At 45.6% G+C, this 141316-nt stretch overlaps 4 protein-coding genes across 7 annotated transcripts; 2 read left to right on the forward strand and 2 right to left on the reverse strand.

The window, feature by feature from the left end:
- Positions 1-17011: 17011 nt before the first annotated feature.
- On the forward strand, positions 17012-50544 carry MICALL1 (MICAL like 1). Its single transcript, XM_066633476.1, has 16 exons — positions 17012-17383; positions 27545-27593; positions 31977-32118; positions 33090-33190; positions 35191-35327; positions 36835-37382; positions 38414-38477; positions 38676-39067; positions 39657-40135; positions 41980-42114; positions 42830-42956; positions 44556-44646; positions 45180-45253; positions 46755-46869; positions 47176-47222; positions 48776-50544. The coding sequence occupies exons 1-16, from the start codon at positions 17238-17240 to the stop codon at positions 48895-48897; spliced, it is 2769 nt and encodes a 922-aa protein (XP_066489573.1). The 5' UTR covers positions 17012-17237; the 3' UTR covers positions 48898-50544.
- C7H22orf23 (chromosome 7 C22orf23 homolog) lies at positions 49495-57655 on the reverse strand. 4 transcript variants are annotated; one of them, XM_066633477.1, is made up of 8 exons: positions 57611-57655; positions 55373-55486; positions 54694-54756; positions 53990-54178; positions 53280-53405; positions 51937-52037; positions 51559-51664; positions 49495-51280 (listed from the first exon to the last, which is right to left on the reverse strand). In XM_066633477.1, the coding sequence occupies exons 1-8, from the start codon at positions 57636-57638 to the stop codon at positions 51219-51221; spliced, it is 789 nt and encodes a 262-aa protein (XP_066489574.1). In that variant the 5' UTR covers positions 57639-57655; the 3' UTR covers positions 49495-51218. The 4 variants fall into 4 exon arrangements, with proteins under 4 accessions (XP_066489574.1, XP_066489577.1, XP_066489575.1 ...); XM_066633480.1 differs by lacking the exon at positions 57611-57655 and adding an exon at positions 57444-57600; XM_066633478.1 differs by lacking the exon at positions 57611-57655 and adding an exon at positions 57207-57419.
- Positions 57656-57665: 10 nt separating this feature from the next.
- Positions 57666-64345, forward strand: POLR2F (RNA polymerase II, I and III subunit F). The gene is made up of 5 exons (XM_066633482.1): positions 57666-57774; positions 61205-61274; positions 61969-62099; positions 63219-63290; positions 64171-64345. The coding sequence occupies exons 1-5, from the start codon at positions 57755-57757 to the stop codon at positions 64259-64261; spliced, it is 384 nt and encodes a 127-aa protein (XP_066489579.1). The 5' UTR covers positions 57666-57754; the 3' UTR covers positions 64262-64345.
- A 9188-nt stretch (positions 64346-73533) lies between these two features.
- SOX10 (SRY-box transcription factor 10) lies at positions 73534-98546 on the reverse strand. The gene is made up of 4 exons (XM_066633403.1): positions 98488-98546; positions 97136-97589; positions 75602-75867; positions 73534-75172 (listed from the first exon to the last, which is right to left on the reverse strand). Exons 2-4 carry the CDS (start codon positions 97543-97545, stop codon positions 74463-74465), a joined length of 1386 nt encoding a protein of 461 aa, XP_066489500.1. The 5' UTR covers positions 97546-97589; positions 98488-98546; the 3' UTR covers positions 73534-74462.
- Positions 98547-141316: the final 42770 nt, after the last annotated feature.

Here is a 141316-nt window from a genome sequence, read left to right on the forward strand (position 1 = left end):
AGAGTAAATCCAAAGACTCTTCCTGCTGTTGCACCCCTCCCCTGTTTTGCCCCCTCAGCATCCATTTCCACCCTCCCCAACTCTGTTTCACCCCTCCCCTCCCCCTTTGGGACAGGGCCCAAAAGAAACATTGTATCCCCTGATAAAATTCCGCTTGGAGACCCTGGTTGCATGTGGTCCACGCCAGTTTCAATTTTTGTCTCAGCGGTGCATGGGCTGCTAAAGGTTGGGAACTGCTGCAGTAAAGGGATCATGAATTTGCTTTGCTGTACCCTAAGAACCCAAAACACACACAATAAAGCCACACAATTCTGAAGTAGTATCTAGGTCAAGACAATTCCTCATTCTGTCTTCACAAAATAGCCATTTTCTAGAAGTGGCAAAGAAAAGATCTCCACACTCCTGCAAGAAGATGAAAGCTATAATCCTGTGTTCATTTACTCATCCCAGGCCTCCCTGAACATCCAGACTAATGTATGTATCTTCCTCCCAAACTGCCAGGGTTCTGGAGGAAGCACAGCAGTTCTTTGAACGCCAAATTCTGAGAAACCATTTTACTCTTGTACAAACCCTGAAAGTGATGAAGCGACAGCGCCCTGGATATAATACTGGAGTGAGATCTTTAAGTGGGGCTTTGCAGTTTATGCACGAACACAGTTTATTAAAAGAGGTCTCCTGGTTGGCACAAACACTTTTCCAACAGGTGCAAGCTCAGATCATTTGGATTCTTTCCATCACATGTTCTCACCACAAAGACAATGCCGCCACCATCACTCTTCTCACCGGATAATAGCTTTCAATGTATCAGATGATACTAGAAAAACAGATAGGCTTGTGACCCAGCCCGCTTCTCTGCTTCCTTCTGCAGCCATTCCATTAAGTTCAGTGGGAGTTATTTTTAACTGGATTGCAGCCTTGGACTTAACACTTACTTGAAAATCAGCAAGCTGCTTGCTATTGTCATTTTTAATGATATCAATTCACTGTCACAGTGCCCAATACATAGTTATCAAAAAAGCTCTGGTGCAATCATGAAAGGTGTGTGATCTGGGTGAGACTCAAGGGAAGCTAGATTAAACCCACACAGCATCCCAGAATTGCTTTTGTAGAAATAAAGCTCATTCCCTTTTATCTTGAAAATACACAGCATTTTCAGGCCTCTTTCATATGTTGTATAGGGAGTCTCATTCATCTGACACTTGTCCGGTTTTAGATGCATGATAAAAATGTAAGCCATGAGGTGGACCTTTCATGCACAGTGCTCACTTGGGAAGGTTCTGCCTCTTCCACCTGTCAAGATTTTCAGCTGCCAAAGGTTCTGGTAGGTTCACTTCACTAGCGCAGCTGACCTGGAAAGGAACCAGACCAGTTGGTTTTCCCAGCAGGAGGAAAGATGGGCCCTGTCAGAGTCTGTGCCTGGCACCAACTGACGACGAAGGAATTCAGAGCATGTGGCCGCTTTGACAGAGCCCAATTGTTGAAAATGCTGGGGAAGGCTGTGTGGAGTGACATTGTTCTTAATTCCCATCTCCAGGCTCAGCTGCTGCAACAAACTCTGGAGCCTGGTATACTTTAGTGGACAAAAAACCCTGGGCAGCTTTGAAGGTTCTCATTAATGGATTTTGGAATAAGAGTGGTGTTAACTCACAAATGCTGCTTTCTGAACAGGAGATACTGCAAAGAACCTGGAAAAGGAGTATAGTAAGGTCCGGTGTAAAGATCATGCTGGACAAGCAGGAAGAATTGCATTTCACACTTCTGGTTTCACATTTATATCAGCCCTTGGCTGTTCTGGTACCTACCCAAACCTTGGATCCCTGCAGTGTTTAATGCTTCAGGGATAGGTGAGGTGATCTTGGCTATACGAGACAACAGTGGAAACACTGCATGAATCTTTTTTAAATATGCTTAGCGCATTTAAATGGGTGCCAAATAAAATTTTATGTGTTTGACCTTGTTTATAAATGGCTGTCATAGTTTCATTACAGTACGTTATCTGATTTGTTTTTCTTGATCAAAAGGTTAATTAGAGGCTGTTGTTCAAAGAAGGAACAGAGTCAGGGACAGCTAGGAATTCTTGACTCATCCCTTTTATATTTTGGAATAAAGTTACTATGTAAATAATAGCTTGGTTGTTATTTTGGGTAACCAAAAGGGGGGAGGGAGAGAATTCAGACCAAGTATATTGGCCTGAAGCAGTGAACAAGGGTGACATTTTCTACCTGTATAAACCGTGCCTGTTCATCCCAAATCTTCTGTTCATGTGCAAAAATAATCTTTAAGATTTAAGAATGGAGATCTGGTAACAGGCGTCCCTGCTTACCTGGAAAATCCAAACAGCACCTTCCCACATACAGTAATGAATTTGAGGCAAAACCCAATGGGAAGTTCTCTTACATAAGCCTCATTGAAATGCATTGATGCTGCACAAGATCCATTACTGTGGAGTGTGGCTTTGTGGGTCAGAGCTCCCACTCTACTGCCTTAACTGGTGTGATGAATGGGGACCCTTCATCCTGACCAGTGGCATTGCTTGGGGTGTGCAGGGGGTGCGTGATACACTGGGCGTGACACCGCTATTGACCAAAATAAAAATATTGGTATTTTCAAATACCATTAGCATATTATATATCATTTGATGCCTAATTTCAAGCAGAATGCAATGAAACATACCACATTGAATGATCTCTATTAAAAGTCATAGCCAAAAACCAGCAGTGGCATGGCAATGGTGCATCACCATGCCCACTGCTTGGGGCATTGCCCTTCCCACTGCATGGAAGGAGGTCCATCATGGGGTGATGTGCTGGCCTCCCTTGCCGGGTGATGCAAACCCTAGTGATGCCACTGATCCTGACCGAAAGCTTGTACAGGCACTGTACTTGTAAAAGCTTTGCCATTTGGACCCTTGCACATCTACATGAATAGCATGACCTGGATGTATACTGGAAGTGTCAGAAAGGACCAAGAGGAGAGCACGGACTTGCTGCTGGAATTTGCTTGTGCCTGTGCACTGGTCAAGTCCATTCACTGGACCGGCAAAGAGGAAGTTCAAGTTTGCCGAACTGGGATTTGATAATCTTTGATAAATTAAAGATCAATAAGTCACCGGGCCCTGATGGCATCCACCCAAGAGTTATTAAGGAATTGAAGAATGAAGTTGCAGATCTCTTGACTAAAATATGCAACTTGTCCCTCAAAACAGCCACAGTGCCAGAGGATTGGAGGATAGCAAATGTCACGCCTGTTTTTAAAAAGGGAAAGAGGGGGGACCCGGGAAACTATAGGCCGGTCAGCCTAACATCTATACCAGGTAAGATGGTGGAATGCCTCATCAAAGATAGGATCTCAAAACACATAGACGAACAGGTCTTGTTGAGGGAGAATCAGCATGGCTTCTGTAAGGGTAAGTCTTGCCTCACAAACCTTGTAGAATTATTTGAAAAGGTCAACAGGCATGTGGATGTGGGAGAACCCGTGGACATTATATATCTGGACTTTCAGAAGGCATTTGACACAAAGGCTACTGAAAAAACTCCACAGTCAGGGAATTAGAGGACAGGTCCTCTCGTGGATTGAGAACTGGTTGGAGGCCAGGAAGCAGAGAGTGGGTGTCAATGGGCAATTTTCACAATGGAGAGAGGTGAAAAGCGGTGTGCCCCAAGGATCTGTCCTGGGACCGGTGCTTTTCAACCTCTTCATAAATGACCTGGAGACAGGGTTGAGCAGTGAAGTGGCTAAGTTTGCAGACGACACCAAACTTTTCCGAGTGGTGAAGACCAGAAGTGATTGTGAGGAGCTCCAGAAGGATCTCTCCAGACTGGCAGAATGGGCAGCAAAATGGCAGATGCGCTTCAATGTCAGTAAGTGTAAAGTCATGCACATTGGGGCAAAAAATCAAAACTTTGGGTATAGGCTGATGGGTTCTGAGCTGTCTGTGACAGATCAGGAGAGAGATCTTGGGGTGGTGGTGGACAGGTCGATGAAAGTGTCGACCCAATGTGCGGTGGCAGTGAAGAAGGCCAATTCTATGCTTGGGATCATTAGGAAGGGTATTGAGAACAAAATGGCTAGTATTATAATGCCATTGTACAAATCTATGGTAAGGCCACACCTGGAGTATTGTGTCCAGTTCTGGTCGCTGCATCTCAAAAAAGACATAGTGGAAATGGAAAAGGTGCAAAAGAGAGCAACTAAGATGATTTCGGGGCTGGGGCACCTTCCTTATGAGGAAAGGCTATGGCGTTTGGGCCTCTTCAGCCTAGAAAAGAGACGCCTGAGGGGGGACATGATTGAGACATACAAAATTATGCAGGGGATGGACAGAGTGGATAGGGAGATGCTCTTTACACTCTCACATAATACCAGAACCAGGGGACATCCACTAAAATTGAGTGTTGGGCAGGTTAGGACAGACAAAAGAAAATATTTCTTTACTCAGCATGTGGTCGGTCTGTGGAACTCCTTGCCACAGGATGTGGTGCTGGCGTCTGGCCTGGACGCCTTTAAAAGGGGATTGGACGAGTTTCTGGAGGAAAAATCCATTATGGGGTACAAGCCATGATGTGTACACGCAACCTCCTGATTTTAGAAATGGGTTATGTCAGAATGCCAGATGCAAGGGAGGGCACCAGGTTGAGGTCTCTTGTTATCTGGTGTGCTCCCTGGGGCATTTGGTGGGCTGCTGTGAGATACAGGAAGCTGGACTAGATGGGCCTATGGCCTGATCCAGTGGGGCTGTTCTTATGTTCTTATGTTCTTATGATTTACTGCCTTTGAACAGCCAATTGGGATGATCAAATCTCATCCCCCCACCCCACAAGTCCCATGAAGGGAACTGACTTGTTTGAAACTAATCGTGTTTTGTTCCAACACTTGCTGTGTTACTTGTGTGTTGCAAACCCTGGAAATAAACAAGGGACTTGCAGCAACATATCTAGCTGGGGGACAGTGTAGATCAAGGGTGTCAAACTCGTTTCACACAGAGGGCTGAAGTTAGCATTCATGCTGCCTGCTGAGGACCAGAAGTGATGTCATTAAACAGGTCATGACCAGAAATAAGCACTTTGTTCTCACATAGAAACTCATTAGTTGCAAATGACAGAAGAGAAAATGTGCAAATCTTGTTCATATTTTCAAGATATGAGAGAGCCCAATTATGATGGGGGCTGGATAAATTGCTTTCAGAGGCCATATTCAGCCAGCAGTCCTTATGTCTGACAACCCTGGTGCAGTGAATTGCAAGGTTTTATTTTCCATTGCTTCGGATTTCACATGTCTGCGTTTGCCTATTAGACCACTACTCATTTCCCTGCCCTCTTTTTGGTCTGTCTTACTACACTCATTTAAAAACAACACCTGTTGCTTACCTGTTACCTGTTGCTTGCCTGTTTCTGATCAGAACTCAGAGCTATCACTGCTTACTCTCTGACAGGTCACCCACTGCGAATGCTACATGGTGGCTGCAGAGGAGTTGGGTCAGCCAGGTTATTTGGCTTCCTAGCAACCAGCTTCCGTGCTGATGGAACTCCACTAACTGAACTCCCACCAGACGGGACGTGGGGTGAGGAAGAGCATCCTGTTTTGAAGCTTTTTCCTTCCTGGTGGCAGCATCTACTGCTTTTTCAGACAGCTTCTAGCCACCTGGGAGAAACCCAAGGGTGTGGGGGAAGGTCAAATGCACAAGCTGTCTTCTCCTCAATGTGTATGGTTCCTCACCATGGTGGCCCCACTACGTCATCACAACTGACACTCAGAATTCATTTCCTGAGACCACAATCTCCTGTTGCCTCCAGAGACAGACAGATGACCTTTGTTAGGCACAGAACTGGGCAGTTGCCTGAGCAACTTACACAAAGGATTACGTTCAAGCAGGTCATCAGAACAAAATAAATATAGATTCAAGTAAAATTTCCCTCAAATTTGCATTCAGTTAAAATCTCATATAAAAAGTCTGCCATTGGTTTTACCCTTTTCTCATTTGTAAATAAAATCTGTAATTTCAATTCATCATGACAGTCAAAGTGAATGACTGACAAAAAATAGGTCCAAATACATAGATCTAGACTCCTTGTAAAGTGGGCAGCGGAGCACTATGTGGATCAGAGACTCCCTGGATCCCAGCTCATAGGAACATGTCAATCGCTGTTGCGTAGTTTTATTAAATTTCAGATCCAGTTCCCGGGAAGGGAACACATTACATCTGGCAAGCGTAAAGGCATGATGAGATAAAGGATTATCTAAAATGTATAAAAATCTAGAACACTGGCCAGAAGAAGGAAAAATCTGTTAATGCAAGGGTGAGTGGGTTTTGTTTGCCTCAGCAAGGAGTCCCTGGTATTCAATATCTTTCAGTCTAGAGATTATGATCTTTCTGGCCCGCATCAAAGAGTCATTACCCACCAGGTCGTCCGGTACACCAATCGATCGTAGCTTACTAAAAAGGCGAGTATAGCCAGAGTAAGTCCAAGAATCAGAAAGCAAATCCTGAATCAGTGAGTTATTCCACCTATTAAAACAAATAACCAAAAACTAATGAATCTGCACCAAGCTGTACATTCAAGTCTTTGTTGTCCTGCTTCTAAACAAATTGCGGTGTAAGGGACACAATGGGGTAAGCCAAAAATCTTATAAAGAAAATTGAAAGTACTCTTTCCATTTCCTTATTGAAAACAGCAATCCAAATTGGTATCCCATACAATAATTGGGCCACGACTTTGGCTTTAAAGATACGCAGGGCTGCAGGAATGTAGGAATTTCCCCTTGCATAGAAAAAGCATAAGATGCCCTGTAAAGATAGTCTAGCAGATTTGAGAGCGGCTCTGTGCTGCGGAACTCAGGACAGACTATGATGAAAGGTCAAACCCAAATATTTAAAGGTTTTGACCTGTTGAATAGCCTTGCCGTTAAAGATCCAAGAACGCTGTTTCCATCACCTTTCAAAGACTAAAATTTTAGATTTCGAGTAATTTAGCTGTAGAGCATTGTCTGAATATTGGATGCACCTAGAAATGAAGCACCTTAACACGACTCGCTTTCATGAGAGTAATGCTATGTCATCAGCATAAAGTAAAAGAAAAATAGGGCAGTTGCCTCCAGATAGGGTCACTTTTGTGTAGGAATGGGAACTTGAGTCAGGTGACTTGAGTCCAAGTCACAAAAGATTAGTGTTTTTCGCTGACTCACGGAGACTTGAGTCATCTGCACAGATGACTCAGGCATTGACTCGAGTCTGAGGTCACTTGACTTGGCACTGGTTCCCCACACATGCACACTGGATGTCTGTCTGTGTCTGGTGTGCTTGCTTACTTTTTTTGCAGCGTGAAAGACCTTGTGAAGCCATCATTCAAACCAGGCAAGCAGCAGGGAAGTTCCAGGCAGGAGGCAGGGAAGGGTTAATGTTTTGCTTTTGCATCATCAGGCAAGAGGGCATGAGAAGGGTTCTCTTGCCCATATCTATAGGAACTGATGGTCATTGGACAAAGGATGGACCTCCTGGTTTTTTTCCTTTGGCAGTAGAAGGAGCCTAAGGAGGTTCTTGCCTTGGAATTGATTGGAGAAGCCCGGGATGGGGGAGGTGGTTCATAGTGATCATGCTTTCCAACCGCATAGCTGGCTCCTGTGCATTCCAGTAGTGTAGCTAGAGGGGATGCAAAGTACTAAGTTTTACTTGTGACTTCACTTGAGTCAAGCCATGCATGACTTGCCCATCCCTGCTTTTGTGAATAGTAAGACTGGGAATTACGGTCTTACTATTAAGACCTTCCTTCCTGTCTTAGCTCTGGATAGCTGCAGTCAAGATCCACCACTGGTCGCAGCTGGCAGGCTCAATGGACCATTAGTTTGACTCAGAAGAAATCTATTTTTTTATTTTTTGCATATCTGGAGACTTAGGGAAGAAGTAGGGACTGGCAAAGGTATGAAGGACTAGCATGTTTGCTCCACACAGATGGCAAGTCAAGCAATTCTAGGAAGTTTCTCTTCCCTAGGCGGTGCTATGTTTTAATGTCAGCATGCCTATGTTTTCTCCTTCAGATTTTTTGTCAAGTTGGAAGTGCTTCTCAAAGCCTCTGAGAGGTCTTCTAACAGACACTTCTGGTTTTTTGTGAAAATGGAAGTGCCTCTCAGAAAGCCTCCCAGAGGCTTCTGAGAGAAACTTTTGATTTTTCATCAAACTGAGATACTTCCAGTTTTTGTCAAACTGGATGTGCCTCTCAGAAACCACTTCTGGTCATGTCGGGTGGTTCAGTGAGGCCCTTCAGACGCAGATCAGGACCCACATTAAGCCAAATTGATAAGGAGGACCAACCTGTATAACCATATTTGATTATGTTTCTCAGATACCAAAGAAAGTGTTATAGCAGATGAATGGATCCCTCGCAGATACCAAGGGACAACCTGTATTACTTATTCTTGCAATTTGAAATTTAGCAGTTTTCGGTTTTCTGCTTTTCCTTTTTTTCTACAAGACATATTTCTGAAAATTGAAGTTGGCAATTTTTGGAATGTGTGTGAAAGCAGAAAGCTTTGCGGAGGGCACAAAATAGCTTTGGATGTGCTTGAATTATGCCTAGAGGTTGGACAAATGGCAGATATGCTCTTCTTAGCAGTCTGACTCATAGGCTGGGCACCCCCACAAGCCTTTGGAATATTTCTTTCTGATATTAAATTGGACCTGGTGGTGGCATGTCATGCTTCATGGCAAATCATCTTTAGCCAGGTCCAGGGGTGCTGAGAGGGTGCCTCAAATGTTCAATTGCATCTTCTATTGGGGCAACAGGTGGTGGAGAAGGCAGGCTTCCTGACAGTCTCATGAGTTCATTGCCAAAGACAAAGTGCTGCTCAAAGAGCAGAGTGAATCCAAGGGTGTTTTTGACCAATGAGATTGGCATTTGGTGGATACAAAGATATACCATACGTCAAAACTCCGGCTCACTGATGAGCTGAAATGAAGCAGAGTTGAGCATTACAGGGAGGCTTCTTCCAGGCTTCTTCCACCCCTCCCCAAGAACCCATAATCCTATGCCATGAGCTGTGAAATGGGGCTCATGCCTCCAGATATAGGAACTGATATCAGGACTGATGTAGCCACAGAAGGGACCAGAACACGACAGGCATAATGATGCCATATCCTCCACACCTGAAAAACCAGAAAAAGAAAATACAATTGCCTTATGTAACAAGAAGTGGATTTTGTTAACTCAAAACTAACCAGTGAGACGTTCTAAGAGCCAATGAGGTGTCATTATGATACAGTATGGAACCAATAAGGTGTTAGTATGAGTTCACTCTCATTTTCATGTATCATAATACAGTTACCCACTGCTAATTGCGTAAAGAGGCAGTTTTTCAAGTGGTGCTCCTCTTATATTTAGCAAGGGGAAAATAACTACCCCTCTTCACCCCAGCATAATGTCTTTTCTAGTGGCTGTTTGCTGGTGTTCTTCTGCATGTTTTAAGACTGTGAGCCCTTTTGGGACAGGGAGCCAGTTATTTGTTTTTCACTGTAAACAGCTTTGTGAACTATTTTGTTGAAAAGTGGAACATAAATATTCTTAATAATGATAATAATCAGCAAACACTAAAAATCCTATTCACTTGTATGAGTGTCATCAAGTTGGTCACTGGTTGTTTTTTTTTTTTTTTTGGTTACTGATTTGTTGGGTGACCTGTGCTTTTTTGGCTCTCCACCCCCCCCCCCCCGCTTCTTGAGGGGGGAAAAAGGGAAAAATGCCATTAGCTGCTCAAAGCAGCACACAACCATTCCGAGCACACCATAACCCAGAAGTAATTGGTGGTGATGGCCTCACACCACTGCAATAACTTCCTGATTTGTCGTATGGGGGAGGGGGGTGTAAAATGGGGGAGGGGGTGCCAGATGCTTTGGGTACACCACTGGAAGCACCTAAGGCATTTTGAGTGGAATCAGAAATTCCAAAGTTCAGCCTTGATTCTGCCACTGCTACTACCATGTGATCATCATGAGTAGTTATATTCACCATGCTGTCTTATATTTTCCAGCTGTGGTTGCAGCCTTGCCTATCTTGTTGGCAGCTCCTACCTGGTAATTTATGAAATAATGTACTTGGATTGCCACAGTTCTGTCATACATTACATCGCAGCATGTAGCTTAAGGGGAAAAAATCCACAAGTCTTTGCAGTTTCCTTTCGCTGTGCTAATGCCACATGTCTACAGATTTCTCCCCCCCACACACACACACTTCAGTCCCTCAAAACTATTATGAGCTAGGCAAGAGTTATATTTAGCTAGAGTCTGCTATGTGCAAACTGTGTGTTTAATGTTTAAAAATCCGTTTCAACATCTGTGTATTTAATATATAATGTGCACACTGTTCACCTAATTGAGAAAAGACAGTGGCCCTAGTTTGCAAATGCAGTGCATTGTATCCAAAAGACATTAGTCATAGTAGCTAACTGGCTAACTGGATAATTTCAACACACCCATGGCCCCGGTCAGGACATTCTGTTCTCAGGTAAGAACCGCACAGAGAAGTAGAATGGGCCCTTTGTGGCAGGCCAAGAGCATGCAAACCTGGTGGTTGTGTCAAGGAAGCCGCAAACTGTTTGAGAACATGAGGGATGGCAGCTTGACTGGAGTGAGGAGATTTTCAACTTGGCCTGGGCGTAACATCTGCAACAAACCCCTGGAAGTATGCAATATTCTGGCTTTCTTGTCGTCCTGCTTTTCCCCTCGCCCACCCCTGCCCTTTCTGCTTTGGAGACTACAGTGCACACACTGTGCTCGCAGTTTGACAAAATACCCCTGCTTTCTGTAGCCGCATGCAGAAAGCCTGGTCAAATGCAACACTGCCAAGTCACTGACTGTTCCTGCCACAAATCATCTGTGTGCATGTAAATGTGAAGGTCAGGTTCTGCCTCAGACAGTACCAGCAAAGAACACACCTTTCCGTACCTGCCTGATGTAGCTCCTTGTTCCAGTCCCCCTGGCCTAACCAGTTTTTCCTGGAAGAAATCCTGAAACTAACCATGTGCGCTTTCCCAAACCACAGAACACATACTGTAACTTCAGGGATGTGTTTGCATTTTCAGTTATTCCCTTCTCACCCTAGTGACTGCTATGATAGCAGTGAAAGTGCTGGCAGCCCTTCTTTATTGAATACACATCACCCACCTCTACAGAAGAGGCTCCTGTAGTAACCAACCCCAGTAGTGCTAATGAGACCATGTCGTGCTGAACCCATGATATACATGCATGCTTTGTAGAATATTATGATGAGTTTGGCCATTGATCACTGTGAACGAGAAGCCAGGGAGTTTATCCAATTATTTATTTCATTTATGAATGATGCACACCCTGCTTTTAACGTTGTATCGAACGAGGCATGCCCATTTGTCCCAAATGAATTCCTTTCTCCAGCTTTAATTACTCAACACATCTTCTGAGTGTGCAAAAAAGTGCACACAAGTATTACCTTAATGGAATTCTTACAGCGACCCTATAAGGCAGTGGTTCGCACACATTTAGCACTGGGACCCACTTTTTAGAATGAGAATCTGTCAGGACCCACCGGAAGTGATGTCATGACCAGAAGTGACATCATCAAGCAGGAAAATTTTTAACAATCGTAGGCTGCAATCCTACCCACACTTACCTAGGAGTAAGTTCCATTTACTATCATTGTTAAAAGAATATACATAGTAGCTTGTTAAAAGTACAGGTCTGTAACATTTCCCCAAATGTAGTCACATACCATGGTAGCATCAAGTCTAATATATTAAAAATAAAATATTGAAATGAATGAGAACCCCCTGAAATTGGCTCGCAACCCACCCAGTGGGTCCTGACCCATAGTTTGAGAAACACTGCTAGAAGGTAAGCAGTATGATCCCCATATTGCAGCTGAGGCTGAGAGGGAGTGGCTCGCCTTAAGTCACTTAGTAAGTTCAGGGCAGAGGTGAGATTAGGACTGTGAAAGTCCTGATTTGCAGCTCAAGCTCTTAGACACTATGCTCCACCAGTTCTTTTTTCACTCAGGTGGATAGGCTACAATCTCAGGCAATTTTGGGACTGCCGCTGGACCATGCCACACTAGCAAATATCCCTCCTCTTTTTGAAGGGTTAGTTTGGTTGGCAACCTTCAGTCTCGAAAGATGATGGTACAAGCCTAGAGTCTCCCATCCAAGTACTAACCAGGCCTGACCCTGCTAAGCTTCCAAGATCAGAGGAGATCGGGCATGTGCAGTATAACAGTTGCTGCTAGTAGGGTTAGTAGTCTTATGACATCACCAGGTCCTGCTTCAGAAATCTCAGGCTCGTACATGCATCCAACCTCCCAACACTACTCATAACCATAGGTTACAGTTGGCATCCTTCAGTCTCGGAAGCATAAGAACATAAGAACAGCCCCACTGGATCAGGCCATAGGCCCATCTAGTCCAGCTTCCTGTATCTCACAGCGGCCCACCAAATGCCCCAGGGAGCACACCAGATAACAAGAGACCTCATCCTGGTACTTTCCCTTGCATCTGGCATTCTGACATAACCCATTTCTAAAATCAGGAGGTTGCGCATTCACATCATGGCTTATACCCCATAATGGATTTTTCCTCCAGAAACTTGTCCAATCCCCTTTTAAAGGCGTCTAGGGTAGACGCCAGCACCACATCCTGTGGCAAGGAGTTCCACAGACCGACCACACGCTGAGTAAAGAAATATTTTCTTTTGTCTGTCCTAACCCGCCCAACATTCAATTTTAGTGGATGTCCCCTGGTTCTGGTATTATGTGAGAGTGTAAAGAGCATCTCCCTATCCACTCTGTCCATCCCCTGCATAATTTTGTATGTCTCAATCATGTCCCCCCTCAGGCGTCTCTTTTCTAGGCTGAAGAGGCCCAAACGCCGTAGCCTTTCCTCATAAGGAAGGTGCCCCAGCCCAGTAATCATCTTAGTCGCTCTCTTTTGCACCTTTTCCATTTCCACTATGTCTTTTTTGAGATGCGCCGACCAGAACTGGACACAATACTCCAGGTGTGGCCTTACCATAGATTTGTATACAACGGCATTATAATACTAGCCGTTTTGTTCTCAATACCCTTCCTAATGATCCCAAGCATAGAATTGGCCTTCTTCACTGCCGCCGCACATTGGGTCTACACTTTCATCGACCTGTCCACCACCACCCCAAGATCTCTCTCCTGATCTGTCACAGACAGCTCAGAACCCTTCAGCCTATATCTAAAGTTTTGATTTTTTGCCCCAATGTGCATGACTTTACACTTACTGACATTGAAGCACATCTGCCATTTTGTTGCCCATTCTGCCAGTCTGGAGAGATCCTTCTGGAGCTCCTCACAATCACTTATGGTCTTCACCACTCGGAAAAGTTTGGTGTCTTCTGCAAACTTAGCCACTTCACTGCTCAACCCTGTCTCCAGGTCATTTATGAAGAGGTTGAAAAGCACCGGTCCCAGGACAGATCCTTGGGGCACACCGCTTTTCACCTCTCTCCATTGTGAAAATTGCCCATTGACACCCACTCTCTGCTTCCTGGCCTCCAACCAGTTCTCAATCCATGAGAGGACCTGTCCTCTAATTCCCTGACTGTGGAGTTTTTTCAGTAGCCTTTGGTGAGGGACCGTGTCAAACGCCTTCTGAAAGTCCGGATATATAATGTCCACGGGTTCTCCCAAATCTACATGCCTATTGACCTTTTCAAAGAATTCTATAAGGTTCATGAGGCAAGACTTACCCTTACAGAAGCCATGCTGACTCTCCCTCAGCAAGGCCTGCTCATCTATGTGTTTTGAGATCCTATCTTTGATGAGGCATTCCACCATCTTACCCGGTATGGATGTTAGGCTGACCGGCCTATAGTTTCCTGGGTCCCCCCTCTTTCCCTTTTTAAAAATAGGCGTGACATTTGCTATCCTCCAATCTTCTGGCACCGTGGCCGTTTTGAGGGACAAGTTGCATACCTTAGTCAAGAGATCTGCAACTTCATTCTTCAATTCCTTAATAACTCTTGGGTGGATGCCATCAGGGCCCGGTGACTTATTGATCTCTAATTTATCAATGAGGTCTGAAACATCTTCTCTTTTAACCTCTATCTGACTTAACTCCTCGGTCAGGAGGGGCCGTTCGGGCAGCGGTATCTGCCCGAGGTCTTCTGCCGTGAAGACAGATGCAAAGAACTCATTTAATTTCTCTGCCATCTCTAAGTCTCCTTTTATCTCCTCTTTCCCTCCCTCACCATCCAGAGGGCCAACCGCTTCTCTGGCGGGTTTCCTGCTTCTAACATATTCGAAGAAGCTTTTATTATTCCCCTTAATGTTGCTGGCCATGTGTTCCTCATAGTCTCGCTTGACCTCCCGTATCACCTTCTTACATTTCTTTTGCCACAGTTTATGTTCCTTTTTATTCTCCTCATTAAGGCAAGACTTCCATTTATGGAAGGAAGCTTCCTTGCCCTTCACAGCCTCTCTAACTTGGCTGGTTAGCCTTGCAGACACTCTCCTGGATTTAGTGGAACTCTTCTTTCTTTGCGGTATACACCTCTGCTGGGCCTCTATTACTGTTGTTTTAAGCAGCCTCCATGCACTCTGGAGAGATTGGACTCTTTTTATCCTCCCTTTCAACCTCCTTCTAACCAGCCTCCTCATTTGGGGGAAGTCTGCCTGCCGGAAGTCAAGGGTTTTTGTTAGAGATTTGCCTGCTATTCTTCCCCCAACGTGCATGTCAAAACGGATCGCAGCATGATCACTGTTCCCCAATGGCTCAGTAACGTTTACATCTCTAACCAGGTCCTGCATACCGCACAATATTAAATCCAGAGTCACCTGTCCTCTGGTGGGCTCCGTGACTAGCTATGACAGAGCCTATGGTATCATGCTCTGAATGGTGGTTAGTGTCTTCTCCAGTGCACGAAGCCTGGGTAAAGTAGATATGGGGGATAGACTGTTACCATGCAACAAATCCCCCCTCTTCACTTCACTGAAATGGTCCAATGGAAAGGCAGAAGCCAATATGGTTGGTTCCAGCGGCGTTGCAGGAGTTGCCAGAGCGTGACTGTATACAGCCGTGAACTGCCTCAGGAACTCCAGCTCCGGATTTTGCCTCAAGGTTGACTCCTGAAGCCTTTTCCATATCTGGATGTAGCCACAAGGCAGTGGAGATTTGGGATCAGAGTTTTCCTTCTCTCAGATGAGCTGCCTTCCCAGGCTAATGAGTCCCATCTACCTGGTGGCTGTTTAGTCGCCTCTTAGGACAAGTACAGCAAAATGGAGGGCCTATTCTTATCCCCCAACCCCCAGGGGGTAACCATAGGTATACAGTACATATAAATATTATATTCCAAGAAAATGAAGCTTGATTAGCACCAATGAAATAAATGGGGCTTAAGTTAGTGGTGACTAACTTGTGTCATTGATTTCAATGATGTTACAGTGCAGTCTTACACATATCTACTCAGGAGAAAGCCCTACTGAGTTTCATGGGCCTTACTATGTATAAAACTGCAGTCTTAGGATTCAATGAATGCAAGTACATTAAGGGCCCAATCCTATTCAACTTTCCAGTGCTGATGCAGCCATGCCAATGGGGTGTGTGCTGTGTTCTGTGGTGGTCTGGCTCTTTGAAGTAAGGGAATACTTGTTCTCTTACCTTAGGGCTGCATTGCAGCTGCATAGGAGCTGAAAGATTGTATAGGACTGAGCCCTAAGTCCCCAATATACATACTGGTTGTGTTCCAGAGGTCTGTCCAGAAGTACATAGAATTGGAATGTACATAGGTCAAAACAGCCTGTTCTTGCTGGCCCAGTCCTCTTGCACCCGTGCTAAACCCTTGCTTGTGTGCTTGGATTTTCAACCCAATGATCATCATGTCCTGAGCCAGCAGGCAAAGCTGCAGCAGCCCATTTTCCATAGTGACCAACTAGGCACTTCCAGGAAGCCCACCAGCCTCCCCTTTTGCTGTATTCCCCCCCCCCCCCTTAGTATTGACTACTAGCATGCTGCCCATGGACATGGAGGTTAGAACATAAAAAGAGCCCTGCTGGATCAGGCCAAAGGCCCCTCTAGTCCAGCTTCCTGTATCACACCTGGCCCACCAGGTGCCTCAAGGAGCACACAAGAGACCTGCATCCTGGTGCCCTGCCTTGCATCTGGCATTCTGAGGTAGCCTACTTCTAAAACCAGGAGGTTGCACATCCGCATCATGGCTTGTAACCCGTGATGGACATTTCCTCCAGATATCTGTCCAATCCCCTTTTAAAAGCATCTAGGCCAGACACTAGCACCAGTTCCTGTGGCAAGGAGTTCCACAGACTCATTACATGCTGGGTAAAGAAATATTTCCCTTTGTCTTTTCTCCCAATTGTAGTGGATGTCCCCCTGCTTTTGGTGTTTCGTGAGAGGGAAAAGACCATCCCTCTATCCATCTCCTGCATAATGTCTTCCCTCAAATCATGCGGCAAGGAGTTCCACCGATTAATATTTTCTTTTGCCTGCCCTAACTCTCCCAACACTTCATTTGAGTGGGTCCCTCTGCCTCTGGTGTTGTGTGAGAGGGAAAAGGGCACCGCACATCCTGTGGTGGGGAGTTCCACAGGTCAATCACACTCTGGGTACAGTCTTATGTTCTTTTCCCTGCTGTAACTCTCCCAATGCTCAACTTGAGTAGATGTCCCCCTGCTCTGGTGTGGTGTGAGAGGGAAAAGAGCACCGCACATCCTGTGGTGGGGAGTTCCACAGGCCAATTACACTCTGGGTACAGTCTTATGTTCTTTTCCCTGCTGTAACTCTTCCAATGCTCAACTTGAGTGGCTGTCCCCCTGCTCTGGTGTGGTGTGAGAGGGAAAGGAGCACCCCACACCCTGTGGCAGGGAGTTCCACGGGCGAATCGCACGAGGTCCCACTGCTAAGCCACGACGGCTCATAGCTGCGGGTGGAAAGAGCCCCCCGTGCCTTTGCTGAAGCCTCCCCCAGAGGTGTTCCGGCTGCCCCAGCCTCCTCCTCCGCCTGGCGCCGGCCCCGCGGGATGAGCGAGGAGAGCGCCGCTGCCTCTGCCGCGGCCGGCGCGGGGCTGATCATGGGCGGAGAAGCGGCGGCGGCAGGCGCGGCAGGGACAGGTCTGAGCAGCGCCCGGCGGAGCGGCTGGGCGGGCGTGGCGGGAGGCGCCCCCCGGGGGAAGGAGGGAGCCGCGGAGGGCCCGAGCGCGGCCCCGGAGTCCATGCCGGCTCCCTGAGCCGCCGCCCGCCCCGATGTCGGGCCCGCGCAGCGCCCTGCAGGCCTGGTGCCGCCGCCAGTGCGAGGGCTACGCGGGCGTGGAGATCCGAGACCTCAGCAGCTCCTTCCGCGACGGCCTCGCCTTCTGCGCCATCCTCCACAGGCATCGGCCCGACCTGCTGTGAGTACCCCCGGCCGCCCCCACCAGGCCCGGCAGAAGCCCCGGCCTCGCCTGGGAGGCCCGCGGGGGAGCCTGTCTCCCAAGGGGGCGGGCGCCCGGGGGGGGAGGAAGCGACCCCGCAGGAGGAGAGGCTGCTTGGGGGGCGGCCCTCAGCAGGCTCCTTGGAGGGTTGGGGAGCCCACAGATCCTCTGCTGCCTGGGGGGGAGCCCAGCACCCCCTTCAAGGGTCCCCAATAACTGCTGCCCCTCTTCCCTTACAATAAGAGGCACCCCCAAAAGTGAAATTAAAGGGCTGGGGGGATAAATCCGTCCTTTTACCCCCTCTGGATACTATGAGTAGAGACAGGATGTCCAAAGGGGTAACTGAGGCCACAATCCTATCCACACTTGCCTGGGAGTAAGCCCCATTGACTATAATGGGACTAACTTCTGAGTAGACATGCCTAGAATTGGGCTCAGAGCCCAATCCTATGCATGTCTACTCAGAAGTCAGTCCCATTATAGTCAATGGGACTTACTCCCAGGCAAGTGTGGGCAGGATTATGGCCTAAGGCTGCAATCCTATCCATGCTTACCTGGGAGTTAAACCCCACTGACTACAGTAAACATGCATAGGATTGGGCTCTAAATGGCCTTCAGTGTTCTCAAGTAAGCACATACAAGGGTAAGGACAGGGGAGATGCTTCCCTCAAGATATAGGAGGGAGGGGAGAGCTTGTGGTTTTGAGGGATTTAGAGCCCAATCCTAGGCATGTCTACTCAGAAGTAAGTCCCATGGTTGTCAAAGGGGCTTCCTCCCAGGTAAGTGAGGATAGGATTGCCATCTTAGCAAGCAGGGCTTTGGATGCTCTCCGCCTTACTGGTCTTGGAAGAAGCTGGTTGAATCCAGATAATTGAGTTATCCCCCCCCTCCCCAGATCTTTGACCTCATTATCTGCCCTATGTCTGTTGATGAGCTGTGATGTTGTGATGAGCCCATAAAAACCAGGGGTGTATGTTTGTAGTCGACTCCCCCCCCCCCATGAATGCTGTTGGCATAGCTGCTCTGCGATCTTCAAGGGGCTTGCCAGTCTGGAGCAAAGCGTCTTTGAATCCAAATTCCATTTATGAGCCATCTATGGTCAGCTGAAGTGACTTTTCTAAGCCATGGATTTGTGACTCACCTTATTAGTGCAGTAGTTAAACCTTTTGCTTGAAAGAGACATACATTCATGTTTGTGATCATACTTCTCCTCCCCCCCAAACATTTAATCCTATTGTTGCTTATAGAACTGTTCCTGCATGTAACAATTTATGTTTCACCCTCTTTTTCCTGTACTGTCTCAGTCAATGTGCTTCTTCCTTCCTTGTTTATAAATATGATCCATGTGAATGAAGGATGTAGGAAGTATCCATTGACAAGAGTGAGAGAGAGAGATAGAGAGACAGATGTGACCTAGTTTGTGTCCTTCACCTTCAGTGACTTTCTGTATGTCACTGGAAAGCTGCATGTGATTGCTGGTTCCTTGATTCCTAATGATTAGGTGTCCGAGAGGACAAACTGTTTCAGTGGGATACATCTTCATTTCAGGTTTAGAGGAAATCTGTATGCAGGTCTCACTTAGCTAAGTGTCATGCAATGGGGTGGGGGTGAGGAGACATCCTAAGTGAATGCGAAACTGAGTATGCAGTTGTTGCAGTTTCTTAGTATGCTGCAGTTTCTTAGTACCTTTATCACTGATCTGACTGATCACTGATCACTGACTGAGATGCTGCAAATTTGTGAGCCACAAGCTTCTGTGTTCTCTAGGAGTCTTCACCAAGATAGATGTTAAGCAAAGCAAAATCTGGAAGGAGGGGAGTATTCAGCTAGGCTTGCTGTAAGAACCCAAAAGTGTACTCAGTCTCGACTGTTACAAACTGCAGACTCTGGGCCTTTTGCCACTTGTTTCTCTCTCTCCTGCCCCATTTAGTAGAGCAGCATCTCTCCTGCTCTACTAAACATCCAACTTGATAAGGAGTTAACTTGAAAGTTTGCTGCTTGTGCCTTTATAAGGACCAACCAAGCTTTGGTTTGGGGGTCCGTCCCCCTTATGGACTGATATGGCTACCTACTTTTTTATCACATCATGTTGGCATCCTTCAGTCTCAGAAGACTGTGGTATCGCACTCTGAATAGTGGTTCTGGAACAGTGTCCTCTCCAGTGCGCGAAGCCTGGGTAAAGTAGATATGGAGGATAGACTGTTACCCATGCAGCAAATCCCCCCTCTCTACGTCGCTGGAATGGTCCAGTGGAAAGGCAGAAGCCAATACGGTTGGTTCCAGCGGCCGCAGGAGTTGCCAGAACGTGACTGTGTTCAGCCATGAACTGCCTCAGGGACTCCGGCTCTGGATTTTGCCTTGAGGTTGACTCCTGAAGCCTTTTCCATAACTGGATGTAGCCACAAGGCAGTGGAGGTTTGGGATCAGAGTTTTCCTTCTCTCAGATGAGCTGCCCTCCCAGGCTAATAAGTCTCATCTACCTGGTGGCTGTTTAGTTGCCTCTTAGGACAAGTACAGCCAAACTGAGAGCCTATTCTTATCCCCCAGCCCCCAGGGGTTTTATCACAATGTGTAACTTATCATCACCCATCACTAGCTGCTGCTGCTGAGAGCCAGGCAGGTGTAGTGGTTCTGGTTTTGGATTTTGACTTGGAGGATCCAGGTTCAAACCCCTGCTCAGCCATGAAGCTTTCTAGGTGACCTAGAGCCAGTCATTATCTCTCAGCCTCTCCTGACCTCACAAGTAGGTGTTGATGTGAGGAGGGAAGGAACCATGTACACCGTCCTGAGCTCCTTGGAAGAAGGGCTCCATAAATATGTGAAAAATAAATAAAATATAAGTAATCCAGCTTTGCAATATGTAAATAGTTAAGAAATGATCGGCCACCCAGGCCTCTACAACCCCATTCCTACCATGATGTTTCGTTTAGTTGGTGTTTCAAATGGATTAAGCAGATTCATGGAGGATGGGTCTATTAATGTCTCTTTGCCCGTGGTAGCTAAAAATGAAACCACATGCCGGAGGAATAGAGCTCTTATTACCAAACCCGGTGCACAAAGAACGGGGGATGGCTATTTTCATCATGCTGTGCTTGAGGGCTTCCGAAGACATTTGTCTGGTCAGTAAAGGAGGTGGAGGGCTGGCCTATACACACTGGGGGTAGGTTCCATTTAACTCAGTATAACTTATTTCTGAGTAAATATGCACAGGATTATGCTGTAAATGGACCTTTTTGTCTGATCCAGCAAGGCAGATGAAGCCCCTGCTTCAGATATTCTCATAAGGTGGCCTTCAGGTGGCCACTAATTTCTCAGCCTCAGCCCCTTCCCTCTCTGCAGTATGGAGGTACAAATCGATGGTAAGACCACACCTGGAGTATTGTGTCCAGTACTGGTCGCCACATCTCAAAAAGGACATAGTGGAAATGGAAAAGGTGCAAAAGAGAGCGAATAAGATGATTACTGGGCTGGGGCACCTTCCTTGTGAGGAAAGGCTACGGCGTTTGGGCCTCTTCAGCCTAGAAAAGAGGCGCCTGAGGGGGGACATGATTGAGACATACAAAATTATGCATGGGAAGGATAAAGTGGATAGAGAGATGCTCTTTACACTCTCACATAACACCAGAACCAGGGGACATCCACTAAAATTGAGTGTTGGGCGGGGGGTTAGGACAGACAAAAGAAAATATTTCTTTACTCAGCGTGTGTTTGGTCTGTGGAACTCCTTGCCGCAGGATGTGGTGATGGCGTCTGGCCTGGATGCCTTTAAAAGGGGATTGGACAAGTTTCTGGAGGAAAAATCCATTATGGGTTACAAGCCATGATGTGTATGTGCAACCTCCTGATTTTAGAAATAGGCTATGTCAGAATGCCAATGCAAGGGAGGGCACCAGGATGAGGTCTCTTGTTATCTGGTGTGCTCCCTGGGGCATTTGGTGGGCTGCTGTGAGATACAGGAAGCTGGACTAGATGGGCCTATGGCCTGATCCAATGGGGCTGTTCTTATGTTCTTATGAGGTAATGATACTGGTCTACCACACCAGATCATTGAAAGGATTGCTGAGATAATGTATGTAAAGTTTTTTGAGATGTGATATATAAATGCTAAGTAGTATTATCATGATGGGACCTTTTAGCCGGAACATTTGCCACTCTTTAGAGTGGAACAAATTTGAGGTTGCAAACACATTTGATCATTTCTTCCCCAGCTCCCAGACATTTTAGTTATAGTAGACCAGTGGTCTCCAAAGTGGAGAATGCTGTGCACCGGAAAGGTGTTCCTGGTGTGACTGGCGCTTAATGTTTCACAGGGGAGCCATCCTTCCCCACCACCAATCTCCCCCAAACTGAGCTCCAGCCCACCGCACCTGCAATGAAATCCGGGTACAGTGGGGGGGGGGTGACTGAACCTGGAGCTCAGTTTGGGAGAGATTGGTGGCGGGAAAGGATGACTTCCCTACGGAATGGTAAGCACCCCACATGGGACAGGGTCTGGAGAGCCCTGTAGTAGACAAAGAAGGTTAGTCTGCTAGTTAAACTAGCCTCAGCTTAGCACAGGTCCACAATCAATCTACTATGACAAATCTATGGGGAAATGTTTTTGTAGTTATTACAGATTTTTGCCTGCAGAGATGGAGGGGGCCCAAGCAGTTACCTAGAGATTGGACAGAGAGCCTCTTGTCAGCTGAAGAGTGCCACTGATATGCAACTGACACACATGCAGGGGAGCAGTCAAGAATTCACAGGTTTTTAAACACATGTAACAGCTGTTGTGCATCTGAGAAGCATCTGTTAGAAGCACACATGGTCAGCACCAGAAGAAGAAGCTCAAAAATCTGTAGTCAGTGTCTAAACTTCTTGAGACTGAATGGCTATCTCATTAAGCAGAAGTCATTGCTGTTAAGTATCTATGGCATAAATCTGTTTCCTAGCAGATGGTCTAAGTGCTTCTCAGTTGAGTGGAGTGACTTGTACTGCCGACTTGACTCACAGGACCTTATAAGGACATGGTACATTTAGCAAGGATTTTCCAAGTCACATCTAAAGAGGGTGCTGAATCATTTTGACGACTTCTGCATGTCCTGAATTGGAAGTTACTGGATCAAAGGCTGGAAAGCGATTGTCAAAAGCTACTCCTCTGGCAGATCGAAAGCAGACCCTTTCTCCTTCTAGGCCGTTTTTATACAGCACTGCACATGATTAATGGGCTTTGGCTGGGCACATGAGTAGCCCACAGTTGCAAGTTCTTCCAGGGGAACGTGCTGTTCCAGTCAATGAATCCAAATGAGACCACAGTGAAATCGGGAGATGGTGAAGCTCTGAAAGCTCATGTAGTCTTGTTCTATTACTCATTCCCACAGTTTAATGAGACCTTATGATCAGGGCTTTGTGTATTCTGTACTTAAAAAAAAGTCCTGAACGAATCAAAACTGTGCCAAGGAAAGATTTCTGCAATGTGTGTGAACTATGTGAATATTTTTGCATAACTCTGCATTTATTACTCAATTCTTCTACTTCCGCTAACTGTGGAACGGGGCAGAGAGTCAGGCAAGGCACTCAGGTCCTGCCCACAAATCTCATGTTCCTTATTTACAGCTTCTGAGACATGTCAGCCCACACACTTTCAAGCATAACTATGCAACAGGAAGGACTCTAAACTTCTCCTCTACAAAAAGAAAGAAAATGAAAGCAGAGATTCTCTAAAGGGTGAATTCCACATCCATGGCTACGTTGTATGATTGTTTTGCTGTCAAGTGGCATGCATGAGGAGTGGTCAGATTCTTGCCCACATGCTCTTTCTTGTGTTTGACTAGAACCATCTCCCAGTCAAAATAGTAGCTGGAGTGGACCAACACATAGAATTACAGCACTGCCCAGCCCAGGAATTTCAGTTCTAGAACTGAATCAGTCCTTGAATCCTGGTTGTGCTTGTACCTTTGCTTTTGGAATGGAAGCTGCTGACTCTTGGTGTATCTCCTGATGAATTGGAGAATCTTGAGCTCAGACCAGGATTCTCAACCTTTGGACCAGTGAGTCATGTGTTGGTTAGTTTTGGCCCAGGAAGTGCTGCTACCAACTACTGCCATATATCAGTACTAATGCTGTCTTTTGGCTCTGAATGCCAGGTTTATTCACTGTTTGAGCCGCCAGCAGGCCTGAATTTTTCATCTAGGTTGGAGGAATGGAGGTGTTGATTCTGTTTAATTTGTATCTACCCTTTCTGAAAGTGTGTTTTTGAAAAGGAAAATGAAGAGAGATCGCTCTGTTGTTTGGGAGCCAGCAGTTGGAAACTTCTAGGCCAGATTTAACCCCTGAGAAGTGCTGTCTTGCCTTCACTTACTATTAGTGGCAACAGAACTTGCAGAGACAGTGGTTAGGGATAGTAGGGATTGAAGCTCAACCCACCATTCCTTCCTCCTTTCTTTATGTATAATCATTTACAGCAGTGGTTCTCAAACTTTTAGCACTGGGACCTTTGAATGAGAATCTGTCGGAACCCACCAGAAGTGTTGTCATGACCAGAAGTGATGTTATCAAGCAGGAAAATATTTAACAATCCTAGACCGCAATCCTACCCACACTTACCCAGGAGTAAGTCCCATTTACTGTCATTGTTAAAAGCATACACAGAGTAGCCTGTTAAAAATACAGATCTGTAACATTTCCCCAAATGCAGTTGCATACCATCAAGTCTAATATGTTAAGAATAAAATATTGAAATGAATGGGAACCTACCTGAAATTGGTTCGCAACCCACCTAGTGGGTCCGACCCACAGTTGGTCTGTACAGATTGTTGGTCTGTACAGATATACTCATGATCTGTGCTCGTTTTCGAGGGGTCAAGGCCCTGTGTTTTCAGTCACTCAAAAACACGTGGGTGCATAAAGACCCCTGTGCATTCATACCATACACATGACTAGCCCTAGAATGGCCTCCAAGATTAGTTGCTGACAAAAGCTGTTGCAGAATGGCACACAGGCTAATATGACCCACTTGTGCCTCACAGGCCTTGAACTCAGTCTGTCTCCCTAACCCCATGTCTAGGCGCCATAGCTCTGTCCAAACCCTATCCCTCAGCAGGATATGCACTTGTGGCTCCACTGTACTGGCAGTATAATGGTATCTCTGATAGGAGGCCTCACTTCCTTGGGTGAGGAAGAAAAGTGATAGTTTTGGAGTTATGGAGGAGGAATGTTCAGCTTGTTCAGAATCTCTTATGTTCAGAATCTCTTATTTTTCGGCTTTGAAATGTCTTGACTTTCATATGTAACTTGTCCAATTCATGTGCTTGTTGGCTGTTGCTCTCAACTGCTCATTGCGACTTGGGGCAGGTCTGTGACATACTGCCCCCCCTCCCCAGGATACTCAGAGGCTCACAGAGCCTCGCATGATGTTCCACAGAGGTTGAGAACCCTTCTGAGGCTTCTTCTGCTGTTTTAACCAGTAATTCCGGTTTCCTGATGTAAATGGAAGTATTGCTTAAAACAGCAGGGGAAGCCTCATAAAACCTATACCTGACAGGATTTTCATCTGTGTGAGTAATGGTGGCGTAGCCTTATCCGTCACCTCACTGCCTACTTTCTCACGTGTAAAGTGGGGATGATCTCTAAATGAAGGGGTTTGTTTAAAAAATGCTGAGATCACTGAACAGGTGATGCCATCATGACCAGTCATGGTTGCTATCATGGTGCGGGCGTAACACCCCAGATGTTTGTGGACCATGTCCTGGCTTGCTAATTTAGTCTCGTACCTCAGGTGCTCAAAAGCTTGTGAAATAAGTTGGCTGTTTTGCTGTAGCCTGCCCTTTCCTCATATAAAAGACAATGAAATGTAGACAAATGGGAGATCTTGGCAAGGCTGGAGAAAGGTGACATGCGTTAATTCAGTCATTGAACTGTCACTGAACAGGCAGCGTTGTTTAGGATGTCACCGGGTTAAGAGTTGGTGGGAGTAGAGGGTTTGTCATTCATTGGTGAAGTATTGCAGATGTGGGAGCCATTTGTGTCAATTGGATAAGAGGCACTTTTTCAAGTGGGTGCTCCTTTTTTTAGCAGGGGGAGAGTAACTGGCCCACCTCACCCCAGCACTGTCTGTTGTAGTGGCTGTCTGCTGGTATTCATTTGCATTTTTTTAGATTGAGCCCTTTTGGGACAGGGAGCCATTTAGTTATTTGATTTTTCTCTGTAAACCGCTTTGTGAACATTTAGTTGAAAAGCGGTATATAAATACTGTTAATAATAATAATAATAATAAATGGAGTGAATTGGTGGACTAGGCCTGTGTGCACATTTTCCTTTGGGCTTCCTGTGTGCATAATTTGGATGTGTTTTTTGTTCCATTTGTAGTAGTTAGATGGATGGGCACAAAGCCTTGCAGTCAACACCCACTTCCAGTCCATCTTGTTCTGAAACTTACTTTAAACTGTAATGGTAGTTCTTACTGACACCACTCAAGGCCATGGGAAACCAGAGAAGGAGGCTGCTTTGGAGAAATTTAGAAGAATAGAGAACCTCCAAATCCCTGAGGATCTCTTTGAAAGCCAGTCTGAGCCAGACTTTAAAAGCAGGTAGTCTGGGAAGAACCACCTCTCTCCCAAAGGAACTGAGACCAGACAGATAAAACAGTAAATAAAGGAAATTTATGAAAAGAATAAAAACAAAGTAATGTTTAAAAGGAAAAATAAGGTGCTTGAGGAGTCACAGAAAAGCAAAGGAAGGATTAGGTGAATGGTTTGATTAGGTGGATGGCATGGAGGTTAAAATGCAAGGTGAAAACAATCCACTAACACTGTTTCTTTGAGAACTTTCCGTATCCTGTGTACTTGCACAGTGCAGGTGGACAATCCTTGCAGTCACATCTAGCTGGGCAAGTGGGCGATCTCCTGAAAAGCATCAAGTTCTCTTTGTGACCAGGGTCCCAAAGGTGGTTTGTCACCCCACGTTTTACAACTTGTGGCCATTAACTAGGTTTTACCTATGGAATTTCATACCGCGGGTAGGTAGGTTCACCTGAGCTCTTGACTTTCCTGTTCCTGAAAATCAGATGGATTTCACAGTTCAAAGCTAACTCAAAGCAGGTGATTCATTTACCTATCCAAAGAGGGAGGTCCTCATCAATAAGGGAACAATGGTGAGTGCATCTGAATGTCTCAACAGTCCCGGGAGGATGCCAGTGCACTATCAGAACCCCCTAGTTGACAGCCAGGTGAAAATATGCAGAAAAAATAAGGGTAAATCAGGGATTTTCATCACACAATTGTTTTGCAATGAATATGGAAGGTCATCCAGGACTTGGTAGTTTTATGGTACACTAGGAACTAGGGAAAATGAAGAAGGTCTCAAGAATGTGCTGAGTGAAGTGGTATACCCCTTTGACTGCTTGGAAGCCCTGCCCAAAACCTCTCTGGTTTTAGAGACACAGCTGCATGAAGGATTGGAAATAGTTTGGAAATCCAGGCATGTACACACCCTGTAGTACATTACACAAGCTGCAAACCCCTCTACATATACTAACGTGCGTAAAGATGGTATTTTGCATCCCGCTTGGACTTCATGCAGCATGGTTGCTGATCGTGGCTTCCCAACAAGTTCACACCTAGCAAGATGCCTACTTCCACGTCCATTATTCAGTAGGATTTTCCTTACACCAGTGCGCACACGTAGAGAAAAGTCACATGTGAGGTGATTCTCATGAACACGCAACAGTGTATTCCAATTTGGTTGAACTGACTTGGATTTGAAGCCAGGCCACTAGGAACGTCTCTTGGGCCAGTTGCCTGCGCATTGCTGAAGAGTACAGCTGTGTAGCACTGTATGTTTTGTACTATGTAGAAACTCTGTATAGCACAGAGTTTGCCTGTGGAAGTGTCTCTTCTTTTGATAAATAAATAAAGGTCACTCATATATGTGGCGGTGCTAGAACTGGATTTCCTGCCTTTGTGTTTTTGAAATATCTACAGTCGGAAGGTTTCTTTTCCTGTCTGTAACTTCAAGGACAATGGACCTGCAATGATTGTCTGGTCCCAAAATGACACTTTGAAATGCCTCACGAATGGCTACCTCCAATGCAAATTGGGTTGCGATCTGAGCTGTGCAACTTCCACCTCCTGTAACACATCTGCCTTTTTTGTTTCTTTTCAGAGACTTTAACTCACTTTCCAAGGAAAATGTATATGAGAACAACCGCCTGGTGAGTTCGTACCTATTCCTTCACTGTACCTTGGTTCACTTAATTCAGGTGCAGCTTTGCTGCAAATTGCTCACAGGGGATTAGAAAAATTCCGGGTACCTGGTGTCTCAAGTACTACGAAGTCTGATGCTGGCACCTAGAAATGTGTGCTCTTTTTCCATTCTTGGCTTTACAGGATGATTGCATTTTACAACGTGCTCTTCCTGAATCTGGCCCTCACTTTCCTTTTTCCATAGTGTCTGCATCTCAGTCTTAATTGATGTAATTACAGGTGTATCACCTGAGAAAATAGATTGGCAGGGAGTGTCCACCCCTGTCCAATTACTTGCCTCAGCTCCTCCTCCTTGCAGTCCCAGACTTGGAAATGGAGAGGAGAAGAAAGTGGTGGGCTAGAGTGTCAGAGCCATCTCCAGTTAATGGATCTTGGCTAGTAGGGCTGAGGAATATTTCTTCCTGAGGCCTGAGAGAGCTTTTATCAGTCAAACAATACTGGAATCCATATGTAAAATAGGTTTATATGTCATGTACCAAAACACCGCATGGCAAACTTATACAGTTGTTCAAGAAACAACAGCAGCAAAATCCACCATGAGTCAGATAGAGAGTGAGTTTACCTTGGCTTGTGTTTTAGGGTTGGAGCCAAATGGGCATTGCCGTTTGTGCACAAAAGCGGCAGAGGGGCAGGCCTTAGAATATGGAGAGATAGGCCATTGCTCAGTGCATGTAGAAGGTCTTGTGGGTTCCATCCCTAGCCTATTTAGGTAGGGCTGGAAAAGGCCTGCACCTGAAATCCTGGAGAGCCACTGCCAGCCTGTGTAGACAATACTGAGTTAGAAGGACCAAAAGGCTGGATCTGTAGCTAAAACAGCTTCATGTGTTTGTGGCTTGTGAGTGATAACTGACAGTGCGGGAACCAGAGATGCCCCCTGACCTCCTATCTCTCATGTATCTCGTTCTTCCTTTTGTATTTCTTGAAAGTGGGAAAAAGAAAGGAATCTCATGCATGCCAGCGGTGTAGTATGGTGGTTTCCCTTTATGCTTTTGAAAATATCTCTGTGGGATAGGATTTAGGGCACAATCCTAACCAGGTCTACTCAGAAGTAAGTCCCTATTTTGCTTAATGAGGCTTACTCTCAGGAAATGTGGTTAGGATTGCAGCCTTAGTTGCACAGAAATGAGACTTGTGCTGGGTAAGCAACATCCACTGTAGTGAGATCTGGGATGAGGCTTAACTGTGTCTTGGGACAGCGCTGCCTTGGAAATGCTTTATTGAAGCTCCTTGAGCTAGGCAACTCACTCTGTGACATTGCCTACATATATGCCTTGATTCATGTTCTGTGTAACACTAATGCTATTTTTTTATATTTAGAGAAAGTAAACTAGTAGAGAAGGTTAACTAGTTATTTAGTAGAACCTTTTTTTCTTGTCCTTGGAAGTAATTGTTATGCTGTACCTCAAACCTGAGCCTGAAGGAACAGAGAGAGAGATATCCTTTATAGTCAACTTCACACCATAGTCAGAGACATTTCTAGAGTAGCTTATTCTAAGCTACTGGAGGTGTGTAAATCTCATGTATAGGGATGAGAACTGCAACATTGGCACCTTAATTCAATGTAGAGTGCTAGATCCCATGTTTTCATGGCAGAGTTGCAGACCCAAATGTGCTGCTCTATGTAATTGGCTTGCCATGACAATGGAAGAATGTGCTTAGATTTCCTTCTGTGGCCTGTCTTAAGAGACTGAGAGAGAGTAAATAATAATCTCGACTGGGTAGAGTAGCACTGATGTAATTGCAGAACTCTGATTAAAGATGCAGGGATTGTTCTGATGTAACCTTTTGTGGTTTCATTCTGATGGAAGATGGCAGACTGGATAGAATATGGTGCTGTTGTTTTTCATGTGCACGTATATTCGGGCATACTTCGTTAGAGCCCCTGATCTAGAGGCTGGCTTGATCTTTCCCGCACCATCAAGATTATGGCACCATGGCTTTCATACCATGTTTAAATTCTAGTTCAGGACTGTGTAGAATGGTCTGAATCCTGAAAGGGTCATATGAAAGCCTGCGATGGAGGAATCTCTCTGTTGCACTTGCCTGTATGTTTGGTATTTGCTCAGATGCATGTTCAATACAGTATATATTAATGTTTGTTTTTTTCAAATTTATATTCCACCTTTCCCGTTTTTTAAAAACCACAAGGCAACTAACAATCTAAAAACAATTACAGTAAACATAATATGAATTAAAACTCAACCCATCAGGCCATTAGTAAAAACCCATATAAGATAAAACAGCAGGAGATTTAAAAAACAAACATAAAAACGTAACAGCAGACAGACCAATAGCAGCAATAAAACAGTGCAGTAAAAGTAGCAAAATAACCAAACAAAACCGTAAGTAAAGGCAAATTGTCATGAAGTGTATGCTTTACAATGAACTCTTTTGAGTCTATAATGCAGCTGAGAATTAGTCCAAGTTCAGACTAATTGATCATGTTAGTTCAGTTCCAGTTCACTAGAGGGGTTGTGCAGATGAGATGGCAACATCAACCCAGGTGTTCTGGCTGCTGTTACTAGAAACCTTTCTAGTTTCTAACCAGGTCTTTGCCCCAGTCCAACTGCATGTGACGCTGCCTTCTTTTGAGTTAGGTCCCAGATCCACCATATTGTCTCCTTTGGCTGTCAGCAATTGTCCTTACTGGAGATGCCGGGGATTGAGCCTGGAATCTTCTGCATGTGTAGCAGGTCCCCTTCCACTGGACTATCCCCAAACAGCATTTGGGTGTGGAAAGAGGTTTCTCTGCATAGAGCTGGTATAGAATAGGTTGTGGATGGGGAGGGTGGGGGGAAGCAGTCTATATCCAGAATTCTCACTGTAGAGTTCTGGCACAGCAGATTGACAGCATTTGAGTGAAACCCGGGCTTAGAGTACATCTCGTATGTTAGAAGCAAATGGGCACCTGGAGCTTATTCAGCTCCTAGTACAAACAATATACTGAAATACATTCACTGACTTCTGTACTTGCCGATAGTTAATCTCAAAAGGAAACTCCACCCTTACCTAGAAGCATGTAAGGCTAGAAACATTATAGTATGTTACATTATATGTAACCGTATATACTAATAAATTGTATCGTAGGCTCTTTAGGCTATAAACATTAAGGGAAGGTTTGTCTTTCTCAAGAGTCCAAAGCTTGTATTTCAAATAAAGTAGGTACATTTTCACATATGCCTGTAACAGCGAACTATCAGTTGAACAGACCTCATTTTAATGAACCTTGGAAATAACAACTGTTGTCTGGCTCTTTAAAGCTGGTCATAGATGTTTTGTGGATGCACTGCTACGTGGCATGTGCATTGTCAAAAATGTCTTGGGTTTTAACAGACTTTCAGCATTAACAGATGCCCCTCCCCTCAGTACTCTGTTAATTGGTGGGTTCACTGTACTTTTGTTTGTTTTACATTCAAAGCATCTGTCCCACTTTTCCCTTCCAGAACCTAAAGCGTTTCACAAAACAGTCCACAAAAAACTGTTTAAAGAAATGTATCCAATAAAATTTATAGTGCCAGCAATCCAGTAACAGAGTGATATACAGCACACAATTTAAACTAAACAGCTCCCGGTAAATGAAGCATCCCTAGAAGTTCTCCTGAAACATCATGTCTACACAGTGCACGAGCTCCCAGCCCTTGCCTGGCCTCTACAGGGAGGATGTTCTAGACTAGAGAATCTTTTGAGTTGTATGATTTGTGTTAAAATGCTAGATGGTATTGCTAAGGAAGGATTTGCAGATTTGACAATGTCTTGGTAAAGAATTGGGGCCAGCTGGCAGGAAGTTCAGCTCCCTGATCACTAGAAAATACTGCACAGGGGACCTCTTAGTTGTCCTTGGGTACCTGCTCTGCTAAACTGAGGCTGATCAGTTGGATCTCTTGTGTCAGATCCTGGTGACTTGTCAGGGAAGGTACCAAGGGAAGCCAGGCTGACCGTGGGGAGTCTTTGAGCTTTCAGCATATACTACTTGCATATTTCTCAGCAACCATGAGAGCTAGGATCTTATTTTACATAAATGAAAGTCAGTGGTGCTTCTTGGGAATCGACATTCTTTGCCAGTGTTTTTTTTAAACACGTGGAATGTGCTCTGACTTGATGGACTTGTCAAGGAGAGTATCTGTTGTGACACAAACAGTGGAAAAACACATTTATGGTCCTGTGAGATGTAAAGTATATGTGGCGATATGAAAGTGCAGAGTCCCAATGCGTTCCATCCTTCTTTTTGATTCCTTTTGTAGTGTCACTTTTTCCTTTGTTCCTCATTCCCTGGTCTGTTTGTCAGTGTCAGCGTTCAGCATCCTAATTGCTTTCCCTTGCTCACACCACAGGCCTTTGAGGTGGCTGAGCAGGAGTTGGGGATCCCTGCCCTGCTGGATCCCAGCGACATGGTTTCCATGCAGGTTCCTGACTGCCTCAGCATCATGACCTATGTGTCGCAGTATTACAACCATTTCAACAACCCCAACCAAGGTAAGAGCTCCAAAATGACATTCCCTGCTCAGCGCCATGATCCCTAATGATATTCAAGAGAATCTCTGCTGTTTTTTGGGTGACAGTATCCACTTTCCAGCCCCAAAGCCTGCGAATTCACACATTTGCTTGCCCTGGCAAACATCCCTTCTCAGTCCAAAAAAGCAGGATGAACTCCTGCCCTTGTCCTGGGCTTGGAAAGCAGGGAAAGGGGTCATCCCTGCAGGCATTCTGCATTGTAGAGGTGCTCCCAGGATGCAGCATGATTGAGGCCTACAAATACTGGCTTGGCTTACTGGATAGCCTCAGTCTACTTGCCACTGCCCCACCCCAATCTTCCGGCACATGCAAAAATCTCAAGGAAGAGACAGGGATTTGTTTCACTTGCACTGAGGTATGGGGAAGGTAAGAAATAGCAAGAGAGAGAACTCCTGTCCCTTTCTAGCTTCACACTGTATCACCCATGAGAGCTTATGAATGGGGGCTGGGCATCTTTCTTGCTGGGACTTGCCTCTGGTGAGTGACTATATAGATGCCTGAGTGTGATGTCAGAGACCAGTCAGGATTGGGGCAATGCTATGTGAGCCAGCTACTGAAGCCAGCCCAGACCTGTGGTTCCTTTTGCCTCAGTGTGAGTCTAAAGATATGCTCAGCACTTTAATCCTGTACTAAGTCATGCATAGCTGACCGTTACAACAACTTGAAAGTATGAAGGAGTGGATGACAGACTGTGGACTGTACAAGCAGCTGTAAAAGAAATGCCACAGGCTATGTGCTTCAGTCTCTGACTGTATCTCTTGCCTTACAAGATGATAGCCAAGTGTGAAAAACTGGAAAGGCTTATTCTGTATTATACACCTGGTTTTACAATGGTTGTATGCCTGATTTAACCTGATTTTTCATGTCTTCTTCCTTTTCTGGCTCATTACATACCTGCAGGACCAATATCCTTTTTTCATTCTTCTTTGCAGCCAAAGTCCCTCCACCTTTGAAGCGCCCAGCAGTTGCCTCCTCACCCACACTGCCAGCTCACACACCTGTGGTTGCTTCTGAGACCACATCCACTCCTCAGGTACCTGGTCTGTTAATTTGAAGCTAATCTGATATATTCAATCCCTTGAATCTGATTCTGGCTCATGTCAGAGAAACTACTGGGAGAAACCAGGCTGACTGAGGCGAGAAGGGCCCAGTGGTTAATGCTCCCTCATCCCTTTCTGCTCTCCACTTTCTTTTTTTAACTGGGTCAGTAGCTGCAAGGGGTAGAAATTGGATGCTACCACCATCCCAGGCTGAGGAGATCAGGCCGGGGGCAACCACCTTGGAAACCCACCCCTTGGGAGAGCACTGAACTCCAGGGTGTTCTTAAAAAATCAAAATCACAGTAGTGTCTGAGAGCAATTAGACATGACAACCCGCCACATTACCTGTGAACATGGAGCAGGCAGGCAAAAGTCAAAAGATAACTAGGTTCTTAAAAATCCGGAAGTTAAACCAAATGGGAGAACTGGGGAGTCCGAAAAGTACAAGCAGGCTGATGGAAGGTGCTTGGGTTCAGTTGAGTGGGTTTACCTGGGTAGACAGGTGTGGCTGCCCCAGTCATTCTGCAGGATGTGAAGAATGACTCTGAATCCACAAATGCACATGGCTGGGTGATGATGATATTTTAACACAGGACCAAGGCTGCTATTGAGGGATGTTCCAGCAGCTCTTAGGCTGCTGAACTTGCCCAGGAGCTTCTGGGGAGTTAGAAGTGTCAAAAAATAAAGGAAAAAATAGGCCTAAATTAAGGGGGAAAATTCATCACTTCTTGTATGAGCACTTTTCAGAAGACAGTGATTCAAAATCTATCATCTGACTCCTCAGTGATGAAGAGGTTATGGGTATCCTGTGGATTAGTATTTGTACTGGCCCCTTGCTTTGCTCAGGGACATGAGTGTGTCAGTGCAGGATAGGTAGTCTCCATAATTTTCTCCACACTCAATGTGAAAAGTGGACCAGGGCCCTCTTGAAAGGGTGGGGAGTGCAGCCGACCCCCCATGCACTCCTTTCCAGCCCCAAGGCAGGAGAGGAAAGTGTGGGGAGGGGTGGTTGTTGCTACATTCCACTGAGGTGACCATAGTTGTGGGTTAGCGAGCAAAGCCAGCTAACAGTTGTGGACCACTGGTGCAGGGTACAGTTTAGAGCAGTGTGTGGTTGTGACCCAGCAAGTTGCATACTGCCTCTGTGCCATGTTACTGTTTGGGATTGCAAAAGCATGGGTTGTGGAGTGCCATGCAAGCTGGTGGATCACAAGCTATACTGGGCTGGCCTAGAGAGGAGCTTCTGCTGTTCATAATATGCGAGGGATTGTTTACATAACCAGCATGTCTGGGGCAGCTATCCCTTAGCTCCTACTGATGGCTGATGTGCTTACCAGATCCAGGCCCCAGTTATCTTGTTTCATCATGGAATAATACCCTGCTACTTTACCCAACCCCTTTTTTGTGGTTCTGGGGACAGAGGTCAAATATGTTGTCCTGAGGCAAATAGCAGGTTTGTTAAATCTGGTGTTCTTCAAGCTGGGATTCAGTGAGACACAGGCAAGTTGGAACAGAGCTTGCCTCAAGCCACGAATTCAGCACGGTAGTGGTTCACTAAATTTGCTACCCCATGCAAAGGTAATGATTTGGGGATGGGGAATCTCAGTAATTTGGGGGAGGGATTACTCAAAATATTTTAGGGGAGGGTGGCTTGCCAGCATAGCGGCAATAGCATGGCTATTTTAAAGTTATTTTGCTGCTGCTGCAGGTGGTGGTGATGCTCTTAGAGTACAATCCTATTCACAGTTATTTGGGAGTAAACCCCCCTTTAAAGGGACTTACTCTGAGTAGACATGCATAGGCTTGCTCTCTTAGTGACACCAGTGCTCCGATTCCTGTTGTGCTTTGTGGTTAGATATGCAATTTTGGGTCATGTTTGTGGCTCTGTTGCATTAGGTGGAGGTTTGTTAAGGCCATCCATCCCTCAGTCCCTAGATTAAACAAGGATCTTTATGCTTGGAGCCACTCTCATTGTACCTTCTTGTTGCTTTAGGACCATGTTGTTGAAGGCCTGGCAGAACAGTCGCAGCGCACCACCCTAAGCAGCACTTGTGCAGCTTGCCAACAACATGTTCACCTGGTCCAACGCTATCTGGCTGAGGGCAAACTGTACCACCGTCAGTGCTTTAGGTGAGCTTTTCCTAGTCAAGCCCCGGCACACTTGGAGCATCCCTGTGTTCTGAGTCATGAACACGTTCTGCCTTTCTATGTATTTGGATGCCGCTTTAAACAAAATGTTCTCAAAGTGGTTTTCATAGTACAGGATGAGACCCCTGTCCAAAAAAGGTTTACAATCTATAGCAATGCACAAGGGAGCCAACAGAGCAAGGGGAGAAAAGTGAAAGCAAGGATGCTTAGTCTTGATCCCAGTTGAGGCCAGTTTTCCATGATCCCCATATCAGGAGATGCGTACAGATGTGGTGCAGAATGAGTGACTGGTGCATCTGTTTCTTGGGAAATGAGTGACTAGTGCATTGATTTTCTATACCTGCTTTAGTGGTTTTACTGAACGTACCTTTCTTCTTGGTAGTAGTGTGTATATTAACTTTCCAGTTTTGTTTTTGTGTCTTTCATAAATTAGCATAAAATTAGTTCAGAGATCAAAACTGCTTTGGGCTAGTTGTCATGTAGAGAGACAGTAATCGTCCCAGCTGAAGAGATCCAGATATCTTGTAGTCTGAATGGACAGTACAAATAATGAGGAATAGGGAGGGCTTAGATTACTATGTTAAAATAGAGATGGGGAAACTAGTGGATGCATTTAAGGATACATCAAATAAATGCTCTGTGTCAGGGGTGTCAAACTTGTTTCATTCCAAGGGCCGAACAGCATTCATGGTGTCTGCTGAGGGCCCGAAGTGATGTCATTAGGCAGGAAATGATGTCATAACCAAAAATAAAAGCACTTTTTCTCACTTAGGAACTCATTAGCTGCAAACGACAGAAGAGAAAATACACAAATCTTGATTGCATTTCAAGATACGGGAGAGCCCAATTTTCACATGGGCTGTCCTTGTAGCAGTAACACCTTAGCACTGCTTCCGTGGGCCACATCCAGCCCCCAGGCCTTATGTTTGACACCCCAGCTCTATGTAATTGTTTTTTTTTTCCTTTTGTAAAGTTAAATAGATGTAGGGTGGGGGACCAGACCAATCAGGACTGCAGCTCATGGGGAGAGTGACATTTAACCCTTTCTTGTCACATGGTGGTCCCCATGAAAATCACACCCATGATGCTTATTCCTAAGTGGGAAGTTGCCATTGGCACTAAGGGAAGCATCTCTCACAGAACATATAGAAGATTTGGGGGCAATTTTAGCTGAAACCACAGTGATAGGGGAAAGGGTTAAATATCCCTCCTGCCACCCCAGAGTCTCAATCCTAATTTCCCCTTTTCTACCATGGGTGCTATTTAACTGCTTTAAAAAAACATCGCCTTAACATATCTTTAATGAATTGTGTAGTTTGGCTCTAAGAAACAGCGAAGTTGAAGAGACTTTGCCCAAAATCACACAGTGAGTCAATGGCAGAGCTGTGAATTGAACTTTGTTCTTCTGCATGCTCTCCCATGATCACAAGGCCATGATTCCTGCTCATCTCCCCATTTTTGTAACTGGCCCTGTTTGTGTTGCTTACAGATGTAAAGAATGCTCCAGCACACTCCTCCCTGGATCTTACAAGCCTGGGCCTGAAATGGGCACGTTTGTGTGCACCCAACATCGTGGCAAGCTGAGTGGGAGGACAGAGCGGAGGCCCAGCCCAGATCTTCAGCACACAGAGAAAAACAATGGGGCAGGAATGTTGAGCACTCATGAGGAGGACAAGAATGGAGTGCTGGACCGTCCCCCATCAGCTGTGGAGGAGACGGGGGAGAGGACAGTGGATGGAGCAGAGATCAAGATTCCTCTTGCCCAGTCAAAAAATGAAGCTCTCGGAGTGACACCCAGCTCTGAACCCTGTTCCCAGATGCCCCCCAAGCCTCCTGTGCCAGTGAAACCACTCCTGTGCAGCCTGGAAAAGAGTAGCCCGCAGCATGGGCAACTCAAGGAGACCCGACCCACTCCTGCTCCCCGGAGGAGCACTGACACAACCACCCTATCACCACCAAACCCACATCCCGTCCCACGGCCCAGAGCCACAGTGCAGAACGAGGTTTCCAGTGAACAAGGATCCAACCTGGTCAATGGTAAGGCAGCGAAAGACGGGGCGGTACTGAATTCTGTCTGTTTAGGACAGTGCTGTAGCCTTGTGCAGTTGGGACAAGCCAGAACTAAAAATAGAGTAAGGTGTGTGTGAATGTGCTAGGAATAAAAGGATAATATCCTGTGTATTCCAAGGAGGAAAAAAAAGATTCTTCTTGAGGAAGGAAATAGGCCTCTGGTTTCTGGCAAATGCATGAGCCTGCCTTATACTGGGACAGATGACTGGTCCGTCAACGCACAGTATTGCCTAGCTGGCAGCTTTCTAAGTTTTCTGGTATTTCTCAACCCTGCTGTGCATGATCCTTAAGTGGTGGATGCTGGGAACTGAACCTGGACCCTTATTTATTGCATTTATATCCTGCCTTCCTTCCATGTTGGAACTCAAGGTGGCATGCCTCGATTTCTTGTGTTTATCCCCCCCTTCCACAACAAGCGTGCATTTGGTAGGAATGTTCCTTTCCCCCCCCTCCTGCTCCTGCAGCTGGGTCCCCCATGCAGAGGATGCTCAGGGTGGGCTGGTATCTTTTATTGGACTAGGAAGAGATCACTTAATCCCCACTGGCAACTATAGTACTGCCCCACCCTTAGATATAGTATGTCATTGCTAGAGGTATGTGTGCTCTTCTCGCCCCCGCATTCCAGTTCTCCAACAAGATGACCCAGTAACAGAGCACCAGCCCTACACACACAGTTAGCTCAGCTTGTTTGTACACATTTGTTGTGCATGATGTATTCTTCTTCTGAGGTCCAGGATTCTTTGGTAAGGGCTAGTGAAATGAATGGGATGGGAGACTGGATGCACCGTGGGCATGGGAATAGGGTAGAGGGATGAGGAGCTGCGAAAACCCACTCTCTGATGACCGGAAGCTGTGTTCAGCCTCCTGGGGTTGAAGCTTTTATCCACAGCCCCAAAAGGCCAGCTAATACCTTTAAAAAGAAATGCTCTCATGTAATGGATTTAGAAGTTCTTTCTTGAGGATGACACACATCTGTGTATTCTTTATTTCCGGATTAGGTAAGAGTCCTGAGCCCTGCCCTCCAGTTCCGAAACCCAGAGGCAGACCCACAACCTCAGACCGGTATGTCCTTTTGCTAGACTTCACAGAACTAGGATATTATTTTTCACTGAATCAGATGAAAACCAGCAGAAACCATGATCATCTCCCTGTTATTACAGACCCATCAGTTTGTTAGAATTCAGACATGCTGTTTCTTTGCACGAATATCTTGTTGTCACCCCCCCCAGCACTTCTTAAGCCTGTCTTTTCTCCCACCAGAGCTGAGGAAGCACCAAGACCCAAAGACCCTCCATGGATTGCCTTGGTTCAGGTGGAGACCAAGAAGAAGCCTGCTCCCCCTCCACCGGGCAGTAGCAAGGAGACTCCACCAAGGGCTTCAGAAGAGGACCAAGATGGAGAAGAAGAAGGGAATGCCAGAGGCAGACTGAGCAGGCACACTCTGAAGGAACCAAAATCCTATAACCCTTTTGAGGAGGAAGAGGAGGGGGAAGAGGAGGAATCTCTTGTACCGCAGAGCATGCAAAAGCAAGAGCAGAGTGAGGCTGAGGCTACCTCCAAGGCTGTTCACCCTTGGTATGGCATTACTCCCACCAGCAGCCCCAAAACAAAGAAACGGCAGGCACCAAGAGCCCCCAATGCCTCCCCACTTGGTGAGTCTCCCCCTCCCTTAAACGGGGAATTAATTTGCCACGTATCCAGTCCAATCTCCATCCTGTGGCACTAGTTCATAGGCAGACCCAGAGCTTGAAGGGGATGAAGGAACTGACAGTTATCTTGTGCCAAAGTTTCCCCTGGATTCCTCACATCCTTGTGACATCTTGTGATTACTATTCTAGTGCCTCAGTGATGGATCACCAGGATCAGGAAAGCTTCCTCATATGATAATCATAACAGCCCCCCCCCCTTCATTAGTGCCTGCTACAACTGTGGTTTGGGTGCCATAGAGCTGTTTCCCTTCCTCATTTGTTTTGTTTTTGATGATGACTTGCACTAAGAGTCTTGACTGGTCACCATCTTGTAGGCTGGGAAGAGTTAATCTGCAGTCATTTTCTCTCCAGACACTTGTCTTTCTTGCATTTTCTCTCTCTTTAGGATGCGGTGTGTTTTGGACCACATACATGGTTTAGGGTGGGGATGGAAGCATCCACAGGGCTAGATTGTATGACTGGCTGACCCAGGGGTTCTTCAGATAGGCAGTGGTTTTCTGCTAGTCTCTCAATTGAGACTTTGCTTTTGCAGCTCAGCACCCCATCTCCAGACTTTCCCACTCAGAGCCGTCTTCCTGCACTCCATCTCCCGCCCTCAGCCTGGAGAGCATTACTTCCGAGTGTTTGACCAAGACTGCTGGTGACCTGGATGAGACTTCTGTGCCCAAGAGTTCCTCTGAGCCCACAGTCCATGCGCCATCAGCTTCTATAGAATCCTGCTCGGACCCTCCGCTTGCCAGCGTCTCTTCCAGTGAGGATCCTACAGTTCTACCCAGCTGCTCTGCTAACTCCTCTTTTTCATCATTTGGTGATTTGGCTGGCTGTGGCACCGAAGTGCACGGGGGTACTTTGCAGACTACCAGAAGCAGCTCAGCTGGGAGCTTGACCTCCAGCCCTGGGCGACTGTCTCCCAAGCCTCCCCCTGGTGCTGCTCCCACACCCATCCTCTTGGCATCTGAGCTGTGCAGCGGGACTGCCAGGAACTCCCCATCACCCAAGGCACAGCCAAAGGTGGGTTGAAGTGACTTCCTTAGCTTCTAGAGGTGACACCTGTCTCTTCTTCTTTACCCCCTCCTCCTGCTCCCAGCTTTTCATCATCCTACCAGCTTGGTAGGAACTTCAAAGCCTACCAAGTTTGGGACCCCATCCTTGCTGTAGATCTTTCAGCTATTGCATTTGTCACTTTAAGGAAACCAGGCATAGCAACACAACTATATAACAGAGCATTTGAACAGGAAGCACCAAGTTTTTCCTAGGAGTGGCTAACAAGACCTTAATTTAGGGGAAAATGCTTGAGTGGGGGGATATACGGCAAAGCTTGATAAAGTTATGCACAACGTGAGAAGGGAGTCTTTTTAAAAGGGTATCAGACAGATTAATGGAGATCTATTAGTGGCTGTTGGCCATGAAAGAGGAATGGAACAGGTATGCTCAGGAAAGTATACTACCAGATATGAATGGCAGGGGGCTAGGAGGTCATTGTCTTCACTTGGTTTGCTTGGATGCTGTTTTGGGTGGCTTCCCGGAGGCATCTGGTCAGCCACTGTGGGGAGCAAGTGCTGGACTGGGGCTTTGATCTTCTGCAGCAGGGCTTATCTTGTATTCTTAGTTAGGGCTTACTGCCTCTCTTGCTTTGGCTTTTTGGCTAGGTGTGCAACCGCTGATCAGACATATGCTCTCCACTCTGGTTTCTGGTGTCACCCAGTGGTGATGTTATACACTACACGTTTCTGTAAGGTTACAAGTGACATTCTCCAAGGAGTAGCTGCTGTGTTGCAATCTGACTGAGAATTGCAGATCCTGTCCTGATCTGTCTGATGAAGAATGTTGGGTTAGAATTACGAAAAGAATTGAGGTGACTTGCTTTGGATCACAGGTTTGCTTTGGATCACTGCAGCACAGTGTGCTGCACATGTGCTGCAGTGGGTTAAGAAGCTTGGCTCTTACCTGGAGCATGCAGAAGTTCAGTGAGTCGGTTTCCCAAACAGTGTACCTCTCTCCTAAATGCCTTATCTGGATAGCAGTTGTGAACAGAGTACCATCCAAACAGGGCTTTTGTATGTTTAGTATCATAGGCTGCAATCCTGACCACACTTTCCTGAGAGTAAGCCCCATTGAACAAAATAGGACTTACTTCTGAGTAGACCTGCTTAGGATTGTGCCCTTAATCTTTCTCTCTTCAAGAACTATTGTATTTCTTGTTTTCAACCATGTTCACTGTTTGATGAAAAGTATTTTTTTAAAGTGGCTTATCAATTAAATATTGCTTGCATAAAGAAGCTTTGCAGTTGTTACAGTCACCCTCCCCCCCCCCAAAAAAAACCCCCAGCTTATCCCCCCCCTTCTCAAGTTCTTGGAAATGGAAGTGTGACAAGGTTTGCCCTAGTGATTGGTAGCTGAAGGATCTTAGTATAACAATTCCCAATTGTTTGCCAAGTTGCACCATTTAGGGTGTTTCAAGGTCCCCTGTTGGCCCTTGTCCCGTCCTCATCTGGCATAATGAAGACCCACTGCCCACCGTGCAATGCGCTCTGCCTGTCCCGTCCTTTCAGTCATGCTATTCAGAGTAATCCCATACTTTCTGGCATGTCCTTGGTTCTTAAGGCTGACCTAGGGATCTGTAGTATCTTTCACTGTGTCTCAGGCTTTGTGTGCATCAGCTCCCTCCTATACTCAGGATCAGGGATCCCTTCTTGTCCCTCATGTGTCTAGGAATGTCCTGGGGGACTCCTCATCTGTTGGAGCCGAGTCACTGGAGCCGAGCTGTTCCCATTGAAACTGTGGTAAACTCAGGGTCACATCCTACCCCAGGTATATACTGTATTGATATTCTGGTTCTGCATGTTTCTCCTTAGTCATCCTGCAAAGAGAATCCCTTCAACCGGAAGCCATCGCCTATCGCCTCCCCCGCAACGAAGAAAACCCCCAAGGGACCTAAGCCAGCAAGGCCTCCTGCTCCCGGACATGGTTTCCCACTAATCAAACGGAAGGTACATGGGATTGGGGAAGAAGAGAGGGGGACTTCTGCACTGCCTGTTGGACCTGGGGTGCTGCTGTAAATCTCATTTTATCCTGATGGTGAAGGAGGAAAGTTCACACAAACCCTAAGAGAAAGACGGGGAGCTCTATAGCAGTACTTCCTGTCTAAGGGATGCTGTGAGGGAAGGCGGGAGTTAGTATGAGGTAGTTGTGTGTGTTTGTTTTTTCTGGAAGCTGCACCATTGTAACAGCCATTCACCCAGCTTCTAAATTAGGCCTTCCCCCAACCTGCTTGGAGAAAAAGCAGGTTGAGGAAACTTGTTTTATCTTCATTAGCGACCATTTTCTGATTGGCTGCATGTATTCTTTACATCTGTGCCATGTAGACTCCAAACGTTACCTCTGAATGTGTGTCCTTGAGAAAATCAGCCCTGTTTTGTTTTTTTTAAATAAAATAAAACAAGTTCTTGATCCTCATGGTGTTTCAGAAAGGCTCTAAAATAAGCAGGCCTGGGAGTGTCTGTCTTAGGCATGGAGCTCAAAAGGGATTTGGGACAGGATATCTGTGCGAAGTTCTGTCCTACTTCTTGCCCTCGTCCACATTTTTAAAAAAATGGTCTTCTCAGTCACTTTATCTCCCTCTTACCACACTGGCTCAAGGTGTTATCTTCCAGGCATGCTTGTTAGCACTAAAAAAGAACCATAGTGTTCCCTTTGTTTTGACAGGTTCAGTCAGATCAATATGTTCCAGTGGAGGATATTTATGGTGAAATGGACAGCATTGAGCAGCAGCTGGATGAACTGGAACACCGAGGAGTAGAGTTGGAGAAAAAGCTCCGCAGCATGGAGAATGGTAGGATGGGTGGTGTCATTCATGAGGCTTTCAGGGAGTGGCAAAAGGCCCAGAGAGACTGAAAATACAAAGCAATGTTAGGGCACAGTCCTATCCAACTTTCCAGCACTGATGCAGCCAAAATGCAGACCTGAGATAAATGTTCCCTTACCTTGAGGAGGCCTTGGTGCCTGCCTCCCTAACACAGGATGCAGTATACACCCTGCTGGCACAGCCACGTAAGCGCTGGAAAGTTGGGTAGGATTGGGTGCTTAACTGAACTGCCAGGCAAGTCTTCCTTTTGACTTGCCAAAATTGCTTGACTTTGGCTGCTAGCGCTTCAGTCCTATCACCATATTTCCTTATAATACTGGGCCAATTCAACCATGAACTGTTGATCATGAACATGAGCCAAAGAGAGTGTCAAACCTGCATGCTCCCCCCTCCTCTTTCTTCTTTCATTCATGCATGCAGGAATCCTTGTTCGTTAAACTACAGCTCCACAGACCATCCAAGTCCCAGTTTTGTATCCTGGTTCATAAACCACAGCTAAACTGCAGCTTCTTGGTTTAGGTGATTACATGGGATTGTGCTTTAGCAAACCTGGAATCCTCCATGACAGCTTTGCTCTGGAGCTGAAGAGGAAGGGACAGGGGAAAGCGCATGAGCTTAGTGCTCCTTTGGCTCACATTTACAGTCCAACAAACCATAGCTCATCGGATTGCCTGAACCAGCCCTTGTGTATATGCATAGTGTACAACAATAAAAGGAGGACATAGTGCCATTAAAACAAAACTTGATATGTATACATGTACAGAATCATAAGGAAACAAGGTTGGAAGCCGAACCTGAGCACCAGAAGGCATTAGGAGTAACAAAAAGATGTATGAGTAGAAGAGACTCAAATGCACCAGGCGGAGAGACTTCACGGGAACAGGGATGTAATGCTGCTGATGGAAGGAGAGGATTTGCAAGATGGGAAGTCTTGGCTCCTGGCTTGTAGGGGAAATGCTGACTGCTGGAGTTTAGAGAATGGCCTGGTTGTGACATCTACTTTAGTTAGGAAGAGAGTGAATTGGGACATTCTTAGGAGCTGGTTGAAGGGGAGAGAAACAGTATATCATCCTGGAATGTCCCCACTGCTTCGTTGTCTGTGTTGCCTAGAAATTAGAGAGTTGGCAGCAGGGGAGCTGGGGGTGGTGATGGTGTGAAAGGCATGGAAGTGTGCAGAGGTTGAGTGCTGGCAAAAGTGTGTGATGTCATGCTGTTAGAGCAAAAAGGCCATCAGGAATGCAGTGTGCTGCTTGTAGGGGGATCTCCATTAACAGTAGAGACAAAGAGAGAAGCGGTTGAGTATTGACAGCTTGGGAAGAATGAATTTAAAGGATCCCTCAGCTGGAGCTTTTACAAAACGGCTTAGGAGGTGGTGTGCCGAGCAGGCATCGTGCCTTTGCTGGAAAAAACAACAGTCTGGGTCTTGGTTGCCCTGAAGCTAGTAGTGAGAGAGAGAGAGAGAGAGAGAGAGAGCGCTCTCCTGACCTGGCTTCTTCTTCCCTTGCTGCAGTGGTGGTGGCTCATCTACACATATTTCTCAGCTCTTGTTATCTCTATCTCTGACAGATGCTCCTGAAGATGGCTTGCTGGTCGACTGGTTTAAGCTCATCCATGAGAAGCACATGCTGGTGCGCCGGGAGTCTGAACTCATCTACATGTGAGTACGAATGATTCAGGCTGCAATCCTAAATATGCTTCCGGGGGTGTAAGACCCACTGAAGTCAGTGCGACTTTGGAGTCAGCATTGCACTGTTAGGTGGGTAGCCTGCTGCAACGTGAAGGCTCAGGTAGGGAATACAGGCAAAAATATCTAAACAAACAGAATCGTATGTCATCATATTAGAATATCATTGAACTGGCCTTACTCTTTGGCAGCTGTCACCCTGAAGATAGTGTTCAAACAGGTAGAATTTGCAGCCCTTCCAAAAGTTGTTCACTTGGCTAGTTTGTGGTGGCTGAGGAGTGTGTAACCCAGAGCTCCAGAGAGGGCTTATGCAGCCTATAAGAATATCTCTCTTTATAAAGACTGAATCTGCTTATAAAGAATATCTCTCTTTATAAAGACTGAATCGACAGTCAATCTGCTGTTGAATCTCAGGGGCATCTGCGAAGAATGATATTGCCTCCCTGAAGATTCCCCCCCCCAAAGTTTTGCTGCTGTCTTGTGATGTTCCTCTTCTCTCCTTTCAGTTTTAAGCAGCAGAATTTGGAGCAGCGTCAGGCTGACGTAGAGTATGAACTCCGGTGCCTTCTCAACAAACCTGGTAGGTCTCTCAAGGTGCACTCATCCAAGGGTTTTTAATTGACTTACATTTTAGCATTTGAAAATGGTTCAAGCGGGGCTAGTTGGAAAGTCAGTCAGGATCTAGTGGTGGATCTGTTAATGTTTTGGGGGTAGATCAGCAAGGCTTTCTGACTCCCATTTGTTTAACAAGATTAGCAACAAAAGGGCTTTTCCCTCCCAAAGGCAGGGTGCTGAAATAAAGAGAGCTTTTTCTGGAGGGGGGGGGGAGCCAGGAGCAGATTTTTGTGGGAAAGAACTGTGAACTCAGTTCTGGTGCTGACAACAAATTCCTAAGCTGAGCTTAGTTGAGTTCAGAGGCACCCATTTCTTAACTATATAGCATCTGTCCCATCTCCATAGTTTTTCACCCGACTCCTGTTGGTGGACCTAGGAGTTACAGTAAAAAATATCCCAGAAGCTTGGTTTAACTTTGTTTTGTCTCTTAAGTGCCTCTTCAGGCACTTAAGAGGAATATGCTTATAGGGCCTACCTGAGGAGGCCTCGCCAGGTCATATGTGCGCTGTGTCCCGTTCCCTGGTGTACTTGGGCCTTCCTGGGTTGGCTGGTCATCCAGGGTGTGTGCTTGGCATTAACTTGTGTGTCTTGATAATCAAGATCTTTTAAAAATAAGGCATGTTCAGTTTCCTTAAATAGCATTAAAAAGTGATAACCCAGGAGCATGAACAGAGGGGATACTACTATTGGTGGCAAGTGTAGATTCAGAAAGACCTTTTTTCTTTCTCTCTGCTGTTGTCTATTTCAACCCACCTTGACTGCCAGCAGAGAGCACTGTTGAATAAAATGAGAGGCGCTATCCCCAGTGCTAGTATGTTCAGCACACACATTCTGTAAATAGCATATTCTGTCCTAGTGGAGATGAGTCCAGCAAGAGGAAAGCATCCAAAATAATTTCAGAACAGGAGTGAGCCACAGAAAAGTACATCAATGAGAAAAGCTGAGCATGAACCGGAATTGGCCCTTTGGCAGAAGTTGGCATATAACGAAACTTTGAAAACATGAATGTATGACACTGCTTTATAGTGAAGTCCACCTTCCCTGCTACTGTAATGGGCAGTATCTCTCCAAGGGCCTCGGCAAAGGTTTTCCCCAGCTCTGCCAGCTGGGGACCCTTTTCATTGGAGATAACATATTCCCCACCACATTCTGGTGGATGGTTCCTGGAGTGTCTTGTTTCTGCTACTTAAAAGAAGAGGTCATCCTTTCTACCTCTGTGGTAGCAGGATAGGCACCAGGATAGGAAGCCAGTATTTCTAGCACCTGCACAGTGGGGTCAAATGGCATAAAGAAGAGGAACCTTCAGGCTGAACTGGATAGGTGATTAGATCTAAATCTATTGTAGTTCTTTGAGGTCTAGTTGAGGTCAAATGCACATCTCTTGTGTTACGTTGCACAGAAGGGAGGGCCAGTCAGTTGCCTAAGAGAGTTATGTCACATACTGGTTTTGCTATTTTGGTGGGTAGAGAGAGACTGGACGGATGAGGACCGAGTGAGGGAGAAGGTGCTGATGCAAGAGCTCGTGACCATTATTGAACAACGGAATGCCATCATCAACTGTCTGGATGAGGACCGGCAAAGGTAGCATGGGGGGGGAGCATTATTAGCGGAACTTCTTAATATTGGGGTGCTGGTGGCACAACACTGCAGAGTCCAACTGCCCAATGCCACTGTTGCTTTGAAACTGCAAGCTTAGTCCAAGAGAATTGATGTTAGTGGCTTGGGCAAAGTTTAGAGATTGAGAAAACACCTCCTGGTGTGCATATAAAGGAACTGTTGGCCAATTGAATTGAGAGATGAGTGACTTTTGTCGTTCCTCAGAATCATGGTTCCTTCTCTTAAACTGCTCCTTGGGGGCTGTAACAGGGTCTCAATTTTATTTCTCAGGGAGGAAGAGGAGGACAAAATGTTGGAAGCCATGATAAAAAAGAAAGGTAAGAGAGAACTGGGAACCCACCATTAAGAGCCACAGTCCTGACCACCGAGCCCTGCTCCACACTTAGAAGAGAGCACAAGGATTTCCTGTTCAACATTGGTTCTTAAGTGTTAATTAGGGCTGTGTACAGGTGATGCATGCTAAACTTACTACAAATTCTGCCTCAAGTAATGCTGTATTTTACAATCTGGGTAAATAGTGCAAATTACATATACACAATTGGTGCTGTTTTGCTTAAATTTTTAGGGCTGCAATCCTATGCACACTTACCTGGGAGTAAGCTCCACTGAACAGATTGGGACTTACATCTGCAGTCACGCTTAAAAGAAAAATATTTGTGTGTGGGGTGTGTGTGTCAAATGACACATTCCTGCTTGCCTGCTCTTCAGGCCAACTCTGGCCATGAATGGTGCATGGCACCCTTACCACTGCTACCAGGCAACAAGCGTGATGGCAGATGACAATAGACACGGCCTACATCTGACTAGGGATTGGGGGTGGCTAAGCTTCCTTCCTTCATCCAACATTAGGAGCACAAAATGCATCCTTGTAGTCATTATTTTGGGGAGCTGAGTACTCAGAAGCAAATTTAGGGAGGGAAAGGGGGAACTGAGAGGTATTATGTCAAAGAACCCAAATCCCTCTCTTTCCCCAGCACCCTCAGGGCAAAGTTCTTCCTTTTCCTCTGAAAGAACCACTTCAGAGGAAGAATGTGAGCCATGAAATTTGGCATAGATGCACACTTCTTTTTGCTATTTTGCTAATTTATTCTGGTTTTGCTAACTAGGGACGGGGCGAACAACTATGCAGGGCATTAATACCGTCCTGAAATCTTGTTCAGCTACCTTGCTGGCTTCTTAGATTTTACGAGGCTTTCTTACACCCTTCCCAGCATTTCTTCTTAGCCAAAAGGGCTAGAAACGTACTACTGTTTTACAAAATGGAGGCAAGGATTTTCAGATAGCTGCACTCAGTGACCAAGACAACATTCTATGCTTTCTCGGTGCTCTTGCAGAAATCACAGCATACATGCAGCCCTGAGATTAACCCTAAACACACACTGACAATTCTCATTTGAGATTGTATCTTCATGTGAAAAGGTTGGGAACCCTCAGTGTGTGCATGTGTGTGGCCAGCTTACAACCATCTGCATTATCTGTGAGGCACATCTTTGGCAGACAGCAAAGCTTGGGATACTTTTCAGTGGCAAGTCTCCCGTTTCTGCATTCAGACAGGAGCTTCAAACTCTTTCTTAATCCTTGGCTGGCGGAAGAAGAAATCAGACATAATTCCAAATTCTGTAACATCTGTCCTGATTGCAGAACTCTCAATTTTATGATGTATGCAAACAAGCAGATCTAAGCTAATTTGCCTAATTTAGCGAATGTCATTCACTCTGTAGGATGTGGAGTTTCTGGGCACAAAATTTCAGAGCTCCAGATGCTGTGAGCATTTGCTACAACCCATGCCTGTAGACTCATGACCTGCCAGCCCCCGTTTTGCTCCCCAGAAAGCACACACTGTACTCTTCTCCCTCTATTTCTTCCCCAGAATTTCACAAGGAGGCTGAGGCTGATAGCAAGAGGAAAGGGAAATTCAAGCCCATGAAAGTGCTGAAGCTGCTTGGGAACAAACAGGAGTCAAAGACCAAGTTGCCCAAGGAGAAAAGCTAGAGCCGACGGCAGCAAGAAGCAAGGAGGAATGCTGTGCTGTCAAAGAGCATCAATCTCCTGGCAGAAGATGTCTGCCTTTTTTTTTTTTTTTTTTTAAACAAAGCTGTGCCTCTCCATACACCAAAGCTGGCTTTTCCCAGAGGAATTCCGTGAACTTCTAGCAACAGGTGCTCCTTTGCCTGGTTAAGGAGGTGGCACAGCAAGTCTGATCAGCACTGAAAAATTGGGAAGGGATGGACTGGAGGAGGAAGCTACCTATCCCTTCAGCTTTGGGGTGGGATGGTGGAAGCAAAATAGCTTTAGACTTCCTCGGTTCTATGTACGTTCTCATTAGGAGTAGTTTTGAGCAGTACAGGATTTGGGTGTCTGTGGGAAACTTGCACTAATTGTCCCCCCTCTAACTGTGATAGTCACATGTGCCTCGTACCTTTGTCCTTTGGGGAAGGGAAGGCTTTCCATAGTAGTCTGGGGGACTCCCTTCCTCTCCTTCAGCCCTCTTTTCTCTTTACCTGTCAGAGACCTGATTTCGGTCATTTGAAAAGACTTGTGGGCTTTGAGCGTACGATTTATTTATTTTTATTGACTTAAAACTGTTAAACTGGAGAGAGAGTGCACAACACTTCCATGTCATAAGGTCCAATAGAAACAGCCAAAATCCTAACTTTGCCCTGTTTCTAGATGCCAGAGAAGGTATCTCATGAATGGTGGGCCTTTGGAAAACATTTAACAAAGGAAAGAAAATAAGGGAATGGTATTTGTGCAGGTCCAAATAGGACACTCACTGGGCCTTGTTAACTTGCTGCTGCTGCTTTTATCCATAGCGCTCCTCAGGGGACATGAGGGGCTGGGAAAGGGTCATATATTCCCGGCCAAGACAAGACATAGGAGGCTGCCAAGCTGTCCTCAATGCCAACAAGGTTTCCTTTTTGCCTTGCTCACCAGTGCCACCCTCAGCCCATTTGGGGGATCTCAGCTGCTCCTCCCCCAGCTTGCTCTGTATACTTTTCTAAGAGTGTGAGAGGTTTCTTTCTTAGCAGAATTTCAGCCTATCTGTATCTGATTTTATTTGTTTTGTGAGCGTGTATGTGTGTGTGTTGAGAGGGGAGATGCATCTTCCCCCCCTCCCTTTCTGCCTTCTTCTCTGAGTCGAGGAGCTATTTATTGAGATGTTTGTTTGGTTTGAGTTAAACACTGATAGTATTGTAGGTGTTGGTAGGTCAGCTGTTAGTCTTGAGTTCTTATTAGCAGAGTAGACTATCAGCCCAGAGCAAATTACTTTGCTGCCTTATTCAAGTATGGCATTTTGGACTAGATCTTATCTACGATGCTCAGCCTAGACCATTCCAGAAGGGGATCTGAGTTCACAGCACCGTGTTGCTGGCCCTAGTCAACACCACATTCCCGGCCCCCATATGTGGATGATGGTGGCCACCGGACTCCTGTAAGATCCTGCTCTCCATTGCTGGGTTTGATCCCAAAGCACAACTCCGCCTCTATCAAACAAAGCAAGCTGGTGTGGCAAATGGATGCTGGATACACTCCAGTATGAAACCCTCTTGGCCCCAGTGGACATGATTACACTGTATTAACTGCAATCTCCACTGACATGCAGGGAACAAAAATTAAACAAAACTGTTGTATTTAGCACCTATTGTAGTGTTTATTTCTGTGTTTGAGTCACCAGGTTCTGAACAAGATCAGTACTACTGTACGGAAAGAGTTTTCTAGGGAATAGAACGTAGAGGATCATGACTCCTCAGCTATATGTACCCCAAATTCATCTTCCTTATATATGTTCTTCAGAGGCCTGCCTTGTTCATCTCTAAAGTAGGAGGCAAGTGCTTGCCTTACTTTACCTCCCTGCTCCCATCCCAGTTCTGATTCTGGAAATGAGCTTAGCTGCGGCAAAAAGAACTTGAAGCAGTGAGGTAAAACTCAGGCCTCCTGTTTTAGAGGTGAGTGGAGCAGACACAGCATTAAATAAATATGGCTACCCTGTCATGCTTAATTTGTCCCTGACAAGTTTTCATATGCACATGATCTCACTGAGGTAGCCATAACATCACAACCAAAGCTTACGTTTAGGGTGAAGCCTTCTGAGTCTCCCCTCAGTATCTCTGAAGCAGCAGACATCACTATTATCCATGTGCAATTACACACAAGTTTATACATGAGAAACAGCAGCAGTGACTTCCAGCTTTGACTGGAAAACAGAACAAGCCCTACAGAAGATGAGGTTTATACAGAAGTGTTTGACCAGAATGCTTGTTATGAGCGTCACGGTTCTGGCCCATCACAGAACAGCACAAAATGCTAGGAAATCAGGGCTGGCGTGTTTCAGGGTCTGAACAGATGCGCTGAGGTGCTTCCGTTTCTTGCTGACCTATTTAAAGAAGAAAAACATGAGTACACCCCTACAGTTCCCAGCCAGGCATAAAGTCACCCTTGACAAGGCCTGCTGCTGTTAAATCTATGAACAGAATATTCCTATTCAGGGGGTAAAAATGGAATTGCAGCTTTTCTGTAGCTTTCTGCCACTTAATTGATGGGAATATACTGATGGGAGCCATTCTTGATGCTCTTATAGAGGGCTTAGTTTTGGCAGTAGAAGTGAGGCTACAGCGTCAGGCTCTGGAATGGGAAAGGACTACTGGTCTTGACCTGGGCTTTCGGGATCAGGTTTGTTGCTGGTTCCAAGGACTGCAACCATTGCTTTTCTCAATTCTGCACTTCTTTGCTTGTCAATGAGCTCCATCTCCCGCAGTTTCTGCAGAAAGCAGATGAAGAGGGTGAATTCCAGAAACTTCCATTTCCTCACAAAATAATGTGATACTCTACAGTATGGCAAGGACTTATTTTCCTCTGCAGGAGCAACATTTAAAAACAAACTTTGTGGTTTATATATAAGCGCTCACCCCCTCCACACACACCTTTTCTCTACCTACTGCAAAGGTGTCATGCCCAGTTGTCAGGCTTGAGGACCAAGTAATGCTCAACACAGTAAATGCCAGAATGCCCAGACCAGAAGAGTCCAGATACCTGTGATATTTCAGTGAGGATGATCCCTTGGTACAGCTTGCCTTGTCCCAGATCCTCCATTTCTGCTAGAAACTTCTGTCGATCACGAATTTCTTTCATCACTGAACATCAAAGAGAAAACAATAGCAAAAGAGGAGCTGGAAGGCAGGGGCATATCAGTTCTGTTTGTATACCGACTCTTAATTTCCATTTGTGCTACACAGTGCAGTAGTTGCTTGTACAGTACTATATTTAAATGTGGATAGGACAATCTTCTTTTTGAAGGAAAAAAGGTTAGTGCATGGCATTGGTTGCCATGAGATGTGATGGCCCCAGGTTTCAATGAGTTTATACAGGGATTAGACAAATAACATGGTGGATAGGTCTATCAGTGGGTATTAGCCATGATGGCTATGTGGAACCTCCTGCTTCAGAGACAGTATTCCTCTGAATATTAGTCTGGGAAGGGCAAACAGCATTTGGCTAAACCAGATGCTGGACCAGATGGACCCCTACTCTGATCCAACAGCAATGTTCTTGGTCAGTCATTGTGTGGGTAACTGGCCAAGGCACATGTCAGAACACAGGCATGACCTCACCATCTTGTGTGAAAGCAGAGCTGTAGGCCACCAACTTTTACCAACACCAATATTATTATCCCACTTTTCTGCACAGATGTCGTCCAGAGCCAGCTCAATGTATCTTTGCTGCCACAGATCAGGCATTGTGATGGCATCTTCATGCAAACTTAGTGTGCCCCAGGGCACCCCATAAAATCCTGTGACATTCTGAGGTGTGCATTCAGTTTTGCTTAGGGTTAGCTGTGCTAGAAGTGGTACACGAGCCTGCATGCATTTGCTGTGTCCATTATGGTAGGTTCCCCCCCCCCCGAGTTGTGCCACACACCTGATTGCTTAGTCTGTCTGTACAGTTTTGCACTGCGTATGCTCTGGTAAGAACCTAGCAGCTCGTGCGCTCCATCCTGCAGTCCCTGTTGCAGTTTCTACTCATTCTGTATGAGATTGCTGTGGCCCCAGCAAGTTTATATATTTGGCAAGAGCAATGATTGTTTGGTGAAGGCCCCCCTGCACTATGTCCTGCTGTATGGTTCTCTCTGGAAGTACAAGACATCTTGCGATACCGACAAACCTTAACAGCCACTGAGATGGAAGCTTATTAAGCAGCTGGGCAGGGCAACAGAAGGAAGACTCCTTACCTCTGAGACCTCATAAAACCTCATACTACAGATGCTGCCTTCCTTTAACTACACCCTGAGCTCCAGGATGGAGTCTCTCCCTGCCCTGGTCACATACAGAGAGTGCATCAAGCCACTATTTTTAACCAAGTGGATTCACCGTACGTACATTCTTCGAAGCGGTCAGGTACCTCTTCTTCCACCTTGACCTGTTTCTTCTGGGGTTTTTTCTCTACTTTTTCTTTTCCTGTTGCAAAGATGTTCTGGAGTCTTTCCTTCTCCTTCTCCAGGTCCCCTACAAATGCCAAAGAAAACCGGTGGCAAACAAGGTGAGGGAGCAATGCTGTCTTCTGTCGCAGGCTTTGCAGTCAAGTTCCTACGCCTGAGGGCATAGAGAGCACCTACACAAGTGTCTGCATAGGAGGCCAATCAGAATCTTGCCTGCAAGATGCTGTACATGTTGATCATAACAAATACTTTGAGTAAAAGTTCTGATACAAGCTAATCGGCCACATATATGTGAGAGACACTTATGTAACCTAGGCAAAACAAGTTTTGGTAGGTAGTAGAAGAGAGGGATAATTTAGTGACTGGAAATGTTCATAAATGTGTTGCACAAGGCTATTTGAGAGTTAGTATAGCCATGCCTTGAGCAGGAACTCAATGGTGGCCTAAAGAATCCGCTATCAGCATCATTCTCCCACACACATCAACATGGGAACAATAATATTGACCTACCTGGCAGAGATGTTGTAAATATTAGTGAGAATTTATTCTTTTAATATTAAGTACTATATGTGCTACATATTACTGTTAGCAGCCTCCTCTCAAAATCAGGCTGCTGGGGATTTATCCTTCCACAAAAGCCTGCTCACTTACGGGTAGCCTGGGGCCTAAACTTATCTCGAGTATATGCATCGTCTGCCTGACAGATCTTAGCAGGACGGAGATGAGGTCTGCCAACTCGACTGATAAACTGAAAAGCCTTTGGTGGTGGGGAGACAGGTTTCGGTGGCTCTGGTTGTCTGCTGGATGTTGGGCTGCAGCTGGTAGGCAGAGGGTCACCTCCTAAGGAGGGAAAGACAAACACTGTAAGATCAAGGGGGCAAAACTTAGGAGTTACTGATAAAAGAAGTAATGAGATATCCTGATGGGGACTTTATAGAGCTACTTCTGGTTCTCAGCTTTAATTAAAAACTCCCCAAATCTATTCTTACAATGTGTATAAATACAGAAGAACTTACTCAGCAGCCTCTATTATAGTTTTATCAGGACAACTGGACAACAGGACAGCCTGGAAAGAAACCATCTTCTGTGACTTATTTCCAATTACACTCATGTCTATGTAAGTTTTCTTTCCAAAGGGCAAGAGGGCATCTTCAGATGGAGCAAGCAAGTGAAGCAATCTATCCAAGGATGCCATCCATCCATTGGGAAGAACTTATCATGTTAAGTCCAACATTTCTTTCTCCCTTTAGAAGTTGTTTAAGTGAATACAACTGAACCAAGTTTCAGAATCTGGGAACAGAAGCTTTGAAGCAATGCAAAGCCTAGAAAGATGACGGAATTCAGGTATTACTCACGTTTCATGCAGTCAATGAGATGACGTTGCTGGAACCTAGTGAGCTTGGATTCTTCCATCATCACTGAAAAATATAAGAAATCTGTAAAACGCCTCTAAAACGGTACTTCGAAGGACATCACCATCTCCAAAGAAGGAAATTTAACACAGACAGCATGTGCATAGGAAGTACCAATTCAGAACCCTGGGAATGGCCCCATAGGTTCCCAGGAAATGCCAACCACTATGTTTAAATAGAATCCGAAATATATATTTTTATCTAAGTGTGACTAGCATCAGCTCTCACTAAGGGTCCAATCCTATCCAATTTTCCAGTGCCAGTTCAGCCATGCCAGTGGGGGTGCACAGGAGGGGATGGGGAGGCAGTCACAGAGACCTCCTTAAAGTATGGGAACATTTGTTCCCTTACCTTGGGGCTGCAGTGTGGCTACACCAGAGCTGGAAGATTGGATAGGATTGGACCCTAAGTTTAACAAGTAGAGTGCCTGAAAGCACTGACCCTTTTTCAGAACTGCTATAACCACACATCCCGACTAGAAGGGAGCAAGTTGGATGAACTGCAGAAAGGGGTGCATGGGATGCCACGGTCAAATTGGTTCAGTGAAATAGGATGCAAAATTGCTGGCCAAGGGCTCCAAAAGTTCATCCATGTTCTTACCACTGATTAGCATTCTGATTACCTTTTAACAGCTCCTGTGTTTCTCGGCTGTATTTGGTGACAATGGGAGTATGCCAGAAGCCAGTGCCTTTTGCTACAGTAGGTGTCACCCTCCCATGGGAAGCCATTGTGGCACCTTGAAAACAAAGAGGGAGAGATGCAGTTTGGCAACCATTAGTACCACAACTCCAAGACATGCTCTGTCCCTATCCTCTCCAGTCATTTCATTCCGCTCAGAAATTTACAGATGAGGTTATAGCTACATGCTAGAGCACATGCCTAGCAAGCAAAAGGTTCCAGGTTCAAGAGAGGGCGTGGAAAGAACCCTGCCTGAAGAGCTGCTCCCAGCCAGTGCTCATAGTAGTACTGAACTAGAAGGACCCCTGGTCTGACTCAGTAGAAGGCAGCGTCATATAGGGCGCAATCCTAACCCCTTATGTCAGTGCTTTCCAGCACTGACATAAGGGCAACGCAGCTCTGAGGTAAGGGAACAAACATTCCCTTACTTTGAGGAGGCCTCCGTGAGTACCACCCAACTGCAGGAAGCTGCATATGTCCCATTGGCACTGCTATGCCAGTGCTGGAAAGCACTGACATAAGGGGTTAGGATTGCGCCCATAGTCAATCAATAGGAGCCTCTTTCAATTAAAAATAAGCCAAAAGAAGCCATTCCTCCCTTTTTTCTGTTGTATCAAGTATAGTACTATTAAAGTGTTGAATGCGTACTGTAAAGATGTCCTTTGGGAAGATACAGGGAATGCTTTTCTACTCACATTGCTATTTGCTCGCAGATTGCCACACAGTTTGCTGACACTAGCTGTGTGTGCTTCTGAGCACAATTCAAGGTTTTAACCTTGAACACGCTTTATGGGCCAAGACTCACATCCCAGTACAATCAACAAATCCAATGCTGGCCTCTTACGCATTGCTGCAATACCTAAGATCCTCACCTTATTTAATAACAGACTATTACAGTGGTTCCCAAAACTGTGGGTCGGCAGCCCACTGGATGGGTTGCCAAAGGTTGATGGAAAGGTCAGGTAACTAATTGCCCCAAGCCCTGAAGCTATTCAGAAATCAGATACTGTAGCTGCTGATTGCCCCGCAAGGAGCTCAGTTCCTGCAGTTGGCAAGCATGTGGAAATGTAGAGAGATAAACATGAGGGTTTTTTTCTGGTTACAATAAACAAATAAATATTCTTCCTAGACCTTTTTTAAGTCTCGTAAATCCTGGTGCCCGGATCCCAAGGGATCTCCTCTATGGAGAACTCGTGCAAGGAAAGCGCCCTCCAGGTAGACCACAGCTGCGATACAAGGACATCTGCAAGAGGGATCTGAAGGCCTTAGGAGTGGACCTCAACAGGTGGGAAACTCTGGCCTCTGAGCGGCCCGCTTGGAGGCAGGCTGTGCAGCACGGCCTTTCCCAGTTTGAAGAGACACTTGGCCAACAGTCTGAGGCTAAGAGGCAAAGAAGGAAGGCCCGTAGCCAGGGACAGACTGCACTTGCTCCCAGTGTGTAAGGGATTGTCACTCCCGAATTGGCCTTTTCAGCCACACTAGACGCTGTTCCAGAACCACCATTCACGCGATACCACAGTCTTTCGAGACTGAAGGTTGCCAACATCAAACCCTGGTGGGTCCTGATAGCGTGTCATTTTAAAAAGTGGGTCCTGGTGCTCAAAAGTTTGGGAACCACTGGACACTCTGATGCCCCACTCTATTGCCCCATAAGATGGGTGGGTCCAGGGGGCCATGGGTGCGTGCCCCCTGCAACTGTCGCAGCAGGGGGGAACCACTGGGCAGGGCACTGGTGGCTGACGGAGGTGAGCTGGAACTGGGAGCCCAGGTCTACCCACCTGCCAGAGGCGGCTCCAGAGGGCAGCTGAAATGGGAGCCCAGGCCTACCCGCCTAGCAGACCTCGGCCACAGAGGCCAGTGCAGCAGGGAGCCCAGGTCCACCCAGCTGGCAGAGGCGGCTGCGGAGGGTAGACAGCAGGGAGCCCAGGTCTCCCCACCTGGATGACCTGGGCTCTGGAGCGGAGGGATGCTCGTGGCCCCGCCCACCAAAAACACTGGTCCCGCCCCCTCCTCACAGTGTTGTGACGTCACAACCGTGGAACGAGCGCGCGAGGACCTGCTCCCACCGCGCCCCCCCCACGACACCGCGCCAGCCCAACTTCCGGCCCTGTCCAGACGGGCTCCGGAGGCGGAGAGGGCAGCGTCGGGGGGAGGTGCGCTTCTACTGTCTTCCTTCTCTCACCAGCGCCGCCGGCGGCTCCCGTCACCATGGCAACCGCCGGCGGCACGGCCCCTTCCGCCGGCGGCGGCCCTGGCCCGGAAGTGCTTGTGCGGCGCTGCGTGCTCGGTGGAAGCTGGTGGTGGCTGAGGCTGGGAGCGCCGCGGCATGTCCGACAACGAGGACAAGTGAGTGGAGCCTCCATGCTCAGGGGCAGTCTACCAGTGTCCCTTGGGGGAGGGCTGCCTGCCTGCCTGCCTGCCTGCCTCTGGCCTCCCCCGGGGACTCCTGAGTGGCTGGAGGAAGAGGCAGAACCGCGGGCTCCCTCCAGCAGGGCTCTGCCTGCGCCCCCTTCGGGACTCCGCCCCGGGAGGACAGGCAGCCCAAGCCCAGGCATGTCTACTCAGAAGTAAGTCCCAGTAGTGTCAGTGGGGCTTACTCCCAGGAAGGTGTGGATAGGATGGGGCTGTAAGGCTGCAGTCCTGTCCACACTTACCTAGGAGTAAGCCCCACTGACTATAATGGGTTTACTTCTGAGTAGACCATGGCGTAGGATTGGGTCCTGAGGCTGCAGTCCTAGCTACACTTTGCTGGGAGTAAGCTCCATTGATTATAATGGGACTTACTTCTGAGGAGACAGGCATAGGATTGGGTTCTAAATCCAGAATGCTTTTTCTGCATGTGCAGAGTATACGCCTGTCCCCCAGGCCCTCGAATACAGTCAGTTCCTGATACCTGCTAAGGCTTTGCTTTTCACTGTGCTGACGCATACTGGTGTGCTGCACGGTCCACGGCTGTGCTGCAGGACTTTGGGGAGGGCCATTTATTAGTAGGGCAACTGCGGGATTTGAGCCCCCTCCTCCACTGGCAGCATGGTGTGCCTTGGCAGCGGTCAAAAAACGGATGGTGTGCCTTGTCCATGTTAGCACCTTGTCAGTGTGTCCTGAGATGGAAAAGGTTGAAAATTGCTGCAGTTGGGTCAGGTTCCTGCAAAACCGAGTGCAGTGGTATTCAAACTGGGACGTCACGATGCCCCAGCCCAGCGGTTTTCAAACGCCCTAAGAGAGTTTTAGCTGCTCTCAGTTCTTGCGGGGGTGGGGTGGAGCGGGGCAGGGGGCAGGCAGGGGCACGATCCCCAGGATTGTGCCACTTAGGTGGGCTTCAGGAGCTTGGGTCCACTTACCAGAGCCTCCTGCAGCCTCCCAGAATCTGCAGGGCTTCAGAAGTGAAAGTGGAGCGATTATGCTCCATTTCTGTTTTAGCGGGGGTGGGGTGTGATCACTCCACTTTCGCTTTCAAAGCTGCAGGAAGCACTGCAGAGGGTCACACCAGGCTCCCCACACCCCTGGGAGGCTGCAGGAGGCTTGGGTAAGTGGGCCCAAATCCCTGCAGCTCCCCTGAGCGGCGCAATCCTGGGGGTTATGCTGCTGCCTCCTCCGTGCCTCCTGGCTGCCCCCACCCCTTAAGGGGGCAGAGGCCAGGGCCCACAGGCTGGGGCGTCGTGACGCCCCAGCCTGAAAAGCCCTGCCCCAGCCTGAAGGCTCTGGCCTCTGCTGGGGGCAGGGAAGAAGCCAGTGGGGCTGCAGGGACTGAGATCCACTCACCAGTCCCTGAAGCAGCCTTCCCGGGGTGCGGGGAGCCCTGCACGAGCGTCTGCTGGGCTCCCCAGGTCGTCAAATGTGAAAGTGGAGTGATCACGCTCCACCTCCGCAAAACCGGAAGTGGAACACGGTTGCTCCACTTTCATTTTTAGAAACATGGGGAACCCTGCAGACGCTAGCACAGGGCTCCCTGTGGTACACAGGGTAAGTGCATCCCAGTCCCTGCAGCCCCCTGAATGATGTGATCCTGGGGATCATGTTGCTGCCTTCCCCCCTCCCCTCCCCTGCAAGGACTTACTGCAGTTTCCAAACTCAGAGATTTTGAAAACCACAGACCTAGTGGATACTGGATCACTGAGCCTATGGGGTTAGATTCCAGGGGACCCTTTTCACCATACACTCTATGTACTTTATGAACCTGAATCTTAACTTGAAGTCTATGGGACTGAGTGATAGTGAGGCGTCATCAACATCTGATGCTATTCCTCAACTCATTGAAGTTTGCCAGCTTAGTTGCCAGTTTCCCTTGGCTTACCCCAGCCCCAGAGCAGCTCTCTGGTAGCCTTCCAGAGATCTCTCATCATTGGCCTCTCATCATCACCAGGGTTATGAAGGCTCAGCTGGAGTCCTCATGCACCATACACTCTATGAACTTTATGAACCTGAATCTTTTCTTGCAGTCTGTGAGGCTAGGTGACAGCAAGGACTCATCAACTTCTCCAGCATCCGATTCTTCCTCCTCTGTGTTTGCTATCCTTCAACTCATTGAAGGTTGCTGGCCCAACAATGAGGCCACAGAGTTCAGCAGTGTGTGTGGGGTGGAGTGCTTTCTCCTCCTCTACCTGCCTCCCTGAGCTTGCCCCAGCCCCATGGCAGAGTAGCCTTCCAGAGGCCAGTGTCCCTGCTCATAGCTCCCCCAAGCCTCCCCAACGCAAGTGCATCCACACAATATTCACAGATAAGCAGAACATAGTCACAGAAATAGTAGGAGCAGGTGGCAATTCTGCCCCTTGCAGATAAGTGAATTCGCATATAAAGAGAACTGACTGTACTATAGTCAGCCTCTCCACTTAACCTGGAATCATGCTGAATCTGGCCCAAAGGACTAGTATCCACTGTGGCCAGCCAGATGTCTTCAGGAAGCCCTGAAGACAATAATCCTTCCCTTCTGAGGTTTCCAGCCCAGTATCTGGTATTGAGAGGCTTGTTGCCTCTGAACTTGGAGGTTCTACATCACTGTAAGGCCTATTTTTCACACATTTGGTTAATTCTTCTTTTAAAGCCATTTAAGCTAGTGGTTATTAGAGTATCTGGTAGTGATTTCTATAAATGACTTGGACTTGTTACGGCTCCAGAGATGGAGGATTGTGAGTTGGTTAATGATGTAGAAAAACAGAAAATACTGTTAACCAGCAATTGAAGGTTACTACAGAGCAGCTAGGAAATGCTCCATTTGATCTCTTATGAGGTATGTGGTGGTTGGATTTTGATTTGGTGGTTTTGTTTCATTTACTACAGTCAGGGTGAAGAAGCTGCATGATGGTGATTGATCTGCTTGTCACTGTTTATGGCTAGGCTGGAATTCAAAATTGCTGGTTATTTTGTCAGCATAGACTGGAGGAGCTCCATGAAAAAGGAGCTTTTCAGTCCAACATGGAGCACTGGATCTGGCAGAGCAGGGCTCCACCAGTCCCACCCCCCCTCCCACCTCAGTTCCCCCACCTGCCCTCTCCCCACCCCAAAATGCCTCCCCCTCCCCCTACAAACTTTACTGCTGCAAGGAGCTCCTACCTTGCTCTGGGCAGTGTTTGTCCATCGCTGGGCTGATGGTCCCTACATGCTTTATGGTGTGTTTGTCATCCAGCACTGACGGTATGCTCGTGCTGTTGGCGCTGAAGAGCTCAGGATTGGGCTCTTAGAGGGCAGTGGATAGGAATGATAGCAAGCAAGAGAGTACTTTCAACACTGCTGGAGCTCTGGAACTGTATGTAAGGCTTTTATGCATTTCTTTCACTAGTTTTGATGGAGATGACTTTGATGATGTGGAAGAAGATGAAGGGCTGGATGATCTAGAAAATGCTGAGGAGGTAAGTACTTCAAGCTTGTGATGAACTAAGTAAAAATCACAGTATTTACTTATAGTTCTCTGTGCAGTTTCTTCAGTGTCTGTCTTTTCTCATTTGTGTTTGTACCTGGATGTTTTGTCATGTGTTTTCTGTGTCAGATCAGGAGCTAAAGAGCAAGAATAGGAGGTGTCTGTTGTAGCCTTGGGCCTGTGTGGTTCCAGTCTCTAGTGGTACTAACTCCTTGCAGGGTCAAGTATGATCAGAGTTTTAAAATGTGGTTAGAAAATGGGTTCAGGTATAGTCAAAGGGAACACACCAGCTCTTAGTTTATTTTGTTGTTGTTGTTCAGTCGTTAAGTCATGTTCGACTCTTCGTGACCCCATGAACTACAGCACGCCAGGCTTCCCTGTCTACCACTAACTTCCAGAGTTTATCCAAATTCATGTTCATTGCCTTGGTGACACTGTCTAACCATCCTATGGACATGAGTATCTTAGTTTACTACTTGTTTTCAAATAAAAATGCTTGGCAGCCACAAGTATTAATAAGATACGGTACATATTTTTCACCAAATGTTTATCTTCTTTCAGAGTTTTTTAAAATATTCTTAATGCAAATCCTCCTGTAGACTTCATTTTAAAACTTCAAGCATCTGTAAGAACTTGAGCATGTATACATGTAAATATGCTTACAGTTCCTTATATTTAATCTACAGGAGGGTCAGGAAAATGTGGAAATCTTGCCATCTGGAGAGCGGCAGCAGGCAAACCAGAAGCGAATCACCACTCCCTATATGACCAAATATGAGCGGGCCAGAGTTCTTGGCACCCGTGCCCTCCAGATAGCGTAAGTGTGGTTTTGGTCCATGCCTTAAGGATACCTTATACTTTATGGAGTAGGTACTTTCATCTGGGACTGTTCCATCCAAGGGCACAATCTGCAGTACAGAACTGGGAGCAGATAGGAGCTTCTGCTTATATGCCAGAAGATTTTTGGCTTGGGTTTCACGGCATCATGTTGCATTGGTTTCCTTCTGTTTGCAGGCACAGATTGGGTAGGGGTTGGGAAGTTCATAGATTTGTTATAAGGCATCATCTTATGAAATTGCACAAACAGTAGATCTCTGGAAGAAGATACCTTTGGGATAGAGTTATGCACAAGGGATGGCAGACAATAGGTTGTAATATATCCTGTAACATGTATAGCCATGCTTCCTGGAAGCTTTTGATATAAGCTGTATTCTATACTTGTAACTTCCCATATCTTCCAAAGTACTTCCAGTCTGTTGCATTGTCCATAGAATTCAAATATTTAGTAATTTAGGAAGCAATTATGAAAGCCTGCTGCTTTAAATTAGTTAGGAGACCAGCTTTTTTATCTTGTTAAAGAGAGATCTCTGTCCTTTATCTCAGTTGCTGGCTATTGCTATATAAACTACTTACTTTTACTTTGAAAACAAAATGGTAGCAACCTCCGGTACCTAGATCCATCTAGCATGCATGCTAGAGGATGCGTGTGAAACATCTCAATCTCTCAACTAATAGAGATGAATACAGCACTGATATGTAGTACATATTTTGGTGATACTATGCATGTAGTTCTATAAGAAGACCAGGATTTCAAGCCAATGTTGTGCTTGTGCAAACAACTTAGGGCGCTAAAAAATTATTCACCAATAAATATATAAAAACTAGGTCATTGGTGTATTGGGCAGAAAGCTTTTACTTTCTGAATAAGCAGGAGGGGGAAAACATACATAGTTCATGGATTCAAAATATCCCTGGACTGCTTTCTTGTTTTAACTCAATAAATATCCCACAAGCAGAGTTGGTTTGATAACCCAGAGGAAGTTTGTATGGTAGTGTCTATAAGAAAAATGTGCATGTTTGACAATCGTGCCGCATGCTTTACTGCCATCTCATGGTTTATTCCTATTGATGAGTCTGGATTTTTTCCCCTCCTCAGTATGTGTGCCCCAGTGATGGTTGAGCTGGAAGGAGAGACTGACCCCTTGCTAATTGCCATGAAAGAGCTCAAGTAAGTTGGGAACATCTAGCAGCATGCATGTGATTTTTTCTTTGCATGCCATTTTCTCTCTGCACCCCCACCCCCGGGTAGAAGCTGACATATTGTCCTTTAAGCACAGATTCAGAATGCTTTGAATCAGCAAGAAGTCTTCTTTCTTTACGTATGCTCCATCTTGAATTGGAAATAGTAATAAACACACTAACACTTCACCCATAAATCACATATGTGTTTTTGAATGACTAGTTTTTGTGATGCTTGGCTGCCCTGAGATAGTTGTCATAAGGAACTGACTTCCAGAAATGTCATGCTGGATATGCTTTCAGGCCATAGCAAATTCTTGTGATCTTTAAAAAATGATGTACGGCTAGTTATAAACCTAATATTGTGGACAAATTCCAAGCTGGCTAATTACATTGTTGATCTAAAAAGTTGTACTTGGATTAAATTGGATTGGCCTGAATCATTCACTTTTCCAAGAGCTTTTAACACCTATTGTTTTCCACTCAGAGTTAGGTTGCCATTTCAATGACTGGTGAAGTATCTGAATGCTTTAAACTCTGCTAGACAGTTGTGTTATAGATGTGGAGCTGTAGCATTGACAGGGCCATTCATGTCACACTGACTATTTAGTTACTTTGTTGCCTGTTCATTGGGGAGGGCATCTTGTCAGGTCTAACCTGCTTCTGAGATTGGATTCAGCACTGTAAAATACTAAGCATCTCCTTCCCAGCTTCATGGAGCACTTGGCATTTTATGTCAGAGGCCTTTGTAAGGGAAGACTTGGGAGTATTCAACATAATGCACCCTCCATCAGGTGTCGTCAGTACCTTGCTGAGAGCTCCATGATACAACCAAGGTGCACTCAAGGTGTACTCTTTCTTTCTTGCAGGGCTCGGAAGATTCCCATAATTATCCGGAGATACTTGCCAGATGGGAGTTATGAAGACTGGGGTGTTGATGAACTAATTATCACAGACTGATTGGTTTCCCTTCAGCTCCCTACCCTCACTTTTACTGCAAATAATTTTTTATTTTTGTGTAAATATTAAAATTCTACTGTAAAAGTGTCCTCTTTCTTCCTTCTCACAGCTTAGTTCTTGGGAGAAAATATAGTCTAGTGTTATGGCTAGATTCCATAACATTACAACTAATTCCTCTCTCACATCCATGCAGTTTAGCCTGTTTCTGCCTTTGCAATGCAAAATGGAGATGCCTGCTGCCTTTGAAACATTTCAGCTGTCAGCTAGCATTGGGGCACAAAAGAGGCTTCCCCCTGCCCTTGATTCTGCCCATCATGTTCTACCTAAGCCATTTCAAAGGGATCCTGCAGCTGCCAGGCTTCCAGATGCCCTCCAAGGAAATTGAGAGACCCTTCTCCCCTCCCCTGACCTACACCCTTTTCCAGGGGCCTGTAGTAGAGGAGACATTTCTGTTGCCTGCCAGCAGACAAACATGCCTTTGTGCCTGGGAGCAAGTTGCCTTGGAAACCCCCAATTTCCCCTCTGATCAGGACTGGCTCTGTGGGCTTCTCAGGAGTATCACAGAGCAACTCTCATCAAATCTCCCATTGTTCCCTGCTCCTGCCCGGCTTCTTATCAATCAACAGGATCCCCTTACAGTGGCAGTTCTACAGCAGGAAGCGCAGTTGCCCTGATGAGTAGCCCTACCTAGAGTGACTGGGTTTGACATGTATAGGAATCTGCTTTGCTGTACAGTATGTATCAGTGCATCTCTTTCCAACTGCCCTGCTCCTGTTTCAGTTATAGCTGTACCATAAGTACATCTAGTCTTTCCATTGAAACCCTGCATACCTCTCCAAAATAGCAGGAAGAAGGTTCTTAAACTTGGCTATAGTAAACCTCCCTCCATCAAGAAAAAGCTATGTGGGGTGCCCAAAGGGTGACAGACAACACCAGAGGGAATGTGTACTCTTGATCAAAAGAAAATAGCTATTTGGATATGACACTTGGATCAAAGACAGTGTATACAGCTTTGCATTCCAGTTTTTTGAATGAGATGCTGACTTATCTTTGTATATAGAAGATGGATAGTACATTTATTTTGTTTTTTGTGTTTTTTAAATGGTCAAAAGTAACATACAACGAACTTTTAAACAACCCACATTCCTTAAAACCAATAACTATGATACAGCAACTTGTTTAAAATATTGTAATCAGCTGAGTTGTTAAATTGGTAGTAACCGATAAAAGCTTTGGAAATAGCCATGTTGTAAGCTACTGGCAAAGAGTGACCAAACTGACACTCTATAGGCAAAGACTTCCAGAGTGAGGGTATCATGACTGAAAAAGCCCTGTCTGCTCTCCTTTTAGGTTCCATAAGTGTAAAGCAGTGGTTCCCAACATATAGGACACTGCGGACCACTGAGGCAAAAATTGGAATTGTGGACCACGTGCGACACCCCACTCCCACACACAAAAAATACATTTAAATTTGTAATACAGGCAGCCCTTATTATCCATAGGGATTCTGTTCATGGAACTCCCATGGATAGGGAAAACCATAGGTATTCCAAACCTGCAGTTTTCACCCCTCCCAAACCTGATCAGAACTGACTAGTCTGGAGACTCTTCTGAAAGCCTGCAGACTCTTCTGTCTGTCTTTGCCGAAAACCGGAAGTCACCCTTTAAATTATTCCAGGCTTCATTCTGAAGCCCACAGAGGCCACAGGCAGACACCTACAGCCTATGCAGGCTTCCGAACAGCTCCCCTCGCCACTGGAGGCTCCAGGTTGGCCCGCACCATGGGCTCAGAGACCCACTGATGAAGAAATCCAGGGTACCAAGCTTGTGGATAATGCAGGCTGCCTGCAATTAGGGATTTATTCTATGAGAGCAGATTTGTGGTTTGCTGCTTTTACTGCCAGCTGCAGGCAGTCCGTTCTCTGCCCTCTGGTGGTCTATGGGGGACTGCTCATCAGCGAGATGCTGGAAGTGATCAAAAGCTATTTTTTCCTGAGACCTCACGGACCATTTCTCAGGGTCTCCCTGGACCACAGGTTGGGAACCAGTGATGTTGTAAAGGATGGGTGAGGATACAGAGCAGTTTCATTTGCTGGCCTCAGTGTGCAAGCAAGAATATATGCAAGGTCTCCCAAAGACATGCCAGTCTTTGGCCATGAAGTCAAGCTGGGTCTGGAAATAAATTGGAAGCCAATGCAGATAGGTCAGCACTAAAGCGGTATGATCTTTGGCAAATTTGCTAGATGTGCAGCTATGTTCTGTACACCTAGGGGTTCTGAATAGTGTTCAGTTATAGTATACTGTTATGATCTAGACTAGAGGTCACTGTTGGATGGGTGACCATAGTAGAATCATGGTCATTGTGATATTAACACTACATGCTGAACCTGGATATGCAGCCACTGGAAGATATTTGTGTTAATAAGTACAAACCAGAACTTCATGGATTCTTATAGGCAAGTCCAATGGGATAGAGCAAATTTTTCCAGTTGTTTCCAGATTTGTGTCCACAAATGTGGAGGACAAAGCTGGTTGCAGCGCTGAAAAGTTTGGGAACCACTGATCTGTCCTGTTGAAGCCACTGAGAGGTCATAAAGGTCACATTCCCTTGTCAAATGCCAGCTGCAGATTGCATTAGTAGCTCTGATAGTATCCTCACCCCAGGCCTGAACCTTGATGGTTCCAGAAAATCCATACCATTACTTCTTGATTGACTGGCTTACTGTGTAAGGGCAGATTTTAAATAGGCCTATAATTTACCCAGTCAGCTGCATTCAGTGAGGGTTTTTCAGTATGGGCTTTGCCATCCCTTATGCTCAGAACTGACTCCCAAAACACCTATGCAGTTTTCACTTCCTTCAAATACTTTCTTAAAACCCCCCCTTTCTTGTAAAGCTGGTGGTACCATGCCTTAATCCAGTTCTTTTCAAAGTATCTGCTCTGGCACACCGGCACTTTTTATGTGCCAGGGGCTGGCTAAACAAACAAACAAATAAAAATCAGCTCTCACCTCGTCTCTCCTGCTGTCTCTTAGCTGCTTGCAAGGCTTGGCGTGTGTCCAAGTCCTGTGGCAAGCCTCCGGAGACTTCCTGGCTCCAATCTCTCAAGGAAGAGAGAAGCCACACAGAAGCTAAGTTGCGGACCATGAACCGATGGCGCATGGACCAGCACCAATCACTGGTTTGAGAAGCATGGCCTTAGTCCTCCTTCCCTACTGTAACTAAGCTTGAGTATGTAATTGAAGCAATCATGTAAACGTAATTGAAGCAATCATGTAAACTTCTATTTACTCCTGCCACTGTTGTCTCCCATTTGACAATATCTAGATTCTAAGCCTTTGGGGCAGTGACCTGCCTTTTTACTCCATGTAAAGTGTTACGCACGTTGATGATGCTCTATTAATAATAGCTTCCTTCTGTGCCACAAACATCTCTCCCTGGCCTAGTTTAGCATTTACTGTGTTACTGAAGACTTTAGTAGTTTCTGATTGGTTTTTACAAACTGTGACTGTTGAGCAAGCCATTTGTCTGATGCAGTTCTCCAAAGATCTTGTAACAAATAATTAAACTAATACTTAAAACCGATTCCATAAAAGTTGACAAACAGATGCTGCGGACACCTCCACTGGCTCTGGATGAATAGTGGCATCTAAACCAGACTGGATGCAAATGGTTTTTTTGGCGAAATATTTAGCAAATGTGTCATGAAATTCCCAGAAGTCTGAAGGTAGGAGAGGATGGAATGATTCCATTCCACCTGGAACAGTGTCGGGTAACTTCACTTTGCTGACATGACGACGATGAAGTAAGATTTCTTTGCCGCCATAACGTAAGCCTTCAAATGGGTTCAAAGCTGCATTTGGGAAGATTTGGCGCATGATGTCCACCACTGTCTCTCTTGCAATTTCATTGTGCGGATTTCCTCAGTAAACCAAGGAGAAATATGGGAAGGGCACCAAGAAGTAGTTACAACAAAAGCTTGGGTTAGTTTTTGATTGCAATAATTAACTAGGCTGGAGATCAGAAGTCTGGTGCAAGGCCAGCCCTTCCATTAGGCCCACTGAAGCAGTCGCCCCAGGCAGCAGATTAGTGTGTGTGTGTAGGGGGGGGCACTGATCTATGTATGTCCTCTTGCCTCCACTGCATGTCCTCTGCCATTGGAAAAACAAGAGGGGGGTGAAGAGGGAATGTGGAGGGAAGGGGAATGCTGAGCTAGAACACTGGAGAGGGGGATGAACGAAGGCTGGCACACCATTGGGTGGGGGAGGGGAGCATTTGGCAAGCCAACTCAGATGTCAGGAGGTCTTGGGCCAGTGAGAGTAGCTGACAAATCCTGCAGGGCATTTCTGAAATCAGTTGAATCCTCTTGAGGGGCAGGCCATCTAAAAATCTGCTTCCCCTGCAGGATTTATGGGCTTCCATGATGCATTTTAATGGCAGAAAATAGATTTACCATCTAAGTGTGAAATCAGGTTGAATGGATGCTCTGTCACATGTTTGGGGCTGCTGACCAATTGCAAAAACCGCATGATGGCCATCCTGAGTTACACCTGATAAGACAGACTTGGAGTGGATGCAGAAGTCTGACAGACAGCCCTTGTTCCTTGTCTGTCTGTCTGTCTGCTCACCCAAGCCACTAGAGATTTCCTCATAGGCGTAAATGGAATGAGCGGCTGAGAAAGGTGATTTAAAAAATTGGGAGTGGTTTTAGAGGCAATCTGGAGAAATAGCAGGTAGAGGGACATGATTACCAGCTATCAACACGAGCAGGCACTAAAACCACAAGGAATACGTGGTGCGCTCACAGCAACCTCGCCAGTAAAAGGTTAATCTGGAGAGTTATAGCTTACAAGTCTCCTCGCCTTTCCCCCCTCCCTCTGGCGTTTAATCACGTTGGCGTGATGAAATTTCAGTAATGAAATGTGCCTTTGTGTGATCATTTTGGCATCCGCAATGAAGCGCGGGAGTCGTTTTCTTGGTTCTCTTAAAAAAAAAGGCTCTTTGTTTTAACGCTCCCCTCCTCCTCCCCCCACCGAAGCTTTGCATCTATATCAGATACAATTAAAGGGATAGCAAGGGACTCCAGGCCTGCTTCCAGCAGACTGCCATGAGAATGTTCCGCCTCTTTGTGTCCAATATGGAAGCTGGTGGGTGCCGGATCCTGCTTTTGCTGTGATCCTGCCTGTCAGTGATTAAAAGAGCACACTGCCACTTCCTTAACCAACCTTCCTTCAGGGGAAAGGATGGGGGAATGATGTGGGGGGATCATGATGTGAATTAGGCTGGAAGGAACTCTTGGGCCAGCTTTGCTTTGTCCCTTATTCACAGTTCCAGTACCTTTTGGCTGCAGCAATCTCCTGTTCGGCACATATTCCCCTAACTAAGATCTCAGCTGTGCTTCCCTAGAGCTATTGGAAAGGCAGGAGCTGGGATATAATGTGGTTCTCTCTCCCAACTTTTCAAATGGTTTTCCCTGACAACCTTTGGTTTCTCTCTGTCCTGGGTTGCTCATTGTTTTCTTGGGTTACCTGAGAGCACATCTTCACGTACAAAGTCCTGCCTTCTCTGCCGTTGCCAGTTGAAATATTAGTGGGATTTAAATTAGTAAAACAAAATGGCCTCATTGATTTCAATGGTGCTGAGTCAGGAGTTAATTTCTTTGATACAATCAATACTCATCATCAGAAGAGCCTTGTAGGATCAGGTTGAGGGCTCATCTAGTCCAGCTTTCTATATCTCACAATGGCCTACCACCAGATAAGACAACAAATTTCCTGTTCTTTAACCAGTTCCTAATCCATAAGAGGACCTGCCAGTGGTGTAGCTAATGATTGTGTAGCCCGGTGCCAAGTTCAAAATGTTGCCCTGGAAGTGATGTCACAACCGGACGTGACATCGTGTCCAGGATTTTTAAAAATTGAAAATGGGGAGGAACCCACCTCCTCCCCCCAGCAGTTCACCACCCATTTGCTCTGCTGCCTCCCCCCAGTCAGTGGCATAGCTAAGGCATATATCTGCTACCTGAGGTCAAAGAAGATTTTGTGCCCCCCCCCCGCATAACAAAATCAAATTTAATTAAATAAATAAATAAGTTATTAGTTCCATGCTGTATCATACTAACATCCCATTGGCACTCAGAACAATCAGTCTCATAGGTCAGTTTGGAGTTGAGCAAATCCACTTTTTGTTCCACAAGGCAGTCATTTTCTGGTTCATTGGCCATAACTTTTGATAGAATTCAGATATTCCAGTGGTGTTTGTTGCATTGCATTCTGCATTAAATAACCTTTCCAATGATAGAATACAGATAGATAAAAATACAATGGTATTATTCATACATACCAAGATTTTCCCATTTTGGTCACTAGCATCAAGCTCAGCTTGTTGCCCCCTAAAGTTTGATGCCTGGTGCAGCTGCTACCCTCTGCACCTCCTTAGCTACGCCACTGGGACCTGCCCTCTAATTCCCAGACTGTTGAGTTTTCTCAGGAGCCTTTGGTGAGGGACTGTCATATTGGAATAACTTCCGGGGGGAAGCTATGTCAGTCTGTTGCAACGAAAACAACAAGGAGCTTTGTGGCATCTTGACAATTAACAGGTTTGTTGTGGCAGAAGCTTTGGAGGGATTAGAGTTATCTGATGTAGGCTCTGGACTAAGAACCAGATACCACATCAGTATTTTAAGATGTCACACAACACTTTGTTCTATTCGGGGATGGTGAAGCAAAAGCAATGGCTGCTACCCTGGAATTCAGCGGAGTGATTTTTCTCTGTAAACCGCTTTGTGAACTTCTAGTTGAAAAGCGGTATATAAATACTGTTAATAATAATAATTAATAATAAGACTTGACACTGTAGCGAGACAGCCAAGGACAATTCTTCACATTTACAACCTTGTTCCTGTTCCTCGACTCATCCCCTTGCTATCCTGTTGCTACTATTACCCTCAGGTAAGTGGTGAGTGTTCACCTATTAACTACTCAGATATGATCAAATGGGCTTCTGATTCTTCATGAATAGTACATTGCCTGAATAAGCTCACTTGGTTGGGCATATAAAGCATTTGAACTGAAAGGACCCTCCAGGGGATCAGAGCCAAAGATTCTCATGAGAGTCAGTAGGGAGAAGGTCAGGCCAAATGCATAACCCACTCACCCACTGCATTCTTTGCGCAAGCCCACACACAGAAAGAATGGACACTAGGCAAAACATGGCATTTTCTAACTTTTAGGTGACCTCTAGTTACGCATCCCCTTTCCTTACCTTGCTGCCCTTGGTCTTGTGGGAACATACTTCAAAGTGAATAAAGGATCTGTCATTGCTCATTGTCTTGAAAACCTTGCTGTGGAACCACATGTCTGATGGGATAGAGCAAGTAGCGGAGCCTATGAAGACTGTGCACCTAGCTCCTCCCATCATGCTATGTGACACGACAACATAGAGATCAGGAGGTGTCCGTTGTCTTCAAGGATATTATGGGGGCTTGAAACAAAAGAACCATGGTATGAAATGGAAGTCTTAAAGGTACAGACAGGTGCTTTTGGCTGCTCTATGTGATCTTGTGTAGGAGTTAGGGCACAATCCTAACCAGGTCTGCTCAGAAGTAAGCCCTATTTTGTTCAATGGGGCTTACCATAAGGAAAGTGTGGTTAGGATTGCAGCCTTAGGGCAGTGCTATTCAAACTGGGGCATCGCGATGTCCCAACCTGAGGGCCCTGGTCTCTTTTCCCTTAAGAGGCAGCCTTTTCCCTGCGGGGGCAGCCTGGAGGCAGGGAGGAGGCAGCGGCGCAATCCCCAGGATCGCACCACTCAGGGGGCTGCAGGGGCTTGGGTGCGCTTACCCAAGCCTCCTGCAGCCTCCCCGGGTTGCAGGGAGCCCGGCATGACTTCTGGCAGGGCTCCCCGCAGCAGGGAAAGTGGATGTAGAGTGATCGCGCTCCACTTCCGCTTTAGCAAAGATTAGATAAGCTGCTTGGAGATACACCATCTGTGAGCTTCAGATGACCATCATTACTATTGAGTCCTAACTTCCCACCAGCTTTAACTGGCTGCAGTTGGAGATGAAAGGCGTGGTCCAACAAAAGGTTAAGCCCAGACTTTTGGTCTGTGTTTTGTTGGTGCCCTTTCAGCAGACAGAAGCAATGTTTATGCAAGAAGAGTATACCGAGGGAAGGAATGGTTTTTTGAGCTTCTCAGCCCAGTCTTCTGGGGGAGGGGGTGTGATAGGGAGAAAAGGCAAAATAATAATAATAATAATAAAAAAGAGGAAATAGAAATTGACACAAATAGCTGAAACCTTTTAAGTTTATTATTCCATACATTTGATGCAAAGTTAATGATGCTAGGACAACACAGGGTTGTGGTGCTGGGGACAGGGAAGGATGTGCTACTTGCATAAATAAAGGTGCAGAGCAGTTAAGAGGTTACATGCATACAAGGGGTTCAGGCATACTACATGTTCTTTTCACACAGCCTGGAGAAGAGATCCATCATCCATAGGTGAAAATGGATGCAAGCATATATAAAGTTTACCACCTTGGCTGGATTAGCCTCAGCCACTTCAATCCAAAGGGGTTGGGAAGAACAGTGTGTGCTACAATTACACTGTAACCAGTCGTGAGCCCATCCGCATGCACTTCCATGGCAACTGTTGGCTCTATGATGTGTTATCCAGCCCATCATGTGCTACTTTTATTTATTTATTTATTTGTCATGACAGTCTTCAGACTGGCATGCTTTAGGACACTGAGAGCAATGTGTGTTTTGAAGCCTTGGCAGGGGCAAGCAAACCTTCACCCAGGGCCACACAAGAGAGCAAATATCAGCTTAGCTTGAACAGTTGCCTTCAACTTGAAAATTCAAAACAGATTGGAAGTTGAATTGAATGTTACATTGCCCAATTTTTTAAAAAGCCAATTCACCATCATATAGTGATACCATTCTTGTTATGGCGAAGGCAGTAGTTAGTTGCTAATAATTACGAACATGTGAGTGGGGCTGGCCCCACCATTGGCAAAGTGAGATGGAAGCCTAAAGGACAGCAATCATTTAGTTTACCATTCTTTGGAGAATCACTTGAGTTTCCTATTTCAAAACCCCAAATATCTTGTGCTCTCTCTGTATGAGAAAGTAAGGGTACATCTGCTTAACACTGTGGTCTTGGCGATGTTCTCTTGGCCTGGATCTCAGTGTCCATTCTAGTGGTAAATGTTTCCTGCCTTCCCTCAACCCCTCGGCATACACATGACACACACACACACACACACACACACACACACACATGTACTCAAAAGCACACCAGAAGGAAAAAAGCACTTGCTTTGGCAGGCAGGGTATCATCTCGAATATTAGAAGGGTAGCTTGGGAAGTTTAGAAGGGCACCAGGAAGTACTGGAAACAAACTAGCAATACAAAATGTTCATAACAACAAAGTCCCCTTTGCCTTTTAATGGTCCAAAAGACCAACATGTACACACGCTTACATGCTGTGATGCAAAGGTGGCCAGAGCATAAAATGCAGTTCCTGAGTCTAATGTACTGAACAGTTCTTAAGAGAGCCAGGCAGCAGAGAAGTGGTGGAATGGACAGGGGAAGGTGGAATGCAGATGCCAAATATCAACAGGAAAAGCAAGCATAGGTTGGTCTTCCAATGGGGAACAAGATTCATGCAGGTGCGACTTGGAAGCAGGAACATCCTAAAGCAATGTCGATATTGGCAGCACCCTTCATATGTCTTCTCCTGCAACATATTGCCAGGGTGCCTGATTAGCCACACTTCATCCATGGGAAGTGGCAAAGTTATGGCCACCATTTTCTTTCTAAACCATCCGAATGATGGTCTGGATAGCTTAAGAGTGGGGAAGGGGAACGGAAGGGATTATCTCTCAATTTCTTTTTTGGTTTCAATCCTTGAACTGCCCATCAAAAAACCTGCCCCTAGTTGCTCCATGCCTAGAATCATTCTCACCTAGAAGGCCTACAGGATCTTGGAAGCCAATCAGGAGTGGGAAGTATAGGGGGATGGGAACCTTCCTCCAGCCAGGTGAGCCATCGATAACTGTGGTCAAGATAGACACGCCCGGATATTCATTGGGTTCTGGCAACTGGATTACACCAAATGACTTCTGGACTGGGAGGCTCGTCTTCTGGGGCTGATTCTCCAGAGCCTTTCCGCTGCTGCTTTGGTCACTGCTCCCCATTCCCTAGGGTCTTGAGAGGGTCGTATACACAGGCTGCTCCCAGTGTGTGGGGCTATGGGATTGAGGCACTGAGGGTGCCGGGTCAGAGATGGCAGTGTATAGGGGACGTTGAGAGGGTCCCATATATGAGAAGGCCGAATAGAGGCCAGAAGCCTGACTGGAGTGGCTGTAGTAGGGTCCCGAGGGTTGGTGGTCAGGGTAGTCAAATTGGGGCCTGGATATAGAGGGGAAAGCTGAGCCATAATGGGGCAGACTGAGGGATGTGTATGCTATCTGGGAAGTGGAGGGTTGGTCAGTGTAATGGCCCCCTGGAGCAGAGCCCTCTGTTTTCACTTGTGCCTTGGAATCTACCACCGATGATGTGGCAGAAGACAAGGAGACTCCATGCTGCTTGGAGATCCAGGCAGTGTGTCCACTGGCTGCAGCCAGGGCACTCCCAAGGCCATAACCAGCAGCTGTTGCATAGCCCCCAACATGGCCTGGGTGGGCAGCATGTCCATTTGGTGGCAGGTACTGGTCAAACTCATTGACGTCGAAGGGCTCCATGTTGGACATCACTTCATGGCTGATCTCCCCGATATCCACGTTGCCAAAGTCGATGTGAGGTTTTCCGCCTTCTCCCAGGGAACGCCCCTCCCTCTTGGAGTCAGCCTTACCCGACTGCAGTTCTGTCTTCGGAGTAGTCGGTGGTGTGGGCGGTCCATGGCTCTGACCTGTGAGGTGAAAAACACACAGGGACAGAAATAAAATGTACGCCTCATCTCCTATGCAGCAGGGGAACAGCCTCATAGCAAGAGAATTTCTTGATCAACTTTTCTCCCTGCAACTCATAGCACTACTGACATCATGCCTTCAGTGAAGGGGCAAGAATAAATATGGAAGTCAGCGGGGGTGGTGGTGGTGGGGAAGAGTTGGTTACTCAGTATAATACATGCTGTGGCAAGAGAGCAATGAATTAACCATGACTTGCATTATATTGCCAGACTCACCTCTGTCTCACCGAAATACTGAGTCATGCCAAGGAAAAAACCTGGCTTTCATGGTGCTGTCTGAGAACTTTTAGACAGCTGCTGCTTCACCAGACAGCTGGGATGAATAACTCAGAATCTGGCTGTTGGCCTTGTTGTCTTCATGAGACTCACCTGAGGAATGTTCAGGGTGCCCATCAGACAGGGGTGATCCTTCCCCAGGGTGCCTGTGGTCCAAGTGGGCATTTTTGTAGTGGGCCTGGATAGCGGCAGCCCCGCCGGCTTCCCCTTCAGCCTGGCCATCATTTTCACCCTGGGCAGCCTTGCCATTTTTCCGCCTTCGTGGCTGGTACTTGTAATCCGGGTGGTCCTTTTTGTGCTGCATCCGCAGCCGTTCTGCTTCTTCGATGAAGGGCCGCTTATCACTTTCATTCAACAATCTTAAAGAGACCAGAGACAGTTGGGGGAAAGGGGAAGGAGTAGGAAACAGGTTAGTCACAACTGGAAAGGAAAAAAAAACACACCTCAGGCCCTATCAACTGATATGTAACCCACCAGAGACCATCATAGCATCAGAGAGAGGAGGGCAAAGACAAAGTTCTGAAAGATTATTGTTTATCATGCAACTGATCAATCCCAGAAATTCTGAAGCGAACGAGTGAAACTCTTCAGGCCGTGAAACTACTGAGCATGGGATTGACTCCTTTTTTTAGAGCCTACTGATCGATGCTCAGTGGATCAGTCATCTCAGGGCACAATCCTAACCCACTTTCCAGCACTGACATAAAGGCAATGCAGCTCCGAGGTAAGGGAACAAACATTCTCTTACTTTGAGGAGGCCTCCATGAGTGCCACCCAACTGCAGGATGCAGCACACACCCCATTGGCACAGCTATGCCAGTGCTGGCAAGTAGGTTAGGATTTGGGCCTCAGTCACATAATGCAATTGTGAGAGTTTTCTTTTACGGAATTTGATCAGATCGCTTTGCTACCAATTTCTTCAATGAGAAAAGCATTGCGATGTTGTCTGCGTGGACCATCAAATATTTCAGGGAGCTGCTGCATGCTCCTGATTTTATTCTGTGTGGTTTCATGAGCTGTGCAATTTGGAATGTCCTGTTAAGAAGCCAACGTGTAGTAGACGTTTTTAGGGTCTCTGTTCTGGCTTCACTTTCCACTCTGTTTTAACAGGCACAGCTTTATAAGATACTGTTTAACAGACACTGTTTTTGGGGGGAGTAATTAAAAACACAGCACAGTCTTGCAGAACGCTGAATGAATGGCACTATAGAAATGTAAGTTCACTCCTGTGGCACTGGGAATTTTCTCCTGTTGGGACAGGATCCTGCTGGTCTTCATATTAGACATAGCTGGACAAAATCCCATACCTTTCTTCCTTTTGACTCACAGCCCAATCCTATCCACACTTTCCTGGGAGTAAGCCCCATTGACTGTAATGAGACTTACTTCTGAGTAGACATGCATAGGATTGGACTAGAAGTCTTTTTGTTTCCCTTTGTCTTCTTTTATAAAAGGAAGTCACTTTTTGTATAGGTCAGGGATGGTCAACTGGTGACCTGTCGGCCATATTTGGCCCTTGAAGTAATTTTAACCCATTTTTGCCCAGCCCACAGGTGTACATATTTGGTCCCTGTTGCATATATGCAATGTTGGGCAGAAATGGCTTAATCAAGCTGTAGTAAAAAATATGGTTGCCAGTTTCATTTATTATGGTCTGGAGTCTACCTTGGACTTAGCCGATACCACCCCATCAAATGGACAGGCAGCTGTGTAGATTATCTATCTGTGGCTCAAGAGCCAGCATAATGCTTCTGGGAAAGCATCACCTTTGGCAGTGATGCTGGGGCAATAGCCTCTCAGGCAGACATCCTGTGAGAGGCAGTCATCTTGTGAAATGTAAGCCTGGCCTATGGTGCACATGCAGGTTGTTCTGGGCAATTTAGACAAGCAGAGAAGGAATGCCAAGGGATAGACAACTGGCTAAAGGTTGCATTCCAGGGAGGAGCTGGCCAAAGGGGCTGTTGGAGAGGAAGAAGAGCAGGGTGCCACAGAACTTGTTGGGGAGTGAGAACAGATCTTATGCGTCTTGCTAAAAAGTAACCTTCACATCCCAATGAGGAGAAGTCCTCTGGTCTGACAGATCAGGAAGACAGCAGGAGCGCTTCTAGCTCCTGTAGTAGCCATGAAGTGGAAGAAGGAGGACTTTTCCACTTCCACTTGCATGTAATTGTAGCTGTAATTTTGGTCTTCTAGGCTAAAATCTGAAGACCAGTTCACACATGACAACTGCCTAAAAGACAGCCCCCCTTCCCCATAAATTGTCCCACGTGTAGAGGTGTTTGTTTCCTATGAGCAAGGTAGGATTACACCCTTACTGAACACAATGGGCTTACTTCTGAGTAATCCTTCTTTGTGCAATTGTTCTCTGTGTTGAGGATCAACACAGTTGCCAGTTGCCCACTATTGTCTGTTGCCCACTTTTGTCTGCTGACACAGACTCGTAAGAGAAAAGTGTCTTGCCGAATTCTTAAAGCTCTATATTAACTGGTTGTTCTTTGAGAGATGGATTACTTGATTTTTAAGAACGGCTCTATAAAAAATTTTATTCTTATTATGAATGTTGATCTACTGCTGGTCAACAAAGACGTTCTCAGTAAATAGAAATGTTCACATAACAAAGGAATGAGAAGAAAGAGACAATGATGAAATGCCATTATCTTTCTGACTGGCATTCGCCAAGATGCAGGCAAAAGTTGTTAAGTCACATATAATCGACTGGGGCACAATTGCTTGAACATTTTTAAAAGCGGAATATTGTGACTCTTTTAAAATTATTTTTCTGAGGTTTCGTAACGGCCTGTTCTCTGACAATAACCATGAAGCTACAACTGGCTTTCCAGGCTATTTTGGCAGTCATCACCCCAAGGCAACCTAGGAAGAAACGAGAGGGTTGTTTTGACATGGTGGAAACCATCACAAGTGTATACGGAGGGAGCCACTTCCCGAAATGGCTGACCGTGCAGCCATTGTTGCCTTCATGTGTTGTTTACATGTCAAGCCAGGGCCTAGGAGAGGGGGGTAAAGGGGTAATTTGTACCCAGGCCCAGGGCTGAAAGGGGGGTCCAGGAGTCAAAGGAAGGGGCCCAGAAATTTCCTGGGATCTGACATTTTCCTATCTATTCAGACTTGTTGCCCACACGGGATGCTGGGGACACTATTGATGCCACATGGGTTGGTAGACCTGGACTCCAAAGACTTCCAGCTGTCTCTACGCTCCCCCTACCCTGCTTTGCCCCTCCCTGCCCCTATACTGCCTGCCCATCACCACCCTCCCCCGCTCTGTTTCACCGCTCCCCCTTTGCAAAGGGGCCCAAAAGAAACTTTGTACCCCTGATAAAATTCCTCTCAGAGGCCCTGTGTCAAGCTATGGCGTCACTTGGGTTTGTGTCACTTGGTGCGAGAGGCCAGGGCGTCACCCCTGTGATGGATCTCCTCCCATGCAGTGGGCAGAGCAACACCCCAGACAGCGGGCATGGGGATGTACCATTGCCCCGCCCTGCTCGTTTTTTTGGCTATAACTTTTGATAGAATAGAGATACTTCAACGCAGTTTGTTTTGTTGAATTATCCATGAAATCACACGTTGACTGATGTATAACATGATGGTATTATTTTAAACGTTTTAAAATATTTTAAACATTTTGGTTGAGTAGTGGTGTCACCACCCCCCATGCACGTCATCCAGTGCAGCCCACACACCCCTCGTGACGCCAACGATGTCAGGCGGCCCATCTCCTCCGATGCATTTGATTTCTGAGAGAGAAACAATTGTATATTTCACATTCTTCCTCCTTTAATGTATTTTATCGGAAATCAGTCTGATTGGATTTGACAGAGTTAAATTTCAAGGTAGCAAGGTTTGGATCACAGACATATTTTAATTTCCACTTTATGATTCATGAAATGATCCAGCAATTGGGGAGAGCAGAGTGGGGCGAGCTAATTGTTGGGGGGGGGGGGCCACTGGCCCTCTTGCACTCCTCTGGTGCTACCTATGTAGATTAAACAACGGAAGATTTATTTTGTTCATTGGTGAAACTCAACTTTAACTGGTGGGGCTGCAAATTACTGGTGCACTTGTTTATTGCTTCTAAAGAATTACTAAATTTGAGAATGAAAAAAGATTAACCCATTTCTACCCAGCCCACAGGTGTAGACATTTAATCCCTGTTGTATATGCAACACTGAGCAGAAATGGCTTTTAAGCATGGCCTTCCTATCTAGTAATGAGTTGATTGCTTATGTTTATTAAATTGTGATATTGCATTTTCATCAGCACTTTATTATTTGTATATAATTATATATACCTGTATATAAAATTGTGTGTGTGTGTAAATAAAAGCAGGATATATTTATATCCTCCTTTTATATTTATATCCTGCTTTTTTAACCAACTTTGGCTCCATTTCAGTTGCAGTGGACCAAAATATATAGCATATTAGGGGTATGTGTAGTTCTTTATGAAAACTTCTGCTGGTCACTAGCAATATCTATTTCAAAACATCTTAGAGAAAATTCTATGTTGAGGTTTTGTTGATTTGCAAATTTATTTGATGAATTGATTAATAATCACATAAAATGTAGATGATTAGACACCTAAAAAATTTTTCTTTATGACTGACAGACCAATAATAACGTCTATATTTATTTCTTACTGAAAACATTTATACCCTGGCTTACCATATCAGACTTGAATGCCTGAAACAACTTACAACAAGCTTTAAAAAGCATCACTGAAAACAAATTCATGCAATAAGTCCAACAGTAAGCCAAACAAAGCATAAAAATACAAAGGAAAAAAAACTGCAATAAGGAGCCAGCAACACTAGTAAGCATTGAACAGTCCTGCTCGATAAAAAAAAAAAAAGAACAGGAAGGGACCAAATAGTTTACTCAGAGCAGAAAGTTCCAGAGCATGTATAGAGTTCTCTGCCCTTCACAATGAGTAACTGTAGCCTTCCTCCAAACAAATGAGTTTGGAAACAGAGCTTTCAATCAGGTTTGAGCTCTAGAACTGCTCTGCCTCTAGAGCAGTGGTTCTCAAACTTTTTAGCACAGGGACCCACTTTTTAAAATGACACTCTACTGGGACCCACCTAGCTTTACAAGACTAAAAAAAAAGTTTCACTTTACCAGCCACTCAAGCCTCTGTTTTTATCTTTTTTACTATGGTGGGAGTGGGGACCACCTTCTGGAGTGTTTGTTGAGCTGCATTTTCTTTGGACCAGAACCGTTCTGATGGCCTTGCATTCTCCTTTGCCTCGCCTTCAATAAAAGCTGAGGCACAGTTGCCTACTCAAAAGTAAACACATGCATGCTGCTCCTTTTGGTTTCCTATAGAGCTCAATACATTTTCTTAGACAGCTATCAGCTTGTCAGTGTTAGTTTTGTGACCCACTACAAATCATGTCGCAACCCACTGCTGGGTCCTGACCCACAGTTTGGGAACCATTGCCTAGAGCCAAATAGGAGAAGCAGCTTGCCCATTCTTCACATGGGCAAAAGTGAACCTGGAGTTGTCAGGGAATTTCCATATCCCTTGCACTCAGACAGTCCAGGAGAGAGTTTGGGATGAAGAGATAACTGGGGTAAAGAATTAAAATAAACAGACCATAGTAAAAACAATGGCAGACTGAAGATTTGGTTCCGTGGTTTCTCTCAAGCAGTGACTATTTAAGATGGCCTGCACTGGAAACTCTTATGGTGCTGACCTAAGTTCATACCAATAAATCTTGAGAGGGTTAAAAAAATGGCATTCCACCATTGCCTTAATCAGGAGATTAAAAACACTGGGGCACTGTGAGTTCAACACCAGCTTTCATATCTCTCTTTCTGCCCCCATCTATCACACACCACCCCCAAGAATCCAAATCCCCCATCTATATTGTTCAAGATAGGCCAGACTTGTGGCCCTAGGCTTGCAACCTGGGGAAAGGTGATTTAGAAATCTTTTAAACCAACAAACCAATAAATAAGTTCTTCATTCAACCTAAAATGTCTCCTCAGTCCAGCAATCTCTAATTTCCAATAATTTCCAAGGAGTTGGAGACCTAGATATGGAATCATGCCTATTTCTAAGGTGCATCAGTGTCTTTTAAAACTTCTTGCTGTGCTTGGAAGAAAATCCACTGCTCACTTTGTGACTGGATCCCGATGTTAGTACCATATACTAATCAGCAGAGAAATTGCCAATTCACACAGCAAACAGATTGGATAATTCTATGACTGCATCCATGAGCGCTGCCTCTTCTGATTCTGAGACAGAAGGATGTCATTCTGAAAACGACAAGTATGCAGTGTTATGGAACCGTAATTGGCAGGAGGAAATTTCCAGAAGGCTTTCTACAAAAAATGGAAGTCTTGCCCCAACTGCAACAGTGGCAAAAGAAATGCAAGCTCGCGATGACACGGTGAGTGCAAAAAGACTTTGAGGGATGTAAACACATTAAAACCAACCATAAAAGTGCTTTTAAATACATCAGAAACAGGAAAGGCTGTTCAACTTCTAGACAATAAGGAAGTGGAAGATGTGTTCAGAGAGTATATATAGATTGTGGCAAAGCTGAATGTAATCTTTGCATCAGTTTTCTTAACTGTGGTAGAGGGACAGATACCTGTGCATGAACCTTTATTTATTTATTTTTTTAAAGGAGGGATCTGAAGAACTGAATCTAACAGAGGCAAAAAGAGGTGACGTTTTGAGGTCTCATCAACAAATTAAAAACTAACGAATCTGCAGTCCAGTTTGTATCCACCCAAGAGTTCTTAAGGAATTCAAATGTAAAGTTGCTGATCTTCTAACAAAAAGATGCAACTTATCTGTAAGAGTAGAACTTCCATGTTTGGGGCACTATATCTGAATATCAGTTACTATGGGGAGCAACAGTAGGGAGGCCTGTTGCTGTCAGGCCCTACTGGCTTCCCAGAGGGATGTGGCTGGCAATCTAGAAGGGAAAAGCTGCATCTGATTGATCCAGGAGGGCTCTTCTTATGCTCTTAAACATGCAACACAAACAGTGATCTCAATATTCCCAGAGAAAATTCCTCCCAGAGCTGAACCACAGTCTTTCTTTGCATGTTTGAACTCTCAATTTTTCTTCCAAATTCTCTGAATGTACTGCACAAGACCATTCCCCTTGCACCGCCCCAACCCCATCCTTGTCTTCTCTTTCCATGTCTCCCTGCTTCCCTTTTTTTCTTCCCAGGGATCAGAACTTCAAATCAGCTTTAGCAAAGTGAAGCTGGTATGAGCAGGCAGAGACTGGGAGATTTGAGGGATTTGGATTTCACTTGTTTCCTGCCTGAGCATTCCCCCCCCCCCCCACTTCATGACCTTTCATGCAAAGGAATTTTTGCATGGACCCAGAAAGGAACAAACCAACAAGAAAAGCCATCAGTCTTAAAGCTGCTTTAACCTCATATCCACCTGCCCCTCCATCATGTGGACTACTCAGTGCAATCAGGTAGAGGGGAGAAGCATCTATTCCTGTTTTGTTATCAGAGAGAGATGAAGGTGACGTCCCTGCCCGCTCGACATCTAGAGTACTGGTGATGCTAGGGGTTGACTGCTTGTAAATGATACCGCTGAGTTGCTGTAACACACACACACACACACACATCGCGATCTCTGTCAGCTGCAGATGAGTCAGTGTGGTAAGAAGGGCTTGGCCATTGATCCAGCACAGAGCAATGATAATTAAGGCACGCACGCAGAAGGCCAGATGTAGCGTGCACGGCAGCACTGTTCCAAGGGAAAGTTGTTCACGGGCATTTGCACGGAGAAAGAGTTGACAGCCATCCATATGCCTGAATCCCATCACTTCATATTTGGCTTTTGATCATCCAGGGTGTGATATGAAGGCAGGTGATAGAGCTGCTTTACTGAAGCTAAAGCGGTTTCGGTCTAATCAGTGCCTGGATGGGAACGTGACTTCCATATTAGAAGAAAAGGGGGAGGGAGTGTAATTAATAATAATTTTGATAGCCTTTTTATTTCTGATATTCCAGACAAGGAATCAGAGGATCAAATTTGTAAAGACCAGCAAATTCATTGACTCCTGCACTGAGAGGATCCTTCATCTCCCAACACCCCAAAGAGACTAGCCCATATTATGTTGTACCACAAGCAAAACTGAGATGGAACTCCAAGTGCATCATATACTAGACTCTACTGAAGACACAAGCAAGCCCGAGATGTGTCCAATTCCTTGAGGTGCAAGCACAGTCTACGGCTATTTGCAAGAAAGAGCAGTGCTAAGAGCAGGTTTTCCTGGAAGCCATTTCCCCCGCCTCCTGAATCCTAGATGTGTTGGTACTGGCTGTGGGATACCTGCTGGCAAGGAAATGGTCTTCTGCTTAAAGACGCTCACTTTAGATTTTAAAGATGTTCACCTTGCATTTTTATGAGCTCTGGCACTGAAATTAGGCTCTGGGACTAACGTTTGGTCAGTTCCAGTTTAAAATAAGCCCTTAAAACACAGCATAATATTCAAAGTAATACATGAGCTCTCATTGCATTGGACTCCAACTGAGAGTCCTTTTGGTGTCCACAAAGAAACAAGAAGCATTTCAGGGGAAGGTAGTCCTTCAGAAAGCTTGTTTGGTCTTACTGCCATTTATTTATTTTTCATACTGCCCTTCATACTGCCCATCCTCCGAGGAGATCAGGGTGGTGTATATAGGTTCCTTCTTTCCCTTTTTCCTCACAACAACCCTGTGAAGTAGGTTAGACTGAAAGTGACTTGTCCAAAGTCATCCAGGAAGCTCCATGACTGAGCAGGGATTTGAACCTGGAACTTCTAGGTCTAAGTTCAGCACCAGAAGCACTACACTATCCTGCCCCTCTTTACTCTTTTTCATACTTGCTATGCAAAGACTGGATCCAAAAGGGGTTTTTCTCCCTAATGAAAGAACAATTAAGGGAGGGGGCATGATCTAGATCAGTACCATGGTGGAGTGAAGAAAGTTGGAAGGCCCAATCCAATAGCAGTGAAAGGCCTGCTGCTGTCATGCGCTCTGGAGCCACTGGTGCAAATGGCCAGAAGCTCCACACACCTGTCAGTGGATCCTTGACATTCACCAGGTAGGATGGCAGTGGGGCAGGCATGGGTTGGGCAGGGGAAGGATCAGGGTGGGGATTGCATCAAGCAGGGAGCAGTTTGGGGCAGGGGGAGGATCTCAGCAGTAGCACACCTTATACCCCGTTCTTAGCCTGGACCAGCCCCCTGACTCTCCTTGGACTTACACCAGCAAAGGAGCAGGAGTAGGTCCAAGGAAACCCACTGATGGCCAGGTGGCCTACGGAGAGGTAAGCAAGAAATATTTTTACTAACCTCTCCTTGGCCACCTGGTTTGCCTCTTCCCACTGCATGTGCTCTAGCAATGCGGCTGCATAGCATAAACTGGTGGGGGATAGAGTGGGCCAAAAGCCTCATGGTTCTGATGTCGATGGAGCCCCCCCCAACGTGTGCTATTAAGCAAAGAGAAAGCAAGCGCACAGATGCAAAGGAGGCGCTTAAAGTTGTGTGTGGTTTGGCCCTTTGGTATAAGTGAAGGTTAATCTGCTTCTTAATACTTCTTCAACAGCAATTATAAAAACAAAACTTTAATTAATTAATTAATTAATTAATTAATTAATTAATTAATTAATTAATTAATTAAATGCACTAAATCCAAATATCAGAGCAGCTGGGGCTGAAGGTAAACTGTAGATGTAGATGTTAGAAAGCCTAGGGACTTGATATTGCCGACCAGGAGACACCAAAGTATGACTTAATAGAATGAATCCTTGATTTAACAGACTTCAGAAATAATAGGCATTGCCTACCTCTTTAAAAGCTAGTTGTGCAAGTGTGCATTGTCATAAATGCATTCGAATTTAATGGACTTTCAACATTAACAGACCCCCCCTCCCCCTCTGTTAGTCAATTAAATTGAGGGTTCACGTCTTTTCTTTGTTTTCTTTTCTTAAACCAAAAGCAGTCTTGCGGGCCTGTTAGTCTTACAGCCTGATCCCAAGCTGGGTCAGCTGCCCTGGCAACTACAGTTATGCTGGATCCTGACCCTGTTCCCAGGTGATCCAGGGCAGTCCCGGGCTGCTCAGATTTGCACCAGATCTGAGTAGGCCCATTGGGGCCGTTCCAGCATGACACGGGTAAGGAGAAACGTCTCCCCTTGCCTTGGGCTGCGCTGCTTTTGGCCCCAAACTTGCACTGGATGCAGTGCAGGCCCTTTGGCCTGACTGCTTCCAGCGCAAGTTAGGATTGTGCTCTAAATAAATAAAGAGTCTGGGAACCCACTGCCAATCCCTCCCAGGACCCAATCCACCCACCCTGATCCAGTTGCTGCCCACCCCTGCTCCCGTCCACACCATTTCCCTGATCACTTGTGTCCTCTTGTGTCTTCACAAGAACCCTGTGAGGCAGAAACCTGAATAGGGCCAGTCTTAGAAGCTGTGGGGCAAGACAGCGAGAAGAGGCTGTGCAGGATTATATCAAGAACTCAATTTTGTTAAGGAAGTACCATTATTGGATTAGACTCAAGCCCGTCTTGCACCAGGCTTTGAAAGGTTGCCATGAAGTTTCGAGACCCTGCTGGGGTCACAACCCACAGGTTGAAGAACACTACCTTAGCAGAAAGAGTTGAAGCAAAGAGTTCCCTGAAGGTAGAAAGTTTGAAAGCCTTGACCCTCATGCGTAGATCTATCTGTTGTTCAATGCACCTATGTGCTTTTTCCAAGATTTTATTCACTCTCTTCTTCAAATGATATGCACCCCAGTTGGTGGGGCAGAATCTGCACACATGGTGCCTGAACCATGCTTTTCTCATGGGGATATCACGGTTTCTTGTTAAACAAGGCACAACATAGTGGGATGTGTAAATTCCAATAATGGTAGAATCTGAAAATACCTGAAAGTGAAAAGGAACTTCAAAAGTCACGTTTGTATAGAATAAGGAGCGTTTACTTAAAGCAGCATGTGCAAGCATGAGTGTCATGAGCACCTATTGGGCATAGCCTGTGCCGTCATTTCTGCTGGAAAGCACCCACTTTCACTCCCCATTCCACTGATTGCCAGGCCTTTTATGTGCACATTTTGTTTAGATTTAGGGTTTCTTTTTTGAGCGAAATCCTAACCAGGTCCTATTTCTCAGGAAACTGTGGTTAGGATTTCAGCCTTTGTCGTTTAGACTGGCGTGTGCTCTCCCAACTCATGAAGTGAATTGTATTGCGACTACATGTATTACAGCCTTTAAAAATAACCCACCATTTAGGTTTACAGCTATTATGCATGGTCGGGATATTGAGCTAGCATTGCTAGCATTTTGCTTGCTTACATGTTGGAGAATAGATAAAATGTGGCTAAAAGATCCCTCAAGGCATAGCGGCACCTCAGGCTTTAAATTGTTTAATAGTAACTCCTTTCCACTGTTCTGTGATGGAGGCTCGGAATCTCTAAGAGACAGCTCTTAGTAGTTCACCAAACCCCAATTTTCCAGAGTCTTTCAGGAAAGCCATCTCACCTAATACTACAACACAAATATACACTTGTAATGTAGATTTATTCTAAGTTAACATCTTTGACTGATCTTCCCAAAAATTCCTGGACATGTGCAAAGAATATTGTTGATACACCTCAGCCTATCGCACTCATTTCATAGGCACATTTAACAGTGATTTAATGAGGCTTTAATATGCCACAACATTCTCAATTTGGGGGTGTTTGTGTTCTTATGCTGCAGTACCAAGTCCTCAGGAACCCATTCCGGTGTTATCAAATCTTTATTCTGGCTGAAATTTGTTATTTGATTTCTTGTCCAGCAGATGGCAATGGGGCCGCCAGCTTCTTGGCCTCTATTTTTCCAGTCCTGCTGGAAGAGTTTGGGTCTCCAATATTAGTCTAAATAATTCTCTCTCTCTCTCTCTCTCTCTCTCTCTCTCTCTCTCTCTCTCTCTCTCTCTGTGTGTGTGTGTGTGTGTGAAAACTATCACAAGGGAGGCTTAGTTCCCACAGCACTGTCTGACACTATTGAGCATAACCACCTGCTTCTCTCCCCATCAATATTGTCCCTCCACTTCTTAAAAAGTTATGCCTTTCAAGGCTTCTACATGCAGGGGTATTTACTAGGCTAGAGCCGAGTGTCTCTACAGTATCCAGGTGAATGTGAAAAGCTATCCTAGGTCCAGTGATTTCCTCATCATCTGAGCCTCTAGAAGTGCTTTTGTTGAGAGTCTTGAAAAGCAGCCTGTTGCTATCAACTAACCAACAAGACTCAACTTCAAAAATACTCCAGGGTTGTTGTTTTTAATTCCTCTGTGAGAAGCCCCTCTTAAACCTCACCTGGCCTCCCCTCCTGCTGAAGTTAAAAAGTGCAGTATTTTGCCACATTCAAGTACCCGTTCATACATTCATGGGCATTGCTTATGAAGAAACTCCCATGTTCAAATCAGCCACCTCAGATTTAATCATCACAACCAGAACTTCCATATTGCTGATGCTAACGCAGACAATACAATACAAGGAAGACAACGGACACATTTAGCTATTTAGTCATTGACAAGTCATCTATCCATGAGACAGCAAGTGAGGAGATAAATGCACATGTAATTCAGCCCCACTTTATCCCCCATAAGCTCTTTATTTAACAATTCAACTACAGTAGAAACCATTACAGCGGATTGTGACAGGGCTCTTTTCACTGTAGTCAGTACCTAATTTCTACTAGAAGAAGTACTGAAACTCAAAGTTTTCCATAGGTCCTGGAAACTCTGCCCTATGTCCAAATGCCCCAATGTGCTCTTTTATTATTCCATATATTCCAGCAAGCTGCCTTATCCTGAGTTAGAATAATAAATCCCATTTCACTCAGTATTGTCCACACTGGTGAGGAGTGGGTCTTCAGGCAGGGTTTTCCCCCAACCCTACCAGGAGATGTCAGGCACTGAAGTGGTGCTCAGTGGTTACAATCCCTCCCTAATGCTTAATTGAAAGCCAACCTCCTGGATTACAGAGCCCTCCTCATTCAGTGAGGACAGGTGCCTTCATTTTGGGGTCACTCATCGGAGACATCTTGAAGGTGACTGATTTGTCAGAAAGACAGAAACTTTACATAGAAAATAAAATCAGCCAAGGGTGCTTCCTCAGGAGCCAATGTTGCTCAAAGCAGCACTGGAAGAGGGCATATCAGAAGGGTTTTCATTGACCAAGTGATTGTTTGGTATAAATGTCATTCGTGCAGTTACCCCTGATCTAGCAGCAATATGGTGCACCAAAGAAAGATCATTTGAAATAGCTACTCCTAAACTCCTGAAACGAACAGTTAGCCTTTGAAGAACAACCCAAGTTATACAGCAACGTGGTATGACTGGGTCTGATCAGTGCTTGGGAACTCCAAGAAGTTCATCTTGGAAGGTGGGATATTATTGCTGTTATTATTATCCTCTGTACTCCCATATTTTCTGTGAGGTAGTGTGAAGCACAAGGACAGGGGAGCAGAAATAAAAGGGAAATAATTAGGGTGGTTAATTACAACATAAAAGAGAAGCAGTTATCACATTGCCACGGAAGCTGAAACACGTGAGCTGTACACACGCACACACACCCCGTTATCACAAATCATTTTTAAAAATCTGAGTCACACTGTGAGGAGAAGGCAGGTGATTACCTAACAGGAGTTTCGCCACAAGGTCACAGAGGGGCCTACTCAGGGCTACCAGATGTGTGATTTCATAATGAGTTGGCTGTAAGATGGACAGATGTGGATTGTACTTCATTCAACTTTGTTTTCTAACCCTAACAAATCTGTCAGTGCCAATGCAATTACAGACCCTGCCAGCCTGCGGTGACTCTCCTAGACTCTGCGATTTGTTGCTGCAATTATATATATATAATTGACGTATATATAGGAGAGAAGGTGCCCTGGGCAAGAACCTCTCGATCAGCATTTCATCTGTAAAATGGGAACATTTATGACATAACCTGCAGGCTTGTTGCAGGGAAGGCTGATATATAAAATGAGCTCAAGCAAACCACAAAGAACACAGATATTCCTTTCCTTCAGCAACACCCAGGGTCCAATGAGGCGGAGGTATTATGGCACTGAATAATGACTCCCTTTCAATGTCAATTTATAAGGTTTCCCAAAGGAGCATGCTTAAATTTAGCAGGAGCAGGGGGGAGAGGGTCATCAGGCACATTAACCCATTTTTGCCCAGCCCACAGGTGTATACATTTGATCCCTGCTGCATATATGCAATGTTGAGCAGAAATGGTTTAAAAGAGAATTGCAGTTGTTCGACTCTCCTGTAGCATCGCAAGCATTTGTGAAAATGTCTGATTATAGCAGACCTGCTTGGAAAATCTTGGGATGGGGAAATCAGTAAAAGCTGCCTCTTTATATATCACCACTGGAAATGATTAACAACAGTAGAGGTATTGCTGCTCTCATCCTCTGGAGTCTAGGGGGGCTGCACTAGAGAGATGGACATCAGTAGACCTGATGAGATCCTGGGCACCTGGGGAGTACAGTATGAATGACTGGTAGTACTCAGGCTGCCATAAGAACACTTCAGAAATAAGATGGTCTGAAACCATCTATGTCAGTGTTTCTCAATGTTTGTCCTCTGCTGTACCACTTCCCATGGTCCACCTATTTGAAGTACCACTGGAAGTAACTTGTGATGACATCATCATCATCAGTTGCTTTTAGGTTGGGAGGCCAGATGTGACACAACAAACACTAGTAAGAGGCTCGGGGTGGACAGGAGGGATTTACAAGTACATGCTTTGTTGCTCTTTCCGCCACACTGAGTCTCCTATTGCTGTTTGTTGTGTCACGATCCTGGTCTCACTTCTGGGTGGCAGGGGTCCCATCAGTACCATCAGACACCACCTCAAGAACCACTGGTGGTACCCATACCACTGGTTGAGGAAAGGCTATGAAGAAGCTCATAAGAGCCAAATTAGATGAAACCTTAAATGCATCTTCATTTACTTTAGGGTTGATTTAAAAAATAAGGTTTACTTTAGGGTTGCTATTTTAAAAATAGCAGTCACATGGAGGCCAGTTTAGATGGGGGACTGCAGTGCAGAGGCAAGGGGTATTTAACCCTTTGCCTTCTATGTCATTTACTTGTCTGGGCCCCCAAAAGTGCCACTGAAATGAAACAGTTTAGATTTCCTAGTTCAGAAGAAGGTGGAATCACAGAGTAGAAGGAGAAAGTCATGCAAAAGTTTAACAGTGCAAGTTCAGTACTGGACATTCTGCAGATAAGGACAAGATACTTTGCCAGTGTGATTCAGACTCTGACTTCAGGGCATTGGGCTTTGATGGCACCAAAACCAGACACATCTATTCTGATGCCTGAGCCTACTGCTCAGAGCATTTTAATACATGAGACCCAAATAGCCTTAAACCAGTCTTGCTCTATTTTTGTGAACACCTGTTTGTTATTAACATAGCAGACAATGTGGAGGAGAGGAATTGGTAATATGAATGAGCATTCTGGCCAACGCAAGACTTATGATCACATGTTAAACTTTGCGTGAAAACAGTCTTCACCAATAACTCTAAATGAGCGACCCTCTGCCTCTCTCGGTCTAGGATACTAAGGCTACAATGAGAGTAAGTCCCAGTGAACTCCATGTGGCTTACTTCTGACTAGACATGCATAGGATTGCACTGTAATTTAACCTCATCCTGCAAAACACTGGACCCATTTTAGTCTTATTTATAATGTTGCCATTAGCATATCTATCTAGATTTGTTGGCCTCTCTTTCTCCCCGTGAGTCCATTTTTCTCCTTCTGTTTCTCCTGCTTTCTTTGGCAGCTGCTGCCCCACCAACCAGAGACCCAATGATCTAGATTAAAACACTATAACATTCTTTTGGGGCTCGAGTATTCTTCTTGGTATCTCTGACTCTTTCCAGTTGAAGTGGCCCAATCAAATGGTTAAGGGAGCAAACCACCAAACATGGTCTGTGTAACCTCAATGCATTGCAAAGAGATTTGTGCAGGAATCCCACACAAGCATCACTGAAAGAAGTGAATGCCTCAGGGTTGTAATACCTGGTATATACAGCAACAACCATCCCCTTCATGTGTCTTTGGGGTCAAAACAGAAAATGACTTTGATACCCAAGTGACATTTAAGGGCTCAAATGCTGTAACAGCACCACTACAAAGTCGTGCCAGATTTCAGCTTAGGAAAGCAGGGACTGAAAGAAAAAAATAAAAAAAATAAAGGCTGAAGTGTATTTTGGTGTAATATTTATTTTGAAATATTTCTGCTGATTTTTAAAAAAGCGTTGGCAGCGGAGTATTAAAAAAAATGAGGAAAACGTGTACAGCCATGTTAATAGGGAGGCACACAAGGAAGTCTCTGTTAGCAAAGACAAACAAGGCAAAGCAAATAAAGGAGTACATGGGGAATTTTTTTTTTTCACAAGGCAGCCATATTGATTTGGCCCGTGTGGGTCATCCTCATGTGAGCCCCAGGACACATTGCAAATACTCTTCTCGAGCCAGACCCACATGAGCCAGACAACGGTAAATAACAACAAATATAATGAGACCACAAGGCTAACAGGGAACAGAACATCACCCAGACTTGTGACTTAAGGGCAATGTTCAGTACCGTAAAATACTAGGAAAGAAGCATTCAGCCAGGGACCAGCATTCCTCACTCTATAGAGCGCAATCAGTGCACCCGTAATTCTACTTACAATGAAAATAGCTCATAATGGTGATAAAGGCTAAACTCCTATATACAGGAGCAAGTCCCATTCAAAGCAATGGGGTTTACTTCTGAATAGACATGCATAGGCTTGTACTGTGAAGCACATAGATATCCTAGGCCAATGATTCCCAAACTGTGAGCTGTGGCTTGTGGGGAAGCAGCAGAAACCAGCCAGGGGAGCCGTGGAATCCTCACAAAAAACCAGCCGTTCTATACAATGTATAGGATTGTAGCCCTAATGGAGAGCTGCGGCCAATAGCCCAGTAGGTCAAGGAAGCTGCCAGTCAAAAAGTTTGGAAACAACTCGGTAATAGCAGGATAAATCTCATAATATATATAATTTTTTAAAAAATACAAAAATAACTGCACTTCTGGGTAGAAGGAAATCTAGACCTAAATGTATAATTTTTATGCCACGTACCATGACACAGCTGGACTAATTGTAGATAGGCTCAAATATCAATGTCAATATGTTCCTGTGCTTATCTTTGAGAAGCAGATGCCCTCCTTTATCTTGTCTTTTTGCTTCTCACCACCCAACAGAAATACATATATTTCAGATTCCCATGTTCAGTTCCTTGTTAGATTTCTTTGTATGGAAGCTACAACATTTTACAGTGCCGAATCCTTACATCCCTGTCATCATTAGGTATCTGTTATGTTAAAAAACTATATGAAATAAGGGTAAAAAATACTCTGACTAGGTCAGGGTAACAAAGTATAGTACATTAAGTGAAGGCAGTTATAATTAACAGCTACAGCTACTCTACTTAGCTCTAGTCATGACACACACACATGTCCCAATGTAACTGAGACATGAGGTCCTTGATGATTTATATCTCAATAGGAACATTCTGCCTAAGAAAACCTCTGCTTATACTAAGGGCAAAACAGAGTCCTTAAATCTGGAGTTTGTCAAATAAACCTCTAAAACATAGTTTGACCAGCATCAATAAAATTAATATATGTTGGCATCTGTCATAAATAAGGATGGAAAATCTGCTGTTCGAGAGAGAAGAAATTCTAAAATGAAAGTAGTTAATGCCTGTATATGCAGATTTCAAATTGTTCCTTGCCTGAGACTGAACTAAAATAATCTGTCTAGATGCCAAAACATGGTCAGTCTGACTTTAAATCAGTTAAGCATCAGCCGATTTATTATTAGTTGAAGGGGTAGACGTAGTAATATTGGAATATGTTGTGGTGAGTTTGCCCAGGAACAGTCACATGTGGCATACACAAATGTCTCCAAAACACTGTGAAGATCTTGCAAAACATTTCAGCCCGTATTCTGGGTCACACTACGGGAGCTACCACAAAATGTTTTACCCGCTTCACTGCGTAGATGTAGAGCAATGGGCAGGATCAATTAACCAGCCCCACGGCTTAGGAATCTTCATTTGGAACCATCACATGTCCCCATTTTGGTTCTTTGAGGAAGCCATTTTGTTTGAGTTGTACTGAAGGCAGAAGAATTAAAAGGCATTTGATTTGATAAAACAGTAAGTATTATCCCTAGGTAATTGGAATCACATTGGAAACGGCTTAAAGAACAGTTCGCAACAAGATCCTCCGTTGAATCACATTGGAAACCACTTAAAGAACAGATCTCAACAAGATCCTCTGCTGAATGTCTACTTCTAGATTATTTGATCAGCGCCTCTAATGTCAGTAGATCTGTTTTAGATGCGCAAAATCTGGCAGATGGTTTTCCGTCAGACACATTGTGGCTGAAACCAGGAAAGGGGAAAGTATAGTGACCCCCAACTCTTTATGTGATACTCAGGCTGCAATCCTATGCACACTTTCCTGGGAGCAAGCCCTGTTGAACGCAATGGGACTGACTTCTGAGTAGACATGCCTAGGATTGAGCTGTCAGTCTCAAATATTTTTGTGGGTTGATCCGCGATGGAGAAAGCTTTGGTGCCAAAGTGGGGTATGTCTCAGGCAGTTCTAGGGGAGTCTAGAGGGATATATTTCTAGCCACTTTCTGAAGTTGTTCACGGAACCAAGAAGCTGGGAAAGAAGTAGAACTCTGCCTCCCATCACATGGATGCTGCATGGTTCCCTTCAGTCAAATTGCTCAACAAAGCTAATCACATGAACTGGGCCTCTGCTTATTTAGATCCCCTGAAGGAATAATGGTTAGGGAGGGTGTGGATCAGAGAGAGGCTCGAAAACAACCAGTGTGGGTCAACTCCAGGAACTGCAGCAACCTGAGTATTGCTTATATTCCATCCGTCCATCCAAAGCCAAGAGTTGTGTGATCATACAAAAACCGCAACTTCCATTCTGCCTGCCTGCCTGTCTAAGAAAAGTATCTTTCTAAAATTCAGCTTTTCAGATCAATTTCAGATCAAAGCTGAAACTCTAATTGTAACCCCACGGATCCCATTCAAAAAGAAAATAACTGATGTGCACTTTGTACCCTTTCAGAAGGTGTCCATTTTTAATGTGTGATTTTTCAAGTCCTTGAGAAAGGGAAACTCCACATTGGCATTGTCTTGCTTAAGGCTTGTATGGATGATGGGTTCAAACTGTGCCCTACTGCATTTTGCAAGATTGTTTTGCAAGTCCCAATTCTGGAACCATAGAACAATATCCAATCCCTATACGTTGCATGGGGAATAGCCTTACTGCCAGGGGGACTTCCACACCGCGATATCACCCATCTTTTCTTTTAAAGGTGAGTTGATATGTGTACAATTGCGTGGGGGGGTGGGGTGGCGGTGACCCAATCCAGAAAGCCAGGATTCACTTGGGAATTGAAATCTAGGTAATATTCACTAAGACAGTGGGCCTAAATAAAGCATCAAAGCAAGGCGCAGACAGTAGGGAGCTTGCAAAGGGATTTTGCTGTGCTTTGCCTCGAGACTGTGATTTATTTTATCAATTTAATCATTTTATATCCCGTCTTTATAAACACTGTCGAAAGTATCTAGTTTTGTTTTAGCTCCCTCATGAGTCTTCCCTTGGCAGAATAAATGCTGCCAAGGGCCACAGCCTGGAATGGGCACTGGTTGGCAACCTTCAGTCTCGAAAGACTATGGTATAAGCCTACAGCACCCAGTATTCCCTGGCAGTCTCCCATCCAAGTACTAACCAGGCCTGACCCTGCTTAGCTTCCGAGATCAGACAAGATCGGGCATGTGCAGGGTAACAGTTGCTGCCAATGGGCACTGCACTAGTTCTTTTTTAGGGGAGATATGTCTGTCATAATTAGTGGTGGAATGGGCACAGTCCAAAATGTACCCTTGACATTCTCACAACTAATCAAGACACCTTTCCAAATTGTGATGGCCCTGCCGGCTGGGCTTATTAAAAAAAACACACACACAGTTTTCCACAGCAATATATTGTGATGTGAGTATTGGGAAAATTGAAACATAAATGCTTTGTCGAGAGAAGTTGCCTGAATCCCATTTAACAACAGGTGAGCAAGAACGAGCACAATCAATGCACAAAGCATTGATAATCCAGAAAGACCTTTAGAAAATACAGTCTGATCTTCTGTTATCTTTGTAAATCCTAATAAATTCAATGGGACTTAATCCCAGATCCATGAGCATAGGATTGCAGCTTAAATATATGATTTTGCATAGGTACATGAGTAAGGAATATCATGTTCTTAACTCACTATTTGAGTGGACGTTAGTTTGTCTCTTTTATGTAAGGAGTAACAAAGGGCTGTAAACAGAAACAACCTCAAGTTCTCATAGGGCACAATCCTAACCAGGTCTACTCAGAAGTAAGTCCTATTTTGTTCAATGGGGCTTACTCTCAGGAAAGTGTGGTTAGGATTGCAGCCATAGTCTGATCAGCAAGGAGTAATACACTCCTGAGCCAATCATGGCTCAGTGACAGTATAAACACACTTATCTTCTGATTGCAGCTTCTAATCTTGCCGTTAGACTGCTCACAACTCTTGCATAGCCCTTTATTGTACCTCCGTTTCTCTGCTGCCAAACTCCAAATCCAACCAAACACCTTCAGAGAAGGAGTCACCAGCTATTAATGTCTGCATCCGGACAGCAATGGTTCTAATAGAAAGACCAAACTCTTTATCATACCTGATCTTTCCAATGTGTAGCCTACTCTCCCCTTCAAGACTTGGGCCGAAATATATTTGAAAAAATAAAAAACAGAACAGGTGGATCTCATTTTATTTTACTCGTAACCATTTTTAATCAATTTCTGCAAGATTTCAAACTCCAAATGCTTTGAATTTCCAAAATCACGAAACTGGCTTAAAATCATGAGTTGAAAATAAGCTTTTTTAAAAAAATTGTCTTTTTCCTTCTCAACCCCTGAAAACTGTTTTTTTCTTCAGTCAGGAAATACGTTTACATATTTGCATTTAAATTTGCCATGGTTTTCCCATCGTAAGATAATACATTTTATTCAACTTCAAAATTGTCAGGTGGGTGAGAATCATCAGTCCAACACTAATCCCTCTCCAACAGACTAGCTTTGTGGTTTGAGAAGGGAACAAAGCTTTCCAAAGAAGACCAAGAGGGAAGACAGACAGAATGCAGCAGGTCAAGAGAGGGAGGTGAAGTGTATAGTGTATGAAAAATAGACTTATGGGATTGTAGGTTAGCAGCCAGGAGGTGAACTGGGTCTTGGAATTGTATAGCAGAGTACTGAATAATTGAAACATCAACTACATTTTATATTGGCAGTACACAATCAAATCAGAAAGCTCCTTCTTATGCTTCATTCACTAGCCATGTGTCTATTTCCCATTTTCTTGGACACCCCACTGGCTCCCCCCTTTTCACCGTGAAGCATCAAGGTAGATCCCTTAAAACAATGCATCCTGATTGTCACTCTCTCTCTTCAACGTGCCCCAGTTTGTTCTGATCTTAGGTAGATCCCCCAGCCATTCTTACCTCCAGAGCTTTCCAAGTGTCTTACTAAGCTCTGCATTGTGGAGGTGAGGATACTGGTCTGCCAGCTTCCTCCGGGCAGCCTGTGCCCACACCATGAAGGCATTCATGGGCCTCTTGACATGGGGCTTGCTCTTGCTGCTTCCATTGACCCTCACGGGCATGGGCACCAGGGTCCAGTCGTAGCCGCTCAGTACCTGGCTGACTGCCTCCCGGATGCACACTGGGAACTTATCATCATCCGCCTCTGAGTCCTGCTGCTCCTTCTTCACCTTCCCCATCTCACCGCTGCTGGGACTGGTAAGGTGAGAGCTGGCATCCGATGCCATGGAAGGTCCTGGAGAGAGGCAGTGATGGTCCTCAGACCCCACAGGACTCATCTCCACCTCTGAAAGGCCTTGATCATCTGTCATTGTGTCCTCTTTTGTTTTTACTCCTTAGAAATCAGGTCTTCAAACTGAAACAAAACAAAATGGCAAAGGTGAACATTAAATGTTAAAAATCTCTCAGTAACTTGGCAAAAAGCCAGTAGATACTTAAAAAAAAAAATAGCAAGCATGCTGCCATACACATAGTTTATTGAACCTGCAAAATCCATCATCCAAAGTGGGTGGAGGAGATTCTAATTAACTGGAAACTTCCAATACGTGCTATAAAGTCCCAAACGTAAGAGAACCCACCTTTTGGCAAGTGCATTGGCCACAAACAAAGATGAGGAGACCTTGGGGAGGGACAAAACCAGGAAACAAACTTTGCACTTTCTAGTTTCTCTCCTCCAGGTTCTAAATAACCCTGGGGTCAACAGTTCCTAATCTAAAGTTGCCGAAGTCAAGAAGAAGATCAGTCATGGGAGAGAAAGTGCGTTTTTCAGGCAGTCGCATTGGAAGAGAATCAAAACAAAATTGCCTTATGGCAGCATTAAGGGATTTCGGAGTGCGCCTCTAACATATCGTGCGGTTTGAAGCAGACCAGGTGAAAAAGTGACATGGAAATATTTTGGCTCCATAGTCTGTTTCTGTTCCACTTATGCTCTGAATGATTTAAAAAAAAAGAAAAGGGAAATCATGCACGTATAGGTAGAAAATGCCTAGAAAATCTGAAGCTTTGATTCGCCAGCACCTCTCACCTCTGTCACCTCTTAGTTTCTGCCAGATGTTACCCGACCTCAGAGAAGCAAGATAAAGTTGTTGCACATTTGCAATAATTCTTCCCTAGCTAATTTGAAGGGAATAACAAGAACTTTTGTGCACATGGGGAAACTGAAGGAGCAAGCTGTCAGAGATGTAAGAGAGAGAGAGAGAGAGAGAGAGAGAGAGAGAGAGAGAGAGTTACCAAGTTGAGGTAGAAAAACTTACATCGGCTGGTCTGTCTTGCAAATCCTGAACGAGCTGTAATTTGTATCCCAATAGATTCTCCTCTCACCAGCCTGGTGGCTTTCAGGAGCTCTGTGCTGAGGAAACTCTCAGACAAGTGCCATTCCTAGGGGGAGGCTTGGTTTTTCCTAATACCCTGGATGAATGTCTCTCTGACTGGTTTGCTGCTTAACACTGGGGGAGGGAAAGTCAAGGGGTGGAGCTAAGGGCTCTTTATAGCCCAAATATATTCATTGTATGCAGGCAAGAGATTCTTAGACACCCCCCCCCCATCTCAGCCCCCATCTCAAATTAACACTTGTTCAGGGAGCTAGTTGCCGTCAACTTTTATTTCATTTGTTTTAGACTAGATGCTTCCCATCAGGCATTTTTAGGCCGTGGGTGCCTACTTCAGAATGAGAGAGGATTGCGTTTTAAGTGAAAATTCACACATTATAACATTTCTACCTGAACGTCCAATGTGCACGGGACTGACCACACATGCGACATCTGCGTACACACAGATTTTCAGCTGTGATGAAATGGAAAGTCGCAATTGACCAGGGCATTCCTGTGCAGTGAAAAGCTTCTATGTGCGTATGCAGGTGTGACACATGGAAATCAGTACACGTGGACCCAGTTAGATGGAAGCATCTTTAGTGTTGAGCTTGCACAACATCTGAACTTGCAGCCAATGTGTTTCCCCCTTCTGGGCTTTCACTCCCTCAGCGCCACAACTGATATAGGGCCCGATCCCATCCAACTTTCCAGCACCTTTCCAGTGCAGCTGCAATGCAGGCCCAAGGTAAGGGAACCAATTTTCCCATATCTTGAGGAGGCCTCTGTGATTGCCTCCCCACCCCAGAATACAGTGCACACTCCATTGGCACAGCTGCACTGGCACTGGAAAATTGGATAGGATTGGGCCCATAGCCACTGTGGTGAAGGGGGAATAGAAAGATGGTGGCAACTTGACTAACTGGTTATGTGAATCCGTGGACTAGGTATGTTTTGCTTCTACAAATTACTATATAGAGTCTCCTGCAAATGATATTCTGAGGTGAGGATGTAATTTAAGAGTCTTAAGGTCTATTTGAGAATTTTTGTGGAAAAAACAGAGAACTTCTCATCAGCTGAAGAATGTTTTGAAATCTTTGAAAATTCATTAAGACCATCTGCAATGACCTTGAACAGGGTAAGCTGTTCTCTTGCTATAAGCAACATCATGGATACTGTCCAGTAAGTGCCTGTGAGAGTTACCCAAAACTGTTATACCCTCCTAAGAACAGTGTTGCTAGTAGGGTGAAAATCACATTTTCTATGTGAAGAAGACTCAATTTGAAGGGAAGATGCCTGTATCTTCTGAAATAAAAATAAGTAAAAATCAGACTTTGCGAATGCAGTGATTTGCAAGAAACAAATGATGTCAAGCCCATGCCTCGAGAGCAAGGGTTGAATCCACCTGCCCAAGATTGTAGTAGATTTTTAGGGAGAACAGTGTAAACATGTTTTCTGTGTAGTTTGCTGCATCTCGCTCAGGCTTTGGGTTACCGATTTTGAATCCAAAATCTCCAAGACCAACAGAGCATTTTAATATTAAATTTAGTGGTCTGGAGAAATATGGTTAATTGAATACCATCAGATGGAATTCACGATATGCATCCAAAGATAGGTGCATGAAAGCCCAGAGTGCAAATCGACATGAACATCCTGGAAGTACTAACGGAGGTCTATATTAGCCCTAGTGTACACATGTAGCAGAATGAAGTTGTAGAATGGACGGTACCAGTTCCAAGAGGTGTTACGTTGTTGAATATTCCTCCAGATTAAAAGAAGATGCCCTATGATTATTTAAAAACAAACCCCCAAAACAATAATACTAAGGAGGAAGGTTCTGTTCCAGTTCACTGCCTACCAGCTTCTACTAGGGAGCCTTTTTGATGCATGGGGGAGCATTCAAAACTGTGAAACCCCACCTACAGTCTGACATGGTACTATCTATTCTACTACCCCAGTACCGCCTCATTCCCTCCTTATTCTGCTGTATTTGTAGGTTAGATCTCAGCAGCTTTGGAATCCATACAGTTGCCGGTTGCATGGACTATGTGAATGGCAGAGTACCTGTTTGACATACAGAAGGTAACTAGCTTCTCTCAGTAGGTTGGGAAAGATCCCTGCTTGAAACCCTAGAGAGCTGCTTCCAGGTTGGGTAGACCATTCAAAGCTAGATAGACCAATGATCTGTCTCAGTATATGTATGTTTGGCAGTTTTGCACTGGTACAGGAAATGTGGGTTGACTTGTGAGCTGAGCACATGCTGAATGGAGCATGGATCCACTCAAAGTATGTATTTCAGTGCACCAGTTTGGCCACTGAGTTCTTCCTGCAAGCAGCTCAGTGACATGGAGGAGTTTTAGTTGCATGGAGATAAAGTCCCCATTTCAGACCACAAACATTTATGAGTTCATTACACTTCTGGGACATCTGGTGTACTCCAATATTTTATTGTCATGAGTCACATTCTCCTTCTATTCAAAACTGTGCGCTCCCATCGCTTTGTAATGGATTGGTCACTAACAGTGGGTACTAAGTATGAAAGAACTTGTACCCATGATTTCTTAAGGACCATCTGCCCTCATACAATTTTACCAGTCCATTAACATCTTCTGCAGAGGCTCTGGCCCAAGCACTAATGCCATCTGATGTTTGACTGACAAGCACGTAGAAGTGAGCCTTTTCCATCGCTGTGCCCAGCCTCTGAAACTCCTTCCCCCCATAAAGTTCCATCTACCTCTTCTTTTCCAGCCTAAATAGTTTAAAACTTGCTTGTTCCAGTGTCATGCCTTCAATGTGCATGATTTGGAAGGGATCCCCGTCAATAATTTGCTTCTGTGTTGCTGTACTGATGTGTTGTGTTGTAATGTGGTTTGTTACCACGATGTGTGTTTTATACTTTGTTATGTCCTGAAAAGTAGCATAAAAACAGATAGCTCCAAACGTGAATGGAATATGTGATGTGTAATCAGCCCAGTTTTTTTGAGGCTCATTGTTATGGAGTAGCTTGTCAGATATTAACCCACAACTCCTGCTTCAAGCTTGAAAAAGTTCAAAGCAGAAAACAGGATATAGCCACTTTCCCTCCTGCCTGACGGATTCCTCCAGGAGTCCTTTTGCTTACCAGTCTCTCCTACCTGCTGTGAGGGCAGTAAAGTTCTACTTCCTTTACCAAGCAAGGGAAGAGGATGTCAAATAGAGCACAGGAGGCACAAGGGCCGTGTCCTCTCTCTGCACCCACCACTGCCAGAGATCAAGCATAATCTCTGAGAGGGGAGTAAGGGAACAACATCTCCTGCAGATAAGGTGGAAGCTGTTTTGCAGTGCTGCCCTTCTTTGTCATTGCTCACAAGCAAAAAATCTGGCCAAAATTGCAAGAAAATGACATCCTGCCCAGGACTTCATTTGTGCCCAGGAATCTCTTTTCAGCAGGCTGAACCTTGGAATATTTGACAAAAACAGCAAACTCTGAGCATGTGCAGAGTGCGTTTCCTTCAGCCACTGCATGCTAAATCTTCCCCACAGTCTTAGAGTCAAAGGAAACAGTAGTAGTTCTGATGGATACTGAGACTATCATGCTGTTGGATGGTAAAGTTTTTGCCAGTTCCAAATAGTGCTCCCCCCCCCCCCACACACACACACTGCTCTTGGATACAATACGGCAAGCCTGCTATCAGGGAAGGTGAAATTGGTTTGCCCATGTGAGTGTGTGGCATGGTGGAAGCAAAGGATTTCCATGTTCTGCAGCAAATTGCCGCTGAATAATACGGATGGCTGGGGGATGCAACAGAGGGCTGTTTCCTTCCTGCCTTGCTCATGGGCTTTCTGAAGGCATCTGATGGCAAACAGGATGTGGGACTAGATGGGCTCATCCAGCATGGCTCTTTTTTTTGTTCGTTTGTAAGGAGGGAAGAAAGGAACAGGAACAGATAGAATTTGGAGCTGGTCAGCAGAATTGCTATGATTGCTCAGGTTGACAAATAATCTTGAGGTTTCAAGGGTGCACTTGCTGGTTTGGGACTGAAAATTGTGCCCATAAGTTTTGCCCTTGTGGCTTGGGGGCAGGCGTTATGCAAGTCAGGGCACAATCCTAACCCGCGCTGGAGCAGGCAAGCCAGGAGGCTTGCACTGCATCCAACGCAGGATTGCAGCGAGCAGCGGCTCAGCCACGGGCAAGGGGAAGCTCTTCCCCTTACCCGTGGGTAAGGGCTGCGTGCCCCTATGGGTCTCCTCGGACCTGCGCCACCTCTGAAGGCGGTGGGTTGGGAATGGGGGTTGGGAACCGGACCCTCCGCACGCCCAGCCCCGGGCCCGCCCTCTCCCTGCCCTCCCCCGCCCAGTAACGCCCCTCCCACCCCATCCCCATGCCCCCCATGCCTACCTTTGCCGCTTATGTCGGCGCGCTTGGGCCAACACAAGCAGCAGTGCAGGAGCTGCGGCGGAGGCTTCTGCCTCCGTCTGCGCATCAGCGCATCTGAATGCGCCGACGCAGCTTCTGCCTAAGGAGGCAGAAATGTGCTTTACGGCACATTTGCGACCCTCCAGGGCCACCTATTCCAGCATAATTGGAATCAATTAGGATGGAATCAACTGCTTCTTAGGATTGCACCCTATGAGAATCAACATGGGGGCAAAGATCTAATGCTCCTCCTTTCATGCCACACATCCTTGTTCCAAATGTGGTCCCCTTCCTTCGCACCTGCTTTTTGAAACAGAGCATCCCAGTCAAGGGACGTCCAGGTCACGTCTTGTCTGGCCTTGATGTCACTGTGAATCTTGCTTTTGGACAGCCACATCTGCACAACCTGTGCGTCTGAGTGTAAACAGATCATGACAAAGACAGCATGAGTTTCCTGTCCTCTCTCTTCCAAAAGAAAATCTGGCGTGTGAAAGATTGTTCTGAATTTCCTATTCTTCTGATAAAGGGCTGCATAAGCAGTGAACAACAAAAAGAACTTAAGAGCACAATCCTATGTGTGTTTCTTTGAAAGTAAGTCTCATTATGCAATAGAAGTTGCAGCAGATTCCAGGCAGGTAATTCTTATGTAAGTCTTCATTCTCTGCATCTTTCCTTCCTTGAATGGGGAGCCCAGGTCCCCCGACCTGGTAGACCTGGCCTCCCAGTTGACCTGGCCAGGGAATTTCCAGCTCCCCATGGTGTCTCCTGGTGCAGTCTGCACCCGCTACCCACCCCCTAGGGATACCTCTGCTTCCCCCATTCCATTTTTCCTATTAAAATCCCACCCACCCATCTACTCTCCCCCCCCACACCTGCTATCTGCTGCTTGGGGGAGGTGCTACAGGTATCATATTTTGCCAAATGGAACAGACTGAAATTAGGGATGGCAAGTAAAAATGGGTCTGTGATCAACCAACAAAATGGGGAGGGGGTGTGAGCCACTCAGAGTTGCCCTCCCCTCCAGCCTTTAGTTATTGTCCATTTTCCTGCATAGTCAACAGCACCACTTGAGCATGAGCACTGGAAAAGTTTCATGGGAATGTCTTCTCCATGTAAGATACTGATGAGCCTTTGGCCTGGGCTGAGTTTGCTTTGATTTTGTCTGGCTGCATATGTTGTTTGGGATTTGATTCTGTATTTTTTGATTTAGTGGTTTTCACTATTCATTTACAGCTTTACTGTGAGGCACTTTGAAAGCTTAATGAGTGAAAAAGCGACCTAATAATTGTAATAATGACTAAAGCTCATAATATGCCTGTACATTTTGGGACACAACTCAAGTGTTGCTTTTGTCCTACAAAGCCCTTAATGGCCTGGGACCAACAGGCTTGAAGGTTCATCTCTCCCCATAGGAGTGTGCCCATCTCTCCCGTCATCTCAAGAGGCCCTATGGGTGCCGTGCATCTTTAAAGGCGCAATTGGCACTAATTCACAACATAGCCTTTTCTGCTATAGCTCTCAACCTGTGTTTTGCCGTGTTTTGCAGGGGCTTAAATTATTTTACTTCCAACAAAGTTTGTGTTGGTTTAATTGCTGTCGATTCTCATGCTCTCTGTGGAATATTTCTTGTTTTTGGCTCTCTATGTTGATTTTTATGTTGTTGTTTGATAGCATTTGGCTGGTAACTTTGATGTTATTGCGCTGTTCTATTTTAATTGTCCTTGTTGGATTACAAGTTGCCTAGCGCTTTCCTTTGTGGACAAGAAAGATAGAAATTTTTCAAAGAAAATAAATAGGGTGGGGTTAATTTTTTTTGGCTAGCTCAGAGGCGTGTCCCTGAAAAGTATATGAAGATAACCCAATGCCAGTCTGTTTCACAAGAGTTCCAGAAGTCATTACAGCAAGAATACTGTACCCAGCAGTTCATCAAAATGGGATTCAGACTTGAGAACAAGCACTAGGAAGAATGACCCATAACAGCTCACTGTTACATCACCTGGCTGTATCTAAGTGGACCCTACTGACTGTGCTCAATGAATCATAGGATGCTGCTGATTGAACCAGGGGTCAGTCACTGTTGTCAACAGACTAGGTAGTGGCTCTCCAGACTTTCAGAAAGGAATGTTACTCTTCCTTAACTGGAGATGCTACTAGGGATGGATCCTGTGCCCTTCTGCATGCAAAGCTTTACCACTGAGCTCTGAGCAATTTATACCCTGCTGCATTATGACACATAATGTGGTGTACACATTTCATCTGTATTTCTTTCAGAGAATGTAGTGGGGCACATAGAGAAGTTGTGTGTGTGTGTGTGTGTGTGTGTGTGTGTGTGTGTGGAGTGGAGAGGTGGTTTGGCAAGATCCTTTGGGATTATGCCATGAACTGCTATAACATGTCAATTAACAAGAAGCAAATAGAATTAGCAAATAGAAGCAAATGGTAACTGCTATCCAAGGGAATAATTAATCTCCATGGCACACTTTAGACAATGTAATTGCATCACATAAAATCAGATTCAAAGAGCGGATCTTCCCTTGTCAGCCTGTGTGAGAGATGCAAGAATCCCCAAACTAAGGAATAGCCCGGAGGAGGGGAAAGGGGGTCGGCTTCTGGTCCCACTGGGATATCACCATGGCTTGGAAACACTGGACTGATTGTTCCAGTGTCAGGCTAATATTCAACTTAGGGTGGGGGAAGAGCAATGTGGGAAACAATGGAGTAGAAGAGAGGCATGCAGTCTTCCCCCCCCCACCCCCAGACCCAGGTGCAGGTTCCTGCTGACCCCCAGATGAAAAAGGGATAATGAGATGGCAGATATTTTTCCTCAGGCATGGGATTACACGACCCTAGTGGTCAAGCAGCGAGACATCAGCTGGCCAAAGAGCTCGCGACATGAACCGGGGTTGCCAGGTCCAGACTCTGATAGGGCTCCTATACTTTTCACATAGAAGGAAATATGGTTCCAGAACGACGTTCCTTTCCATTAGATTAAAATGGCAAGAGTCCTTTCCAGGTGTAGGAACCAGAGGTGGGTCCCCAGGTGAGCAAGCACAAAGATAGGAGCGTTTCAAAAAGGACACACTAATCTCTTGCTGTAATCTGGGCTGCCCAGAAGGAGGGAAAGAGACCTCGTTGCCAACTATTTTCTGGCAGAGTTCCTGCGCCTTTAACAGCTATGTGACAAGCTAAAATTCAGAAAGTGCAGCTCCTGCATGTTACAGATGCAGCGATGGGGAAAGCTTCACCTACTGAACTTTCCTACAGCAAGCAGCTATTAAAAAACAAAGGATCCGTGCCAGAAAAAGTTGGCAAACCAGTCTCTGATCTCTTCCTGTTTTATAAGTATTAAGGGGCCACTAATATAATCTGAGGTAAAGGGTTTAACAGCCTGATGGAGCCATAGCTCAGTGGGGGAACACCTGCTTTGCATTCAGAAGGACCCAGATCAAATCTTTGGCATTTGCAAGCAGTACCGGGAAAGACCCCAGTCAGAAACCCTGGAGGATCGCTGCCAGTCAGTGTACTGCAGGCAGTGCTGACTCCAGTTAAGGCAGCTTCATAATCCTACACCCTGAACTGCTACACCTCTGGATGGAGCTCATTCCGTAATCTCAGGGCAATTGATGTAAAGACCCCACCTGTGGTTGCAACAATTCTCATGTCATGCACCAAAGGAATGTGAAACTGGGCCTGATTGGATGGCTCAGTGCTGCTGCGAAGATGGATACAAGGAGAGGTGATGATCTCTGAGATGTGTTGGACCCAGACCTTAAGGGCTTTCAAGGCAAGCACAACAGAACCCAGAAGCATACAAGCAGCCAGTGCCATTGCTATAATCTTGGCCTTGGTATGCCTTCCAGTACCCGTTAGAAGGTGCAGAGCAGCACCTAGCTGAAGCTTCTAAGTTGTCTTCGACCTCGGCTGGATGCAGTAAGAAAGAAAAGAAAGATAAAAAGCATGCCAGTAAACTTAGCATTGTGATTTACTGCTTGCCTATCTTGGCAACCTTTGCCAACCTTGACAAAGGTGGCTTTCTTTCAGGGTGAATGTCAGCACAGTGAGAGACTCACAGCCCAGTCCTAACATGCACTGGAATGGGGAGGCTGGCTGACCTGCCCCGTATCCAGCACGGGGTTGGGGCCAGGTGTGGCTCAGCCCGGGCAAGGGGAATTCATTCCCCTTACCCCGGGTAACAGCTCAGCAGCCCAGAAATACTCCAGGCTACCCTGGCCCCACCCCCTGCTCACCTGCGGCCCACCTGTGGGCCTGTCTGCCACCTGCCCTCCCCCCACCCCAAAACACCTGCCTCTTTCTCCCCCCCCCCGTGCTAGCTTGACCTGGCCAGCATGGACCTACATGTCCTCTGGTGCAAAGGTGCTAGAAGCGGCCTCTGGAGGCCTGCACACGTCAGTGCGCCGGCCTCACAACTCCCGAAACGGCACAAAAGTGCCTCATGGCACTTTTATGACACCTCTGAGTTGGTACAAGGGATTTGTGCCACCCCAGAGGTGTCTCTGGATTACAGCCTCAGTATCATGCGATGATCAGTGTCAACCTTACACATTTTTTCCTCAGAAGATCTTGACTGGAGCTTCTTTTCTAAAATGAAACAGACACAGATTGGTGGTGTATGAGGCCTCCCTTGGCTGCCATAGTTCTGCACACTAGTTCACCAGACTGACCAAGAAACATGGTGTTTCAGTACAGCAGCTGCAAGAGGCTGGACTCATGCAGTCTGTGTCTTAGCTGCTCACCCAAGGGCAGTCACCCTTGTACTGCCTCCTACAAATTTGCTCTTGCAGCACCCATTCTTTCTTGTCCACGTGGTCCCGTCCATGAAATATTCTTATGTTCTCATCCCAACACCCCTATGAATGGGTTATGTTCGCTCAGCTTATTTATCATTGCTGTTGGAATAGGACTCAACCATTCCCACGAAGGGCCTGTTACCTGTGGATTTGACATACAAGCCATTGGGTCGTAGACCTAGCTGTTGTGTTTGAAATGGCAATACTTCCTTGCTTGATTGTCTAGTCTGGTGTTTGAACTACTGGGGGATTCAAATCCTGTTCCTGTTGTTGCCATTGTCAATTATTGCCCTCCTGTCCCTTGAGTTATGGGAGGCCTTTGCTGGGAGAGGCACTTGTGGCATTTTATTTGTGCACTGCATGTGGGAAAAGGTGTTCAGATGGCTTTCGTGACATCGTCTCAGTGTATCCATCATTGTTGCACCTATTGACCGATGCCTTCCATGCCTGCCTAATGTGGTGAGCCCTCACGGAGTTCCCAGAGGTGGTATGGGAGTGCTATCTTTGTGCCACTTTGCTCCCCCCCCACTACTGCCATTTTTACCCTTTTTCCTTTGGGCAGCAGAGGCATCTAACCAGTTGCAACAGCATGTAAGCTTCAATAGAGTTGTGGCCATCTTAACCAGACCACCAGATTGCCCTGTCCCAGACAGAGCTCCTCAGATAGAAAGCTTTACCCAGGTGTATGAGTTTTCTCCAATAAACTGATGACTACAGGGTTGAACGTGGAAGAACAGTCCATCTGAAGAAAGATAGGAAACTGGCAGAGACCATACAAGGAGAGCAACTGGATGATCAAGTCTCAAGGTGTTCCATGTTTTGTAGCAAAAACCTCCCAAACACCTGGTTCTCATGTCTTCATTAGCACCCCACATCTGACAGTCAGACCTTGTATGCCCTGGTGTGTCAGCAGCGCCATCAGCACCTGAAACGCTGTGCCTGGAACACTACTTGGATAAGACAGTGGTAGCTTTGGGGGCAGCCTCCCTGTCATGGGGGCAAAGGCCTGGTGTCCTGAGGCTGCCCGTGAAATGGGGTGGGGTGGGGGTTCCACAATGAAATATTTCTATACAGTAGAGCAAGAAATGGGCGGGGGAGAGGAGCAGACGCTGGACACACAACGGCCGAACAATAACACCAGTGTGCTGACGGAATGGGAGACCCATGAATTGGAAGTTTGATAAGGGCTCTCTCTTTCTCTCAACAACCCCTTCAATTTCCCTCTGCACCCTTCCCTCCCCCCCCCGCCCCGTCCCTTGCCTGCTTTCTTGTTTGGGCTTTTAACAGTGCACTGTCTTTGTTCAAGATACAGGTGAACAACAATCATGTGATTAATACACACTCACTCACACACACACACACAAGCACAAAGCCTTTTAAAGGCCTGTCTTGCCTCAGAACCAAGGAGCAGATCGGGCTCCGAGGAGCTGAGGCAGCAACGGTCAAGCTACAGGCCACGGCATGCTGGCATTTTTGTGGCGAGATGTTCCTCTTCTCATGGCCAAAGGCCTTGTCGCGCTTGGTGCCTCCCTCCCGAAGCGAGTACTTCCTCCTAGATAGCAGCGCAACATCCGATGCTTGAAGGAAGTGTGGCGGTCTGCTTCTGAGGGAACTCAGAGACCGTATTTGTTGGGTGCCATCCTTGTTTTTTGCTGTCACTGCGCTACTCCCAGACTCTCCACTCACTCAGGCCCTTTGGCAGGGCAGTGAATTGGCATGGATCTGGGTTGTCTTGTTTGCCTCTGTTTGTCACTGCTGAAAACAGGAAGTCTCGCTGGAACTAAAACAGGGAGATGGCAAAGAGTGCTGAAGGTTAGTCATCTCTTTTTGTGTCTTTTATGTCATAAGTTTAGTGGAAGGAGCTGTCTCAAGTGTAAACAGGTAGCATTCCTTCAGGGTCTGGGGAAGCTTCTTTATGCCAAGATGCTGTGCAAAGCAAAAGCAGGGAACATTAGTGAATCTCCTCATCTCCTTCCTCTGGTGCTCCTCACACAAAAAGCACATATTTTCACTCTTGCTCAAGCAACTAGCTTCTATCATGGCAGAAGCACATGGATCTGAGTTCACATCTCTCTCTCTCTCTCTCTCTCTCTCTCTCTCTCTCTCTCTCATGTATGTGTTTGGGCTAACTTGGAAGAATGAATGGAGAGAAGCACATTTCCAAAGTCAATGAGACAGGTGTAAGGCGCAAGGTGGGAGATTTCCAATAGGTCTTTCACAGTTGAGCTGGGAGGGGGGACTACAGATGAGAGACTGAGCAGTGTATTTCAGAAGATACTTAGGCCCCAAAGGGAAACCATAGCTAATGTGTGTGTGTGTGTGTGTGTGTGTGTGTGTGTGTGTGTGTGTGTGTGTGTGTGTATCCCTTGTGTGCAAATGGCACAGAACAGTGCTGATAACATCAACATCACTGTCACAGAGTCTATGAGGCCATCAGTACTGAGCATCCCGAAGAAGCAACAGTGCGCGTGTGTACAGTGGTATATAAAACTATAACCCTGGTTATGTGCTTCCTTCCTTCGTGGCTGTCCATTTTGTGTATCTATGTTCCTCACATCCCAATTACCCATTTGCTGTAGGCAATTTTCGTATCTTTCTAAGTATCCCATCTGGGCTATGGGTTGTTCTACAGAGAGACAGAGAATTCTTGTGACACACAATCCACTGAATAATCAGCAAGACTGTAAAAGGAAAACGCCAGTAAATAATCAGACAAATTTACAGAGGGCCTGCAAAGTATTCTCTTTGTTTTAATGTAGGTCTTAGGAAGTTGCGTGGAGGGGAGGGGAAATGAAATGCTTCCCTTATGATGCTTGAAAAAATTTTCAGCTTTGATTCTGAACATGAATGTAACTTGACTGACCAGCTCTGTGACTCCCCTTTTCATGCCTTAAGAAGGATAGATCTTCACATTTGTGAGACGTTTGGCTCTGTTTCAGTGGCATCATTCAATGAAAGGATGTAAAGATTCCTCCTCCAGTTCTTCTCATGTTTGGGTCTTAAGGAGCCTATCCACAAACTTTTGCCAGTTTTCTGAACTGCCATTCCATGGTTGCCCACAAAGCATCTGGGATTGGTATTGTTGTTCAGTGTTAAGAATTATGTTAGGCCTTCCTAGCAGAACTATAAGTTCCAGAGTTTTCTGGAGGAGAGGAAGTGACTCTCAACCTTCTTTAAATCTATAGTGCACATATGGGGCAGATCAACTGAATCAACATACTGTACTCCTTTCACACATCAAATAACCCCACTACTATGCTTTGATTTATTGGTATACAGTCTCACATGCCAAGGCCTTCCAAAGTGGTTTACGTGCAAGAACCCAACAATAAAATGAGATCAGACTCAGGAGTAGCATCAGAGGTTGGCCAGGTGGAAACCCTCACAAACACACCAGACTGACCCCTGAACCCCTCAATTCCAGTGGTAGTGCCCACTGCACCAAGAGAGGCACCAGGAGGCCCCTAGTGAAGGTCTTTCCCCTAGGGCCCCAAGCAACCTGGTGTTGGCACTGATCAGAACACTCTCTTGGAGCATATTGGAATCTGGAGGCCATAGTTGGATCAGAAACATTCCTCCTAAAATATTCCCTTCTTGATTCTGTTGAGACCACAGGGGAAAAAAAGTCTAGATGGTGAAACATCCTAAGGGGTCTTCTTTGTAAAACTGCAATAATTATTGCAACTTCGGGTCTGAAGAAGACCAAAGCTATAAACCTGATGATCATTCTGTGGTTTTTTGTGTGATGTTTTGTTTTTAGGACAAAATAAAAATGTTGAGGACAAAATAAAAATTGGTTGGCCACATGGTTTAGGTCCACATCTTCCATCTATCTGCAAATCATATGATCGTTTCTGGTGACTTGCTTCCCTTTAGAAAGAAAAGTGAATTTCTGTCCTTGGGGCCAAGCAGAAAAGCTTGAAATACAACCTTGAATGTGTTTTTGAGGTTTCGTAAACACACAAGTAAAATGCAATTTATAAGCAGATTTTGTTATGCATTGAAAGAAACAATTGTGAAACTTTGTGAATGTTATTGGGAGGGAAATTCAGTTTGGTTTGGCAACACATTATGGATACAAGTTGTATTTTAGAGGAGCAAAGTCGGATTCATTAAATACTCACCTTGGTCTCCCCTGGTGAACTGGTTTCTAAGAAGGCCAGTCTTTTCCCTCTTTGGCCTACCCCTTTCACACCTCTCACCAAATCTGCTGCCAAATTATCTCTCTCTTCTATTGCTCGTATTATGTGCTGCCCTTTGTAGGACACAGTCTTGCACGGAATTAGACCATTGGTTCATCAAGCTCAGCATGGCTCAGAATTGGCAGGGGCTCCTTAGGGTTTTAGACAGGGGTCTTTTCCTACCCTAGTTGGAGATGCCAGGAGTTGACCCTGGGACCTTCAGCATGCAAAACAGGTGCTCAGTCATGAGCTAAGTCTCTCTCACAGGTTTCATCAATTGGCTTCCTTTCCCCTTCAGCATCTAGTATAAACTTCTTTTCCAGGCTCTTAAAACTTTTAATGGCCTTGCTCCACTCTGTCTTTTGACACTTTTTTTCTCATTATATCCACACACTTACCTTCCCACCTTCATGGGACAAGATCTCCTGCTCCCTTAAATTATTGCATCCATTCTCCCTTGCTGCCCCCTACCTGTGGAACTGCTGCCTTGAAAGGTGTCACCCATTGTCTCACTTCCTTCAGATCCCTCCTCAAAACCCACTTTTCAGTGTGGCCTTTGGCTTTTCCCCTTAATCCCAATTTCCAGCGGTAATCAAGCTTTTAAGTATGTGTAATGGCATTTGCCTGCATTCTTCCCTCTCGATCCTTGTCTATCCCTTCTGCTTGCTTGTGTTTTTTCACTATCTAGTTGAGAGTGTAAGGTCCTTGGGAGCAGAGGCCCACCTATGTGGTCTGTGACTGTAACTGTATGGTGCCATGTACAAAGGAATGAATGAATGACACTGATCCCAAATCTTTGTAATGACTGAGGGTTTGGGGGAACCTGTCACCAAAGCTGAAAGGTCCTGCAGAACTGAAAGTAGATTTTTCACATCTGGGCTATGGTTTGCTTTCAAGAAGTATCATAAAGAAGATTATTCTATGATCTCTATGAAATCACATGAGAAAAGGAAGAGTGGTTTAACGTTGCATGGTGATTTTCAACTCTTGAGGCAGGCCCAATTTTAATGTGATGCCAGGCATGTGAAAGAAATGTATCTGCTCAGGGTTACTCATGGTTGGTTATCATGTTTAAATCAGGTCGCTAAGCTGCATTATAGCATGCTTGGAATGCACGGTCACAGAATTTCATTGCATTCTGCATTTAATTCCACATCAAATGATATATGAAATGATGGTATTTTAGAAAACACCAAGTTTTTACAACTTTTGGCAGGAGCGGTGTCACCCCCCCAGTACGTCACCTGGCGTGGTCTGCACCCCCGCACCCCCTAGTGACATCACTGGCACCCAGCATCATTTTTACATCAGATCACAATTGCCAAGGGGGAATTTAAAAGGCACCCTCTCGCTACATGTGCCTTCCAGTCCAATCATATCCTGGGCCAAGCCAGAGCATGAAGCAGCTTTGGTGGAGCCTCTATTGCACAGGGCACTACCAATGCCATTGAGCTGTTCTGTGAGGAAACCAAGAGTATCTTCCTGTGTCATTCCCACTCATAGTGGGACACGTATACACATGTGCACAATGTTATTCTGATACTATTTAGCAGATATTGAAAAGATTTACAATTGCTAAAGGAATTTGTTATCCTGCATAACAAGGGACTAGGGGATCAAAGAGGAAATTGGGCACAGTCTCTGTGCTACTAGCTCTGACAGGTGGCTTCCCACCTCCTATTTCCTTGCTGTTAACCCCCTCACATCCTAATGGAAAGCTGCCGGTTCCCAATGTCAATGTGAGCAATCCATACACATCAGGTTTTGTTTCTAAATGACCTACAATTATGTTTCCATATGCAAGATCCTCTTAAGTGGCTGTGCAGATAGTCAAGTCAGATGATGGCTTTGGATCATTGCTCTGCATGACACGGGATCTTCCAAGGGCTGTTAGCAGAATGAGCTCACTTATAAGAGTATATCTAATACATGGGTGAAGGTGACCCTATTGGAGGCACAGTGAGGAGCCTGTTTTGGCAAGGAGGGTGGTTCTGTTGGACAAGAACCAGAGGTACTCGGGTAATGCAGCTCCCCTGCGTTTGGCTCCCCAGCTCTACAGTGTCCCAGGAAGTCGGGGAAGGGTTAAGTCAGGCACTTTTCAGTCTGCTGCCTTGCTCCCTGTAATTCCTCCCAGGGAATAAGAATGGGAGAACAAGGAGCTCTTTCTATTTTCAAGAATTAATAGCAAAGAGTCATCTGGGGTGTCATTCAAGCCCTGATCAGCTCCCAGAGGAATGCATGAGTGTGCGCATGTGCATAGGAGAGAGAGGGAGAGAAAGAGGCCTGAGGGTGACATTCCGGAGCAGGGGCAGAAACAGTTCTGTTGGTAACCAGGGGCAGGGCCGGCTTTAAGCCAATTGGACCACTTGCTCCCAATTGGACCCCAATTGATTTTGTAACTATTTACTTTTCAAAGTTAATCTACACATTTTTTTTGTTTACCCGTAGGCTTTCGTGTATGCAATTTCATATTAAAATGTGCTTTGATCCATTGGGTCCGTTAAAAGCCCAATCCCATGCTTCCCTAGCGCCCAGGGCTACAGAGGAGCCAAAATGGCGATCACTGTATCCTACGGGGCAGGGAAGCAGCGCCAGGTCTCCTCAGAGTAAGGGAACAAATGTTCTTTAGAACAAACAAACATTCCCTTACCACTTGTAAGACCCAGGCGGCCCCAATGGGTCTTCTTGGATCTGCGCCATATATAGAGCTGGGGCATGGGGGGAGGTGGGGAGGAGGCGTTCCGAGGCGGGGGAGGGGAGGGGGAGGGTGGGGAGATGGGGTGGAGGCATGCTGGGGAAGGGAGTGGGGTGGGAGTGGGACTGGTGGAGCTCCACCGGATCCTGAACTCCGTGTGGGGCCACATGGCCCAACAGAGAGCTCTTTGATTCTGCAGCAGCTCCAGAGCTGCTGCAAAACTGATTAGCCCCATTGTGGGTCTACTTTCCTTACCCGGGGGAAGGGACTCAATGTCCCCTTCCCCTGAGGAGCTGCTGGCAATGTGCTCAGGATACTGTGGCAGCCATTTTTGGTGCTGCAGTAGCCCCACACTCTGGGCACCTCAAGACTGGGCTGTTACTCCCCTGCAAAGATTATGTTTTAAAATATAGAATACAATATAAGGAAATAAAAAATTCTAATAATTTCAGAATTCCCAAGTATCATATCTACTGGCAAAGTTGTGAGCCTCATCTCCCTAGTGACTCAGGTAGTATTGAACATACCAAATACGTGTAATCTATAAATTCCAGCAACACAAATTCAGCACAGTCTGTATATCAGATACGCTGACCCTAAAAATATTTTCTACGAAGATTGACTTGAATTGAACGTACTCCAGATAAGAATGCTTACAACTGCTGTCATAGTGAGAAAATAGCACACTAGTCAAGCTAAGCAAATGTAGCAATAATTTCCTTTGTGCAAAATTGCATTTTGAAGGCTGTCATAATTTCTGAAAGGAAATGTATCAAGTCACCACGTCATATTTTTGTCATAATAGGTACAAAAACACGATGAACCTACAAAAATAGGCCCATAACTTTGCACAGGGGCAGTCTTGCCTGAAACCAACAGCTCCAATGGTCGCTCTCCACCTTAGCAATGAATTCCCAAAAAAAGCAAGGGGGTAGATGGTGTACACAGGAAAAATGCTATCTACCCTGGCTGCTTATTAAGTTGTTGTACACACCAATGATTCCCAGACTTTAACTAACAGGATCCACCAATAGAATTGAGTGATTCTGAATTACGAATTGGTTCCAATTCATGAATCAATGAAGGCAAAAGTCCCTGCAACCCACTTATTGCCCTGAAAACATTCACAGAAGGCTGGCGTCCTCCAGTTCTTTCGTTTTCCATTTTTTTTAACCTTTATTAAAGAATAAAAATAATACAGTATTAAGATCTTAACACACTTAATACGCTGTAATAAAGGAAAAATTGATACGGTTCTAATAGACATATAGGTATTGCCCAGCCCACTATCTGGAAACCACTCATATATACCAAATGTTTTTTAGCAATTGGATATCTCAAACCAGTGGAAACCCAACACTTTCTTATAAATGTGCCCATCTCACTATCCTTAGGGTTGCTTCAGATTACTATGGAGAATGGAGTAACCGTCACTTATTTGTGTGTGTTGATTTATGCAATAATTTGCAAATTTAAAATTATTCAGTTCTGAAGCCAAGTTATAAATGAATAAGGTCCAAATCCTAACCCACTTTCCAGCACTAGCATAGCTGTGTCCATGGGACGTGTGCTGCATCCTGCAGTTGGGTGGCACTCATGGAGCCCTTCTCAAAGTAAGGGAATGTTCATTCCCTTCTCTCAGAGGTGCATTGCTCTTATGTTGGTGCTGGAAAGTGGGTTAGGACTGTGCCCTAAATGACTGAATAACTAGAACCAGGGTAATCATAACTAGCTGATACATTTAAGCCTAGACTGTTGTCAGATTGTTTTGGTACCAATTTTAAGTGGACTCCATCAACACCTCCACTATACTTTTTCAGATTCCTTGATGCCCACTGAAAAACTGACAGTAGTCAGGTATCAAATGCATGAAGTCGACTGCCTGCTTTGTTGACCTGCTGTACAATTTCATTGCTTCTTTTGGCGGCCCCATCCGCTTATGTTGCTTATTTGTTGTCTCTTGACTGAAACTGTCTTTGGGTTAAAGACAGTTTAATGTTTGCTATTAATCTGATTCCCGTACCCACAACTGGAATCAAGTCAAAGCAGCCACCACTTGATATAACAACCATCAACAGGAGCACAAAGATGGAAGGATGACTACCGTTTCATCTCTGTGCTCCGGTTCCTCAAAGGAAATACTGTATATACAAACCCATCACCCTACCAAATAAGGGTCTATTGTAGAGGAAGGGTTAATAAATGATGCAAAGAGGGGTCCATTTAAGACATGGCAAACCTTGACCTTTCATAAATCATACTGGCTTGGTTGCGAGTGTGTGGGGGCTAACTGCAGCTGCATGCGACATTAACATTGTTCCCACCAATCTCTAAGTGCAACAAATCCCTCTATTGTCTTCCCGGTTTATCTGGTTCCTCTTGTTTATTAGCAGAGGTTGTTTGGCACTGGTTCCAGCCCTGGGCGGGTGGAAAGAGTGCTGGCACGCACCAAAGAGGGAGGGAGGAGGGGGGATGAGAAGGCTGTATCAATGGCGCCATTGTCCCACCATTTTTGTTTCTGCTGTAATGATATGTTTGAAAAAAAAGGGGATTTCAAAAAAAAGAGAAAGAAATCTGTGCAAAGGACTTGGTGAGGATTGTTGTCTGGGCCCGAAGCGGATGCTGTTGCAGCTGGGAGGATGGCCCAGGACAGAGGCGCGACGGGGCTGCAGTGCCCCTTTATTCTGCTCCTTTGGATTCTGATCTATAAGCCTAGTGACAAGCACTAGAATCCACAGGTGCCCATGCAGTCTGCGCTACAAGGAGGGGGGGGCGTTCTCTAACCTCACCTCCCACTAGCAGAAGTCTGCGGTGATGAGCGGTTCCAGTCATGGAGATCTTATTGTGAAGGGTAGGGGGAATGTTGACAACTCGAGGGATTTCATACAAAAGCTAGTGTTGTCTTTATAGCCATATTTCACTTTGCGTCGATTAACTGGCAACCTCAGGGCCAAGTCCTGTGTGTTTCAGCAGGGCAGTATAGGTTTCACGCAGGGATTGTGCCCCTTTAAGTTTCACATGGGGAAATGCTCAACTGAAAATGCCCTTATGTGACAATAATACATTCCATGTTAGGGAATGTACCATATCAGAGAGAGGATGATAGACTTAAACCTTCTTTGTGATGGGTTAAAACAGGGGTGGGCAAACCCAGCCCGCAAACCATTTGCGGCCCTTGGGTACCCCCAATCCAGCCCACAGGGAGCCCCCAGTCTCCAGTGAGCCTCTGGTCCATCAGAGACTGTTCCATCTGCTCCATCAGAGCAAGCTGCAGGCTGAGTTAGAGCGAGGCCTTTGATAGTCTCCATGTGTTTTCTGCTTTTCCCTGGACATTATTTTAACCACTACACCCCATTGCCTCTGAATAACTTATGTCTCCATGTGTTTCTGGCTTGGTCTGTATGTTTTCACTGTGTGTGTGGCAAACAGTTCATAGTTCTCATGTGGTTCTACATGCCTGTATTGTAGTTCTCATGTGTATTATAAATAAAGCTCAGTAAAGTTCATTCGTTTATATGCATTCTGTCTCTAATATATTCATTTGTGTAAATTTATTCAAATTTGAAATGGTAAATTAATTCTTTTTTTTCCCCCGGCCCCTGACACAGTGTCAGAGAGATAATATGGCCCTCCTGCCAAAATGTTTGCCCACCCGTGGCTTAAATCATTGAGGCAGGTGTTGTTTTTAAATGGGCAGTTTCTAATGAACACCTGCCCATATAATACTTGCAGTGGTATAGTCCCTACATAAGGACTGTGCCTCACTGTTGACACACATGTAAGCACATTGTATTATTGAATTATGGTTCCCAAACTTTTTTTCATCTGGTGGCTCCCTTGACCTACTGAGCCATTGGCCTCGGCTCCCCATTAGGGCTACAATCCTATACTTTGTATAGGGTGGTGGGTTTTCCATGAGGATTCCGTGGCTCCCCTGTTTGATTTCTGCAGCTCTCCAAGGAGCCTCAACTTGCAATTTGGGAACCAATGAATTAACTAACAGCACAATCCTGTGTGTATTTACTCAAAAGTCTAAGTGAATCCAATGGAAACTCCCAGGAAAGTGAATATAGGAGTGCAGCCCAAGACTACAGTGTTTGAGGTACTGATTATATACTCGTATTAATTACGATCCTTTTATTGCAGAACTTGAGGTTTTCTCTCTCTTCCTCCCAACTTCTTGTTCTGCTCAACATCCAACGTGATGAAGAGCTCTGAATGACTCCAAAGTTTGCTCATGCCTGTGTGATCTCTGTGTTGGTTCTATTAAAGGTTCTCTGTTGGCAACCTTCAGTCTCGAAAGACTATGGTATCGCGCTCTGAATGGTGGTTCTGGAACAGCGTCTAGTGTGGCTGAAAAGGCTGATTCGGGAGTGACAATCCCTTCCACACCAGGAGCAAGTGCAGTCTGTCCCTGGTCTGTCTCCCTGGCTATGGGCCTTCCTTCTTTGCCTCTTAGCCTCAGACTGTTGGCCAAGTGTCTCTTCAAACTGGGAAAGGCCATGCTGCACAGCCTGCCTCCAAGCGGGCCGCTCAGAGGCCAGGGTTTCTCACCTGTTGAGGTCCACTCCTAAGGCCTTCAGATCCCTCTTGCGGATGTCCTTGTATCGCATTGTACAGATGTCCTTGTATTAAAGGTATTCTCCTACTTTTGCATTTGAATTCTTTTTTCCTTAATGGACCAACCCACGTTTGCCTGTTACTGATGACTTTCTATCTCATTATATGTTCTCCAACATACAGTCACTTCCACAAGTGAATTATACCTTGATGTGTTGATTTATATACGGTGGTTCAATATGTGCAAGTGGAACATAAAGAAGAAAATGTGGCCTCAGGTCCAGTGGGGGATCAAGAATATCTGAAGAAGATGCACTTTAAAAAAAAGAGATGGAAAGGTGAAATTGTTGATTTTGCAAGGTTCTGTGCTAAGGCTTTTGGGAATGTTGGCAATTGCCATATAGCTTATTATTTGGACCATGTGATGTGTTTTTCCCCTGTTGGACTGGGACAGGAGCTGGTGAAAGAATGTATCCAGAGCAAACATGAGTCACAACCACGCAGACACACATGGGTTGTTTTCCCCAAACCACAGTTTAATTAAGTTTCAGGCCTCACCCAAAATACCCCGGCCTTTGTCACAGTGCCCCCCAACCCTGTTTAGAGCATTTTGGTTACTGCTTCTATCTGACTGTCTAAATTCTGCTGCCAATTTTTCCCTCATCATCTTGGCATCAGCAGGGAGGTCAGAGAGTGTTCAGGAGGCAAAGAAAACTTCATGTCTTTTTGCTGCCTTTTAAATCAGATCTCAAAGGCTCAGCCTCCAACCCTCCTCTCTGTCATGCACGCATATTGCAAGGAAACCATGGAAGACCTTAAAGAGTTCAAACACAAAAAGGTTTTGCATGTTTCAACTGTTCTATATTGAAGACTGCAAATGAAGATAAAACAGGTCTTGGAACTAGAAGATGGGCTGGAAACAGACAAGCTTTCTTGTTTCAGGGAGCTGAAGTCTAGATGGTTTGAAAGAGAGATGGATCACTGTTTGCTGCACGTACAGTCATCTCACTTTTACCTCCGTTCAAATAGGTATAGTAGGTTTTTGTATTAGCTCAAAACCTTAGACACCTGTTTGACAAGTTGGTAGAAGTTAGAGGAAAGAAATCAGTGTGGGGTAGTGAAGTCTCTCTAACCATTTTCAACTGTATTGTCTTCTCCGGTCATAGTTAGTTACTAACTGGTGTTTCTCCAAAACAAGTTCATGGCAACAAATTGTGTTGCAAACAGTAACAGAATTAGAAAACAGACCCTTTGTTCAGATGAAGAGGAAACCCTATCTGTTACAAAAGGGAGAAGAATGCATCTCCATACGGATATACTGTATGTATAGTGGAGAGACTGAATGAATGTGACAACAGACACAATCTCTGAATCTGCCTGTATGTGTGTAGGCTTTCATCAGGGCTTTACGAAAAAGGGGGCATCGCTGCCCACAATGTGTACACACTTCCCACTTTAACTTCCTGGAAACAGGTTCTGCAGGATTTTATATAGTTTCCTAAACCTGCAAACCCTGTATGAGCAGATGCAAACATGAAATAAAATGAAAAAAAGTGGAATTAGGTGTGTATATCATGAGGAACGAAATCTTTCTCAAACTACTTTAAAACTCCCTTAAAAACAATTGTCTGTCTCCACCCTTCTGTAACTAAGAACCCAATATTTTTTCCACAGGGCAATCCACTGTGCCTGTGCACTTCTTATTTATATGTGGAAGTTACACGTGCTGTTTTTTGCAGGCAGACAGGTACTAAAAATGTTCAGCACGTTTGGAAGAAGCCATCAAATGCTCAGGTATGCCCGACTAGTTGATAGCCCTGAGGTTAAACTTGAGACCTTGAGATGTGCACTAAGGGCAGAATCCTAACCAGGTCTACTCAGAAGTAAGTCCTATTTTGTTCAATGGCGCTTACTCTCAGGAAAGTGTGGTTCGGATTGCAGCCTAAAACTGGAGTTCTTGAGCCAAACTAGGATACCTGGCTGCCCTAGTTTAGTAGGCCAGTGCGGGGAACGGTGTTACTCTGCCTTTTAGCATGTCTGAAATTTTTTTTTAGCATGTGTGACTGGGCCTTTTTGCTTGTTTCCCCAGAGAGGGGAGGTCACTGAAATTCATCACCGCAGGATCGGTTACCATGTTTGTGTGTATTGAGCTGAGCATTGGAGTGCCTTGGCTTGGAGCACCTGGAGCAACTGCCTGCCTTCTTCACAGGTTTCCAAGATGTGCTCTGCATCCATCAAATGTTCCATTTTTACAGTAAAACCGAGAATCAGAGGATACCTCATTTTGCTCTAACACAAGATTACAAGAAAGGGAAATAACTATAACGTAGTACAGGCCAATGTTCAATTTAAGGCAAAAGTAAGAGGAATAATGGAGAACAGACTCCCAAACCCAAAGGTGACTGTTGACAATTTGCTGATACCTAAGGTAGCCCAATCCTATCCTCCCCCCATCTGCTGGTGCAGCGATGCCAAAAATGGACATGCTGTATCCAGCAGGGGGGAGTGTATCAGGAGGCTTCAGAGGCCAAAGGGGATTTAAATCCTTTTACACCTCCATAAGCCTCCTGCTTCACAATGGGTCTCCTCAGACCTGGATCAGCTAAATCCCTGGTGCAAATCTGAGAAGAGAAAGGGGCAGAGAGGCTGAAGAAAAGGGGACTAGGATCCTGTGCACACACAATTGCTGCCAGATCTATCCCCTTCTGCAACCTCCTTGCCTCCATTCCTCCCCACACAGTTTCACCCCTCCCTGCCCCTTGCAACACATTCCTTTTCTCCCTCCACCATGGCACCATACCATCTTCTTCTGCCTGCTAGATGAAGTGACTGTTTGGCTGGATGGTTCTTGCTGAGAGCCTAACTCTGTGTGAGCGTGAGAGATGAGGCAGCCCCACGGATGCAAATACTCCTTCTTTGAGTGCCCAGCAGGGAGAGAAAGCGGGATATAAATTTTGTAAATAAATTGTAAATAATTTTTTTTGCTCATCGGGAAAACGCTGAACGTTATAAGAACATAAGAAGAACCCCACTGGATCTGGCCAAAGGCCCATCTAGTCCAGCTTCCTGTATCTCACAGTGGCCCACCAAATGCTTCAGGGAGCACAAAAGACAGCAAGACACAATCAGCGTCCTGGTGCCCTTCCCTGCATCTGGCATTCCTAGGTAGTCTGCTTCTAAAATCAGGAGTTTGCACATACCTGTCATGATTTGTAACACATGATGGACTTTTCCTCCAAAAATTTGTCCAATCCCCCCTTAAAGGCATCTAGGCAAGATTCCATCACCACTTCCTGTGGCAAGGAGTTCCATAGACTAATTACACACTGGGTATGTTACGTACAAAATGTATGTACTAAATTATTTTCTCTTTTATATTTATCTCCAGGCCCCCGTCCCCGTCCCCCCACAAGATCAAGTCTGAGTGATGTGATCCTGGCAACTGAAAGTTTTGGAACCTCTGATCTGGTATGGAGAGAATAGCCAGAGGAAAATATTTCCTTCTGATCATACAAGAACTCGGGGGTCACCTAGTGAAATTTGCAGTGGGTTGAGAAGAATCCAAAGGAGCTACTGTTTCACACAGTTCACAATTAGCTTATGAAATTCACTGGCAGAAGATGTGCAATGGTCACTAGCTTAAGACGGTTTTTTAAAAGACAGTTCCTGAAGTGGAGGTTATCAGCTGCTTCTAGCCATGGTAGGTGTTGGGTGTGTATGGGAGAACAGCCGTACACACCAGAATATTTCTAATAACTATTCATTACCGGCAGCTCACTGGCAACAGGGTGACGGACCTAGAGCGCTAATCCATTCCTCGGCCACAGCGCTATAGAAAAGAAAGATTCTTTACCGTACTTTTCATGCAGTTTCAGCAAACCCAGAAGCATGAGATTTCCAATTTTAAGGGGGTGGCACATGCTATCTCTAAAAATGAAGCCAGCAACGTCAAAAGTGTAAAACTTCTTGTGGGGGGGGGGGATAACATACAGATACAACTTATATCTGATTCATACCTCTAGTTCAGTAGTGTTCCCGGAGGGGGCAAAGTGCTAAGTTTTGCAAGGTGCCTCAGAGTGCCCTGTGAGCTCTTTCTCCAACTCATCGTTGGCGTCATTCCGGGTGGTGAGAGCCCAAGACTGTTCAGGCCCCCCGAGGACATCATACAGGCCTAGCCCCTCATACAGAGTTTTGCTGAAAGACTGAAATGGTTTCAATCCGCTTTGAGTGCCCAGCAGGGAGAGAAAGCAGGGTAAAAATTCTATAAGTAAGTAAGTAACAGCCCAATCCTGAGCTGCTTGGGGCGCCCAGCCTCGGCGGTACTGAGAACGACTGCCACCGGATCCTGCGTGCCCTGGGCTACTGTGGGCTGCACCTTGGGAGAAGGGGACTTTTGTCCCCTTCTCCTGGGTAAGGTAAGCAGCCCCGCAAGGTAGGGCACCGAGTCCCACATGAACGCCTTAGATCCGGTGGAGCGGAGCTTCACAAACCCACCTCCTGCCTCCCCACTCCCTCCCCCCGGCACACCTCCCACCCACCGCCCTCCCTGCCCACGCCCCACCTCCCAGTCACACCTCCCCCGCCGGCCTCCCCAGAACACCTCCTCCCCGCCCCGCCCCCCAGCTGTGCCACGGCTCGGCGATCCATGAGACTGCCCAGCCATGGAGGCTGGGTGTCTACCTCACATTAATCAAGTCAAGTCAAGTCAAGTCAACCTTTATTAGGCATAAACATTTGGTAGGTGAAGACTCTGTACGGAAACCGTAGAGAGAATATAAACCTAAGTAGTACACAAATATATGTATATGTGCACACCTACGTGTACACACAGATACAAATGTACAATACATTTTACCTCACACTAGCCCAGCAGTAGTGGGCGGTAGCATGGGCGGTAGCATGGCGGTGAGGCACGTTTACGACAGTGCACGTTGGCACGAAGCCGCGGCACTGAGCCCAGGACTGGGCTCTAAGTAAGTAAGTAAGTAAGTAAGTAAGTAAGTAAGTAAGTAAGTAAATAAATAAATAAATAAATAAATAAGATTTCTTCCTCAGTTGTCTTACAAGACCTTTCTCATCCTGAAGCCTTAAAGGAGCAGTACACAACAAAAGCAAAATGGACTCTCCCGCCTCAGAGGCAATACAGACCTCTCAGTGCTGGATGCTGGGGACAGCAACAGGGGAGAACTATAATCTTCATGTCCTGGTTTCCAGCTTCCTGAGGGCATTTGGCTGACCACAGTTGGAAACAGGATGCTGGACTAGATGAACCCTTGGCCTGATCCAGCAAGACTCTTCATTTATTTAAAACTTTGTATATCACACCATGCTGTTTTTTTTAAATAAATTTTTCTGGAGAGACACTCTGTGCTCGTTCACTATACACTAACGGCACAGGAGTGCTCATCACGCAATTTATATAAAAAGAGCAAACAAGCAGGGACTTCTGCAGCAGTGATTCAACATTTTGCAAACTTTTTTCACCTCTCTCCATCATGGAGCTACATGTCTTTAAAAAAAAAAAAGGCAAACAGCAGCAAGGCTATTGAATGAGAGATTCTAATAGTGCTGTCGAAAAGGATCTTTCAAAGAATATCTCACAGCGGTAAAAATGAGGTTGGGCCCTGCTTTGACTGGTCATGCAGAATGCAGTAACATTGCCAGCATTTGATACTAATTGATTTGGAATACAAATTTGTCCGGCTTGTTATTTTCAACCCTATTATGAAGAAAAATCAATTTCTTCCCTAAGTTCTTCTTTGGCTCAGGCTGTAGATTGGGAGATACCCTGAATGCTGCAATGGTAGCATCCCAGGCACCAAGGACATTGGGGAATGTAGTTGACCCAGGGTGTCTAAGTATGGGCATCAGGCACCGTGGTAACTATAGTGTGCTGAGCCCAGCTACAGATCAAATGACAGAGAAGTTGCCCATCAGCAACACAAAGTTAGTTGTGCCAATACTAGGTTTCTGGGGGCCCTAGGCAAAGCCTGTATTGGGCCCCCATGGCACCCCACTTCTGGTGTGTTGAACACTACCTACCATTGCCACAGGTACAGAGGGTTCAGGGTTCAACTATGCTCACCTGATGGGCCCTCAGCCACTGCCACACCTGACTGATGTCTGACACCACCTTGGCCCCAACATTTACTTTTAACAACTGGAATTTGAATATTTATTTGTTTATTATTTCAAACAAATAGAAGCAGGCCAGTCAAGAAGATCTTCATGCCATCAGCTTGGCCACCTTTCCTGACCCTAACTTTGGGGCCAAATCTTATGAAGAGTACAGCGAAAACACCATTCTGGATTTTTAAAAACCATCCATGAAGGTCTTAATCGGAGACAGCAACAAGAAGGGCAGCACGAATGGCCTACTGCTGAAGAATTAGTTTGTCTCCCAGATCCAGCCTATCAAGGAACTTACCTGGGAGTGGGTAGAACTGTCCATTTGCCCCAGATACAAAAATTCCAGCATCATAGTTACAAAAGAGTTGCCAGGAGAACAAATGGAACAATGGCAAAGATGCTGGTGCTGTTTGGATACCATTAGAGTGCTGGGAAATGTAGTGTTCAAGAGTCATCAGAGGTCTTGCAGAAGCACATCTGCTCTTGGACACCCTTCTATCCACTGTGCCCAAGAGATGTCTCAATGCTCCATTTTGTTTTGGCCCTGCCTTTGCATCGTAGTAATGAGCATAAAGTCACCATGTAGAAGTTCAGTGACATGAAACTCTGTAGTGTTTTTTTTCTCTCCTGACATCCACAACTTTTGACTTAACGCATAAAATGCCCCCACCCCGTTCCACACAATCTGCCTTCTCTCCTCCTCCTCACCCACCAAACAAAATCTCCCCCTCCCTCCCCCCCCCCCCCGTCCCCAAACCAGTCTCTCTCTGGAACTTCCCTGCAGCTGCAGAGCTGGCTAGACAATCGGGTGTTTTAGAGAAATACATTTTTGGGCTAATTTGCCATGCATAAGTGTTTCTCCTACCCTTTAAAGGAAGGGAACAAAGAGCGCATTCTCCCCACACTCTGCCCTGTTGTGAGCAGCCCTGCAGCTGTACAGAGCTGTGCTACCCTCCGCTCTCCTGCTCCATTCTCTGCTAGCTTTGTAAAGAGATGGGCCTCTGCTTTTACCACTGCCACCAAAAGACCACGCCATCTCCAGCCCCCTCCAATGTGCTTATTCTTGTTTGGGAAGGCAGATGGAGCAGGTGGGGAAGGCAGGGACGCAGCACCAGCATCACCCTACCTATAGAGCGCCTTTGTATTCTAAGCAACTTTTTCTTATTTTAAGGAACATCCTTTATTGTGAAGGATGTGCCCTTTGTGCCTCACTGCCAGAACCCATTAATTACATGTGGCCAAGGAAAAACTGGAGAAAATCATGCTCCTACACAGGGCATCCCAGGCACATTTACTTGGGAGTAAGCACCATCAAACTCGGTCTGAACCTTCTGAATAAGCATGCATAGATTTGCGCAGCTAGCACACAAATTATTACGTGCTATCCCAGTTCAGCTTTATGGGCTCAGTGCAACCAAAGAGAACCGCTTTCCTGACCCTTGGCACAGGACAGTGGAAGGAGAAAAAAAATCCATCCTTTCCTGTCAACACAGGCTACACGCCCCAAGTGTCTTGGGGTCCTATCCTATTTTATACACAGCCATGTAAACATAAAAGGGTTTGCATACAATGCAAGTGGTATATTCCATAGGGGAGTGCTAAGAGGAGGGGGAACTGGCAGGCTTTATAAGGCTCTGTTGGCATTATTACAATGCACAATGCCATTTGGCGAGAACGATGGCACTTGGTAGTGACCCGGCAAAGAGCCATTTCATGCACACAGGCAGCAATCCCATAAGCAGTTTCCTGGGAGTTCGCCCCACTGAACACAATGTGACTTACTTCTGAGTTGGCATGCATTGTACAATAGTCATAAGCATTTGGCCACTAAAGGCCAAACAGATATGTTGCTTGCATCATTGGGGGCAGCCGGTTTGTTTCAGTACAATGTGCCCGATCTTGTCTGATCTTGGAAGCTAAGCAGGGTCAGGCCTGGTTAGTACTTGGATGGGAGACCGCCTGGGAATACCAGGTGCTGTAGGCTTATACCATAGTCTTTCGAGACTGAAGGTTGCCAACCAATGCAAATCTAGCAGCTGTGCAAGGTCCAGATTGGAACTAGATCAGGGAAGTTACCCCTTTGCAGCGGCATCACTAAGATTTGCCTCACCTGGTGTAGGAGGCTAGCGTGTCAGCCCTATGTAGGACCCCCTCCCATGCAGAGGGCAGGGCAATGCCCTGGGCAGTGGGCATGGTGATGTACCATCACCTCAGCTCCTCTGGGGTTTTTTGGTTATAACTTTTGATAGACTAGAGCTATTTCAGCAAGGTTTGTTTCATTGCATTCTACATGAAATTACGCATCAATTGATATATATAACACATGATGGAAGTATTTGAAAATGAAAAGATTTTTAAAATGTGTGAGTAGTGGGGCCCCCCTGTGTGCGTCACCTGGTGCAGACCACACTCCCAGCACCCCCCTAGCAACACCACTGCCTCTTTGCTTCCATCATGATCTGATGTGGATCAGAGCTATGGTAGGATCTGAATTGGACCCCTGCATGGCTGCTGTTGACATGTAAAAGCATGGAGGCTGTGACAGACTGAGTTGCAGATCAAGACTTCCCAGGTTTGAGTCTTACCTCTGACATGAACTCACCGAATGGCCTTAGGCAAGTTGCTCCCTCTCAGTCTCAGCTGAGATAATCATGCATACTTACAGGGTTGTTGTAAGGATTAAATCAAGATAACACATGTGAAATGTGTTGCACATTCAAAAAGTGCCATGCAAATGCTAAGTGTAATTACATTTGCCTAAAAAAAATTCACAGATGAGATTAGGAAATCCCTTTGGTGCTGGGAAATGAGAAACAGATTGATACCTCTTTAATTAAGAAGAAATGGCGGTTTCTTTATGACTGCATCATGTTCATCAGTATAGGTTAATACTGTTGTTTTACTGCTGCCAGTATTACCCACTGTCTCAGCTTTTGAATCGTCATTGTATTGTTTGATTTTTTTTTATTGTTTCATTCTCCCAAATTGCTTTGAGAATGTTTACATTGAAGGATGACAAAGAAGCTGAATCAATGTTTTAAAAATAATAAGAATGAATCACAATGAATGAAATACAAATTTGAGCTCCAAGGCCCAATCCTATCCAACTTTCTAGTACCGATGCAGTCCCAATGTAGTCCCAAGGTAAGGGAACAAATGTTCCCATGCTTTGAGGAAGCCTCTGTGACTGCCCCACCATCTCAGGATGCAGCGCACACCCCATTGGCATGGCTACCCCAGCACTGGAAAATTGGATCGGATTAAGCCCTCAGTTAATATCTGCAAGCATCATAGCAGTCACCAGCATTTCCAGTGCCACCATTCACATTCTGAATGCAAAACTTTCAAGTTCAAACTGTCACTGCAAAATCTAATCTCAGCATTTGGAATGTGGGTGCAATCCTATATGCCAGTAAGGCCGTGATCCCTGCTACACCAGTGCAACATCCAAGGAACAATCTCCATAGCCTGTGCTGCTCAGAATAGTGTTTCTTGGGTATAGGATTGCGCTGCCCAATTTGTTGACATCTCTTGATTGTCTGGAAATATGAAATGTCAAAAGATCTCACCTCCAAGTGCAATGCAACAGCATGTTATCTATCAAATGCTGCCAGATAGTAGTACCACTGTATGCCAAGACAAACGCCAAGACACCTTTGCATGCCAGTCATGAAACAATGCCAGATTTTAACTGTTGGGATCAAATGTCTGACATTGTGCTCAGGTGCCAAATATTTGGCAAGCAGCCTGCAAATATCGAGGTATTTGACATCAACATTTGCAGAAGGGAATGTGGAGGAGAGTTTGGGAGACAAATTTGTTTCAGCTCTAAACAACACAATAAGAAGTAATAGGGGCAAGAATGACTGGGAACAGCTTAAGCCTTTGATTATGTAAAGGCTCCATCCTAATTGGACACTGTGCCGTCCTCACACAGATGCCAGTGAGACGCCTGTCATCTCCAAAGCCTATCCTGGCAACGCCACATGGACAGCGCACTGATCCTGGGGCGATGCAGGCCAAACCTGTCCTGGAAAAGCAACACTGGTGCAGCCTTTCCCAGTAACACCCCCAGCATCTGTGGAACCGCCGACACAGCCCTGTTTTTGTATGTATGTTTGTAAGTATTTCAAGAATTTATGGATTTTTAATATATAGAATATATAAAAGAATTTATATATTTCCCTTGCCAAAGCAAATGCCCAAGGTGGCTTACAGGCAGCCCAATCCAACCTAAATCCCCGCATGGTGTTACAGCGGCACCAATAAGTCTTCCACTGCATCCCACAGGGAATTTTCAGCTGCTGGAAGTCTTCCTTGAGCAGCCAGAGACGTGCCTTTAGGCACATCTGAGTAGGGAGTGTGGGGGGGGGGGGGTAGATGCAGGGCCAATGAATGGCCAATGCTGGGGTGACACCCCCTCGCCAGCCATTAGGAATGAGCAACACGGCAGCAGGTACCACCTCCAACCATGGGGAGATGCCCTGATGATCACATAAACACACAAGAATACCATAGCACCCCCACCTCCTACAGGAGTTAGAGTAGCATCAGCAGCAAAAGAGGGAAAGAAAGAGCTGTTAAGGAGGTCCTGCAGCCAGGGTTCCAGATTCATCATCCTCTTCACACAAACATACATCCAAGGGTCATATTTTTGAGCAGAGCAGGGCAAGGGTAGAAAGACAGCTCCCTTAGAAGAGGGCAGCCATGAGAAACAAACACACAGGCCTCCCCACGGCCAGGGTTTGAGTCCATGCGTGTGGCGACACCCACCAGCTGAAAGGAGCCCTTAAGCCAGGGAGAGACTGGAACAAGTCACATGGGAAGCCTCGACAAAGCCAGGTGCTGGTGGATCACTGCACAAAGACACAGACTGGGAGCCCAGCAGGATGGATTTGAGCCCATCCAAGAGATTTGCCCTCACCAACAAGGCACTCAACTTTTGCTTGACTGGTCAGAAACGCCCACAGCAGGGACGAAAGAAAAGAGGGAAGCAGGTCAAGAACCCACCTTGATCATTCCACAAAAGTGCTCTCTAACTACCCAGCCACAGCAGGAGACAGGCAAAGGGCTTCTCATCCAGCATTTAACGCATCACTGCAAACAGATGCACCTGGCTGAGACCAACCGCTTCTCTGGACCAACCGCTGGACCAACTGCTTCTCTGGCAGGTTTCCTGCTTCTGACATATTCGAAGAAGCTTTTATTATTCCCCTTCATGTTGTTGGCCATGCGTTCCTCAAGGTCTTTCTTGGCCTCCTCTATCACCTTCTTTCATTTCTTTTGTCAGAGTTTGTGTTCCTCTTTATTTTCCTCATTAGGAAAAGACTTCCATGTACAGAAGGAAGCTTCCTTGCCCTTCATAGCCACCTTAACTCTGCTTGTTAGCCATGCTGGCACCCTGCTGGACTTAGCCGAGTCCTTCCTCCGTTGTCCTTCCTAACCACACTTTCCTGAGAGTAAGTCCCATTGAACAAAATAGGACTTACTTCTGAGTAGACCTGGTTAGGCTTGAGCCCACTATAGAAGGATTCCAAGTGTGCATGGTTAGATCAGATGTATGGGCCTCATTGGATCACTGGATCACCACAATCAATATGATATAATGAGGCTTTGAAAGCCTCAAACGCACATCTTGGCATCTCTAGGTAGAAGAATCTGGGAAAGCTCTTTGTCCAAGAACCTGAAAAGTCACAGTAAAGCAGAATGGGCAGCAATCATAGAATCATAGAGTTGGAAGGGGCCTAATAGGTCATCTAGTCCCACCCCCTGCCTTAGGGGGGACAGCTTAATAAATGAGACAGCTTCATATATGAGCTTAATATATGAGGCAGCTTAATGGCCTAGACCAGTGTTTCTCAACCAGTGGTACTTGTACCACCGGTGGAACTTGAGGAGGTGTCCAGTGGTACTCAGGGGATCCCCAGACCCCTGCAGTGAGACCAGCAATGCAAAGCAATGCAACAAGCAGCTGTAGGAGGTTCGGAGGGCAGAGCTCCAGAGTGAACTTTTCGCTTGCTTGAAAAAGCCGTCCCGTCCACCCGAGCCTTTTACCAATGTTTGTCGCATTGCATTTGATCTCCCAGTGTGGAAGAAACTGGCGATGACATCACCAGTTATTTCCGGTGGTACTTCCAATAGGTGGATGATACAAAGTGGTACAGGATGGGACAAACATTGAGAAATGCTGGCCTAGACATGGTAAACCATATTGTTTGGCCCTGCATGCTGCTTTTAAAAAAGCAAAAAGGCAACAGCAGCTTGAGGGGAAGGCAATCCAGATTGGGACCTTATTGTGAAGGGAGGGGTTTCTAACCCTTTGTCCCACTCAGGACTCCTATCCAGATCAGGGTCACGTCCCCCCTTTGCTGCTATTTGCCCCGGGAAGGAAGCTTCCTGATAGGAGTCATAAGAGATCCCAATCTAGACCAGGATCCCAGCAAAGACAAAGCATTGAAAAAAACCCTACTTTCATGGTCCTGGTGGGTATCCCCCCCCCCAACTTTTATTTTTACATTTTAAAAAGAAAAATGCAGGTCTGAACAACATGATGATCATGTTCTATAGACTAGTTTGGCCCTTAGTCTATAGAAACTTCATGTGTTCCCATCTTTTATTGCTGTCCTGTTTAATTGTTTTGGGTCCCAATCCTATCCAATTTTCCAGCGTCGGTGCAACTATGCCACTGGGGCGTGCACTGCATCCTGTGGTGGGGAGGCAGTCATAGAGACCTCCTCAAGGTATGGGAACATTTGTTCCCTTACCTCTTGGCTGCATTGTAGCTGCACCGGTGCTGGAAAATTGGATAGGATTGGACCCTTAGGGCCCAATCCTATCCAATTTTCCAGTGCTGGTGCTGCTGTACCTATAGGATATCACTGCTTCCTGGGTTGGGGAGACAGTCTTGGAGGTCTTCTCAAGGTATGGGAACATTTGTTCCCTTACCTCAGGGCTGCGTTGCGGCTGCCCAGGTGCTGGAAATTTGGATAGGACTGGGCCCTTAGTTAGCTACCTTGAGGGTTAGTTGATAAGGTAGGATTATAAATTCTGAAAACAGGTGAACAACCTGTATATGCAACATTCAGATGCCCCTGCTAATTGGGCAAAGAGACATTTTTTCAAGCAGCGCTCCTCTAATATGTAGCAGGGGCAGAGCAGCTGCCCACCTTCACTCAAGCAGAGCATCTTTTCAAGTAGCTGTTTGCTGGTGTATTTTTTGTGTCTTCTAAAGATTGTGAGCCCTTTGTGGAGACAGGGAACCATTCATTTATTCTATTTGCTCTGAAAACTGCTTCATGAAAACTGTTTCAACCAAAAAAAAAAAAAAAGCAGCATATAAGTATGCTTAAATCAATAACAGCATAAATAAAATAAAATGCAAGGCTGGGAGGGGACGACCTCCTTTGCATAAACGTGGCACTGCAGGCTAGGTTGCAAGGTGAGACTAAGACAGTGGTTGCCAAATTTGTGACAGCTGTGTACCAAAAAACCAGTCCCTGTTCGGATCACAGCTTACCGTTCCACCTCTGCAGTGCATTCTTTCCCAGTACATCTGGGCACCAGGATACTCTGGACAGTCACGGCTGTTGCCCAGCATCCCAGAAGGCTGTGCAACAGGATGTCCAGGCAGATGCAACTGGTTCCCAGATCTACAGGGAAAGATCATATAGTGGAGGACTTTCCCAAATCTGTTTCCGAACCCTGGGCCAGGGTTTAGAAAGCCCTGGTCTAGGATGAATCAACACATGAGATCAGCACTGATTGGCTCCAAGTTACACATCAAATGCTGAGAAGTTTCAAAAAAGGACATTCTGAACCTCCTTGGGATAACTCATTGGAAGTGAAATGTACCATGCAAGATCTTTAATTCAGGTCCTGAGCTTGGTCCTGAGACTCCAGTGCAGGTGGAGAATAAGAAAGCTGAGCTCAGAGAGAGCGATCAGGGTGATAAAAGCCACATAGGTGGTCTGAATAGGTCAGGCAGGAGAAGGACTGATGTCCATGAAGGTATGCTAATGCAGGGTCCTGCAGTATATCAGCAAGAGCCAATTCATTTTCAGCATTTATGGTTAAAGGCACAGAGAGAAGGAACAGAAGGCAGAGGGGAGAGGTGTGGTGGGGAGGAAGGGGGAATCTATATATTTCTGCTTCCACATGATATCCCAGTTGGTTTCACAGCACTGTTGAAACACACACATGAACAAACCATGTGATCTCCCATTTACGAAAGCAAAGGCGTAATCAGTGTGCACTCAACCTCTGCCTATCATTCCACCCAACTCACATGGCCCATTCTCACAAAAAAAAAAAAAAAGCATAGGAAACATGGAGGCAGCTGACCCTGAAGTGCCCTACAGCTCCTTGCAGTCTGGTCACTGCCTACCCTCATGCTCAGGAACTGCATTGCCACCTGGGAAATCTTGCCTTGGTAGCTTGACTTCCTGTAAGCACTAATGTGCTAGGAGCTCAGCTTGGCCGCCTTCCATCCCTCCTAGCGGTTCGCAGTTAGAATGCTCAGCACAGTCACATGTGTCAGTTCCAGACTTTGACATGGCTGTGCTTGCCATAAAGGAGCTATTAAGTTCAGTGGGAGAGGATTTCAATATCCTTTTTTCAGCTGATGCTTTGTTATCCCTCGGGATTACAAAGCTCTCCCCGCAAGAAAGATGCACACAAGTTTTAAATAGCAAGAACATTTTACCGGCATGTGAATTATGGAGCGCAAGTTCTTGATTTCATTTTGCAGATCAGGATCTTACCTGTAGGCCACAAACCAAAAGGTTAGCTTCACTTTGTGCATATGGAAACTGTCAGAATTGGTTATAAACAGCTTTTTTCCTGATCAACAAAGATCCAAGACTTTTGTAACCCTAATACCATGTATCACACATCAGGTGCATTTGTACATTAGGCTGCTATCCTACCAACACTTGCTTAAGAATAAGTCTTTTTGACTACAGTGGAGCTTATTTGCAAAAACAGGTATGCGCCACTTAACAACCTTAACAACGGACCACATATAAAGGTGGTCAGTGGGTGGTCAAAGCACAACAGAGAAGCTCTTAATGAGGCAGTCAGGTCCCCCATAGCCTGCAGCAGAGTGTCTGTTTACACAACAAAGAGGCTCTTAATGCAAAGAAGAGGCAATGGGTCTCCAGGTCTCCAATGAACCTGTGCAGCCAGCTAGTGTCTGGCAGGGAGTGTCTGTTTACACAACAAAGGCACTAGATTGGGTTGAATGTCCACTTAATGACCTAATCACATAACATATCCTGTCATTAAGTGGTACACACCTGTAAACGTACAGAAGTTTGGGCTGTTAGTACGGGAGTCCAGACCCGAGACACCACAGGTAGAATCAATGAAGATCTGGTTTCAGGAAACTGGGTCTCCACTCTTCACTGAACAGCTTTTATGCAGCAGGGAGGCAGTGTGATTTGGAGTACAGAAGTAGCAGGCGGGTGGGGAGTTTCATGCTACTACCCCCTTCTTGCACTTCCTCCAACTTGGGTTCCGCACATGTTTGTCACATTGTGACAGGGGAGTAGACACAGACTATAGCATGGAATAGACAAGCTTGGGGCAGTGCCAGAGGTTGACTGCTGGCTGAGGACCCACACCCATCAAATGGCCCATGTGGCTGGGCCAATCCTCAAAATTCAATACCAGTGGCAGCAGTGGCATAAGTAGGTTGAGAGCTCTCAAGTCCAAGTTCTGAGACAGGGAGGAGGTATCAAGATTTTTAACCCAGACTATAGATTGTTTCAAGAGATCTGCAGATTGTACAAACCAGCTGTGGTCTCCAGAGGAAGCTGTGATTGGCTGATACAAAGGGTGAGAGGAGCTGTCACTGCATGGGTCTCTTAAAGATAGTTGGGGCAGCTCTTCTTCCTATTCTCCACCCTCATTGGCAAAAAGAGATGGAACACTGCACCTCCTCCTACCCGTGGAAGGCAGAAAGGAGAGGCGCTAACGCTGTTGAAGATTCCCTCCACTCACCAATGAGATGGAAGGGAAAAGCCATCACCCATCAGTTTGGCAGAGCAGGGATCCAGAGCCAGGCTTAATCCCAGGGCCTCCAGCAATCTGACATCAACATGGAGAGGCAGCATAGATATACCTTGGCATAAGTAACCTAGCTTCTGCTGTTGATCTCTTCTATACAATTAACTAGTATCCCATTGAAGAGAGGGGAGACAGGATTATAAACCATTCACACAACCAGAACACAGTGGGTTGCTTTTTGATAGTTGACCAAGACAACACATGGAGAGCACATGGTGGACACTCTCCCTCACGGGTTCAGTTTGTAATTGACCAACTGCAATGCAGTTCACTTTGGGAAGAGTTGTAGTTGCAAGCCAACCACAACCGGGCTTGTGGTGAAATCTGAAGATCACTTGAACATAAGAACATAAGAACAGCCCCACTGGATCAGGCCATAGGCCCATCTAGTCCAGCTTCCTGTATCTCACAGCTTCCCACCAAATGCCCCAGGGGGCACACCTGATAACAAGAGACCTGCATCCTGGTGCCCTCCCTTGCACTGGCATTCTGACATAACCCATTTCTAAAATTAGGAGGTTGCACATACACATCATGGCTTGTACCCTGTAATGGATTTTTCCTCCAGAAACTTGTCCAATCCCCTTTTAAAGACATCTAGGCTAGACGCCAGCACCACATCCTGTGGCAAGGAGTTCCACAGACCAACCACATGCTGAGTAAAGAAATATTTTCCTTTGTCCTAACCCGCCCAACACTCAATTTTAGTGGATGTCCCCTGGTTCTGGTATTATGTGAGAGTGTAAAGAGCATCTCTCTATCCACTTTATCCTTCCCATGCATAATTTTGTATATCTCAATCATGTCCCCCCTCAGGAGTCTCTTTTCTAGGCTGAAGAGGCCCAAACGTTGTAGCCTTTCCTCATAAGGAAGGTGCCCCAGCCCCGTAATCATCTTAGTCGCTCTCTTTTGCACCTTTTCCATTACCACTATGTCTTTTTTGAGATGCGGCGACCAGAACTGGACACAATACTCCAGGTGTGGCCTTACCATCGATTTGTACAACGGCATTATAATACTAGCCGTTTTGTTCTCAATACCCTTCCTAATGATCCCAAGCATAGAATTGGCCTTCTTCACTGCCGCCGCACATTGGGTCGACACTTTCATCGACCTGTCCACCACCACCCCAAGATCTCTCTCCTGATCTGTCACAGACAGCTCAGAACCCATCAGCCTATATCTAAAGTTTTGGTTTTTTGCCCCAATGTGCATGACTTTACACTTACTGACATTGAAGCGCATCTGCCATTTTGCTGCCCATTCTGCCAGTCTGGAGAGATCCTTCTGGAGCTCCTCACAATCACTTCTGGTCTTCACCAGAAGTGAAGTGAAACAACCTACAGTCTGGGTTAAAAACCTTGATACCCACCCCCCCACCACCATATCCTGTGAGGTCGTGTGAATTGGCTTTGAGACTTTCCCTAATGGGCCTTCCTCATTCTGCTTGAGGTCAGCCTTGGCGAGATCAGCCAACACTGTATCTCCTTATTCTGAAATAAACATTCCCAATAATAAAAATGTGGAAAGTCGAGGAGCACGGCGCCTTCCTCCTACGCCTCAATGCGTTGCCTCCATGAAGGGTTAATTCAGCCAGGCTCTTTTTGCTCCAAGTTGTTTTTTAAGAGATGGAGAGAATAGTTCTCTTGTTACAAACATGGCTTCTGGGCATTTGGTGATGCTTTCCCTTTTTTTTCTCTCTCACTGTACCACAAAGGAATCTTTTGTTCCCTCCTCCCAGTCGCCTTTACTCCCCCCCCAACTCCCGCCTCTTCCCCTCGTTGACTGCCAACTAACTACAGAATGGCAAAAAAATGACCACAGCATAGTCATGGCAAATATTTCTCTGGTTATTGTCTGAGCAGGACCTTGAGGATTTCTGGGATGAAGTATCTGCCATTAGTAGACACGGTGAAGCCGGGGACAGGTCGCGTCATCCCAACATGCCTGTGTAGGTCTCTCATACAAATGGCAAGTCTTCTTGGGAAATCAAATGAACAGCACTCGGAATGGGAGGGAAGTGTAATCTTCAGTGTGGTATAATCCAGAGGATGTTGGGTTTGAACATAGAAGATCCAGGTTCAAGTCCCTCCTGAGGGTCATTGAGTAGCCTTCAGGCAAGTTTCGGGGTCTTTCCACACAACTATTAAGGGGCAACCCTAATATTTATAGAATCGTATTTATCCTTGTCCAACACCAGAGATGAAAGTGAGCAGGTATAGGCAGGGATGGAAAATAGACGCAAGGCTTAACTATCGGGTGATTAGCTCCACTACACAATGTGACCATTTCATAAACATTTCAGACATAATTCTGAAGGAGCAGTGCTTAATTTAGGGGTTTTTTTCCAATGGTATCAGAGAAGAGGTCTGCTTTGTGAAACTTCCACATTCCAGAATACCTCTGAATGCCTGTTGCTGGGGGCAGAGTGGGGTCCAGAGCAGAGGAGGGTTATGGTCTTCAAGTTGGGCCTGTGAGCTTACTGGATGCGTCTCCAGGTGCCAGCCCATTCATGATGGTGACTGAGATGGTCGCCTTGACCAATAGTTTGGTGGAGGGCAGATTCAGTGGAATCGCCTTGGAGGTACATTTCCTTACTATCTATTACTTCAAATCCATTTCTTCCAAGAAGGGCCTGGCTAAAGATGGTGTTTGTGACGTGCCAAAACAAATACAGTCATCCATTACATACAGAGGCCCCACTAAGAATCTGATGAAACTCTTGTATTTTCTGCCTGCCTGGAACTGCAAACACAAGAGGGAACTTTTGAAGCACCTGGCAGCTGTCAACAACCCATGGTTACTGGTCAGCTGTATTCAACTTGATGGGTACACACCTGTTCCTCAGCAGATCTTAGACAACCTTCTGCTTCTTTTATCAAAGAGCCTCTGAGATTTTGCCAAACACTGAGACAGTTTTTCTCACCCAGCAGTAGCATCTCAAGAGGTCCTATGATGTTGTCTGTGGGCATATGATCCTGCCATCTAAGCAGGTTTAATCTGGTCAGTGTCTGGATGAGTGATCACCTGGAAGATGTACACTTTTCCCAAGTTCACCATAGAAGAAAGGCAAGTTATAACATGTAAGAATTAAATAAATTAGTACTGGAGTTCTAGTTCTTTGTCTTCCTGGAATAGTTCTTATTTCACGCAAGTCAGTGGCAATGGCCCCATTTATTTTTGTGAAGCACAATGGAATCTTCAGTGACAGTCACAACAAATAAGTAAGCATCAAGACTATAGCTCAGATCTCTCGAGGCTCAAGTGTCCAACTAGGAAGGCCACCCATCTTCACCAAGCCATTTCATGACTTCCAGCAATGGTGACTCCTCACTAGATAGCTTTAGAGAATTTTTCTGGTGGCCGAATTTAGGTTTCCAAATGATCTCAAAAATAAAAATAAAAAATCTGACCTGGCTTTCTCTCTCTTCCTCTCTCTCTCTCTCTCTTTTGCTTTTAGTCCAGTTGCCAGAAAAGCAAGAGGCAAGGATGTTTTTTTCTCCTTTCAGTCAGTAGTTTTTTTGTTTTTCACAGAGCCGCACAGCTTTGATTATAGACGCTCTTTGCAACAAGCTCCTCTCCCAGGCCGCACCTGCACACCAAATGTTTGCTTTCAAAAACAGGTCACCCTAGGTGGTACCAGAAGCAGAGTTGGGTGGGGTGGTGCAGTATGAATGATATGCTCCGCAATGTGCAGTGTAAGTGCCCCTCCCCCTCAGCGTCTGAGCCATTTGGGGGCAGTGACAGCAATGTACCTGAATGCCTCCGACACGGAGGAGCACTTACATGGCGTGTTGCAGAGTGTGCAATACCTACCATGCTGCTTCCCTCTAGCTCTGCTTCTGGGTGGTAAAGTGATGTCCCGAGAAGTGCCTTCAAACATAACATACCATGTGCTTAGGATAAGATGGTTGTGTGTAAAGCAGAACATGATGATCTCCCTTGAGTTTCTTGAATCCGCTCATAACTAAGAGCAGTGTGTTTGCCTGTACAAGGTTTTGGTTTTTATCATGATCCAGCACAATCAAGCAAACAGATAGTCACTTCCTTCCAGTCCCCTTTTTGCAATCCATGAAGAATGTGCAATGCAGTATGGAACATTATTCTGAGATTTTAATGCAGGAGGAAGTACCCACATTAGCAAAGTCAGTCACTTTGCAATGCAATTCAACTGCCTTGCAATTAAACCTGCATATTTGACATCCAAACAGTAGCTTTATAACTTTATGGATGACATGGAGTAGAAAAACTGAGGGTGCCACAGCTATGTTATAGAATAAACGGGATGTCTCCAATAGTCCAAGGGTACTCCCACCACCATGCCTGATTCACTACAACTTCATTACCCCAGAATTCTCTGAGCCAGGAGTACATTTGCTGGACCAATGAGGACAACATTTACCCATATGAGACAAGGATCTAGTCTGGTAGTGAAGGTATGTCAGCATTACAAAAGAATGCTGTTGGAGGTTTTGGTTCTTTTTCACAACAGAGATAGTTCACAACAGCCAAAATAAATATGTTAGTCTTGAAGATGGCATGAGATTCTTTGTCTTGTGGGTTGCTATAGACCAACTGTTGGTCTAACTCTGGAAGTTAGAACAGTTTGGGTTATTTTGCCCAGTTCACCACCAGATCCACCCAGGAATCTGAGGGTCTATAGGGGTCTGAAGTATAGGGATGAATGGCACCACAGGAGTAATTTATTTCAAGGACATGAGAAGAAAATTTCATTTAATTGACTATGCAATTGTTAATTGCTGATTTATAATATCTGAATTGTCCTTTTTGTTCCTTTATTGGCCGAATATTTGAATAATTTTTTAATGGATTCTTCTCATCTTCTCATTTTTAGAGCACAAGGAGGGCAGATTTTGGATTCTTATTTGAAATGACTGTACATGAATCATGAAAGGCGGGGCATGGGGCAGCTAAACAAAGCCAATGAGATCACATGTTCCGCCTTTTTATCTACTTTTCTCATTCCCCTTTTGGATAACAAGGCCTCCATTGATACTCAGCAGGAAAGGGGTAGGGAGGGCAGAGGAAAGGGGGTGTCACTGTCACCCCAATGGCCCCCGGTCACTTCTCCATGTTCTTTAATGTGATGTTCCCACCGACAGAGAAAGGCAGCGAAACACAATGATCTCATGATTCCAGAATTGACTCATGCAAACAATACCAAGGGATGGAACTGAGATGAGACAACAGGGCCAGGGGAAAGGAGAGAGAAGGGTTATAGGCTGAGGGAAGAGGGTGGGCAACAGTGCAAAGGGACAGGTGCAGGCAGATACCATGGCAGGTAGAACACAGCGAGTGGAGCACAACGAGAAAGAAAAAGCAGGTTTGTGATGACAAATGAGAAGTATTAGAAGACAAGAGAGAAGATTCAGATAGCTGGTTAAGTAAACCAAGGAAGGTGTAAATAGCAAAGCGTCGTGTGGTAAAGACACACTTATTGCAGCATGAATTAAGGGAGTCCGCAGACACTTATGTGGCATATATTTGGTACCGCAAGGTGCTTGCTACTTTTTGTTGCAACAGACTAACATGAAACCTACTGGAAGAAAGGGAAGATGACTAAGGACTATACCAGAGACCATAACGAAATGTACGCTTTCCTGCCTAGATCCATCCAGTGGTTGGTTGTGCAATATCCTACCTACTACATAACAGAAGGAGGGAGCATGATCCTTGTTTTCTACAAATAAATAAACGGAGATGTACAATGGAGAAGAAGAAATCACCTTCAAATCATTCAGTTTGAAAAGGGAACATTCATAAAATGACAGAGCAGTACTTTAGGGAGAGAGGACAACCTTGCTGTTGCTTGTGTATATTTGCTTATTGGTATATAGGACTATATGAGAGCTCCTGTGATGCAATGGAACACTAACATCAATGAACTAAGGCTGTAATCCTAACCACACTTTCCTGAGAG

This window comes from Tiliqua scincoides, chromosome 7 (assembly GCF_035046505.1).
Source record: "Tiliqua scincoides isolate rTilSci1 chromosome 7, rTilSci1.hap2, whole genome shotgun sequence".
NCBI classification, from domain to species: Eukaryota; Metazoa; Chordata; class Lepidosauria; order Squamata; family Scincidae; genus Tiliqua; species Tiliqua scincoides.

Excerpts from the sequence above, each read along its gene's own strand:
- C7H22orf23 (XM_066633477.1), bottom strand. The coding sequence starts at position 57,638 with ATGGTGACGGGAGCCGCCGGCGGCGCTG. Across the intron at positions 55,487-57,610 it reads GGGAGCCGCCGGCGGCGCTG|GTGCCACAATGGCTTCCCAT; the intron begins GTGAGAGAAGGA and ends TTTGTTTTCAAG. Across the intron at positions 54,757-55,372 it reads AACACAGGAGCTGTTAAAAG|TGATGATGGAAGAATCCAAG; the intron begins GTAATCAGAATG and ends TATATTTTTCAG.
- SOX10 (XM_066633403.1), bottom strand. The coding sequence starts at position 97,545 with ATGACAGATGATCAAGGCCTTTCAGAGGTGGAGATGAGTCCTGTGGGG. Across the intron at positions 75,868-97,135 it reads ACACTTGGAAAGCTCTGGAG|ATTGTTGAATGAAAGTGATA; the intron begins GTAAGAATGGCT and ends GGTCTCTTTAAG. Across the intron at positions 75,173-75,601 it reads GCACCCTGAACATTCCTCAG|GTCAGAGCCATGGACCGCCC; the intron begins GTGAGTCTCATG and ends TTCACCTCACAG.
- MICALL1 (XM_066633476.1), top strand. The coding sequence starts at position 17,238 with ATGTCGGGCCCGCGCAGCGCCCTGCAGGCCTGGTGCCGCCGCCAGTGC. Across the intron at positions 37,383-38,413 it reads AGGATCCAACCTGGTCAATG|GTAAGAGTCCTGAGCCCTGC; the intron begins GTAAGGCAGCGA and ends TTTCCGGATTAG. Across the intron at positions 40,136-41,979 it reads CACCCAAGGCACAGCCAAAG|TCATCCTGCAAAGAGAATCC; the intron begins GTGGGTTGAAGT and ends GTTTCTCCTTAG.
- POLR2F (XM_066633482.1), top strand. The coding sequence starts at position 57,755 with ATGTCCGACAACGAGGACAA. Across the intron at positions 61,275-61,968 it reads ATCTAGAAAATGCTGAGGAG|GAGGGTCAGGAAAATGTGGA; the intron begins GTAAGTACTTCA and ends TTTAATCTACAG. Across the intron at positions 63,291-64,170 it reads ATTGCCATGAAAGAGCTCAA|GGCTCGGAAGATTCCCATAA; the intron begins GTAAGTTGGGAA and ends TCTTTCTTGCAG.